Consider the following 123,342-nt stretch of genomic DNA (forward strand, 5'->3'; position numbering starts at 1 on the left):
TGCTATCGCAAGGCTGTTCATCTATTTAATTCATTCAAGGCGCCCCTCCCCTCTCAGGAGGATGTGACCTGGAGACCTGCCAAATCGGGGCTTCCGTCTTACTTAACACGGCCTCTATTGGTGTTCTTATGACATTACATGGAAATCATCCATTTCTACATGTCTGTCTCCCCTACTACTCTGTGAACTCTTCAAGGACTACAAGGATGTCTTATTCATCTTCACTCAGAATGTGAGTGCCTGGTGCAAAAATAACAGTTCAATGTGTGTTTGTTGAGGGAGTTGACCAAAACAATAGCCTGCCATCACACTGAGGCCCAGTGGTTAAGAAGATGCACTTCCGTGGCAGGTGTCTGCATTTTTCAACTCCACTTCCTCCCCCCAGCCACTTTTCAACTCTGTGACGTTGCACAATTAACCCCCTGGCACCTCAATTAATCAGTTAAGTGGGGTAATAATAGAATTTCCCTCGTAAGTTTATTGAGTTAGTATATATGATGGAAATTGTGGGAAAATGCAGGTGCACTAATATTTAATGCATATTTGCTGTGGTTGATATTGTCATTAATAACATTATTATGGCTAGACAATATTAACACCCCTATTAATAATACTGGAAGAATTTCTGACATGGCTTCAGGGATCTTTGAGTCAGAGCCTTTGATAGCAAGGAGGCAAGTAAGATACACACCACATGGTAGAGAGCAGAATGAGGTATAAATGTTCTCTGTCATCTGTGAATGATATGTAGCGAATATTGGGTAAATACTCCCCATGAGACAGGAATGTATTAGATGTTTTATACATATAACCTCTTTTTTTTTATAGATTTTATTTTTTAGAGCAGTTTTGGGTTCACAGCAAAATTGAGGGGATGGTACTGAGATTTTCTACTCGTGGGTAGGGAAGGCCCCATTATCAACATCCCCCACCAGACTGCCCCCTGTGTTACAACAGATGAACCTACATTGACCCATCAACCACCCAGAGTCCATAGTTCACACTTGGGTTCACTCTTGGTGGTGCACATTCTATGGGGTTGGACAAATGTATAATGACATGTGTCTACCATTACACTACCATTCTGAGTTGTTGCGTTGTCTGAAAAGCCCACTGTAAAATATCACTTTACATTTTCAAAACAATTACGAGAGAGATGTTCCTATTCTTATTCTCCTCTTTAAAAGCTATGGAAAATGAGGCTCAGAGGGCATAAACAACTTGTCAAAGATTATACACCAACAAGTGGATCATCTGGCCCCAGAACCCATTATCTTTCTGTCCCACGTTGCCTCTCAGTGGAATATGCAGAGAGCAGATGATTCCCAGGAATGTAATTAAGTGTTCCCTACAGCAGTGCCCAACTTATGAGGATATAAGCCACTGTCACCAGGCCTCTTCAGCCTAAGGTGCTAATGACTTCTCAAGAACAGTAATATCCAGATAATGGTAGTTTTTAGGCCTCCCTCCAGCCCTGAATGTACTTCACTGGCTATATTTCTGGGAGTTGAAGTAGAATTAAGAAAATATATTTTAATGCAAGTCATTATGAAATTATTACATAGTCATAGCATAATACTTCAAATTTCTCCTGGGAGTCCTCAGTCAAAACTAGGCTATGCCCAAGTACAAAACTCTAGGGATGGATTTCATATTTTCTGGCCCACAACAGGCCACAGTTCATTTCTCAAAGAAGCGCCAATCTAACGGGGTGCTTTTAAATCACAACACTATCCATCAAGTTGCAGATACTATTATCTTCGTTCTGTGAGGGACGACGCTGAGTTTTTGGGAGTTAAGTGACTTGTCCAAAGGCCTAGAGTAGAAGATGGAACTCCAATGTTCAGCACCCGCACCACCTCTGCGACAACCATGTACTGTGGACTGGCTTTGCAACAGGCACCGTGCTGAGGGAGGGCTGCAAGTGGAAAAGTGAATAAGACAGTTCCCACCCTTGCTGGGGAGACAGACCCATAAGTAATTATCATGAAATGTAAAAATGGTGATACAAGATATACATAAAATGCCACTGGAACACATGGAATTCTTTAAAAAGGATGTGACATCTGAGCTGGGCGTTGGAGAATGAGGAGGAGTTTGTCCAGGAAGGGAAGTGCACGGGAAGCAGAAGGCAATGCTGGGGCGTGGAGTGCGTGGGAAATGTGAAGGAGTGACTTCTTGATTTTGGCTGCATTTTAAAAGGTGAGACACTTTAAATTACATTGTTCATAATACAATAGTAATAAACCTTGCAAAAGTGTCCTTTAAGGTGGCTGCTTGTTAGGTATACACACACACACACACACACACACACACATTTAAAGTCACTTAATTCTGGTGTGCTTTAGGATGATTATCTTAACTTTCATCCTTACTCTATCTCAGTGGTTCTTGTTTGGGGCCATCTTGGCCCCAGGGGACATTTGGTAATGTCTGAAAACATCTTCGGTTGTTACAACTTGAGCAGAACAGAGACATTCCTGGTACCTAATGAATCTACACCCAGGTGCTGCTAAGTATCTATCCTACAGGGCACAGACCAGCCCCACACAGCAGAGAATTAGCCCATCCAGAATGCCAGCTGTGCCGAAGTTGAGACTCCCTGCTCATCTGCTTGGGATTGACATGATTCTCCCTCCGACTACCAGCAGAGTCCCGAGCAGGAGCCCCGCTGAACCGAACCACAGACCTTTCCATTTCGGCAGGAACAGCCCTGGAGCTAACAAGCCTATTCTTGGCTCCCAACCTGGCAAAAAGCCTGCTCTGTGTTTTCTGGGTACAGAGAGAACACAGAAGACACAGAAAAGCAAGTTGATCATGGGATCACTTAAAAATAATTCACTCATGGTTTGTCTAATAAAAAGAACCATCAAACTAAGTTTTAAAGGCCCTGCCCCCGCCTGTGAAGGGACACAGTATTTTTTTTTCCTATGTCATTTTGTCTTTACTCTGCTTACTTAACAGGAATAACAACAGTCAACGTTACTGAGCGCTTACTGGATACCAAGTACTGGGCTGACTGCTTTATGGGAATTATCCCCCATCATAATATTACTTCCAGAATGCACATTTTCTCCTACCGGACACTTACCCTGCGGAGAGAAAACACGGGAGCAGTTCCACAAGAAGGCAGTTACATCACACGGCTATCAGTTTTCACTGGGCGAGGCAGGAGGGAAAATGCAGTCATCAGACCAGGGGAGTTCAATAAGCAGTTCCTGGGGGACATCTATCTCTCAGGTTGGTGCTATTCTCTCAGAAGGCTTTTACCCTCAAGGAACTAGCAGAGGAAAAAAAAAAATTAAAAAAAAAAATATATATATATATCAGCTTCTACTCCACCACATTTAGATACCCTTATGGTCATGAACCACTTATATTCCTCAGTGATTCCAGGCAAAAAAAGTATCATATAAGCGTTATGTTTTAGGGAACATGGCTTAACCCAGGCCCAGCACTGGGTTTAAGCGGGAGGAGTTTAGTGGTAAGAGTTGCTTTACTGGAGAATTTTAGGGTTTTGTTTTTGTTTTTGTTTTTATGGAGGCTGGGCAGGTGAGAACAACAGAGAAGGGAAGCATAATGACCTTTCCCAAGGCCCCCTCTACAGACTAGTCTGAGCCCTACAGAGAGATGATTTTTCAAACATTTTTGTCTCTGACTCCAGCAAGAAATGTGATTTAACCTGTTCCTGGCAACAGTTTCATAAAACATTATTTATACTTTCAAAAATGACACACTGATCTTTTCTACCCTGATTCCATTTAATTTTCTTTAACGTTGGTCTTGAACTACTAGGTGAGCCTACGTCCTGGTTTTTCCAAAACAGTTCAGTTTATGCCTGTTGTCGCAGGGTAATTATCACTACCTCCCTCTTTCACTCACTGAATTGATTTCATAACCCACCAGCTCGCCTTTGGAAAAATCCCGCTATAGAGAAAGAAGCCTCAAGCAGCAGGTGAAGGAACTGCTTTCAGAAGGAGAAATAGCGGCCTCAGGGCTCAGACCGCAAGGAGGAAACAGCTCAACCGGACTGCCCACTACCGATTTCTAAACCAAGGTTTGGGGATTTGGGGATCCGCCCCTTTGGCAAGGGCGGACGGGCAGGAGCGTGAGATGTCGCCCCCTAGCGCTTTTGTATGAGGTCATCATGGGACCAGGCTCTTCTCCACGCACAGAGAGGTTAGTTGTTAAGAAGGATGAACTAGAAGGTACTATGCTAAATGAAATAAGTTAATCAGAGAAAGATAGTTATATGATTTCATTTATGTGTGGAACCTGGGGCTCAGATGGGGCATCTGGGTGGCTCAGTCAGTCCAGTGTCGGAATCTAGATTTCAGCTCAGGTCATGGGCGGAGGGTTGTAAGATGGAGCCCCAAGCTAGCTCCCTCTGCCCCTCCCCCCCCAACTCTTCCTATCTTTCTAAAAGAAAGAAAGAAAGAAAGAAAGAAAGAAAGAAAGAAAGAAAGAAAGAAAGAAAGAAAGAAAGAAAAGAAAAGAAAAGAAACAGAAAGAACAGGGTGCCTGGGTGGCTCAGTCAGTTAAGCGCCTGCCTTCAGCTCAGGTCATGATCCCAGGATCCTGGGATCCAGTCCATAAGTCTGCTTCTCCCTCTACCCTTCCTGCCTGCTTATGATCTCTTTCGCTCTCGCTCTCTTTCTCTTTCTCAAATAAATTAATAAAAAATCTTAAAAAAAAAAAAAAGAAAGAAAAGAAAAGAAACAGAACAGATAAACATAGGGAAAGGGAAGGAAAAAACAAGACAAAATCAGAGAGGGAGACAAACCATAAGAGACTCTTAACTGTAAGAAACAAATTGAGGGTTGCTGGAGGGGAGGTGGGTGGGAGGATGGGGTAATAGGGTGATGGACAGTATGGATGGCACTCGATGGAATGAGCACTGGGTGTTATATGCAACTGATGAATCGCTAAATCTGAAACTAATAATATACTATATGTTAATTAATTGATTTTAAATTTTAAAAAAAGAAGGATCATGGTCTCCACCCAGAGATTCACTGAGACACCAAAAAATGCTCATGAAAGGAGGTAGGGCCTACAGAATGCAGGCTGGGGCAATAATTCAGTAGCATGGAGTTATTTCTGATAATATTTAATTCCAGGGTTTTTTAAGAAATTAATTTTTGTACATACCAAGCTAACCAAAATATGCTAGAAATAGATTAGTTGCTTAACAAAGTTGCTTATTCATAATAAGCTATTCAAAAAATTTTAAAAACCAATTTTTGTTTCTTTTCACTTTAAGAAGAAATTTACTCAGAGGTACAGAAGTTTCAATAACTTTCCTGTGAAATAAAACTTAAATTTGAAATGAAAAGCACTAAACACTTTTATAGTACTGTCTTCTATGGAAAAGGAAATTTTTACTTACTTTAAAACTGCTTTGGATATTCATTTATTTAAATCCTTCTCCATGTTTCCCCATCATAAGATATATTTGAAATGAGTGAAATCATGCAGAATTTGTTATGATGCTGCAATTCAGGACAAACTATTTGGAAAGAGGACTGACCCATATTCTCCCCAAATATTATATTCTTATCAACAAAAGAGTAGTTTTGCCCTACATTTTTAAAAAGATATTTCACATTTCTGCTCGAAATAACTAACAGCAAAATATGTCAACTCTTTTGTCTTCTGAAAATACTTGTTTTAAAATTCTTATTGCCACTTCTCTCTCAAAAGTCTTATTTAAAAAAATAGAAAAGCATTCCCCAAATCAGTTGGTAACACCTGGAATTTCTTTTATTTGCTGGGGCTTCTGGGCATGGCTTCAGCAGTACCACAGCACAAATCCAGCAACGTATGTTGATACATTCTTCTCATGTACCGTGCTCTGCTGTGGGCTTAAGACAACAGACAGCTTCTGGCTTTTTTTTAGCTTTCCAGGCAAGGGCCCAAAAACAACTTGTTAAAATAGGTGTTTTAAGAAAGATAGAAACGAAAGAACTATAGTCCCGATTGAGCGCTTTGAAATGTCCTCAATGCCTGTGGATCCCTCCTCTAGAATACCAGACCTGCTCTGAAAATGACAAGCTGGACCTTTATTGTCGAGTTTCCAAAGGGACTCAAGAACACATATGTTCTAATGCTGCATTGTATTCTCTAACACAACATTAGATATGGAGATTAAAACTGTCCAGAGAACCAACCCTGATAAAAAATCCCTTTGACCTTATGCCTGGCTACTTCATTCCTTCTGTGTCTCTTCCTCAAGCACTTTGTTCACTTGGCTTTCCAAGATGGCTCCTGGCCTGGATTTCTCCCAGCTCTCTGACCACCTCTGTTCCATCTCTTTGGCTGGATCCTTCTCATTTCCCCAGATTCTGAACATGGAGTACATCTGGTTCCATCTCTGGCTTGGTTTTGTCTCTTTTTTTCTTCACCCACACTCACTCCTCAGCTGATCTCATTTATTCTCACCACACTTAGTAAGCCATCCCCTTCATTCTCTTGCCTTTAAATTCAATCTATGTTAATGATTCCTAAGTATGGAACTCAAAACACCTCCCATGGTTTCCAGGCTCACAGATCTAGTCGCCAACCGAATGTCTAACAGGCATCTCAACCTTAATGTGTCTACAACTGAGTTCCTAATATTGTTCCCATCCCTCAATCTGCTCCTTCCACTGTCTTCTCCATCTCAGTTCATGGCAACCCCAACTTCCTGGTTGCTCAGACCAGAAACCTTGAAGCCACCCTTCATATTTCTTCCTCTCACATGCTGTATCAGCAAATCTGGTTGCCTCTGCTTCAAAAATGTAGCAAGAATTTGACTGACCCAGACACTATACAATTGTAAGAGACCCCCCCTGACACTGAACATATTACGACTGGTGCCTCGGAAGCTCCAATCTGTAAGACCACTCCCAGTGTCACCATCCTGATCCAACCACCACCATCTCTGACCTCTTTCAAGGTTACAGCCTTGTAACTGGTATCTTTGCTTCCACCTTTTCCCTTTTGGTCTATCCTCAATACAATAAAACAGAGATTCTGGTAAACCCTAAGTCATATCATATTGTTTCTTACCTCAGAACTTTCCAGTATTTTCTCAGTCCATTCAGAGTAAAGCAAACACTTTACATCAGCTTCTAAGACCCTACATTATATGGTCACCTATCACCACTCTGACATCATCCACCGACACCCTGTTTCTCTTTCTCCACTCTTGGCACTCCAACCACTTCGTTATTCTTTGAGCATGCCAACAACACTTCTATCACAGGCCTGGTCCTTTCTGTTCCTCAGATAAATAAACTTATATAATAAGTTTAAATAAACTTACCTTAGATTCTTCTCTTCCTTTAGATCTTTACTCAAATGTCACTGCTAGGTGAGGCCTGCCTTGGCTCCCCTATCTATAATTTTGACCATCCCATCCTATATTTCCTTTTGCTGCTCTACTTTTTTTTTTTTTATTAACACATATCACTATCTAATGTTTGGGAGGATAGGACATTATCCTTCAGAATCCTGCAATAAACATTTTCAGATGACTTTTATATGGCGTTATGCCCCCAATAAGTAAAATACATGGGTCCGGGAATCAAGAGATGGAAGCAGAAATGGCCCATTTACTACAACTCTCACTAATCTACTTGGAGAATTTGTGCTTACTGTCCAGTCACCTCCGGGTTCTGTGGGTTTAGAGGCCATGGTTTACAAAAGGCACACACTTTCCCCATGGGGCACAGTGAGAGTCCCATAAACTACAGCTGACACTTGAGGTCCCTCTTGACAAGAGACTAGCAAACAACAAATGCAGCACCAGCCTGGCTGCGACATCCAGCCCTAATCATCAAGAGGAGGTAACGGTCCCTGTTACACAATGGGCACAAGAAGGAATATGTTGACATTTGGTGATTCACATGAGCACCTTTGTATATCGCCTTGCTCAATTTTGATAGTAAATGGACAAATACTCAAGCCACCACCCGAGAAAGGCATGGTTACCAGAGGCAAAATCATGATGCTGGGTGGCAGAGACCAGCAGAGAAGCTGAGAACGAGAGTAACCTGGATTGGATCATACAGGAATAAGAGTGAATTTCATTTGCGGTTCAGAGACCAATGACAGCAACAGGGGCTGTCATTCACATCCCACCAGTTTTCTTCTTACAGGTTTTCCCCAGGAAAGAAGCCCAGCAAAATTCTGGAAGATTTGCTCTCAGAACTTTCATAATGAAATTAATCTGAACAACACAAGGGGAGGACTTCAGTGGAGTCTGTGGTGTGTCACCCAGATCCCCTTCGAGACAAAGGACTCATTCTCCCAGCATTTGGGAGTGCATTCAGCAGAGAGTCCTCAGCTGTCAGCCCTCTGTGGTAATTGCCTCAGCTAAAGAGTTGCTTCGGGGCACCTGCCTTCAGCTCAGGTCATGATCCCAGGGTCCTGGTATCAAGCCTAGCCTGTGTCAGGCTCCCTGCTCCGAGGGAGCCTGCTTCTCCCTTTCCCACTCCCCATGCTTATGTTCCCTCTCTGCTGTCTCTCTGTCAAAAAAAATAAATAAAATCTTTTAAGAAAGAAAGAGAGAAAGAAAGGAAAAAAGAGTTGCCTTGCTCGAGGTCATGCACCCTTAGGAAGTCTACATGCAATGATTGGTTAATGTACAATATAACTACACCCACCCACCCCCCATCCTGACTTGGAACAACTCTGAAGGACCAGCCCAGCTTTAGAACTCCCTGTGAGGCAGTCTTTGTTCAGACTGCCATTATAGCCCAACTTTTCTTTGCACCCTATCCTGCTCCTTTCCCTTTCATTCGTTTCCCTTCCATAGGTATTGACTCCAAGGGCTCTCTGTAGTAAACTTCTTATGCACTAATTTCCATCTCAGATTCTTCTTTCCAAGAAACCCAACCTACAGCTCCTTGAAACCCAGGAATCCTGACTGCTTCAGCATACCTCATAACTATACTGAGAAAACCAGTTGACTGGGAAATGTACTACATGTCTGTACACAAAGCCTAGATATGGGGCTTCTCTAAAAACTTTCAGTGGAAGAGAAGGAATATGGCAAAATTCAACTTCACAAGTCCTTGTTTATTCGAAAGTAAAATTTAAGAAAGAATTTTGCTGAAAATAATCAATGGCTATTGATCACAAGCTAAATTTGCTCTTGTGTTAACTAATATATAATACAGATACACTATATCTAGGACCAACTACCATTGTTCATGGATAGGTAAAACTGCCTGATAAAGATTTCACTGGCATATCATACAGCCATTGTTAGGTTACAACAAATGACCCTAGGATTTCAGTGGCTAACAAAAGAGATTTGTTTCTCCCACATAAGGATATGCTGTCTCTGTTTTCACATGATATTCTCACCCCAGGATCCAGATGGAAGGAGATGCCCCTAACTGGGGCACGTTGTTCTCATCGCAGAGGGAAAGAGCAGTGGGAAACGGTGGGATGGCTCTTAAAACATTGTCATGAATGCGGTGCATGTCACATTGGCCAAAGTCAGTTATGAGGCCAAGGCTGGCAGATTCAAGTCCTTCCCCACAGAGGGATTCTATAGGAATAAATCCACTGAGGGGGAGGAAGACAACGTTTTGAACAAAGGATACAATCCACCAACTGGTAACACGAAGGTCACAGAATCTGCATCCTTAATAAACATTTAACCTCCCTAAATTAAGCTTATACTGAAATCACATGAAGAGAAGTTCCTGTGTCAATTATGTTGACAAAACATTCCACAGCACCCTTCTTGCAGGCATGTACTAATTCTGACATCTCAAAGATGTTAGATAATAAGAATATATATGGGGGGGGGAGTAAAAGAGAATTTGAAATAAAATAGTAAAGTAGCAATGCCCTTCTAAATTCACCCAAATATGTTTCTAGTCATCGGAGTCATTCCTACTTCGAGTTTGGCAAAAATTCAGGATGTCTGAAGATAAAGAATGGGCTTTTAAGCAAGATCCTATGGACTAACATTCTCCCTGGCTTCTTCTGTTTACCATTCATCATCATCATCACCATCACCATCATCATCATCATTTTAATATTATTATAAATAGTAATAGTATAATTTTTATTAGTTGTGCTTTTTTCCTTCTCTCATTTGTGATGATCTTGTTTAGGAACAATTTCTAATTTGTTCTAAAAGACATGGGACTGCTATATATACATTATTTAGTTATTTTTAAAACAAACAAAAAAATCTTATGAAGTGAACAGTATTGAAATGAGAAAGTGAAAGAAAGTTGAATCATCAGAAACGTTTAATTTAGGAAGGAGTCTGGAACTTACAAAAGAGTGAGTAATCCTGGGAATTGAAGAAAGGGCATTGCTGAAGGCCAAAAATTGAGCTCTGTTTTTGTAAGACCATATTTGTTGGAAAAATAGCCAAAATGTTAGTAAAAACAAAAATATGCAGGGCACCTGGGTGGGTCAGTGCGTTAAGCCTCTGCCTTCAGCTCAGGTCATGATCCCAGGGTCCTGGAATCAAGCCCCGCCTCAGGTTTTCTGCTCAGCGGGGAGCCTGATTGCCCCACCCCCACCCCTCCTGCCTCTCTGCCTACTTGTGATCTCTCGCTCTCTGTCAAATAAATAAATAAAATCTTAAAAAAAAATATGCAAGGCCAAGATGCAGAATGAAAGAGACCCTCAGGAGCAAAGAGAAGTGAAACACCAAGAAGATAACCACTGGAAAATCCCAAGGCAGACGAACACTGGAGTGTTCCCTGCTGGTATGTCTACTCCTTTCCTGCCCTTCCAGAAACTGACTGTGGGATAAGCCAGGCTCCCAAAACTGACTGTGGGATAAGCGTACCGCATTTCCCAGCCATGGCCATGTTACTTAGTGTTGTTTTGTAACTAAAAACACTGATATGTGTTAAAATCAACACAACTTGTGAAGTGAAACCTCAGACTTCAAAGGCATTGTTTTTCCCACAGGCCCCTGTAGGTGAGTCCACAGTTCTTGGGAAATGTGTTTACTCTCTCTCCTCTGCCACTGGGAGCAAATGTGAGAAGTATCAGGCTAGGAAATCCTAAACTGTGCACTTATGGAAACCATTAGAACTAAAAACAAACAAACAAACAAACAAAACCTGTGAATCTAAGAATGTTTGTGTTTAAGGGTGGGTGGGTGTAGAAAATGTAGAAAATCATGTAGAAAATCTTCAAAACTGCAATGCTCCTGATATAACTCACCTTCTAGTATTTTCAAATATTTAAAATGTGCTTTTACAAAAGAAGTTTAGCTTTGATTTAGACAGGCATTTCATCTATGAAAATCACATGCAAAACTGTTCCAGGTGGATCTCCTTACAATTGCACTGAATCTGTTTTCTGGAGAGTTCTTTATAATCCCAATACTCCCACCTGGTGGCCAGAAGAGCTCATGGGCGCTCATAAAGAGTTTAGATGAGGTAGGCAATGTGTTCCCCCAAATGGGGCTGCCAAGTCCTCTGGTCACAGCAGAGGACCCCAGGACACAAAGCTAAGGGTTATTTAGGGGCACCATCTGCTGTGGGTGCAAAGTGTGAAGAAGAAAGGCGGTATGGGGAAAACAACACTGCATAATAATAACACCCTCCTCCGGGGTTTTTTCAGGACTGAGTAACCACATGTGAGCACAGTGCCCAGTCCGGGGTAAACACTTAACATTACAGACCCCCTTATTACCATTCCCCCAAGATGAAGACACCAGTGGTGGGTACCAGTGGAAATCATCAAAAGCCAACCAAAAGCCCCCTTTTGAAGGGAACCGTGACTTTTGAGGGCAGCTCTGAGGGGTGAGATGAAATACTGAAGGCAGACTCCATCTCCTAGCACAAAGTTTCCCAGATAAAAATAAAGAGGCTAGGAATTTAATGAATGTGGAGAGAAGCTCACATCTGAGGTCTGAGCTCACATCTTGTTATACATCATAAATTCCTTCAGGAGGAAGGACTCCATTAAGACTATACATATGGAAAAGGTATCTATTATAATTCAGAGACTCACTACATGAAATAAAATCTCTAGGTATAATGAATATGAAAAACACTGCAGTCCCCACTGTCCTTGTTCTTCATCACAGAGCCTGTGCTGGAGAGGGCAGAGGTGTGGAGACCCTGGGAGTGTCTCCAGCTGTCTGGTGGGCGGAAACCTCATAAATATAATGAGTGTATAACCCTTCAGAGCCTCCTGATCATCAGAACGTTCACACCAGAAATGTTTAGAGCCTAACCTTGAATCTTTCTCCTTCCCGACTACTCAGATACTCATTAGCTATGTGCCCGTATATTTTTGGCTCTTGATTATATCCAAGTTAGGTCAGAGTCTGCCGACATTGATCAAATTCTCTTAGTACTACTAACTTCTAATGGTTCATTAGAAGGCGGAACTCTCCAAAATGTCTCTCTGTGCATTTTGAAGTTCTGGGCTGAAAGCTGAAAAACCCCAAGGCACAAAGTGTGTTTTTATCTTGACTTCCAGGAAAAGGCTGTGACTTTGCAAGGTAAAGAAGGATGTGAGAGGTGACCAGCCAGCTTCCTTTATGGTAGGGATGAATTTAGATTTCTGGGCCAGTGGGCTCCCGCAGAGGCTACAGTGTGTTTGCATGGGCTGGGAGGAACACACTTGGCAGGAAGGTACCAATCTGACATATGCAGGGCAGGAGAAATGCCCAGATGAAACTGTACACCTCCAGAGAATACCAAGTATGACAAGAGAAGAACGATAGCATGGGAGTGGACCAGTAAGTCTTGGCCAAAAACCAAAATATTGAAATAGGGACGGTACCACAAACTCACCTATCTATCTATAAATTAACAAAACATAGATTATCAGTCAAGGTAACCTGAAATTTTAGCACAGGAAAATGAATGCTGTATTAGACAAAAGAAGCTATTGCGAGATGAGACAATTTTCTAAAATTCAACAATTCATTGTTGAATAGAAAGACTAGCTAACATTTACTGACCATTTAATATATGTCACATATGGTCATATATGCTTAAGCAATTTTGCAATTATTATTGTCTCTATCCTCAGGACGGTAAACTGAAGCACAGAGAGGTGATGGACCCCGAATGTAAATGCAAGAGTCTGGCTCCATTGTCTAAGTTTTTAAGCAATGCCTCTTTAACTGATCAGAGCTGGCCAATAGAGGCTGAGAGGAATTCCTAACTGATCCTTGCGAGACCATCTCAGTTGAAAATAAAATACGAAAGGAAAATGAATTTCTTACAAGATACGCAAGCCGGCCCAGTATCAGATATAATAATGCATTCAAGTCTGAGGAAAAACTGGCACAGAGACAAAGAGAGTAGCAATTGGTGACTTCAGCTCTCAGGAAAGCTGTCATCCAAATGCCCTCCCTTCCCTTGCTCAGTTCTGAGAAGCCAAGCCTGGCAGAGGTGGTTTCACATCAGGGCTGCAAGGCCTGTAGAGGCATCACAAGCACCAGGATGGAACTCTGACTCTGGAGGCAGGGAAAGGGTCTTGTTTTCAAAAAGCAGGCAGAGTGGGTAAGGGTAAGGAGAGGATTCTGGAAATTATGCAGGGAGGCTTCATGTCAATCCACATCAAACTTCTATATTTAAAAATATAGTTTGTAGGGGCACCTGGGTGGCTCAGTGGGTTGAGCATCTGACTCTTGATTTCATCTCAGGGCATGATCTCAAGGTCTTGGGATCGAGTCCCCTGTCAGGCTCTGGGCTCAGTCGTGGAGTCTGCTTTAGATTCTCTCCCTCTCCCTTTGTCCCCCACTCTCTCTTAAAAAAAAAAAAAAAGTGGGGGGAGAAGAGAGAGAGGAAAAAGTAGTTTGTAAAATGTTTAGAAATTAAGCCATCTGAAAACCACTGAATCATGTTTCATATTTTGCAATGTGTGCAGATAATACTTTGGATGAAGATCAATGGTTTCCAGTTCCTTCAACTCCAGCCTCTCCTGGCAAGAATCTACTGTGCTGGCTGGGTTAGAAAGTGTACCCGCCATCTCAGCATGCCGACTCATGTTGGCAGCGGGGAATCTGGAATCAGATCTTCTGTCACCAACCAGACATCCAGTGAGCCTGAGGTAAAACTCGGATTCACAACCTATTGCTACTCCTCACTGTGTTAGCCTAGACCATATGATGAGGTTTCTGATTCAGTTTCTTTGCCTTGCTAATTCTGGTGAGCCCTGGGGGCTTACCCTTTGCTCTAATCCACGGGGCCCAGTTTCCTTTAGTTCCAGCTGCTGACCTGTTGTAAATGGACGGATTGCCAGATGCAAACATTACCTACTGCATGTCTGTGTTTCTCTATAAGAGATAGGAAAAGGTGAATTCCTGCTCGTGTGCAGTTTAAATGTTAATAGATACGCCAAATTGCCCTCCGATGCATCTCTTCAGATTCCAACTTCCACCAGGGTATATGAGAAGACTAGTTTTACCCACACCCATGAGAAATAGCACCACCTTTTAAATGGATATTATCAAATTGGACGGCTTCCGGAAGAGAGCAAACAGAATGGCAGAGCTTTATTCATAATTACCAAAACTTTGAAGCAACCTTTAATAAGTGAATGGACAAAAAAATATATAGTATACCCATATGAGGAAAACTATTCAGAACAAATGAAAATAAATAAGACTGTATAATGATCAAAGAAAATAAATTTGAAGCAATATTCCCTCTACGTTTATATATGTTTCAAATTTCAAATAACCAGAAATTCTACATCCAGGACTTTATCCTCTAGATTTATGGACATATTGATTAAAGATTTACATCCAAGGGGCGCCTGGGTGGCTCAGTGGGTTAAAGCCTCTGCCTTCGGCTCGGGTCATGATCCTAGGGTCCTGGGATCAAGCCCCACACTGGACTCTCTGCTCTGCAGAGAGCCTGCTTCCTCCTCTCTCTGCCTGCCTCCCTGCCTACTTGTGAGCTCTCTCTCTCTCTCTCTCTGTCAATAAATAAAATCTTTAGAAGAAAAAAAAAAGATTTGCATCCAAAAATTATGTAGTGTTGAAGTAATAGCAAATACATAGAAACAACTAAATATGTATTAACAAAGAGTTATATAAGTAAATTATGCTTCCTTTATCCATGGAATACTATACAGCAGTTAAAAATAGGCAGCCCTATATACACAATGTAAGTAAACTTCATGAGAGAGGGAATTATCTTTTTTGTTCACTGATATAGCCCAAATGAGTATGATTGTGCCTGGCACATAGTGGGTGCTCAGTAAGTATTTACTGAATAAATGAATAGGGAGTATTTGTTACATTTTTTAATGCCAAGTATGAAACAATGTGCAAATACTATGGCTTAATTTGTGTGAATAAAAAGAGATATATGCATGAAGAGAAATTTCATAAGTCTAGAAGTATACATAAGAATCTAGTAACCATAAAGAAAAAATGAAGACTGATAGTTAGGGAGGGAAGTGTGATTTAACTTCTTTGTCTTCCTATTTATAAATAAAATGACATTCTCTGAGGGAATAAAAGTAAATACCAATGAAACGTCAATAAGGAACTAAAGAATGCCTTAATAGGAAGAAAAGCAAGATACGGATAGACAACTCACAAAAGTAGAAAGAAAAATTATCAATGTTCAACTAATAACAAAATGAATGCTAATAAAAGCAACAAATCATCACTTTTTTACCTAAAGATTTTTTTATCTATTTATTTTGAAAGATTATTTATTTATTTATTTGACAGACAGAGATCACAAGTAGGCAGAGAAGCAGGCAGAGAGAGAGGAGGAAGCAGGCTCCCCGCTGAGCAGAGAGCTTGATGTGGAGTTCTATCCCAGGACCCCGAGATTATAACCTGAGCTGAAGGCAGATGCTTAGCCGATGGAGCCACACAGGGCCCCCCACCTTACATTTAACACAAGCTATCCAACCGTCAAGAATCAAACAGATGTGAAGATTGACAAAGAAATTCAAAGCAGTGTAGCTTTTATATATATATATATATATATATATATATATATATATAAAACTGTTAAATATATATACTTGTTTACCAATAGAAGATTAGGTAAGTATATTTTAGTATGTATATTCAATGAAATATTATACGGACATTTAAAATTATTTATCTATATATTTCTGGATTTGGAAAGCTACTCAAAACATTGTTGAGAAAAAGAAAACAGGTCAGAAAAGAAAACAACAAACATTCCCATGAAAAAATGAAGAGTAACAGAAATGAAGAGAAAAACATATCAAAATTTATAGCAAATATAATACTTAAAGGTTAAACGTTAGAAATATAATCATTTAAATTAGGAATAAGATAAAAAGTAAGAATTCCCATTATCACCAGTAGAACTTAATATTGTACTAGCTGTTCTGGTCATTGTTCTAGAAAAGAAATGAAATAAACTGCATAAATGCAAGTTGCAAAGAAACAAAACTCATTATTTGTACAATATGACTGATCACCTAGAAAATCCAAGAAAATCACTGAAAAAATATTATTACAATGAATAAAAGAGTTTAATAAGGATCCAGATATAAGATCAATGTGTAAAAATCAATTCCTTTCTTTTATGAGTAATAGCTACTAAATATCCCCTATATATCATCAGCCAAAATTGTAAAATGCTTAAACATAAACTTAAGCAGGAACATCCAAGATTGCCCATATGAAATAAATAACCTAAGCCATCACTAAAAGATCTGAAAAAGATGTCAAAGGATGCCTGGCTGGCTCAATCGATTAGTCATCTGCCTTCAGCTCAGGTCAAGATCCCAGGGTTCTGGGATCAAGCACCATGTAGGACTCCCTGCTCAGTGAGGAGCCTGCTTCTCCCTCTGCCTACTCTGCCTGCTGCTCCCCCTGATTGTGTCCTCCCTTTCTGACAAATAAATAAAATAAAAAGATGTCAATTTTCCCCAAATTTAATGTAGAAATTCAATGCAACCCCAACCAAAATTCAAAGGAATTTTATTTAATGGAAATTGACAAATTCATTCTTAACTTCTTATGTGACACACATGCACCAGAACAATAGCAAAGGAATTTTTGATTAATGAATTTAAAATGAGGAGACAATTGCTCTACTACAGTGTACAGTTATGGAGAGTTAACAGTATGTATATATAATTTTAAACTTCAGTATGATGAGATAAAAAACAAAGTTAAAGTGGTGTGGTTACTCTGGAAAACAATATGGAGGTTCCTCAAAAAGTTTAAAATTGAACTATCCTATGACCCAGCAACTGCACTACTGGGTATTTACCCAAGGATACAAAAATATTGATTCAAAGAGGTACATGCACCCCACTCTTTGTAGCAGTATTATCAACAGCAGCCCACTTATGGAAAGAGCCCAAATGTCCATTGACTGATGAATGGATAAAGAAGTTGTGGTACACACACACACTCATACACACACACTGGAATATTACTCAGCCATCAAAAATAATGAAATCTTGCCATTTGTAATGACACAGATGCAGCTACAGTATATTATGCTAAGTAGAATAAATCAGTCAGAGAAAGACAAATACTATATGATTTCACTCACAAGTGGAATTTATTAGACAAAACAGATGAATATATGGGAAGGGAAAAGAAAAAGAAAGGAAAGAGAGAGAGAGAGGGAGGGAGGGAGGAAGAAAGGAGGGAAGGAGAAAAGAAAGAAAGAAAGAAAGAAAGAGAAAGAAAGAAGAAAGAGGGAGAGAAAGAAAGAGAAGGAGAGAGAAAAGAAAAAGAAAGAACAAATGAATGAGAAAAAGAGAGAGGGAGAGAGGGAGGGAAGGAGGAAGGAAGAAAGGGAGGAAAGAAGAAAGAAAGTGGGCAGCAAATCATAGGAGACTCTTAACTATAGGAAACAAACAGAGGGTTGATGGAGGGAGGTGGGTAGGGAATGAGCTAAATGGGTGATGGATATTAAGGTGATGAGCAGTGGGTGTTATACGGAAATGATAAATCACTAAATTCTACTCCTGAAACCAATATTACACCATATGTTAACTAACTAGAATTTAAATAAAAATTTGGAAAGTAAACAAACAAACAAAAAAACAAAGTTAAAACATACACAACTCACTAGGAAAAAACAGTTTCAACTTTCAAATGACACATGACTAATAACTGTATGTATATATTTACTGATTTTATGCATATGGCCACCCAATAGAGATATTCATTATATATCTGTACCATAGTTTTATGTATCTGTATTATACATAAATTACTTATGAAAGGGTAAGCAGCCTATTGAAAATGGGTAAAGGATTTGAATAGGCACATAGAGAAGAAGAAATTAAAGTGGCTAATAAGTCATTTAGGTGTCTACCTTCATGAGCTACCTTCAGCTCAGTTCATGATCTCCAGGTCCTACAATCAAGCCCTGAGTTGGCTTTCTGCACAGCAAGAAGTCTGCTTCTCTCTGTCCCTGTGTCTCTACCTCTCACTCATGCTCACTCTCTCTCATGCAAATAAATAAATAAAATCTATAAACAAACAAACAAACAAATAGTGGCCAATAAACATAAAACAAGAGCAACAGGGGCACCTGGGTCATTCAGTCAGTTAAGGCTCCGAGTCTTGATTTCAGCTCAGGTCATCATCTTAGGGTCATGAGATCAAGCCCCACATTGGGCTCATGCTGGGCATGGAGCTTGCTTAAGATTCTCTCTCTCCCTCTCTCTACCCATCCCCACCCTTAAAAAAAAAAAAAAAAAAAGACAAGAGGAACGAACTCCCTCATAATTTTTCAAATCAAACCTGCAAGGTTTTTTTTTTTGTATTTTTTTGTTCTTATAATGGCAAATTTTTAAAGACTCATAATGTTAAATACTGTGGATAAGTGGAGACATATATCCTGGCCCAGTCGTTTGGGATGGAGACTGTCTGTGTCTACAGACTCTTGAGATTTCTAAGCCAGATGAACCAGAAATCATACTTCTGTGAACACAATCTTGGAAAAGTTTGCAGCAAACTTAATGTTCATCAATAGTTCATCTGTTAAATTGTTGCAGATTCTGTACAATAATTTAAAACAATAAGGATGATATTTTTTTCATTAAAACTTTTAAAACATATGTTCCAATTACTATTGCTGTAACAAACTTTCCCAAATGAGTGACTAAAACAATTAGGATCCGGACAGGGTGCAGTGAGACTGGTTGGTCTCTCCTCCATAAAGTCGAGGGCCTCAAGTGGGAGGACTAAGCACTGGAGAATTGCTCATTAGCTGGGGCTCTCACTAGGGCACCTATCCAGGGCCTCTCTGCATGGGCTTCTTCAGAGAATGATTATGACCTCAGGATAATTCCATGTTACTTGGTAAATGAGGCCTCCAAAAGTAGACATTCCTTCAAACAATGGGGAAACTGCGCTGCTTTTTTGACCTAGCTTCGTAAGTCAGTGTAATTTCGGCCCCTTTTTGTTATCACCGGCCTGCCCAAAGTCAAGGAGAGGGGATACAGACACTCCTACTTGATGTCAAATCATATTGTAAGAGCATGTGAAATGGGAGACACTGTTCTGGTCATCTTCTGGAAAATACAACCTGCCACAAGATATTAGAGAAGAGGGCAAACTGTAGAATATCTATAGTCTGACATCATCCGTATTTAAAAACACAAAGCCTTCTGTGTATCTGCATGCAAATGTGAATAAATGTGACTAGATAAACTATGCATGGCAAACACATAGAAAATAATTTGAAAAGATATACCTCAAACTTCCAACCGCCATTAGGTCCCGGGAGGGAGTGAGATGACATAGTTGGAGGTGGAGGGGACCATTCATGTTTCCACTAATGGGTCGAGACTCTGCAGTGAGTTCCAAGTTGAGATATGTAAAGGACAAGAAGCAGTGTTCTGGAAAACTGCGTGCAAGTAAAAATGGGGCATGAGACGTAATTGGGTGCTAATCAAATGATCCTGGCTAAATGTCTCAATAGCACAATCAGATTCCCAAACACTCAAATATCAGAGTACTGCTGAGGCGAGGAGCAAACATCAAAACAGAGGTCCTAATACTTGTGCCAGTAAGTTCAATCTATGGTTAACTCTACATTAGTAACAAAGATGGGACTTGAGCAACACATGAACTTTGGTGCTTTGTTTTATATCACTTTAGCTTTCCAGCAAAAAAGTCCCTTTTATAAAGTACAGTTTGCTCTCAACTGTAATTAGAGAAAAAAAGATATTTCCTAGTTTTCTAGATATGTAGAAACACAAGGACACATGTTTTCACCAAGTGCTACCCTAAATCCAGATTCAGATTGTGGGTGGAACTAGAATTGAGAATAAAAGAAGCATGGTATTGGGGTAGGGTTGCCACTTACTGAATTTGACCATTTTCAACTGAAATTACTGAAGCCTCTTTTTGTGTGTAGATGCAGACTTTAGTAGTTTATTAGAAAAGTTCAGATTCAATAACATTTTGTAGTGAACACAATAACATTTTGTTGTGAATACCAAGACTTACTACAAAACTATAGAAATTAAGATGGTGATGTAATGGATGAGAATGACCATATGGAACTGAATAGGGAGCCCAGAAATAGTCCCACACTTTTTGGTCATTTTATTTTTGAAGAGGATGCCAAAGCAATAGAGAGGGAAAAGTCTTTTCAACAAATGGGTAGAAAGCTGTTTATATATACAAGGGGAAAAGAACTTTAATCCTTACCTCATACCTCACACAAAAATTAATTTAAGATGCATAGCAGACATAGTAAAAGTTAAAACTATAAAGCTTCTAATATAGAAAAAAAAGTACAGGAGAACATTTTTGTGACCTAAAAGATAGGGAAGAGTCTCTTAGAGAGGACACAGAAACCAATAAACATAAAAGAAAAAAGTGGATAAATCTAAATTCAAAATTTAAAATACTTCTTTTAAAGACATCACTAAGCAAATGAATAGATTAGCCACAAACTAGAAGAAAATTGCTGTAAAGCTTATATGTCATAAATCAATAGTGTCTAGAATATATCAAGAATCCCTATAACTCAATAACAAAAGACAAATAACCCAAGACAGGGCACTAAAGAAACAAGACCTAAGTGATGTTCAGGACAGAAAAACAACCAGACACTTGAGGAAAAAATTACCCCAATACAATTACCACCCTCATATTTTATCTAAACTCTGAGTATGATGAAAATACTATTAAATACTTTTAAAACATAACATTATTTGACATACAGACATGCCCATTAAAAAATATGATATAAAAACAAATATTTCTGGGTGCCTAGGTGGCTTGGTCAGTTAAGCATCTGCCTTTGGCTCCGTTCATGATCCCTGGGTCCTGGGTTCGAGTCCTGTATTGGGCTCCATGCTCAGAAGGGAGTGTGCTTCTCCCTTTCCCTTCCTTCTGCCCCTCCCCCTCCCTCCTGCTCTCTCTTTCAACTAACTAAATAAAATCTTTTAAAATAAATAAGTAAGTAATTAAGAAAATAAATAAATATTTCCTGCTATCTATTAATCTCATCCTAATTAACTCTTTAAAAATTATGGGTAAGAATAAGTACACACACCAAAAAACTGAGTTACGTATAATTTTTTTTATTTCACAGTCTTTTAAAAAATATAAACCACTAAGTATTTTGAAAAACACACATGGAATAATCACTTAGCAGCCACAATATTACAAAAATAAACCAGAACGAATTGCACAACAGAACAAAATGATTCTTGCTGACTCACTGTAACTAGGAACGCATAATGTTCACTAGGAGTCATAAGTGGACCAGCACCACCGCCATTTTTCCACCATCAATTATCACAAAAATCAATCACAGGACCTATTCCCAGGAGTTCATTCCATCTTTCCAGAAATCCGTACCATGTATAGATGTCAAGTTAACATCTTGAATTTAGTTCCAAGATACCATTTTTCCTTTTCTCTGGGGCACAAGTTCAATGGCAAGGTGGAATAGTAAAGACGATGGAACACCAAGCACATGACTGGATCAAAACCCCTTCCAGGTAGTTGGAAAACGCAAGAAAAAGAAAGTTGCATACTGTGCTGGACAATACAAGAGCCACTAGCCACATATGGCTATTTACATTTTAATTATTTAAAATTAAATAACATTAAAATTTACTTCCTCAGTCACACTAGCCACATTTCAAGTGTTCACTAGTCACATGTGGCTAGTGGCTATCATATTGGACAGTGCAAATATAGAACATTTTTGTCATCACAGAAAGTTCTTTTGGACAGCCCTGGATGTGGGAAGTGTTTCTTCTTCCTTTGCTTAGGCAGGATGTAGGCTGATTACGGAAGCAGCTTTGAGAAGCAAGTCTTCTCCCAGGATATTCCTAGATGAGTGGTGGAATCACAGAAGGGAGTAAAGTAGCCTTTCTTTACATAGATTACCTTTTCCTATGTATGAAAGGCATGATCCTTTTCTGGGGATAAAACACAAACTAGACTCCACCAAAAATCTGTAAGGAAAATTAGAGATACATGAAGCAGATGGGAAGTGCCAAGGTAGAGCCGCCTTCATCCCATTCCAAACTTCCATAGATTATGTCCTCCAAGGAAGCGTACAGGTTCCCAGGTCCTCCTCTAGAAAATCCTGATGTAGGGCAGGCATATCTGCTGACCACAAAAGCCAGTTCTGGCAGGTGTTTCAAGGAAAAAACCCAGGATGTCTTCACTTTGCTCACTCTCTGGGCAGAGCACTGTTGCTTGGAGTACTGTTAGCTGTGAAGGAGTTACAATTTTGATCTGTTTCAGTCATTATGCTCCTTGACAACTGCATTTTGTAACCAGGGCATGGACTACTAGTTTGCTCCCCAAAGATCCACCATCATCTTTTTTTCCTTAGATCTCTTCAGACTTTTTGGTTGAAGGCAGTCATCTGTCCAGCTACGAAAACTACATTTCTCATGCAGCCTCAGAGATATGACACAGTCTGGCCAATGAGATATAAGTAAAAGTTGCTGGGCATCTGAGAAAGCTCTTTAAAAGGAAGCAGAATCAAAATGGTGTTTTCCCTTTCAGCTTCCTTCATTTTCTTGGGGGAGCTGCAGCAACCATCTTGGAACCTAAGGGAAAAGCCAAGGGAATCTCAGGAGCTACCCTGACCCTGACATCTGTGAGCTGCTGAACCAACACCAGCAATAGCTTACCCCTAACCTCCTTGCCACATGAGAACGAAACAAAACCCCTGCTTTGTTTAAGCTACTGTTCAGTCTAGCAACTTCTACTCTATTACTAACATAGCCATCCATCTTGACTCCCAATAGGAAAGCAAGATTTCTGTCTTAATGTAAAAAAAGCTTGCCTGAAAACTCATATGTAGTCAATAATGTTCAAGTAACTTCATAGAGTCATACTAATAAAACAAAAGTCTAAAAATTTTAACTTCAACCTACCTGTGTCTACACAGTGTAACAGTGGAAGAAATGATTAGGCTTATTCCATAAAATAGTTGCTATTAAAGAAAACAAGAAGATTTTTAGCTTAATTCAACAGGAAGTTTTTTCTGAGTGCCTGTAATGTTCTGACTATTGTTCTAAGCACAGGTCTACCCTGACTGCCCACATTCCTATGCAGTAAGATGCTAACTACTCAGATAATTAATCAGATCACTATTTATTCTACAATCTTATTTTGTGTGGACAAAGTAAGAAATGTAGTGTTGAGAACTGATTTCACTGATTTAAATCCCCCACCAAAAAATTAACTTCAAAGGTCTGCAACTCAATTTTTAGCTTTCCCTTGTACGTGACACAGACACCTGACAGTGATTTCCTAATGATAGCAGAGTTTTAATTGGAGTTTTAGCTTAAATAAGCACATCTACTTCAGAGTAGCTACAAAGATCAAAACCAAAGTACAGTAATCTGTACGTATTTCCTATGTACTGCCTTAGTACCATTAGCATTCTAGAAGTTCCTAGATTAGAGGTATGAGTTAGAAAAAGTAAACATTCCCCACTATCCTAAATGGTTTAACTATTTACAATGTTTAAATGTTGGGCTATTAAAAAAATTAACTCTTTTGCACTTATTTTGAAACTACAAACAGAATTGGAAATACAAAATGTCAAGCTATAAATGGGGATATTGCATGTATTTTGCTCACCTCGTTCCAAGTTTCCACCCCGGCAAATGAACCAAAAACAAATCCTGGCACCTTGTCATTCCCAGAAAAGCCAGTGCATGGCACACTCTGGGTAAATTTTATCTCTTTTTCTGTGGAACTGCACCAGATGGCATCAGTCCTGCATCTACAGCTGTGCCCTAAAATTGAAGTTCAGACTTAGGAATCTACTTTATTAGACATTTCAGATTTTGCAGGTGTGAGTGTGATGTCATTCTCATTCAACTGAAAATGGTTCTCTTTCCAAGTGGAACTGCTGATTCATTGCACTTACAGGTTTGGAAATCAGCAACATGATCAAGATTATCCTAATAAGATTTGAAGTCATTTCAAACAACTGAAATTTAGAGACAACACTGAAATGAGAACACTTGAAATAAAATACTAATATTTCCTAATAATTGAATTATGGTCTAATTCCTCATAATGTAAGAAATTCAACTCGGCTTCTAGCATCGCTGAAGAATCACTAACAACCTTTTATGGAAAACAGAACATAAGAATCTTCTATAATCAAGTTATACTTGTATGATGAGCAGTTGTTTTAAACATTCCTGACTTTTTAAATGTTTTAACGTCTAGCCCACATGCATATCATCTTCAAAAACAGACTTGGTTTAGTGATAGTCAGAATCAGAATATGGTCAATGGATAGAGCAGCCAACACGCACCAACTGGGAATCTAGACGAAGGTGGGTGTCAGAGCATTAGATCAAGAATATGCCAATAGCAAAACAAAACAAAACAAAACAAAAAACCATGAGTTCAGAAGTAGTTCTAATTTGGGGGATTGGTTTTTGTTGGCTTTCAGAAAAATGGTGATGGAATAAACGAATAGAAAAAGGCAGTTCATATACGAGGTGTCCAAGTTTCAAAAGCAGAGGCCTAACCAAGCACAGGCAAGGCAGGAGATCAACAGCAGCAAGGTCTGAGAGCAAATGTGAGGGACCTTAAATTCCAGAGTTTGGGGCCAACTTCCAAGCAGAGACTAAATAACAGGAATAAATACTCATTGTTTTGGCTTAGACAAATGGGAACTTAGTAACTACTAATCAGATTACAAGAAGGTTTTAAAATGGCACTGGGAACAAGATAGGAAAGCAACCACCCTTCACAGGAAGCAAAGTCAGTAAAACCACCCAGATCTTGGCTTCATCTGGGGATGGCAGCAAAACACTCACCCTGAGTTCTCTTGTCTCCTCTCTAGAAGAGTCAGGAGGGTTTAAACCTCTGGACATGAGGCACGCTGCTGGGAAGATTAAAGGATTACAAACTCAAGAAGTCACAGAGGTATTTAAAATAATTTGCCTTCTGGTTATTTATAAAGTATGAAGTGATTGTTTTCCACCCTTGTAAATACCTATAATTGCTAATTAACTACTTCCACACTCGTCTTCAATGTCCATACTAACCGTACAACCCCATAACTAAATGTCACTGTAGGGGTGTCAACCATTTGGAGAAATATTGTTCAAAATACAAGATAGTCACTGCAGACGATTCTAGGATTCAAACCAGAAATTCAAAACAAGTCATATCACAGCTCTGATGAAAAGAAGTATAGATAGATAGAGACATAGAATTACATATATTTATATAGAGAATTATATATATATACTTCTATATATAGAGAGAGAAAGAGATATATGCACATGCCTATACCTTCTTAAAAACAGGGCTGTTCTAGAAAAGTGAAACAGAAATGTGGGAAATATCTGAATGTCTCAGGCAAAAAATTTTTCCCATAATTATTTACCTACATGAGAGTATTTTTTTCCTTCCCTAGAATTATCAAAATAGTTGTCTTCCACTTCACTTTCATATTATCCACTTAGGCAAAACTTAGTATTGTGTTGTTTTTATCCTCTCTACACCGTCCTTGTACCTAAAATTAATAACTATTTTCAACATTCAGTCACGACATGGACAGCTTATCCCACCTTAACATGACAAACCAAAATCTTCCCTTACTGAAGACAAATTCTATCTGTATTCCATATTTCAACTCCAAGACTCCCTGTACTGTTTTCCAAAAGAGCAGAATGATGATTACAATTGTAAACACTCCTCACATCCCATTCTAATTTCTAGGCTCCTCTGCATGCATAGACACTGATTCTTGCACTTAGTTAGGAATCAGTTTGGCTCCTCAGTGCTAGTAGAAAACTCATTTGTTCTAAGAGGGAGAGAGCCCCCCTCCCTTTTCATTTCACCCATTTCCTCAAGCCTAACCTCTCATTTTTTTAGGCTCTGGGTCTTCCGAAGTTCAACTACAACCAGGGACAAAGTGAAATCAAGGGTGGTCTCACTTACCATTTGCAGCAAAGGTCCATCTTGGGTTGTCCCCATCCTCTCTGTGCAGGGCTGCCTCTTACCAACTGTAACTGCATTGGGGGGTCTTCAGCACACCAACCCTGGGCAACACCTGGTTCCAGAACTCGAGACGATGTAAAGGAAAAAGCATCTGGAAGATGAAACCGTTATTCCCCCAAACTGACAGTGCCTGGAGGGTGCTTAGGGCATATTAATAATAAGTTTAATGCTGCCCACCGATCTTCTGACAAATGGCCTAGTCATGTACCCTGAAACGACAGCCTTGCTCCTCTTTTTCCTGTTGCCCTACAACGTGTGAACAGTACCTCTTTTCATCACCCCCAAGTCATCTCCCAAATGACTCTCTAATGCTTACCCTCCAGCCATTTGAGATTCAAAACCCACCTGGTGTGGCAACTCTGCCGGCATCAATGGGGTCTGTGGCTAGAAGAGGAGTAGGGATTAAAGGGAATAAGGGCCACTGAATCCTCCTTGGCACTGTCAGATGAAGCCCACTTAGTGTCTACCAAAGCGCAAAGATATTTAAAGCAGTCTTTGGCATACTTCAAGAGCGCACTGTTTCCTCCTGCTTCCTGTCCCAAACCCCACACTCTTTCAGTGACTTGGACATTAAGGTTGACATTCGATTTTTTTAATCAAATTCTGTTTGAAAGTGGTGGGATTGAATTATCTGAATGATTTGGTTTTCCATCCATTCCGCACAAGCTAAAATGCATTGGGACTGGGAAGAAGAGCTTGCAGGTGCCCAAAGTCATTCCGGCTCCAACGGGTGAACATTTCTCTTTCTCCATCTCTCCCCACCCGGGAAAAGCTGAGTGTTCGTCCCTAAGAGCAAAGCGCCAGCCCAGGACCCCATACACCCGCCGTGCCTGGCAACCAAGCCTGCTTCGAGCCCGGAACCTCCCCGAGGGACGGAGAAACTCGCCCCTCCGCAGACCCCTTCCACACCCGAACGAACCTGCCAGGGCTACAACCGAGCCTGGCACTGGAACCTGGGCGGCCACGCGTACAGAGAATCGAGTGAGATCCAGCCGGGCGCCCGCGCCGCTCGGTGCCCTGCCGCTAGTGCCCTCGCCTTGCGGGTCACACGGCTTGCTCCCGGGAGAAGCCCCAAGGCTCCCGGTGCACGGAGAGACGCCCGGGCTGGAGCGCCCCGGCCGTGCTGGCCACAGAGTTCTTCAGCTGCTTGATGACCACGAAGAGCAGGAGGAAAAGTAAGAAGAGCAGGAAGAAGAAGAGCGCCAGGTAGAGCAGAAAGTTGAGCTCCCACTCCATCCTGGAGGCGCCGGCGCTCGGTGGCAGTGCGCGCTCGGCGCGGATAGCAGCTGCCGGGCAAGGCTTGCAGCCCGCTCGCCCACCTTCGGGTCTCCTCCGCCCGCGTACGGGCGCCCCACGTTGGGCGCCTACTCCGCGGTCCGTGCTCGGCCTCCCCCAGCTCAGAGGAAACGCGCCAAGGAGCTGGTTAATCCAGCTCCGCCTCTCCCAACAAGCACAAGACCCTCCCGCTTCGCCGAGATCCTCTCCTGCGCTCTTGGGGACGTGAGAGGATTTTTCTAGGAGCGAATTTTGCGGGCGGGGACACCAAGAGAAGGGGTCATGGCTCAGTCTCCCAAGGGGTGTTGGGGCTGGTGTTTCGCAAACGTTATTAAGATCTCCACCCCAACATCCGGTGGGTATCTAGCCCCCTCCCTTCCTAATTAATTTATTTTCCCCGGTCCTGGTTTTCCCAAAGGGAAAAGATGCTATGGCCCAGAAACCCAAAAGAATGAGAGGTGGCAGTGAAAGTGGGGTCTAAAGGGCTGAGATGACTTAGCGGTGCCAGAGGGAATTCCAGTTCAAGCTGCCTTGCTCTTCGGAGTTCCAGATGCTCTCAGTACAGATTGCTCTGTCTTCTACGGACAACAGGTCATTTCGGAAAGCATTAAGAACAAAACGCATTTCAAAAGTAATATTGTACAAAGCTTCAGAACGTTGACTTGAAATTCAGTTTCCTTAGTGGAAAGCAAAAACCAAACAACAATAAACAATTACTTGAAATGCTCCTTTAAGTCCCTAACTCCTCTCTGTATTTGATTAAGATCACCCATAGCCTGTATGGTGCAGCTTATAAAGAAACCCAGTTTATCTACTGCTGTGTAACAAATTGCCCAAAACTTAGTGGCTTAAGATGACACAAACATTAGTTCTCTCTCACAGTTTGAGACACTCTCACAGACTCAAGAGTTTGGTAGCACTTGGTGATTCTGGCCTGGGGTTTCTCATGAGGTTACAGTAGGGTATCAGGCAAGGCCATAGTCACCTGAAGGTTTGAATGGAACCAGAGGATTCACTTCCAAGGTCGCTCACTCAGATGGCTGATAAGTAGGGCTGGCTCTTGCTGGGAGCCCTCAGCTCTTTGTGATGTGGGCTGCTTGTGTATACTTACAACACTGTGCTGGCTTCCCCCAGAAAAAGTGACCCAAGAGAACAAGGGTTGGAGCATTCCCAGTAGCGCAGAAGCTCTGAACGCCCAACCAGTGCCAGGAGGGACCTGGGTGTGGCTCTTGTTGCCTGCCGCTCAAGACATCCTTGATTTCTGTCCTTTTCCCAGATGTGGCGTTCCTGCCTCCCTTCCATTCTGTTGAGCTTCCCCTGGTTTTCCAGTACATCTCCTTATTATAGCAAGGAAGAGTGGTTAGTGCCAACTTGCAGATGCAAATACTGATAAAGCATTAATTACAAGCTTTGCATTTATTATGCACTCATAATCAATAAAGTGTTTGGTAGAAAAGACATATGCCATCAGCACATTGCCATCCAGATAGCCAAACTATCAAAGAATGGAAATTGAAACAGAGAAGTTAAGTGACATGCTTAAAGACACAGAGCTAAAAAGTGGCAAAACTGGGATATGAACCCAGGGAGTTTGGCTCCCAAGCCTTCACGCTCAGCCTCCATGATATATTGCCTCACAAGGGAAAGTACCCCTTTCTTGTGTATGACCATCAAGTTAATGACTATATATTTTTTCTTTTGAGTGTTAAACTTACAGAAAATAAAGTTCAAGAAACCCATATCTTCTGCTTACTTATATCTCAGCTCCTTCCTTTGAAATCTTTAAGTCCAAAGTTTCAAATGAGTGAATGTTTGCCTGCAGATGTTGAGGAAAGAGGTCAACAGATGAAAGTTTTGTGTCACCAAGCTCAAATCCATTTCAGCCTTCCTGACCATAGCTCTTTAAATTTTCCTTTTGTCTGAGTAGCTTAAATAGATTTATAAATATTAACTAATAAACCCTCATAGTCACTCTCAACAGAATTTGTATTTAAAATAATGTTGCTACAATAACAACAACAACAAAATAACATTATATTTATTAGATGCTCCCAATGCTTTTTAGCTTCTGGTCATATTTATACACCTCATGAGATGGTCTGAATTTTAGTTTCTGTTATACAAATGACTCCGTAGATATAAGAGGCAATCCTTCTCTACACAAATATGTATATTAATGGAAATCCATGCATTTTGCTTGAATTTCCCAAGCATTTTAAAAGGCAGAAAGGACAGTTTACTTTAGATAAGAGCTTGACTGGTTCAAGTATCTAAAAAGAAAGCCCTTGTGCACAAACTGGTAAAGTAGATGGAGACTATTTTGTTACAATCCCATACCACTGCCATAAGGTTGACCCCATATATGCTTCCACTTAACATGGCAACTACTCATAGTCAGAATTTATGTATCTTTCAACTCCTCAGTCCCCTCCTCACAAGTCTCGAAGCAACTGGATACAGCCCCTCGAGGAGGTCCTGGCCTATGGATGGCTATGGTGTAAATATCAGAATAGGGTTCTCCATCCAATTGTCTGTCCTGTTTCTCCTCACCCCCACCTCTGCTAAGAAGGAATCTTTTATCATAACAAGCATCAAAACTATTTATGAAAAGTGAGTAAGGGTAGCAATAGAAGACTTTGTCTTATAAATGTGCTTCCCTAAAGAGTCTGAATTCCTAAGAAAACACTAAAGGAAGGACTGTAAAATACTCCTGTCACCATCCCCAGGTGAAACCTACCTAGACTGACCTGTTGGGGGTAATCTGGAGGATGGAAGTGATTTCCCCAAGACAAGGGAAGGACAAAACTGGGAGACTAGAGAAAAAGATGTAAAGGTATCTTTCTAAGACGAACTCAGTTTGGTCTGAAATGAACCCAAAAGAAATGGAAGAAATATTTTGCACCATGCTCTGACCTCAAAATGTGCTGTTGACCATGATTACTAACGCAGGGTTTTTAAGTAACTGCACACCTTTCCAGGTGCTCTGGACCTTAAAAACTGGGTTACAGGTCGATGGCTTCTGCTTAGATGGAATCTCCTGTAAAGCATTCGTACATGTGCTGAGGATGAAATCCATGCTCTAAGGAAGTTTCCAGGCCCTAAGAAGCTCTGTCCTAGCTACTCAGGGCCTGAATCACCCCAGTGATCCTGGCAATTCTTAATGGCCCCAAATATCCCAGCCCAGATTATCCATGTCTCTCTGACACCCCAAATACCTTGTTTCTTCCCCATACACAAATGTCCCACCATGTTCATTTCTAGGCAATATAAACAGGACTTCCTTGGAATTGCCCCTTATTACACTCTTTATAACCCCTACAACACTCTAGGTCAGAATCAGAATATCTATGGGAATGTTTCCTGCTGTAGATGAGCAGAAAAGTGAGATGTTCTACCTCAGGGAGTCAAATTAAGTTAAACAACAGTTATTGTTAAGATCCTGACAATGGGATTTGCTTTCCACACCCTCACCTCTTTTCCTACTCCAGCCCAAAAGAATGACTTTAGCAGTTTTGCAATACTTACAAAATGAGATACTCTTCAAGAAATAAGTAAAATGTAAGTGACAAACTGCTTAAATCTCACATAACCATTTAGGAATTCCAGTGGGAAGGAAGGAAGGGAGGGAGGGAGGGAAATCTAAGGAAGAAATTTATTTGAGGGGTATGTGGGAGATCCTCCTATGTGGGTAGCCTTTGAAACCCAGAATTCATCACTAAGAATAATTCTAGACCCTGTCCTTGGTTTAGAATGTCTTAAAACACTACAGAACATGCCCAAGTCTGTCCAATATTGAAAAAAAAAATTAAGTGACAGATTGTGCTAACGTCCAAACACTATTTCTTTAATTTAGACTCTTTCCAGTAAGTTAGCAGTAACACTAAAAAATGTCGATATGACTGTGGCTGACTCTAGACTTGATCGATATAATGTCATGTAACAAAATAAAAAATCTGAGCATTATTAAGCAATGTATCTTTTGTTTAGCACAACCTCAATAATGGCAGTAGTGAAACTGTCATTTCTAATGGAAGGTCTGCAAACTTCTGTATGAACTGATAATAATCAGAGCTGTGGACTTGCAGATGCCTGTGCACACATGTAAGACTAAAATTATATTGCCACAAGGGAAAAAGAAATTAGAAAAAAAATTTGTCTTCCACCCATACTCCTTGTGAAATGCCAGCTTGTAAGATCTGGTGACCCCAGCAACTAGGGCCTGTATTCCCCAATCTAGGGATCCAAGCTGCCTTCTAGACATACACAGGCAAACTGGCAATGAACAGACCTGAGTCCTAGTACCAGCCCTACACACTCTACGTTATACTATACTGTGCAGTGATGGGAGTGTCTTGAGTCCTATGGCTTGGACATGTATCTTGGCTTTATCTCTTGTTATCTGGGTAAACTTGAACACCTTTGGTTGCCTAACCAAGCACCTCATCCATCTTTCTCCCTCATTAATAGGATCCTGACTTTATTCAGGTATCTACCTCTTTCTCATGGACCCCATGTAACTTAGAGGAAACTGTATTGGGGATGTGCATCCAAGTGGTCTAAAAGTCATTCAGTTAATGTGATATATATATATATATATATATATATATATATTGTTCTAGAAGGGACATATGACATAAATTGACTTAATCTAATTAAAGAGAAGTATTATCAGTTTCCAAAGAATAAAACAAAACCACTGTAGGTATCTAAAGTAGGGAAATTGGTTAGATAGCTGTCGAATGAATACAAGATACAAAACAGAGAAGGTAAGGTACTAAAAGATTATAATCCCCTGGACTAGAGGAGCAAAAGAGAAAATGGAATTACACAGAATTGATGGTCACTGTTACCCAAAGTTCACAATTGTTGTTACTCAGAGCCTGTAATCTCTGTTATCATAATTTATGTCCAAGACTTCTGGAAATTGCAAGCCTACAATAGACTCTGGAGTTCCAAAAGAGTTATATTAGACAGATGCTGCTGCCAGTACAACTGTTATTTAGGTGGGGAGACAAATTCCAAGTGCCTGCTAATCCATCATCTTCCCAGAATCATCCTTCTCTTTTTCTAATTGTGGCAAAACACACTTAAGATAAAATTTACCATCTTAAGCATTTTTAAGGGTGCAGTTCAGTGGTATTAAACACATTCATTATGTTGTAGAACCATCATGACATCCAGCCCCAGAACTTTTTCATCCTGAAAAATTGAAACTCTGTACCCATTTCACAACAACTCCCCATTTCTTCCTTTCTCCAGTCCCCGGCAACCACCATTCCACTTTCTTTCTCTTAGAATTTGACTACTCTAGGTACCTTATATAAGTGCAGTCACACAGTACTTGTCCTTTTGTGACTGGCTTATTTCACTTAACCATAACGTCCTCAAGGTTCATCCCCATTGTAGCATGTGTCGGAAGTTTCTTCCTTTGTAAGGCTGAATAGTATACTGTAATGGTTCATTTCATTTGTCAACTTTATTGGACATCTGGACATTTGGTCAAACATTATTCTGGATGTATCTGTGAGGGTGTTTCTGGTTGAGATTAACATTCAATCAACAGACTGAGTAAAGCGGATTGCCCTCACTAATTATTTTTTTTAATAATAAATAATTCTCTATCTATCTATCTATCTATATCTTCTATCAGTTGTTTCTCTGGAGATCTTTATCTAATACATATTTCATTGTATGTATATACTATTCTTGTAGATATCTTTTGAATAAAACAGGAGCTTTACCACATGATCTAGTCATTAAAATAATTCATTTTGGTTATTGGTTGTAAGAAGATATACCCACATAACCCCTGAAGAGCTATTTCCTGTAGCATGTAAATATGTTTAATGCAGAAGGCCACAATGCTATTTAACATATGTGAAAATTCTTTCTCCTTGAGATATCCTGTATTTAGAGAGATTAATTATACAGTGGTTAAGGTATCAGTTTGATATTATTGACTCTGCAATATGCCATATCAGAATGCTTGTTGTCAAAAATACTGGTTAGAACCTAAGCAGAAACTCTCGGTAACAGAGTGAGAGATTCTAAGGCCTCTACTTGAAAATACATCTGGATATTCCTTTTGTGATCCAACAACGACGGCCCACCCAGGCCTCCTTCTAGTTTTTGTGTCAGCTGCTGGAAGCCACTGTGAGTCCATCCAACAAATCTTCTCACCCTCCCCAGTGAAATCGTTACTTCAACTGGAGGCTATTGGTTTGGGACAGACAAAGTGTCTTTTTTAGCTTTCTTTTAGCATAATAGATCTTAGCATCTAAACAAAGACGAATGGCACCATAGAGGTAACAACGTTTAAAGCATTTTCTAAGAATTCAAAATACATAATTATGAATTCATCAATAAAGAGATTGTCCTTTATTTTCTGTGACCTGAAAAGCTTTGCAAAAAGAGAATATTCAGGGTATTTGTGAATTAGCAGTATTAGAATACTAGTACTGTCTTGAGGTTTCTTTTTGTGCCATCACAAATACTGTTGGTGGAACTGAGTGATGTTATTATAGCAATTACTCAGTAATGAAGACGAATCTTTGTGTCATCTGAAGAAAATGCATATTCTTTGTAGGCTGTTGCACACCTGGCTCTCTGTGTGGCCCTTCATAATCATGATCTCTTCATGTGTTGTATGGCTAAGCTGGTGGGCTATGATTGAAACTTACACCACCAAGAATTTTCTTTCTCCACCCACCCCAGCTGGTGGTGGAACCATTTCACACCTATGAGAAAAGAGGAACACACAACTCAATACACAAAACTGAGCACCTGCTACCTACATATTTGTTGGCTCTTCACGTTTTCTTCTATCTTGTGTATTTTGTCAGATAAAAAAAAAAAATCTATCCCAAGAGGAAAACAGCCATATATCAGTTTCATCATTTTGCTGATGCCTTAGCTATATTTGCCGGTATGATGCTTCCTCCTTCTTCTCCGGATTTCTTCAGAGTTTCTGATGTTGTGGAAAGAACGCTAGTTGGAAACTTCAGAAGCCTGGATTCTCACCATCCCCTGCTAGCATGAGCCATAACATTAGGCATGTCTTTAACTTCTCTACGCGTCTGTTCCCTAAGTTAGGGGATTGAACATAATTATCTCCATGTCCCTTCTAGTTCCAAAATTCAAATGACTTATCATTTTTCCTGCCAAAACCAGGGGTGGTGGAAGAGTGAGAGTATCTGTGTGAATTGCTCCCAGCTGCCACAACGACAGGGTAGGCTTGGAACCCAGAGTGCCTTCTTTCTCGAAAGGAAAGCAATTTGTTCCCAGAAGGGCCTCTGACACATTAACAGAAGAGGTTAGTTAACCACTGCTCACCCACAGCCATGACATTTTTCCTTTAAGTAAGTAGAGTTATTCACATGTAACCTACATATCAGCTGCTCCCAAAAGCAACCACTATTTCACTATGTGCAAACCATAAGCAGCACTCAGCACAGCATGGGTTCCTCTAAAAGAGAAAATCATTCCACAAAGCATGACTGAGCAACACAGAATTTGCTGAAGGAGACAAAAGGGAGAATTTAGACCACAGAGCAAACAAATATCCATTAGACAGCTCTGTTGCTCCCTAAGGCCCTGGCTGGCTGTTCAAGCAACTTCAGGTGCTCTTTCCTTTTAACACTGTTTTCCCCAACAAAGTTATTATTTTCTTTCCTTTGACCTCTTTGTTATGCAAGAAACCTGAACACCAATCTGAGCTAGCTCCTACCAGTAGGTTATCAAATTGCATTTTAAATAAAATCGACCCCACCGATAAGGTATTCTACAAGCTTCCAAGAAGATATTCTCTCCCTAAGTACTACGCATAACTCTTCAACTTCTCTGACCAAGTCCAAATCATTTCCAAGTAAGAAAAGTTTGAGAGAAAAGTTGTATTAATAAGACCTCCCAGGTAGGCTGATGAGGACAGGACTTCATCCACAGTGTAACTGTATGCACTATTTATATTCTCTTTCAGACTGGAATAAATAAAACTCCACTGTGGCTAAAATCAACAACACAGGAAACAACAGGTGTTGGTGAGGATGAGGTGAAAAGGGAACCCTCTTGCACTGTTGGTGGGAATGCAAACTGGTGCAGCCACTCTGGAAAACAGTATGGGATGTCCTCAAAAAGTTAAAGATAGAACTATCCTATGACCCAGCAATGGCTGTACTAGGTATTTACCCCCAAAATACAAAAATGCTAATTCAAAGGATACATGCACCCCACGTCTATAGCAGCATTACTTACAATAGCCAAGATACAGAAGCAGTCCAAGTGTCCATCGACTGATGAATGGAGATTTTATATATTTATATATATATGTGTGTGTGTGTGTGTGTGTGTATACACATATATACACATGTATATATTATATATATATAAAATCTCCATTCACACATATATATATACACACACATATAAAAAATAATATATCAGAATATTATTCAGCCATAAAAAGAATGAAATCTTGTCATTTGCAAAATAACCAATGAATCTTGGAACACTGAAAAAATAAAATAAAATTTAAAAAAAAATGAAAAACCCAAAAAGACATGGATGGAGCTAGAGAGCATTATGCTAAGTTAAATAAGTCAGTCAGAGAAAGACAAACATGATTTCAGTCACATGTGGAATTTAAGAAAAAAAAACAAATGAACAAAGGGAAGTTGGGGGAGAGAGAGAGGCAAACCAAGAAACAGATTTTTCACTATAGAGAACACACTGATGGTTCCCAGAGGGGAGGTGGGTGGGGGGATGGAAGAAATAGGTGATGGGGATTAAGGAGCGCACTTGCGATGAGCACTGGGTGTTGTATGGATTTGTTGAATCCCTACATTGTACACCTGAAACTAATACAACACCATATGTTAACCAACTGGAATTAAAATAAAAATCAAAAATCAAACAAAAAGAAGAACAAAAAACCCTCCTCCATTGTACAAGCTTAGAAATGAAGCTTTCTACAACCCACCACCATAAGAAAATGGCTTTACTAGTTTTCATCTAACTTTGAACAAAAATTGGTCTCATCTTAAAGATTATTTAATACCAGAGAGTATTGAGCATTTTTGTTATCAAGCACTTGACAATCTGTTATTTTATATCTTTTGTAACAACACAATAATCATTTCACAACAGTATTATAAAGCTAGAACTGTTTGGTATTCACGCTTTTCTAAGAAGGTTTGCAGATTTACTCTGTCAAAGAAATAATGTGACAACATTTGCTCTCAACTTCAACACAAGCAGAAAATTAAAGGACAATTGTTTGTCCATCACTCCATGATAAACTATTGATAATCATGTTTGTAAAATAATTCATGCATAATAACAGTGTGTTCCTAAAACTATTGTATACACTGCGATTTTTTAAAATACCATGAATTAAATTGTGAAGTAAGCCTGCAAAGATGTGGAAATTATACTCTTCAGTTAGTGAAATACATTAGGGATAAACTAATTCTGTTTTTTTCTGTGAACTATTAAATGAAAAAGTCTAAAGCTTTTCTAAAGGAAAGTAAATGCCAAATTGTTTCAGCTTAGCACTATAGATACAACTTGTAAAATTTAATACTTATTTATCTGTATATCTAACATTTAAAAAAAAAATAAAGAAATAAGCACTGCCTCAGAGCAGAGTATAGTAAATCCCTGGGCTGTAAAGGCATGCTGTTTGAATTAGTAAATCTTGGCTTCCATCCCAAACAGCATGTGACTTCAATCTTCTCTGACTCAACTGCCTTATCTGAAAAATGGAGGCCTCGACACTGGGTTGTTGTGAATATTAAATGGATTAATGAAAGAGCTTAGAACATTGCCTAGAACATTGTAGGTGCTCAACAAAAGTTAACTATTATTCTCATTATTATTTCACAAGTCAGGATATTACAGACCAATGATGGTGCTGATCTGTAGACCCTCTTGTAATTACACAAACTAGCTGTATGTTTCAATGCCTATCTCACTAATCACATCTGTCCTTCTCCAGATCATGTTTCTACTATTAAATTTATAGGGATTTTTTTAATGTTCAAATTTTTTATACATTCAGAATTTAATTTTTGATGAGGTGTAAGGCAGAGGTTCATCCTTATTTTTTCCATATGATTACCCTGTTTCCCCAAAACCATTTTTTTCCCAATGAATAACCCATCTTTCCCACATTTTTCTTTTTCTTGTCTATTCACTTCCCCATAACCTCGGGCCAGAGGTCTTCAAACAAGGTTTCAGATACAACTGAAGGTATATGAAGACTTTCTAAGGAGCTTATAAGCATGGTTAGTTTTATGGCTTTGTCCAAATCTTCAACTTCCACGTACTTTTTCCTAAAATCATCTGCCAGTCATCAGAGGTCTCTTTTTTATTGGACTTTTTTAGATGAATTTTAGATATACAACAAAATTAGGTAAAAAGTACAGAGTTTCCATATGCCCTCTGTCCCTACATACACACAGCCTCCCCAACTATCAACCTCTTTCACCAAAGTGTTACATTTGTTATAGTTGATGAACCTACATTGACCTACATCATTATCACCCAAAGTCCATAGTTGACATCAGAGTTCACTCTTAGTGGTGTACATTCTATGGGTTTTAACAAATGTGTAAGGACATGTATCCACCATTATGATGGTAAGTAGTTTCATTGCCCTAAAAATCCCCTGCTCTGCCTGTTCTTGTCTCCCTCCCCAAGAATCCCTCGCAGTCACTGATCTTTTTACCAGCTTTGCAGTTTTGCCAATAATACAGCATGTAGCCTTTTCAAATTGGGTTCTTTCACTTGGTAATATGTCAAGGGTCTCTTCACACTCCTCTTTCCAAATTTCCTCCCATTTTTAGCCAGACTTATCTCCTACCTATTCCTAATCTTAATATTACACATTGCCAAATTCAGAAATAATCCTTTAAATAATTTCTTTAATTAAGGCACCATAATACATCCTCCCCCAACCACCTCATTAAGAGATCTATTTCCAAAGACCTTTCCTTTATAGGTGACAAGAAACCCTTTGTCTGCTGACTGGGTTCCGTGGCTCTCTCTCCTTACCCCATCAGGCAGCCCAGCAATGAACCAGCTCAAAAAATTACGGTGGTGAGGCTTCTAGCTGATGCCAGCCTTGGCTCCAACTTCTTCGCTTTTTTACAAAAGTCATCCTACCCCTGGGAAGCCCCTATCGTTACATAGTCAAATAAGGGCTCCCTGCCCCTTTCTAATGCCTTGGGTGAAGTCCTAGGCCTAAACACCTCTCATTGCTGGATATTGAGAGATCCTGTATGCTCTTCTGCTGGCTCTTAGATATGAGACTTCCCAATAAATTTCCTCTATGCCTCCTCTGTGTATTGTTTGGGATATTTGTGCCAACTAATAATCATGTAATAACTGTTTATCAAAATTCATAATTTATGCTGTTCTAATCCAATGTTACTTGTGTTTATAATGATAAGTAATCCAAAACAAAATGTTTTACATATATGGTCATGGAATACATATTTGATGGGAAGAAGCATGATAAAATCGCCAATAAAAGATTTTCAACATAAAAGCTTATTAGAGTAGGAGAAAAGCCTACAGAGAAGTAAAATAGGAAGTTGAAAGAGGAAAAAAAAACAACATGAAATTACTGTCAGAGAGGCTTTTGTTTATTAATGTTTTAAATGGATGTTGATGGGTTCAAATCACTGTGGATCTTACATTTCTACTGAAGAGTGATACCATAGCTTTATTTTAAAATATAGATATTTGCAGTATGCTATAAACAACATTTTTGGCTGCTATTTAAATTTATGATTAAAATTTTTTAAATGTCAATTTAAAATAATTTAGCAGAAATACAGTTTTTTCCAAAACACTTTTAGGGGGATTATGATTAAAAAAAATCCTTAAAAAGATCCTAGACTGCTTATTTTTTTACACCCCAACCACCTCCTCCTCCCACCTCAAACTTGTTTGCAGTTGTTCAGGTACTTCTAGGGGTGTGTGTGTGTGTGTGTGTGTGTGTGTGTCTAGTTATCTCACAAGTGTCAGCCATATCCAGTTCTTCACTACCTAAATTTATTTTGGCTGTTCTATGATGACTTTCATCATTACTCATACTAATGACATATATTTATAGACCAATTAACAGGGCACTTTCACATACATAATCTAATTTGACCCCAACTACAGTCTTCAATTTAGAACAAAGTGCTTTCTGCAAAGTGCACAAATTCAATTCCACCAATGTGAAGAGACATAAGCAGAGCTTCCCGAATTGTTTTCAAAGATGATCATACATACTCTACGTCCAAAAGTCATTTGGAGTTCTTTTCAAATTTAGTGACATCAGTGCTGTTCATTAAAATATATTTTGTTGTTTTTCCAGAAGATTTTAGAAAAAAAAAAAAAAACCCGTAAAAGAGTGATCTGGGGGTGGGTTGGTTTTATTGTTATATCACAAAAATCTAGATCTGGAAAGTATGTTAATAAAACTATGTTGACAAACAACTTGTTCAGGATAGATTCACAATCAAAACCACATAGAGATCATCTCATAAATCACAAAAGGTTTTTAAAAGTCTAATTGTGGGGCACCTGGGTGGCTCAGTGGGTTAAGCTGCTGCCTTCGGCTCAGGTCATGATCTCAGGGTCCTGGGATCGAGACCCTCATCAGGCTCTCTGCTCAGCAGGGAGCCTGCTTCCCTCTCACTCTCTCTGCTTGTCTCTCTGCCTACTTGTGATCTCTCTGTGTCAAATAAATAAAATCTTTAAAAAAAAAGATTTAAAAGCTTAATTGTACATGCCCTGTCTCAGGCACTGAGTGAAGAAATAAAAACATTTGGTATTAACTCTGTAACTGTATTGCCCACAGTTTATCCTTTATGCATTAGACAGCATACCAAATGATAAAAGATGCATCCCCATCTTTAAGGAATTTTTATTTTCTGCTTAAGAACAGACTAAACTGAGAGATCAAAGAAATAGATTACAATTACAGGGCGAATATGGAAAAGAATTATATAATTTAATATTGTATTATCACAGTGATGTGGACAAGCCGAATGAGGTGGGATTAGTAAAATAATACTGAGATAAGCATTTATTTCAAGGCTTTGTAGTTGGTTTCCTTTGGACCCACTGCTTGTTATTGGGCTGCCAAACAAAAAGTTAAAAAAAAAAAAAAAGACTGCAAGTGGGTGGGTAGAACAAAAAGGCAAAAGGCTCAAACAGTGCCCATTACCAAGGAGCACTGGGGAAAAAAGCAATGAGGAAGATGCCTGCAGAGATGTGACACTTACCGGCAGCTCTACATGGAGGGTCTTTAAGAAGTGAACTAAAGTTAAGGAGTCAATATACTAAACACTAATATTTCATTTCTCCTACCAGGAGATCGCTCACTCATATTTAGACATATTTTCAAGGGATCATATGTGGAAAATGGGACTACTTCATCTGCTTTGGCAAACCCAGTGGATCCCTGGAATTCTACCAACATGTTTCTCTGAAACTCAAGGAGCCCTTTTCTGGCTCAGAAGTCACACAAGAGTCTTGCAGTTCTAATGGGTTGCTTTTTTTGTGCCAAGGCTGCGTGGTCATAGAGATGCTAGGAGCCCTGCGCTAGTTCCTAAACCTCCTATGTGGAGTCAGATTGCACCTATGAACAAAGCCCACCTTGGCTTCATTAGAAGTTTATCACTGAGTGTGAGGTACACAGTTCCTCGAGCATGGCAACCTTACCTTACCTGTAATTCACTTAATACAGATTGTGACCACTGCCTCCCTCCCCCACACAGAGTAGCCCCTAGCATGTCGCATCTCTAAGGGCAGCTTCTCCAACGCTTATTTGCCACCCCTCCTTGGAAATGGGCTTGCGTAGTTCCCTTTGCCTCTTTGTTCTATCCACCCACCCCCAGCTACTCTCTCTTGGCAGCTGGAAAGGACCTGGCACTCCCGATGTAACTACCGACAACTTTCTGCTTTGCCAAATTGGGTTCTGACACCATACTCTGCTGCCAAGGGCCCTGCCTCGCTCCAGCTGTTCCCTTATTTTTTCCCCAGTAGTGTGACACCCACAGTGAGGGGTAGGGAAGAATGCATCCCCCAGCACCCCGGTTTCTCTCCTGGGCTCCACAGAAAGCTCTTAAGAACCCAACACAACCATGTGCTTCTGAGCACAGGGTTTTTACAGAGCTTGGGCTAATCAAAAAGGATGGTTAGCTTTGTGCTTTGGGACAGAATAAAGCTTATTAGCTAGTGTCACAAGTCTTGAGCCAAAATAGACATCATAGCCTGCAGGGAGCAGCCACAGGGTGACAAGGCTGCTTTCTAAGACTTTAGGTAGACATAAGCCAGAAGCTTGAGGCTGCCCCTGGCACAAATTGCTAGACAGACCTCATATCTCTCCCTGCTTTTTGTCTACGGCACATAGAGCATCTCCACAAAAGTCAGGGGGGAAAAAAACCCACTACTCTAAATACATGCACTGGTTTAAGTTCCATATAACTCCTGCTAGTGCTTATTGCCATGGATTCATTTTTACACAAAGTTAATCAACTGGCTTATAGTTCCTTCAGGATGAAGCTGCAAGTGTTGCCATTTAAAAGCATGCCATCAACATATATCCTGATCACCTTCTCTGTGAAAAGCAGAGCTTCAAACTGCCTGCTCAAAATCTGATTACCAAAATATTGACTAATCTTTTACAGAAAAATAGAAATGCACTGAGCAGCTTGTGAGAGACAATTTGGTTGGCTAAATATGTTGCAAGTTTTTTTGGATTCTGTAAAGATTCCCAATTCTGAACAATTTTCTTCATGCATCTTAAAGTAATGGCCTGGATCTATGAAACTTGGTACTTGGCCTCACCTCAACTGACTTTAGTATCCTTCATATTATTGTAGATGATGAAAACACCATCTGTCCTTCCTGAGAAGGCTTTGAAACTATTTTGAATAAAGGAAGGTAGTTTCATTGAAATTTTACATTATTTATATAATGTTGGCAAAGGCTTTGAAAAATAATTTTATTTAACAGTTTCTCACAAAAAGGACGCATGGTTATTTTTAAGAAATGATATTTTCTAATTTAAAGATTTTAAAAACTTGTTTTAGAGAACCTGAAGCCTCAAACCTGAAGTCTGTCATCATCATGTTAGTGGTATTTTTATGCAAAATATGATTAGTAATGTATTTTATTAGACACAGTGAGCCCTCACAGCTCCCCTACCAAAGAGGAGAAAGCATCAAATTAATAAATGCCTTACCTTCGTCAAGTTGCCTTATCTGTCTAGGCACCAAAATCCTCATCTACTTAGGGTTGTTGGGAAAAGTGTATGTTTGGAAATTGCTTTGAACGGTGCCTGGAATGCAGTAGGAATGCAAATGTGACTGGGAAGATTACTCTTGCTCTGTAGTACAATTATAGGCTTGTGGTGCCAGGTAAATATGCTTCCATTTTCATCCTGGTCTTGCTTTTCTCTCATTTATTCAATATTTACTAAGTATCTGCCATGTTTCAGGCCCAGGTGCGGTGGATAAAAAGTGAAACACATTCTCCTCATGGAGCTTCAGGAGAGACACAGCCAGGAAAACAGACCACTTTAAATTCATGCCATAAGTGTTCTAGAAGCACAGAGTGGGGACTCCAACCAGTCTGGGGTTTCAGGAAAGGCTTCTTTTTAAAAAATATTTTATTTATTTATTTATTTGTCAGAGAAAAGGGGAGAGAGAAAGAGGGAGAAGCAGCCTCCCCACCGAGCAAGGAGCCCAATGCAGGACTCGATCCCAGCACCTTGGGATCATGACCTGAGCCGAAGGCAGATGCTTAACCGACTGAGCCACCTAGGGGTCCCTCAGGAAAGACTTCTTGCTGAAACATGGTTAGGAGTTGGCCAGATAGAAAAGGTGGAAAAAAGTATTTCAGGCAGAGAGAATCCCAATGCAAATGCTTGGAGGTGAGCGAGAACTTGGTGCCTTTGAGTAATTGAAAATAATGCAATAAAGTTGGAAGATTAGATTTAAAAAAAAAAAAAAGCGTTTACAGATAGAACTGGGAAAATAGAGACTAAATTAGAGAAGGTATTGTAAACCATGGAGTAGAGTTTGGAATTTACCTTAAAGTAATGTGAAGTCACAGAAGGGCTGTAAGTCAAATAGCATAGTGGATTTGTGTTTTAGAAGCATCACACATAATGTGGAAAGTGAAGTGGAAGAAGGCAAGATTAAAGACTGGCAGGCTAAGTCGGTAGCCAAAACAGTAATTTAGAGAAAAGACAATAGTGACTTGAATTATGCTCATGACAATGGGTCTTGAAAAAACAAATAGATTAGGTGTTTCACAAGTAGCCTCAGTTGGACTTGGTGAGTTACGAGATGGGGTGGGTGTGCTAAGGAAGGAGTCAAGAATGACACCCTGATGTACTGGCTACAGAGGTGCTGCCATTCACTAGACAAAATATAAGGAAAAACAAGTTTGGGAAGAGAGGTAATGAGTTCAGTTGTGGACACAGTGAATTTGAAATGTCCACAGAACAACTAGAGACATGCAGAAGAAATCCAGAAGAGGTCTGGATTTAGGTCTGAAATCCCACAGTACCTTTGGGAGTTATCAGCACACAGCTGGTAATTGAAACCAGGGAAGTGGAAAACCAGAGAGAGTGTAAAAAGGGAGAAATTTTCTGCAGAATTCAATGATACACTGACACCTGAGAGATGAACTGAAGAAGAGGAATCCCCAAAAGGGACTAAAAAGGACTAGTCATATAAGGTAGAAGAATCAGGAGAATTAGAATTCATGGAAGTCAAGGCGGGGGGGGGGGGGGAAGTATTTCAAGAAGGTCACTAAAGTCATAGGAAAAAAAGCATCTCAAGAAGAAAAAATGATATCAAATGACGCAGAAAAATCAAGCAAGACACTCAATTTTCATTGGTTTTAACAATAAGGAGTATAAGTCACTCTAAATGCACACACACACACACAGAATGCATGCATATACACCCACTCACATGGACTTTCAATTCTCAACTAACAGATTAGTGTTCCTCTGAGATCCACCAAAGTCTGCTCTGTCCTGTTTTCCCTCTCTTACCACCCCCATCCTTTGTAGTTGTACTACAACTCATCCTCAGCTCTCAGCAGACCAAACTAGAGGAGGAAAGAGAACAGCGGTTGGGGTGCAACCTTGGGTTCCATGACCAAGGCGAAACCCATGTCAGTGGTGCCCTGATTCCCAACTGTTGTACCAAAACTTCCCCATGGAAGCAACTTATTACTACCATTTTAAGTGTAGATTGTAGAAATAAAATACAATTTGACCAACTTAAATTTTGAAGTTTAATTCGCATCTCCTAACAATGCCATTGACTTTTAGAAAATTTAAGAAGGGAGACCCATGCACTAGCCATTTCAGTATTTCAGAAATTTTACTACTAGCTTTTGCTTTTAGACAATATCAACTACAGAGAAAATAAAGGTATGTGTAACTTAATTTCTTTGCTATATTTAAGTAACCAGAAACCTTTTATTAAGAAAGAAATGCAGTTGGAAAGTTTTGCTGCAAAGAAAATGACTGACCTATTTTCAAGGTCCAACGGTAACTCAGAAATTCAAATGTATAAAATACCTAATTGGTCAAGAGGTTCTATGTACAAAAATTTTACATTTTTATTTTTTCTTTACTCCTTTAAAACATATGGTTTAGTTAAAAGAAATAGGATTTATTTAGATAGCAGAAGAATGTCAGATTATATGACTCATATCCTACCTAAATTTTCCTGTTGGAAAATTTCCTCTAACAGATGAGTAATCTAATTTTATGCTGGATCAGCCCCACAATCTGATACAGTTACGGGTTTGAAATAGAAGTGATTTGCTAGTTGTATGATTCAAATGCTTTTCTAGTATAATGCAGTCATCCCATTACTTTAACAAAAAATTGAAACTATGCAGAAAATTTCTAATGGTCTTCATCACTAATGAAGTATGCCAGTAATGTAAACCAGATTTTCATCTTGAAGAGAACTAGAAGTTCCCCAAGTTCCAAAAATGCAAAGAAGGCAAATATGTAAATGATGGGCTTGACACTGATTGCAAGCAAAATTCTAAAATAGATTCTCAAACAGATGGTCTGTGGGCATTTAGAAACATAAGAGGTGACCATCAGGAGCCAGCATGGGCTCAGTACAAACAAATTTTGCCAGGTAATCCAATAGGGTTATTAGACTATAATGGATTTGCAAAGTTGATGTAATAAATACAAGATTACCTAAAAATGTGAAAAATAATTGAATTACTCAGCCATAATAAAGTATGCAGATAGTCTATTTACTGTGACTTTGCACAATTAATCATTCAACAAATATTTATTGAGTACTTACTGTCTTGCACCGTGATGAGTGCTTACACATAACCTCTTATGGAGGCAGGAGAGTTTAAGGGTTTTAAGCATACAGACTTGGAGCCACACAGAATCCATTCAAATCCTGACTCTGTCACTGAAATGGCTGTGTCACGTTGAGAAACTCAATTGATCTCTGCCTCAATTTGCTCATTTGTAAAATGGGGATAATAGTAACTACTTATAGAGGGATTGTGAAGATTAAATGAGTGAATGTATGTAAACATCTTAGAAAAGTACCTGGCACATAATAAATGCTCTAAGAGCGGCAGCTATAACAACTCCAGTTTAGAGAGGTAGGACGATGTGTCCAACATACCACTGTTTCCCAAGCTAGGATCTAAACCCAAGGCTGCCTGGTGCCCTGAAACACCATAAAAATTATATTTTAGAAAATGTGTGACTTTCTTAGATGATTTCTAAGAATCCTTGACACATTCTTCTTTATACCTTTCTTTTAACAATGTATACCAAATGTGTCTGGGAAGCTGGTTCTGGGTTCCTGTGCTAAAACTCTCCTAGAGGCCAGAAAAGCTATTAGGAAACTGGGCTTGCATATTTGAAGGCTAGATCCCTCACTTTATAAAAGGCAGAGCGTTATACCTCCAGAGAGCGATATGTGTTGACCTTATTTAATGACAAATAAATATTGTAATAGAGGAGACTTAAAGAACAGTAGCTTATGTGGGGCTCCTGGGTGGCTCAGTTGTTAAGCATTTGCCCTCAGCTCAGGTCATGATCCCAAGGTCCTGGGATCAAGCCCCACATCGAGCCTCGCATAGGGCTTCCTGCTCGGCGGCGGGAAGCCTGCTTCTCCCTCTTCTACTCCCCCTGCTAGTGTTCCCCTCTCTCGCTGAGTCTCTTTCTGTCAAATAAATAAAATCTTTTTTAAAAAGTAGCTAATGTTTATTATTGCTAAATACGGGCTGAGGCCTGTTCTAGGTACTTTTCACAGGTTATTTAACCCTCATCCTCATGACCACTTTATGAGGGTGTGATTATTAGCCTCATTTTTTTTTTTTAACAGAGGTTTATAACTTGCCCAAGGTCACCCAGCTAATAAGTTACAGAGTTGGAATTTAAGCTCAGAGGTTGGCTCTGGAGCCTAGCTTTTAAAATCCCCTTTCATAAAACTATGTCCAGCTGTGTATGGTACATGCCTCAGAACCTCAAAGAAATCATTTACTTGTTTCCAGCAGCCCCTCTTACAGCCTATTTCGTCATTTGGAATACCAAAGTCCACTTAATAATTCATTCCTCACATTTCCAGATTTCCTTGAATGGCTACTCATCAGAGAGGCTCCTTCCTGATTACGTTATCTGCCACTCTCTCTCACCCCAAACTGGTTTTACTGTTCTTTGTATTGCTTGTCTATTATCAGGCATTATTCATTTGCTTGTTTGTTGATGATTTTACTGTCCACTTGTCTCTATAACACAAGCTCCAAGGGACTTTGTCTATTTTTTTCACTACATGATTCCAGCACTTGGAGTAGAGCCTGGCACATAGCATGCTCACAAAAAATATGTATATAAATGACTGAATTCTTTCAGGTTCTTATTTGCTATACAATCTGATTTTTATTAGCAGTATCAGAAATGAAAATTAAAGGAAAATGCCACCATCAGACATAATACACATTTCAGCTTTCCTTTCCAGTCCCTGTTTATAAACAGATACTGGTATTTCTTTTTATAGATATGTACTCATCACAGAGATTCCAACATGCATTTACCTTTTCAGATAACATTGTTGGATCAGATAAAAAAAAATCCATTACTGAATGGATTATTTCTTGTCATTGGCAAACATTGACAAACAAACAAAACAAACTACATGTTCAGGCTCAGTTTTTTGTTTTAAGTAAGAGAAAAATCAGACAAGACTTTTCTATCTGAACATTAGAAATCATTCTCCCATACATTTTATATTGCCAGAGATAAAAATTACAGTTCTAATCTAGTAATACTTAACTATAACAAGATTTTTGAGATATAAACCATACTTTCCTTTCAATTAACCTCTTAAAGATCATCAAAAATTTCCTGGTCACTAAAGAAAGCACACTTCAGTGATAAAGAATTAGCATTTATGTGCCACAAATTCCTTCACAAAATATTTTAGCAACATTTTGATAAACTCAGAAGATGTAAAAAATGTTAAATATAGATTTTCTTCGCACTATCAACAAGTTGAGAATAGGTCAGTGGAAATATGAAATCCAGAAGTAATGCTCACCTAAGAGTTTGTGCTAGAAAATTGCATTAGCTGTCTATTGCTACTTAGCAGCTTAAACAATAAATGTTTATTTATCCTAGTTTCTGAGTCAGGAATCCAGGCACATCTCAGTTGGGTCTGCTTAAGGCCGCTATGGAGATGGAAGCTAGAGCTGGGGTCTTAATCTGAAAGCTCAACGTGGGAAGGATCTTTTTCCAAGCTCACTTACGTGATCATTGCAAGTATTTAACTCCATTTGGGCTGTGGATTGTGGGCCTCAATACCTATATGGCTGTTGGTTGGAGGATATCCTTACTTCTTTGCCATGTGGGACCCCCACCCTCCAAGATAGAAACACGCATCATCACAGCCAACAAAGGAGTAAAACCGCTAGGGAGATGAAAGTTACATTCTCTTGTGATCTAATCACAAAAGTATCACCCTCTCAATGTTGAGGGAGTCTACTGATTTGAGGCAAGTCTCTTAAAGAGAGAGAACTACGCAGGCCCTGAATACCAGGAGGTGGGGATCACTGGGGACCATCTTTGAGGCTGCCTATCATTGAAGTACTATTTCAAAATAATACTTCATTGCTTATTTTTTAAAGATTTTATTTATTTATTTGAGAGAGAGGGAGAGAGAAAGAGAGTACCAGAGGGGTGAGGGGCAGAGGAAGAGGGAAAAACAGACTACCTGATGAACAGGAGACAATGACCTGAGATGAAGTAGGACAAGTAGGACATTTAACGGAGTGAGCCACCCAGGCAGTCCTACTTTATTGCTTGTTAAAGAGACATGCCAACATGAAACCACCTTCTCGCTTTGGCTTTCGGCTATTACCTCTTGATGTCACCATCATCTGGTATTCTCCCACTTCTGCTGACACTGCTGCTTCTGAAACAATCTAAGCCTTCCTTCCTGGGCAACTTTAGGAAGAGGTAAACAAAGTGAGAACAAGAGTAAAGTAGAAATTTTTCCTTTTAAGTCATTAATTTGAATAAGGAGTTGATCGATGATATAGGGATAGCATCCATTGGGTTTAGAGCTAAAGGTTGTACAAGTGACATATTCTGTAAGAGTCTCTCCATCAAGAAACAACACCACTTTTGCACATAGAAGTTCTCTTATTGCTTATTAATAAAAGCTAAATTACAATCTTACTTTTGTCTGTATGCAAGCTTTGGGATTATAGTTGGCTCTCATCATGTCTCTTTGCATTAATGAGCCCTACTTCATGGTTGTACATCTAATTGCATGTCGAGTCTAAGCACAAGAAATTGAGTTTGGGTAATTTAATAGTAGCTTTCTTCTCTAAGTACGGTTAACCTTTGAACAATGTAGGGGTTAGGGGCACTGCCCCCCCCCCCAGTGTTAAAAATCTGAGTGTAACTTTTGACTCCCTCCCAAAACTTAACTACTAATAGCTTCCTTTTTTTTTTCTTAAACTTTACCCATTTATTTGAGAGAGAGAGTGCAAGAGAGAGAACATGAGCAGGGTTGGGGTGGGCGAGAGAGAGAAGCAGGCTCCCTGCCCAGCAGGAAGCCCGATGCAGGGCTCCATCTCAGGACCGCTAGATCATGACCAGAGCTGAAGGTAGATGCCCAACTGACTGAGCTACCCAGGCGCCCCCTTAACTACTAACAGCTTACTGATAACCAGAAACCTTACTGATAACATAATCAATTAAACATATTTTATATGTTATGTGCATGATATACTGTATTCTTACAACAAAATAAGCTAGAGATAAGAAAACATTAGGAAAACACATTTATAGTACTGTATTACATTTATCAGAAAAAATCACATAAAAGTGGAACCATACAGTTCAAACCCATGTTATTCAAGGGTCAACTGTAGCTGTCAATATAATTGAAAGAGGAAAGTTCAGATCCTCACAGGGAAAGAAAATAATTTGACTTAGTGTTAGGATGAAGATCATACACTTGGCACAGAAATGGATTCCCATTTATAAGCAGCAGCACGGGTAGTGTTTATAAATAGTCTCTTGAGACAGACTGCCTGCAAATGAGTCCTGGTTTTATGATTTACTAGCTGTGTCACCCTAGGCAAATCACTTAATCTCTGTGTCTTGGGTTTCTCCATCTGTGAAACAGAGATAATAATTTAACCTACCTCATAGGATAGTTATTAGGATTAATATTTATAAGTGCTTAAATCAAGACCTGGCACATAGTGTTATATGCATCTTTGTTAAATAAAAGAATTTTTTAAAGTTTTGACTTCATGTGACTTCCAGTTTCTGGTTTAGCACACAGTCATCTTGGAAATGGTCATTCCTGTCCACATGAAAAGAAAAAAGCTGAACAAACTAAAAATAACAAATTTTCTTAGATCTGTCATAGAAGTGAGGTCACAGAACAAACCACTGCCACAAAACCTGGAGAGACAGACAGGCAGATACGGAGAACCACAACTTACCAGAACAGAAACTCACATACAGAAACCTCTTCAGGAACCTCTGTGGTTGAACACCTAAGCTGTAATGAACTAATTGCTGGAGTTCAATGCAGATAAATTTGAGAGCTAAAAACTCCAGTTGGGGGTCACTCTAGGATGACTCCCACTCTTTTGTGTGTTTTACCTCCAGAAGCCCTACCAGGCTCTCATAGTGAAAATTGGGGGTGGGGGGGAAGTCTTCTCATGCTTCTGGCAAGGGGAGGGGAACAGTAGCCATTTTGACATAGGGCCAGAACATTCTGTTATTCTTAATAAGGACTGTCCTTAAGAGAAGCTATGTCATCAGAGCCCAAGAGACCGGGGTTTTACCAGAGCCCAACAGACCTGGGAGAAAAGAAGGACCCAACTCCATTCCCCACTCATTTTCCTTTCTTACCTAAAGATGTGGGGTGGGAAACTGAGAACCAGTTGTTAAATGTCACAGCCTGGGGGCCCAGGCTCACTGAAAGACTGAGACCAAATCATAGGACTATAGAATGCTTCCCCTTCCCCTTACCACCAAACATTAAGGGGCTATGTATTCCAGTTCCTTTAATCCAGTACATGATATATGGTTTTCAACAATAAGTTACATGGCAACTAACAGACAAAAATATAGTTTGAAGAGACAAAGCAAACATCAGAACCAGTCTCAGATATGGCAAGAACGTTGGAATGATTAGACCAGGAATTTAAAATAACTATAATTACTATGCTAAGGGCTCTAATGGAAAAAGTAGACAACACTTAAGAACACACGAGATAATCTAGATGACCTTGGGTTTGGAGATGATGACTCTTTAGATAAGATGCCAAAGACATAATCCAAAAAAGAAACATTGACAAGTTAGACTTCATTAGAATTAAAACTTCTGTTATGTGGGGGCATCTGGGTGACTCGATGGGTTAAGCCTCTGCCTTCGGCTCAGGTTATGATCTCAGGGTCCTGGGACTAAGCCCTGCATTAGGCTCTCTGCTTGGCGGGGAGCCTGCTTCCCCCCCTCCCCCTGCCTGCCTCTCTGCCTACTTGTGATTTCTCTCTGTCAAATAAATAAAATAAAATCTTTAAAAAACCCCAAAAACTTCTGTTACGTGAAAGACATTGTCAATAGAATGAGAAGACAAGCCACAGACTGAGAGAAAACAGTGCAAAACACATATTTATCATCCAATGTGGAAATTCGTAAGGTCTGGCTAGATAAGATTTAATAAATATATGCCTCCCTGGGTGACACTAATTGAAAAGCAAAGAAGGAGTGTCTGGAAAACTGGGCCTCTTTTGAGGTTTCTGGGCTGAAAACAGCTGGATCCTTGTCATGGCTCAATGCACTCATGCAGGGAGTAAACACTTACAAAAACCATTTATCTTTGGTGGTCATGTACTCCTTGCCTGCACAGGTGACACGAGTATAGCTTGTTCTAATCACACGATACTACTTATGTTACTGTCTTGATTATTAAAGCTTCACACTTCTTGTTTTATTTCCTTGATGTAATGATCATGTTCATAATAAAAGTGGAGGCAGAGCTGGCTTGGGACCTTTTACCACTAGAACGTCTGGTCTCCATGCCCTCTCCTTTCTCCTAATAAGGTGTGTGGAGTAAGCTTTTTGTTTGCCTTCTCGGGATTTGCTGGCCAAACCCAACAACCCAAAATACACAAAGAATTCTTTAAAAAATTTTTTTAGAAAGAACTCTCAAAACTCAAGAATAAGAAAATATACAACTCGATTTAAAAAGGGAAATGATCTGGACACCTCTTCAAAGATTTGTAAATGACAAGCATATATATTTACTCAACATACATTAATATCATATGCCATTAAGGAATCACAAATTAAAGTAACAAGATACCACCATACACTGATTAGAATGGTCAAAATACCAAACACTGACAACAGCAAATGGTACAGATGTAGAGCAACAAGATCTTTCATTCATTGTTGGTTGGAATGCAAAATGGTACAGCCACTCTGGAATACAGTCTGACAGGTTTCTTATAATCCTGAACATATTCTTACCATATGATCCAGCAATTGTGTGCTTTGGTATTTATCCAAATGAGTTGAAAAATGGATGTCCACACAAAAATCTTCATGTGAATGTTTACAGCAGCTTTCTTCATAATTATCAAAACTCGGAAGCAACCAAGATGTGCACTAAGTGAATGCATAGAGAAATTATGGTACATCCATACAATGGAATATTACTCAGTGATAAAATGAGTTATCAAGCCACAAAAAGACATGGAAGAACCTTAAATGCATATTGCTAAGTCAAAGAAGCCAATCTGAAAAGGCAACATACTTTTTAATTCCAACTATACAACATTCTGGAAAAGGCAAAACTGCAGAGGCAGTGAAAGGATTAGTGGTTGCCACTGGCTGGGGAGAGGGAGGGATGAACAGGTGGAGCACAGGTGATTTTTAGGGCAGTGAAACTATTTTGTATAACTAATAGCAAATATATGTCATTATACATCTGGCCAAACCCACAGTGCACCACTGAGAGTAAACCCTACACTATGGACCTTGGGTGATAATGATATGTCCATGTTGGTTCCTCAATCGTAATAAATGTACAACATACTGATTGGGGATGTTGATGGTGGGGAAAGCTGCATGTATGTAGTGGGGTTGGGGAAGAAGGGTATATAGGAACTCTGTATTTTCCACTCAATTTTGCTGTGCTCTTAAACATGTGTCTATTAACTTTTAAAAATCTATGCTGCTAAAAAAATAAAATAAAATAATAAAAATCCATGCGTTGAGATACAGCTCAGGTTTAGATTGTAATTGAAAAGTTCTCCTTCTGTAAAATCAGTGAAGAGCAAGTTGGAAATCATTGTATGGAAGCGCAACTTTGCTGGCACCAATCACACTGTCTAGCACATATTAGGAGATATGTAATTCCTTTTCTACCTCCACTTTCCTCCAGAAATCAGTAAGCCCTCAGCAGTGTACCCTGTGAAGGGGAGTGGATGACATCTGCAAGCACATTTTGCATAAAACAGACTGGAAATCCCAGAGCTACAGACAAGACCAGGTATATCTCTTTCTCCAATAAATTTAGATCATAGCTTCTCTAACTTTAGTGTGTACAAAAATCATCTGGAGGAGTTTTTTAGACACAGATGGTAGGGCCCCTTTTGCAGAGTTTCTGATTCAGGAAGTCTAGGGTGGAACCCGAGAATGTACCTAATTTTCTTTGTGTCCAGGACTACCCACATGTTACAACTATCTGAAAGCAGTGTAAATCAAAATGGCCCCTGCTTTTCTTCACCCCTCATTTTGTTGTAAGCTGAAAATAATAATTTTTATTCCTTTAAACATACAGAAAAAGCTTAATAATATGAAATCATATATAGATATTTGATCATAACAAATGATAAAAAAGAAAAGGAAGCTCTTTTAACTATTCCATAGAAACCAGAGATGAACTTGATAATCTAGGGTTTTTAAACTTATAATATGGAAGAAAAATATGGAAGGGAAATACACACTACATGTGACTTATTAGTGTTTAATCTTTTTTTCTTAGTCTGTTTAGGCTGCTCTAACCAAAATACCACAGACTGGGTGGCTTAAAACAAAAGAAATTTGGTTCTCATCGCTCTGGAGGCTGGAAGACTGAAATCAGGGTCCTGGCATGATTGGGTGAGGGCTCTGAGTCACCAACTTCTTATGGTATCTTCATGCGGTGGAAGGGGTCAGGGAGCTCTGTGAAATCTCTTTTATAAGAGTGCTAATTCCACTCGTGAGGGTTCCATCCTCCACCTACAAAGACCCCTTCCTCCTAACATGATCACTTTTGGGGGTTAGAACTTCAACATATGAATTTGCAGGGGAACACAAACATTCAGACCACAGCAGTTGTCAATGCACAAAATCTTTCCACATATTAACTATGTAGTTTCCAGTTTGAGTCTTGAAAAACAACAAAACAAATGTCTTTGTTAAAATGTAGTTGAAAGCCAAAATCTCTTTAAATAAATAAATGTGTCAGAACAAGAAAAGGAAAACACATTCTTATTTTTACTTTTACTGATGATAAAAGCTATTCATATGCCTTATGGAAGATTTGGGAAATTCATAAATAAGAAAGTTCAAAAAGGAAAAAAAAATCCCAGAATCCCACCACCCAGAGATAACCACCCTAACATTTTGCATTATTTTCTTCCAGAATAATTTCTAGAAAACCAATTTCTACAGAGACAAATTGTACGGCAGACATACTATATGGTAAATAAAATTGTAAGATTCCATTTGTTCATTTATTCATCCACTTGTTAATTTATTTCACCAGAAGTGCTGTAACAGACCATTCATCCATTTACTCACAAAGTACACTACCAGATTCAGCAGGTGCTCTAAGGTTAGTAAGACATGGATCTTTATAATCTAGTAGAAGTGTATTTAGTTAGGATTCTTCTGGATACACTTACCCAGAGAGCAGTTCAAATGTAGTGGTTCAACAACTAGGAAGTCCAAGAACTGGTCCAAACTATTACTATATAAGGACTCCCCTTCTCCCCCTTATTTCTCAGTTTACTGGCCTCTGTCTGACTTCATTTTCAAACACATTCTTTATGTGGTGGCAAGATGGCCCCTAACAGTTCCAGACTTGCCTTGTCCTTAGAGTTCACACTCTTAGAGAAGGAAAGACCTACTCTCTCCCAGAGTTCACATGCCAAGACTGATGAAGTGATTCTGTTTAGCCCTGCCTGGGTGAACAGGCAATGAGGAGAGAGAGAGGGATTTCCATGATCAGTAGGGCTTGGTCATACCCTGCCTGCTATTACCATTAGCACCAAAATAATATGGGATCAGGAAAGGGCATTTCTCCAAAAAATAGAAGAATGCTGGTCAGACAAAGCAACAGATGCCCAATAAAGATGGGGGGAAAAGGTGTGTATTCAAATATTTTGTTGCAAACCAGGTTATATGTAAACAGATAATCCAGGTTAATATGCTGATTCAAATTGATTCTTTTTAAAAGAGTAGAATGTACAATCTGAACCTCTTTTCAAACTTCAAAAACTTTTTCCTCCTGAAAACATGAAGCCAAGGTCCCTTGGGTGTTTCAAAAGGTTCTTACTAAAATATGAGATTGTGAAGTAAATATATTTTGTGATGGTATGTAGATGTGGGTGGAGATAGGTTATACATCTTTGAATTAACTCCAATAAAAGGCAGATACTGCAATGTTAAAATTATAATAAAATAATAGTGAAAGTAGAAAAGAATGGTGGAAATTCCAGCAAAGTGGAGAAAAGCAAGGGCAAAGTAATCAAGCAGCAATCTCAGAACAGCAATCTGACACGGCAAATCCGGGTGATTTCAAGGGAAGCCTTTGGCAAGCCAAAAAAAGGAAAGGGAACTAATTGAATAGTTATCCTGTCCAAAACAGTGTTAGATTCTCTCAACTTAACACAAAGTAATTATTTCCAAACTAAGATAGAGAAGCTGAAGTTCACATAGATTACTTAATTTACCCAAAGTCCATTAGAAATGAAGTTTATCTGAAGCCAAACAACACTCTTTTTCCACTACCAAGCAGCCACCCAGGAAAGGACAGACTACATCAATAAAGGCCAACATTTCATTTCTGACAAAAAGAGAAATTAGTAAAAGAACACAAGGATTTAAATGATGAAGTCAGCCAAGAGTTCTGTTGTGAAGTCGTTATTATAGAAGAATTTACATTGTTAAAAGAACTTGAATGGCCTATACTCTGTAATCCCCTTGCCTATTCTGAAAATCAATCAACTGTCTGAGCATGTGGACATAGTTTCTGTTCACTTTCCTCCTTCTTCACAATTTCTGTCTCCAGACCACGCTAAGCTCATCCTATCTCATTCTTGACTCCTCTTGCTCCTTCTGCATGAAACACTTCCTTTTCTCCAGATGATATCAAGGCTGCTCCTTCTCATCACTGAGAATTTATTTAACTCAGATGTCACCTCTACAAAACAACCTCTTTCTGCAACTATCCCTATTAAAATAGCAACCCCATTCTCAGATAGCATTCAGTAAATGAACTTGGGTTTTTTTGTGTATGTTTGTTTAAGCTTCTACTGTCTCTTCCAAAGAGAACATAGGTTCCTTAAGGAACAGGATTTTGTCCATCCCTTTTCTCCAGCACTTAAATTATTCTTGCAACACAGAAAGCTGTCTCTCTCTCTCTCTCTCTCTCTCTCTCTCACACACACACACACAGAGTAATTAACTGCGTACAGGTACTGCAAGTGGTACAAACAGACTACATTGTATCACTGGTAGGAAAAAGAAAAAAAAAAGTGTAAGAAAAGATAAAAGTAGTGGAATGGAGCCTGAAAAGGAATTACAGTGCCTATCCCCTCAGAAACAAATGTTAACAAAACAATATGCAAACACATAGTACTTACTCATTCCAGACACTGTGCTAAGCGTTTAACATGTATTAACTCGTTTTCACCCCTCAGAATAGGTTTATCACTCCTACTTTGCAGATGAGTAAAGTGAAGCACATAAGCTAACTTGGCCAGGGTCACAGAACTAGTCAAGGGCAGAGTCAGAATTAGAACCCAGATAGTTTGGAGTTCCTGCTTTTAACTACTTCTTTAGTGCTCCTCTGAAAAAAGCTGAGTGGTTGGCCGCGCGAGCATCCAGTTCTTCTATGCCCATAAAAATAAGTTTATCGGCTTAAAATAACTGGGGAGACTGAAAAAATAAACACGAAATTTTGTTTCAGCTAGTGGTGATTATAACACCGTTAGTTAAGAAGTGCTAATATTCTCTTCTACGTTAAAAAAAAAAAGTGCTAATATTCTCAATTCTTGTCAGCTTCTCAAGTCTACGAGATTTCACCTTCAGCCCGCAATAATACCCCACCTCACTGTCTTAAGTTTCTTCTCCTCCCTCCTCTCCACTTTGCCCGTTCATTCCAGTATTTCTCCACTGAAAATGCTCCAAACTCTGCCTCTGCAGCTTTCTGGCTAAATCTCAACTTCCTCATCTGTATAAAGTAACAGTAATACCTATCTAGCCTACCCCGCTAGAACTGAATAAAGGGTGAAATGCGGAAGCCTTATACTGATATTAATTTCTATAACTGATAGCTGTTTTGGAGTCCTTTTCTTTCCCACACTTTATGATAAAAGAAACAGACCCATAGGCTCAGAAACCCGCCTCCTTGAGCTTACTGGCTTCTCCCAGTCAGTCCCTCTCGTGCCAACATTGCTTTGAGCTTGCGCACTAGCGACCGGCCCCAGCCTTGGCCGCGGAGCTTTGATGACGTAAATTTCCTGCGCGTCAGAGCGAGCGGGGAGCGCGTGAAGGGGATCAAGTTCACTTTTCCTAGCGGATTCCGGTGCTAGGGTGTGTTGTGGTCCTACAGCATGAAGGAGACACCACTTTCAAACTGCGAGCGCCGTTTCCTACTCCGCGCCATCGAAGAGAAAAAGGTAAATGGTCCCGGGAACTTCGCGAGGCGTGGGCGCTCTGGTCGCACCGCCGCTCGCAGCCTTCCGGTTTGAACGCGCAGAACTCTCGCAGGCCCAGGAAGCCCCTGGAAGGAACCACCGGCGTGTTCCCCCCATCCCTTAAGCATTTTTTTTTTTTTCCCCTCCAGTTGGGTTCAAAAAGCTGGAGTCACACCAGCGACTAGGAGTGCTCGGGAACCTAGTTTCCACTTTCCTATGGGGAGTGGTTAGGAATCCACCTATCTCCAAGTGTTTAGCCCTGGCATAGAGTAGCTGCTCAGTAAATAATTTTTGAAGGAATAAAAGAATGAATGTTGTGCTTACAGCGGCTGGATGGCAGACAAACCTATGATTATAGGAACATCAGGATCTCATTTGGAACAGATTATGGGTGCTGTATTGTGGAACTTGGGAAAACAAGGTAACAAAGGATTCAAATTTGATAATAACTCAATAGGGAGAAGTTTAAAAGAAACTTATTGACTCAGTTGCTCACAAAGCATCTAAGAAGTCTGGACAGACTTATTTGTTTCGCTGCCAAAATAAGTATATTTTCTTTAATGAGAGTTTTTTTATTTTTAACCACAAATATATCTTTCATCCCGAGTATTGCATAGTTTTCTGATGTCTTTAGGTCATATATACAGCCAGTAGTAATTGCCCTGAATTTATTTTCTGCACCTCCCATTAAGTAGGCCTACTTTTCTCATTTGCCTGACATAAGAATTAGGTTTTTTATTTATTTGGAAGCTGTGAGGATACTGTTCAGATAATGGTGGCCAGCCAGTCCATATGAAAACTCTTAAAAAATCGCAAGTTTTCATGCTGTCTTGTGTCAATAAATATTTCTTTTATAAAAAAGTAAAGATCATTGATTTAAAAAAAATCTGTGAAATAGTATTGTTATAAAAGAGATTTTTTTCTTGTCACTTTTTGTGTATACCAGTATGTGTTTTATTTCTGTATATATTCTATACTTTATATGTAATTTCAGCCTCTAATGATACATCATACTGAATATGTTGTTAGAGTAAGATCAAAACTTAATTGGTTATGTTTTAAATTTATTTTTAATTGAAAAGGAGATACATTTAGTTAACAGATTTGTGCTTTATTTTGCAGAGTTCTTGGACAGGTTTCCTGTGAACTTGTTTCTCCAAAGCTCAATAGGGCAACAGAAGGTATTCTTTTTTTTAACCTTGAACTCTCTCAGATGGCTGCCCCAGCTTTTGAACCTGGCAGGTACTTAAATCTTTTTTTTTTTTTTTTTTAAGCTGCTTTTTAGCCAGAGGAGAACATAACAGCAGTGAGCTATTGTTTTAATGCCTGGTGTTATATTTCATGACATTAGCCCATTCCTATTTTCATAGGCAGTCAGATCTCTTGGTGAAGTTGAATCGACTCTTGGAAAGATGTCTAAGAAATTCGAAGTGTATAGACACTGAATCTCTCTGTGTTGTTGCTGGTGAAAAGGTGGGGATATGCCCAAAATTCTTAATCATAATCTTAGGTTGAGTATTGTTGATTCATGGATTCTTATATCTGTACTTGTATTCTCAGAGCTCCCGTTAATTCAGTTTTATACTGATTCACTTCACTGCAAATGTTCCTGAGTGCTACCCTAGAACTTTGTCATCTCTCTCTCTGAAGGGACAATAAACATTGGTGAAAGTATCAACTTGGATGTGTGTAAAAATGTCGTATTCAAAGAACTTATTTTTTCATATATTCTGTTTTATTCTGTTCTTTGAGTTGATAGAAGCAGGTAATGTGTTCTTTTTATGAATAAGGAACTGAAGAACAGATTAAATCCGTCTTTTGTGTAGGTTTATTGACTTATAAGGGCTGCACAGGGAGTTAGTGATAGACTGACATTGGAAATGTTACTCTCAATAAATTGTGCTGCATGATAATGCTTTAGAACTTTACTTTTGTTTAAGGTATTTTGACTATCTGTTTGACTCCAGAGAAGTCACTTTCTATGTTATATCATTGAATATGATACTTCCTATTTGGATTACTTATAGGATTATTTTAAGTATTGTCAAGTAAAACCTAAGAGTTTGTGGTTTTTAAGCTGGGAGACAAAATAAAAATATATTTAGGTTTGGGAAAATCTTATAATTATGCAATGGTTCTACATATTTAGAGTGTATATTTAATTGTCAGGTGACTCACAGAAAGGTAAACTATTGGTACTTCAGATGTTGACCTAGCTTAACATTTCTCTTAATACACATTTATTGATAAAGTAGAAGGAGTAACTGTATATTTCAACTGCAAGAGAAAAATTTGCATGCAGTGTTACTTTCCTTATGAATAGCCACTGGTTGTGATCAGTTAGGATTTATTTTTGTTTTAAACTTACATTCAGGTTTGGCAGATACGTGTGGACCTACATTTATTAAATCATGATGGGAATATTATTGATGCTGCCAGCATTGCTGCAATTGTAGCCTTGTGTCACTTCCGAAGACCCGATGTCTCTGTCCAAGGAGATGAAGTAACGCTGGTGAGCTCCCATGATTCGAGCCAGGCTTCTCCCTATGAATGAATGAATATCCTTGATGATCAGGCAACTTGTTATTAGTAAATTCTTTTTGTACATGGTAATTAAGTATGTTCTGGGATTTGTTGATAAGGCAAAAATGATAAATGGTCAAAATTGTTCCTGAAAACTCTCAAATCTTTTTATTAAAGTGTCTGTCAATAAAAGCACACCCTATCTTGGTTTCCTAGGATAAAACCAGATAACTTTTTCTTGGGATTGAGCATTAGATGAAGTGGTTGGCTTATGTTTAGGAACCACGTGTTAGAAATACATGGTTCTCAGCACATTGAGATACTTGTGCTTACTCTGGCAAAAGTCCTTCAGAAACAGCCGGAAGGCTTATAAAAACATATTGCTAGGCTCCACACTCAGAGTAGGGTAGCGATAGAACCTACAAATTTGTACTTCTAACAGAGTTCTCAGGTGATACTGATGCTGCCAGTGGAAGGGCCACATTTTGAAAACTATTGACATGTACTGTTTACATTGCCTTTCTCTTGTGCTAAATATGTCAACTTCAATTTATATGAATTCATGCTAGAATAATGAAAGTACACTGTATAGTTTGAGTTTTAAAGTTGTGAAGGAAACATCAGATGCCCACATTTCTGGGCAGTCTTTCTTGTGCTGCTTTTAGGCATTAGACTAGAGTAGACTCTGTAAAGACCTAGAGGTAGAGACAAAGGTTTATTAATAATAGTCATGTTCCTTTAGAAAAGGGAATTGGTGTAAGGAAGTAAAAGAGAGAGAGATCAATTTAAAAATATTGTAGAGTTACTGCTGGTGACAATGTAGAGTAGTAGTATGGCCACATTGGAAAAGTTTGGCAGTTTCTTAAAAAGTTAAGTAGTATCAACTTACACAGCACAGCAGTTTCATGCCTAGGAATCTACTCAGGAGACATGATAGTACATTTTCAGTCAAAGACTTCCATGTGAATGTTCATGGCAGCGTTACTCATAATAGCCCCAAACTAGCAACAGTCCAAACGTTCATCAGCTGGTAAGTCGAAAACATATGTCCATACAGTGGTTATATCCATACAGTGGAATGGATATACATCCATACAGTGGAGTGGAGTGGAGTGGAATACTGTTCAGCAGTAAAAAGGACCAAACTGGTGATACATATTGCAAGATGGATGAAATGTGCTAACTTAAAAGGAAGCAGATGCAAAATACAAATTGTTTGATTCCACTTCAATGGAATGCTTAGGGCTGGGAGTGGGAATGAGAAGTGACTGCAAATAGGCTTAAGGAGATTTGGGCGGGGGTGTATTGGAAAGGTCAAAAAACTGTATTGTGATAGTTACATAACTATAAATTACTACAAAATGAGTAGATGTATACTTAGATGAACAGATTTTATGGTATTTATATCCCAGTAAAGGTTTTTGACATATGCATAAAGTTTTAAGGAACCCTGAGTGGCAAAGTCAAACAGGTAATTGTGAAAGAATTAATGTAGGTACTCAACTAATGATTAAAGGAAACATGTTTTTTATTTTAATATTTGATGTGCATGATATTTTTTATGTTTATAATTTAGTGACTAATTATTGAAGTTTTTATTTTCAAACAGTACACACCTGAAGAGCGAGATCCTGTACCATTAAGCATCCACCACATGCCGATTTGTGTCAGTTTTGCCTTCTTCCAGCAAGGGTAAGTCTCATTCTTATCATGGGCTGAAATTGTACATGCAGCTGGAAACTTTTTTGTTCTGTTCAAATGTGCTGTGGGCAGATGAATAAACACTTCCTCTAATATTAAAGCACCTTGTTTTTTTTTTCTTTCTTTGTAAGAGCATTAGTTGGCAAAGAGCTTTCTCAATAGAAGTGACAAATTCTTCTGTAATGAAGAGATTTCACAACACTTTTCATAGGATACTTATAAATTTCCTGTAGTGTGGGTGCTAGAGGTGTCAGATATTAATAGAATTGTGTTAGGTTCTAATTCAGGAAAGTAGAGTGAGAAATACTGTGGATTAATGAATAGGACTTTGGAGCATATTAGAGGAGCAAGTCATAAGGTGGAATGGTTCACAAATGGGATAAATCTAGTTTTCTTCAGCTCTCTAGTAGTTTCTTCACAATTTACTAATTTTCCTACAACAGAAAAACTAGAGTCATAGGTCCATGTAGTGGTACCTTTAAATGAAAACTTGAGCCTTAAATCTCTTCTGAAACAAAGGGAGATATAAATAAGATATTTTAACAATTTTATGAATAAAAACTAGGGAAGCTTTCAACTTCTAGTCATTATAGTGTAGAATTTCATTAGTGGGAAATAGACCAGCACTGTCCAGTAGAAATACAACATGAGCAATATATGTAATTTAAAAATTTTCTAGTAGCCACATTAAAAGTAAAAAGAAACAGGGAAAATTGATTTTGATATATATTTTCTCTTATATGTAAAATATTGTCTTAGTATATAGTGTAAAAATTATTCATCAGATATTGTATATTCTTTTATTTCTACTAAATCTTTGACGTCTGTATTTCTCACATGTGACTAGAGGCCAACATTGGACAATGCTGAAATAGTATTCTTTTAATGAGCCATTAGCAGAACCTAGGAGAACTTCAGAATCTAGGACACACTAGGCGTCTTTCCAAATTAACAAATTAATGTAGTTTTTATTGATGAGCAATAAATCATTTAATGAAAGCGATAGTATTAGGTTTAGATTGTGTACTGTTTAAAGAAAACTAATATGAACTTAAGTGATTTTACTGTAATAGCTAGTGAAAGCCCCTCAGCATTTATTTTGTCCATAAAAACTATAATTCTCATCTCTTTTCCCATTAAAGTGATTCATATCCATAGGCTTAGACCTTTACTCTGTTGACTTTTATTAATGCTATCTTTTAAAAATATTCACTATCTTAAAATTGACAAGCGTTTAGCCTCGGATTTAATCAGGTCCAATTAACATTCATTTCAGTACATATTTATTGGTGGATCCCAATGAACGGGAAGAACGTGTAATGGATGGCCTGCTGGTGATTGCCATGAACAAGCATCGAGAGATTTGTACTATCCAGTCCAGTGGTGGGATAATGCTGCTGAAAGATCAAGTTAGTGCTTTGATTAATGTTCTTTTAAGAATAGGTCTCTTCTTTTTAGAAGCTTTTTCTTGCTTTTGTTTTGTTTTGATTTTTCTTTTCTTTTTTTTTTTTTAAACTAAAAAACCATCAAGGATAGCCATCAAAGATATTTTCAGTGATTCTAGGATATGTTAGAATCTGGTTTCAATATTATTACATTGTGTTGACTGATGACTACAATGTATCCTTTCTTTCCAGTGAGAAAAGAGATTCATCTCCTTATTCAAAAAAAAAAAAAAAAAGGTGTCAAAAAGGTAGAAATTAGGTACTCTCAGAAGTTGGGTTTTCAATAAGGAGTAGTTCACAAATCCAGCTACATATCGGATTCACCTGAAGGTTTCTAGAAAATAGATTGGCATATAGCATATAGCACAGATGGGGAACAGAGACTGCTTTAGTTGAAATTTCACTTCTGCCTTATACTAACTGACCTTTTGCAAATGATTTCATATCTTTGTGCCTTGGCTTCTTTATCCGTAAAACAGGGAATAAAAACAGGAATAAAGTTGTTAGGACTGTAAGGATAAATACATGGGTATATTGCACTGTATAGCATATATTAAATGTGCCATGTTAGTTTCTGTGACCACTATTATGGCCATTACCCGATCCCTATTTCCAGAGATTCTGATCCATTAGGTCCCCGAGGCCTGGAATCTCTGCTTTATAGTTTCCCAAGGGATTCTGCAGGCTTGTCTTGAACTAATGTTTTGGGTCACTCACACAGAAGGGTAGTTAGTGCATCCCTGAGTATATAATGTATAGCTGTGGCTCTTTCAGTGGTATCTTTTACACTGTCAGAGAAGGTTTTGAGTCTCTTTTCTTAATGTGATATTCCTTCAGATATTTTAAAACAAGTCTCACATTTTGCATTAATTTGTGTTTACATTGTATTTTCATATTTGAAAAGGTCAAGCTTATACTTTAAAGGTAGAAAAACTATTCTCACGTTTATAGTTTTGTTGGAGAAAGCTGTGTGGTTGTCTTTAAATAACAAAATGCACTTTTATAAATAGGTTTTGAGATGTAGTAAAATAGCTGGTGTGAAAGTACTGGAAATTACAGAGCTAATACAGAAGGCTTTGGAGAATGACCGGAAAGTAAGGTAAGTTTAATTCTTTTTAGCCCTAAATGGTCTTTTTATTTTTGACAGATTTTTCTGTTGAGGACTTTCTTGCATAAGAGTGACCATATAATTTTCACACTCCCATTTTTCTTTATCTGTTAATCTAAGTTGAATATACAGAAGTGTTATAGTGTATTCCAATTTAAATATGATCTGTATTGAGAAGTCACATAATATTTTTCTTTAAAAAAAAAAAACATTTTTGGGGCACCTGGGTGGCTTAGTTGATTAAGCACCTCCCATCAGCTCAGGTCATGGTCCCAGGATCCTGGGATCGAGCCCCGCATTGGGCTCCCTGTTTAGTGGGGAGTCTGCTTCTGCCTCTGCCCCTCCCCTCTGCTCATGCTTTTCTCTCTGGCTCTCTCCCTATTTCAAGTAAATGAATAAAATCTTTTTTTTTTTTTTAAAGATTTTATTTAATTATTTATTTGTCAGAGAGACAGAGAGAGTACAGGCAGGCAGAGTGGCAGGCAGAAGCAGAGGGAGAAGAAGGCTCCTTGCGGAGCAAGGAACCCGATGTGGGACTCGATCCCAGGACGCTGGGATCATGACCCAAGCCGAAGGCTGCCGCTTAACTGACTGAGCCACCCAGGCATCCCTAAATGAATAAAATCTTTTTTTTTTTTTTTTAAATAAAATCTTAAAAAAAAACAAAACAAAACATTTTCTTTAGAAAAAAGAAAATCTAGTAGCTCATTTAACAGAAGCAACACAAATGGGTGTTGGTTCTCTGCTTCTTCTATAACCCACCACTCCAATGTCTTCTGTGATGTGGGAGGTAATACCTACTTGGTAGGTCAGGTTTGAGGATTAGAGAATAGTATACTTAAAGCACTTAGTGCTTGCCTGGCACATGTTTCAATCAATTACAGTAACTTTTGTTTCTCTTGATAAGCATAATAAATTGGTGAGGTTAAGTTGGTCAGCTTTTTTCTCAATGTTTCTCCTCCATCAAAAGGATAAAATGGTTAACTTTTCCCTTCCTGTTTTCTCTTCCACCTTTTATTGTCCCTTTTATTGTCCCTTCTCCACTCCTCCCCACCTCCAAATAAAAAACCCACACAGGAAAGAAGGTGGAAAATACGGCTTTGCAGAGTCTATAGCAAGTCAAAGAATCACAGCATTTAAAATGGAAAAGGCCCCTATTGATACCTCTGATGTAGAAGAGAAAGCAGAAGAAATTATTGCTGAAGCTGAACCTCCTTTAGAAGTGTATCTTTATTGGATGGTTTTTTCAGTAACAACATGATTTGTAACACTTTCGGCATTATTAAGAATATGTGAGGGGTGTACATACTGGTTTGTTTTCTGAAACACTGCTTTGTTAGAGAAAACATTGAAGATACAAGACAGTGATTAGTCTTATTGAGTCTGATAAAATTCTTCGGCTATCCTACAAAAACTGAAAATTTTCTATCTTACTGGCCAATTTACAGCATTTTTCTTTGGAAAATTGTTCCTTAATCTCAGTCAAGCACTTTATATCTATTACACATTGTTCTTGGAAATTAATTATTCATCCATTCACCACATTTATTACTGCAACTGTTGAGAGCCAGTATGTCTCAATACTTCTCACTATGGTTTCCATAAAATCTTACTTGAGTTAACGTTTTTTTTTTCTTTCTTTTTGTTCAGCCACCCATAGTGTAGCTATTAGTGAAATTTTTTTGCACAAACTTGATGCACTCTTCAGTCTTAAAACTTTTTCTCTCATCTTTTTCAACACTGCACCAAATGGCAGTAATTTTGTTACTCATAGTTTCCTTAACTTGTTAAGTGTTTCTAATCCTGTGCTTTGGACTCCTGGAACTGCCCAAATTGGAGAGGGAGTAGAGAACTCCTGGGGTGATCTTGAAGACTCTGAGAAGGAAGAGGAAGATGAAGATGGCACTGATGAAGCAATCATTCTTGATAGTATAAAAATGGACACTGGAGTAGAAGTCTCCAATATTGGAAGCCAAGGTAGGTAACACTATTTATGGCTTTTATGTAATTACGTATATTATATATACATAATCCATATACCTTCCTTTTTTTGGGATCTTATTTTATAGTCCTCTAAAAGAGGGGCTAAATATTTTGTGGTTTCAATTTCAGTTAAACTGTTGATGCTAACTACAGAATTAATTCCAATTCTTTTCTAAAAAACATGCTTTGTGGAGTAGTAGTACTCTGGTATATAGTGGAATTTTAGTTAAAAAATTTTTTTTTCTTTTATATGTAGATGTGGGCCAGTTTTAAAGGGATGAGTTCCTTAAGTTCATTCCTGCATGCCATTTTTTCTTTGTAGTGTCTAGATTCAAACATAAAAAGCCTGTATCATAACATATATTAGAGCTGTCCAAATGGAACTGTTTGTAATGTTAGAAATGTTCTGTGCATACACTGTTCAATAAATATAATAGCCACTAGCCACATGCAGATATGGAGTATTTGAAATGTGGTTTGTGACAGAAGAATTGGATTCTAAATTTTAATTTTAGTTAATATAAAATTAAATAGCTATATATGGCTGTTATTAGAGCAGTATTAGAACGTACAGAACTCTAGAATCACCTAGAATAATGGTAGTCCTAGGTGTTCTTTGCATCCTGAAAGCTGTAGAACTAGAAAAAATTATTTTTAACCTGTGGATATTTTTACTGTTCAGAAAACCAAATTCTTGCTTGGCCCATTATAATCATGAATTGGGTTTTTCAAACCCACACCATACAAGGATCGATGTAGCAAGTAGGCTGGCAGAGAACTAAAGGGTATATTTACTAAATCTGGCTGAAAAAAATAGTGAAGGTGATACTGTTTAGGTACATAATGTACATACCTGCCTACCTTCAAGGAATGAGATTAATTACCTATAAATATTACTGAGAGCCTGCTGGGGTTTTTTGTAAGGGGGAAAAAAATTACCTATTGATTGGGAGTCTTATTCAGCTTTCCTAGTGGTTACTTCTGTTTTGGTATTATTTTTTTAGACTGTGTTCCATGTATTTATTTACTATATATTTATACCAATATAAGCTTAAACACAGGGACTGTGAATCAATCTTTAGAATTTTTTCATGTCATCATGTCATCAGCCACATTTTTAAATGCTACATAGAATTCTAGCTTTGACAATAACTAGGTTGGCTTAATAATGTTCCCTTATTGATAAATGTTACCATTTTGTTATAGTGCTACAGTAAAGCATCTTAGCATATGCCTCTATATATTTGTGAAATATTTTTGTAAGATTAGTAAGATTAATAGCTAAACATTCAATTACTGCTTTGAAGAGTAATATTTTCAACTGAATAATGAAAATGGACCTAAGATAATTGGGAGGATAAAGCAGGTAAAGCCTTTCTAAAGCACATGAACACGAGAAACAAATTGAAAACTCATTGATATGCCACCTGGGAAAAGGGTTAATTCACACTTTATATACATCATTAACTAAGGCTCAGAAGAAAAACTGGCAAGAGATACAAAGTAATTCTCAAGTACAAATGGCCAGTAACATACTTCATGAGCAACCTTACTAGTAATAAAGGAAATAAATTCAAAGCAAAAAGGGATGTTTTCTCATTACTGTATCAGATAGTATTAAAAATTAGGGCACCTGGGTGGTTCAGGTTAAGTGCGTGACTCTTGATTTTTGCTCAGGTCATGATCTCAGGGTCGTGGCATCAAGCCCTAGTTAGGGCTCCATGCTGAAATGTGGAGGCTGCTTGTCCCTCTCCCTGCTTGGGCTCTTTTTCTTTCCCTCTCAAATAAACAAAATCTTAAAAACAAAACAAACCAAACCACCATTGGCAAGGGTGCATAGGAAAATGAGTTTTTAATAAAAATTGAAACAGTATTTTGGGTGGATTTGGCAAAATATTTCTTAAAATGTATATACCTCTTGACACAGTAATTCTCCTAGGTATTTTCCTTCCAGTGTTGTTTATAATAGGGAGAAGCTGTATAGACTTTCCCCCCTATTATGACATGTACAAAATGGTCATATAATTACAGAATTTTTAGGAAATAAAGTATGTGTTATTTTTCAGAGCTCCAGGGAGTTACTTCAGGGAAGGAGAAAACAAGTAGTTCTGTAAGCCTTTACTCAAGAGTAGTTGGAACTGTTTGTATGGAAATAAAATTTTAGGACTGCTGACATAAACCCATGTAGAAATTTTCCAAGAGATTATACTTATATTGTTTCCTTAACATTTTCTTAAAGATGCCCCTATAGTACTCTCAGACAGTGAAGAAGAAGAAATGATCATTTTAGAACCAGACAAGAACCCAAAGAAAATAAGGTAACAAAGTTACGGTTTATTTCAAATGTACACACATAACTCAAGACTTCTCTGGTTTTATTCTCATCTTATCCTACTATAAACAAAGACACACACACCCCCTTTTTTTTGAAATCCAGCTCTTCTTTCTTGGTTTCTTCAAACTGAGATTTAACAACAGGATCTAATTCTATAAAACTGTATAGATGCCTTTTAAGGTCACTGAATTTTATTCTTAGTTGGCAAATGTTATATATTCTCCTGGAAAAAAAAAAAAAAAAAAAAGTCTCCTATTTTGGTAGTCCAGACTTTGAACGAGCAAAATGGTGTAAGTCTGGTAAACCATCCATTGTATCGGCTTTATAGTGCTAATACTGTTAGTAAACTTTAATTTATTTTATTCACAGAACACAGACCATCAGTGCAAAACCAGAAGCACCAAGTAAAAAGCCAGTGAGAAAAAGAAAAAAGAAGAGAGCTACTAATTGAAGCTCACATAGTTGTATATTTGTGTATATAACTATTAAAAGGATATTTATTCAGTGCTCATAACTTGAGTATTTTTCTATTCACAAATCCATTATAAAATCTAGTCGATTCTTTATATGATTTTTTACATTGTGCTTTAAAATAAACCTCTGAACAACTTAGCAGGTTTTAAATAATTGTCACTTCAGTAAAGTGGAAAAGTTGATGAGGAATGAAACAGCATTTTCATAGTGTGTACAAAGGGCTGAAAGATTCTCAGGATCATCACAACTGATAAATAAGTACAGATTTATTCCACATATGCTTAGATTATGCTCAAGTCACCAAATTGATCCAGTTCCTTAGGAAAAATGAATGCTCAAACTTTTATCCGTTTTCCTAAAACTATTTTTCAATTTCAGGAGAAGCCTTCCCAGTTCCCTTCTACAGTAAATCAAATTAATTCTTCAGAGTGATACCATAAAGTCAAATCAGATTTGACTTACAAAAACCAAATTTTCCAAATCCATTTATTAGTTCTTATTCTTACTGTGCTGACAGCTGGCATTATTAATACTTTAACAAAACCACTTAAAATTAGCCAAATATCTAAGATAGTTACATGTACAAAAGATATACAAATTAAAACCATTTAAAAAGTAATAGATACCATAATTTGTACTTGACCATAACGCTATTCAGAAATGATTGTAAAATTAAAACCTTACAAAAACTGTACACCGTATACTTTGAATGATTTACATTTTAGAAAACAAAAGCAGTCTTTCACTGTTACACATTTAGTGTCTCTGGTGGGTTGAGGAGAGAAACACCATGATACCTGTAAGGAGGAAAAAAACTCAGTAAATATTCATTGGGTAAAGATCATGGAATACAGAAATGCTGTTTCTATTCTGATTGAAATTAATGGTTATAGAATCATTGGTCCACAAAACATGCAAGCATGCCCCGTTCTTCTCCCCTTTTCTCCCTCAAATGCAAGACATAAAGCATAACTACAACCTACTCAAAACACCTGGCTACGAGGAGCCTGTGCCTATATTGTGAATCCTTTGATAAAGTGTCAAGGATCTCAATCACATGGTGGCCTGAAAAAGCAAGCTTTTTTAATATCTATTAATGTTAATTCTTACTTTGAACTTTTATATTTTTCTCTTATTGACTGTTGTGCATGCTGTGGTGCTCTGAGGTAGGTCTGGTGAAGGTCCATGAGACAAGGCTTAAGACTTTCCAAGGTATATCCAGTTTTTTGAACTAAAGATTCAGGCTGCAGAGAAGGGAGTAGAAAACCACTGAGTTTTGTTTTTAGCAACAGACACTAAATACAGTGAGTTAGTATTGGCATTAAACTTGAGTTTTGTTAAATTTAAAGACTTAACACCTCCAACTAGCAAATCTTCCAGATTTCTCAAGCCCTTATTCCATCTTTTATGCTGACTTTGATCAGTTTTAACTACTTTCCCTGCCAACAGCAGGTCTTATGGTCCTAATTCTTTAAGCACACCTTTCAAACCCAAGAATATCAAAGCTTTCTACCTAACAAGCAAACGTATGTTACTAAACAGGACACTTTAAACAGCATAGATTTTTTGAACGTTTTTTCCAGGTAGGTACCTCTATACCACCAACACTTGTATATAAGTTATCTAACTTATCTGGCAGAAATAAAATTTAAGTTGCAAGACAGATGTGTGAGGACATGGTGATACATACCCAGCTCTGTCCTGTGACTGTGTAGAGTGCTAAATGAAAAGCTGCTGCAGCTATAACTGATGGCAGGTACTTTAGATAGGGGTCGGCATCTATGAGACTTAATTCTCCCAAAAACTGGAATGAAAAAGCAAATACACTTTTTGATCACAAGAGCTCTAGAATTCAAGCCTCAAATTTTCCCTTTCTGCCCTAATACATTCCTGTCTTTAAGACTGGCTCTATGGCAGGGCACCTGGGTGTAAACATCTGCCTTTGGCTCTGGTCATGATCCCAGGGTTCTGGGGTCAAGCCCCACATCGGGATCCCTGCTTAGTGGGTAGTCTGCTTCTCCCTCCCTCTCTGTGCTCTCTCTTTCTCAAAGAAAGAAAATCTTTAAAAGGCTGGCTCTATGGCAGCCAAAGGAAAAAAACTCCCATAACCTTATTTGTCCTCATCCTATACTTTTTCCTCTTCCAATAATTTTTAAAACAACTCTTCTGGCTACCATTTCTTAGACTTCATCCTCATACCACTTTCCTTAGTATTTCCCAATTCATGTTATCTTCTGCCAGTGGTAGGCTCTCTTTATACTGCAACACCAATTTGTCCCCAAAACACTAAATCCCTTGACCAAAGCTATATAATTAAGCTGTGTGACCTAAGACTCTTCATTCAACAAATGAAAAGAACTTACCATTGCTAAACTTTCAACTTTGCAGTTGGCAGAATGCTGGTGCAGAAAGTATTGAGTAAGAAACTGATTTACTGTTGGTGCAGCTAGATCAAAAGCAAGCACTTTCAAAACTAGGTGCTCCATTCTCAGGACCTGTTTCTTGGTATAGGTATCATCTGTAATGTACACAAACTCTGCTACTTCTGGGGGGTATATTTCTTCAAACTTTCTACAATGAAAAAAGTTGTACGTAATCAGTCCTTCCAAAAAGAGAAGCAAGCTGTTTATCTAATTCTGAAATCCCTTTAGCAGAACACATGGACTTACTTGTCCAAAACCTACACTCCACCAATTGCCTGTTTGCCCTGATACTTGACCATTTCCAGCAGAGCTAGATAAATGCTAACTAAAAGACCCAAATCCATCCAGGACTTGGGGTATTCTCCCAATGCAGTCAAAAGATATGAGGCAAGAGAGTTCCAAGATGGGAATAATGCCAGAGTTCACCACGTAACTGAAAATTTAGGAAATTCTTAGTAAAATATACATTTTTAGTTTTTTAATGTATTTAATTTCCATGGGAGAAGATAAATTCTTTAAATTTATTTTAATAAATGAATTAAAAAATAATTTAATACATATTTTTTAATAAAGATGTTATGCCAGAAAGGTACTTTTTGATGGAAGGAACCACACTTTCAAACTTGGTAATCTACTCCTAGTTTATTAAAATGTAGCCAGTCTCTCATCTTCATTCAAGAAGGTCCCCTGGAATCTAGATCTGGGAAGATTAATATCCTAAATTAATTTCACACACTGTTTCATATTGCTACCCCTAAAGTAGTCTCTGACTTTCTGCTTTGTGTTTTTTATTAAAATGCTACAATCTTAAAAATCACAACTTCTTCCCTACACAGAAAGGTATCAATCACTTAATCCAACAAACCAAGCTGAACTTACGAGGCCAAAAGCATAGCAGCAGTGCCCACAAGCTGAAGCTTTCCTCTCAACACAGACATCGATGAAAGGAACCTATCAATGTAGTTCACAGCCAAGTGCAGGGTCTCATTCTGTAGTTTATATTCTTCTCCTACTTCAACTAACCAGTCCACAAGAATAGCCCTCATACTGTTAGTGATGTCTGGCTGTTTCTTCATGTAACCCACTTTAGGCTTACATTTTACCTGTTGAGAAAGTTACTTAGTATAATGTTAAAATTGCAATTAGATTATTCTACCATTAACAAAGATGCTACATACCAGAAACATAAGTGTAACATTACAATAATTCACTAGCAGTTAAAGAACTTAAAAACATCCTCTCAGTTTCATTTTGCCACAATGAATAACAACAGTATAAAAACTGGATTCTAAGAGCTCTTACCTCCATTTCCCTAAGGTATGTGTGAATATCCTCATGGTAGTCTGGGACTTCATTGACACTCAATGGCTTTTCATCTTCTAACACAATTGAAATATCCATAGTATGCGGTGACTCTGGGAGAATACAAAAGTATGATTAAGTTCATTGTTTAATTTTCTAATTAATGTAATGGCCAAAACTGATTGCCCTTGTAAAGTGTCCCATACAAAAGCATTTCTTTCATCCAGCTAAAAAGGGCTTCTCATGACAAAGTACATAGAATATTTCACTCTGGCTTTAGTACCTCTGTCCACTTGGTTTTAATCAACAAGAGAAAATACTAATAGGCCATTAAAAAGAAAGTGCATTTGAAAGTGTATTATGTTAAAGTATGATTCATATTCCATGAGGGAGAAGAAGAGATAGCACAGTGATCCTAGTTTTGTGATGTTATGTACTATTTACCCCAAGAGTTTGCAGACCACAAAGTCTGATAAAATTCGGAGTACAATGTAGCAATAACTAGGAGGGCTAAAGTGTCAATGAAAATAAGGTTTGTTATGAGCTGTTCCAACAAATTAGCACTACAATCAACAAGTGTTTCATGTTTTATCATTTTAAATGACCCTTTGAGGCAAGGAATATCATTCATTACTCTTCTCACTTCAAGGTTCATTTGAGGTTAAAACTTGTTACAAATTTTCAATAAAAATACAAAAATTACTTTATTTCTAAAGGATTTTCCTGCTACTCCCAGACCACTTCCACAAAAGAACTAAAACCTAAATGAGACTGAACTTAATGAGTTATCAGTGACTCGACAGATCGACGGTAAAGAAGTTGCACAAACTGCTGGCAGACCTTTCTGTATAGCAGCTGCTTTATTTTATATGTGATTAACTGCAAACAGCCATTATTGAACTCTTGACTCACAGGATAGTGTCCCTCTCGGGTAGCAGACTAGATTTACAGAAAATTTTAAAGCCGTAAGAGATGTTAGATATCACAATATTGAAAGGTATATCCTATTCAAATATTCTCTGAAGTGATAATGTACAAAGTGAGTTTTATCAGTACAACTGAAATCTATTCTCCCAAGTAAGGAAGGTGTTTGAGATCTACTTAAAACTGATGTGATTGGTAGTATACCGGTAAGGGAGGAGCACCCAATTAGGATTTATAGGTCACTAGGTTGCATTAGCTGTGAGATCTGAGGTAAGTCACACACTTTCTAAACTTTGTTACATTAAAGCAATTTCATTAAGTAGTAAGGATCAGGGAAGATAATGTCTTAAAAAGCAAAATATCATTAATTCAGCCTATTTAATAATTATGATTATATTGATTTGATATAGATGTTCTTTAAAACTTACCAAAACTACCATCCATTGGATAATCAAGAGGTACCAGTGGTTTTCTTGGTCCAGGTAAAGTAATAGCTGAATTAAAAGCCAGTACATTTTCATGTTCTGTTTTTTTAGATTCAGCTGGCCTCTTTTGAGTCTCTTGTTCTGCTTCATCCACATGAATGGTAAATGCAGGCTGTTTACTGTTTGCTTTCCAGGGAGGAACAGTGACATGTTCATCATTTACAGGAAGATCCTTAAGAGGTGCAACCTAAAAAGAAAGAAATATCTGGCTTTGAGTCCATTAATTGGAGTTTTGCTTTCTTCCCCGTAGGGGTCTCAGTTTCTGTTTCCATTCCCAAATACTCTCAGAAAGTTAAACTACCTGGGACAAAATCCAGGCAGTAAAGTTTGAGTGGCTGAAGAAAGGGATGTTCAAATTCCTTACAGGCATTCCTACATAAGTTATAGAAAGAATCACACTAAGTGACATTATGTAAAACTAATCAAGGCTACAAGATGAGGGGAATGGCAGGCTGAAAGATGACAAGTTTAGGAGAGCCGGCTAAGAGGTTCACCACTTTCGCCCCAGGGTGGAGCAACAGAGCAAATCCGGTAAAATGGCGGAATTTACTAAAAGCAAAATATTTTTTTATACCCTTTCCTAAAATAGAAGTAATCTTAACCATATGGAAAGCAGGAAGGGGGTCCAGATCCCAGGGCAGTGCCTAGGGTTTAAAGCGGCGAGAAAAGCGCGGACAAACGTAGGGTTTGGTTTGACCTTATCTATAGAAAAATATCCCCAATAAAGAGCAGATAAGCAGCAAAACACAGCGCGACGAAGAGAGCAATGGGAGAGACGCTATAAGTGGCATCGCACACGCCAGAAAACTGGGGACCAAGGGGATTCTAGAACCAGGCCTCCCTTAAAAAGGCTCGGAAGATACTTTCTCTCCACGCTCCTCGGCCTGCTAAACCTCGTGCAAAACTCCCGCTCCGCCCTCCCTCCCGCAGACATCGCTCATTTCTTTACCCGTCGTGTTTTGGGCCTCTGCTGCGGCGCTGGAACGCGCGGGTTCCCGGCCTTCAGTACCGCCAGCCCCGCCCGGGTCCGTGGCTGCTGGGCGGGCGCCGCCTTCTCAGGGTTGATGTTCTCCTGGTCCTCTTGGAGCGCCGTATGCTGCAATGTTAGCAGCGATGAGCCCGCCTCGCGGGCCGCAGGACCGGGCTCGGAGCTGCCCAACATCACTGCTCCCGGGGTTGCGGCGGGATCAGCCTGCGGCGCCAAGCAGCGTGTACTCCGTCCCGCCGACCCCGCCGAGAAACGCTCCAATCGTAGCCAGCCGCCACAGCCCGGGCCAGCCTGCTCGCTCGGGATCGCGCAGTTCCGAAGAGGTTGCGAAAGGCGTAGGCAGGACCTCTCGGGCGTGGAGGGCAAAAGACGCCCCCAAGATGTAGCGAGCAGCCCGCCGGAGCGGCGGCTGTTCGTGCAGTTCAAGTATCCCGCGACTATTGAAATGGGCCAATGGGGAGGGCCGATGCCCGTGACGTCAGTCACGGCGACACGGTCGCAGGCGAATGAAGGCCGCCGCGAAGGCCACAGAGCAGGGGGCGGAGAGCCGCGGAACGGCGGCGGGAGGAAAAACGCCTGCGCCGGCCGAAGAGGCGGAGCCTGGGTTTCTGGTGACTTTAAACTGGGCCGCTAGGTGATCCGTGGACTCTGGGAAAGGGCTGTCTCTAGAATAAACTGAGTTAAACTTCAGCAATTGCTAGTGGGCCGCCCCAGCCTAACGTTAGCCCTGGGACCTTCAGTGAGCTTAACTGGTTTCCAAAGCTCTAAAATCTGGCCCAGCCACTAACTGGCCTGGTAGTCTTACTCCGGTTGTTCAAGGTCTCTGATTCTTAGTTTTCTTATCTATTAATTGAGAGTAAAAATATCTACATGTCATATGACTGTCACGATTATATAATGTGCACAAATCATTAACACGCTGCTCACGTAGTAACTGATACTCAAATGGCGATTTATAATGTCATCTTTTCATTTAGGTGTTTCTTCAGTCATGCTTCGGAATTTCCCTAAAGAAGATGCAATGAGGGAAGATGCCACCTTGAACCTCCATTGATTGATATATATTGATATATATATATACACACACACACACACACACACACACACACACATATATATGGTAATGTACTATATATATGTACTGTATATATATGTAATATACTATAAGAAATGCAACTCTGCAGTCACTGTTTTTGATGCTTCTTCCCCAAGCTGTGGCAACCAACAATAAGCACCCAGTGAAATTCTGGTGACCTAGATAGAATTATTTATTCCATTTAGCAATGACATTTGTTTAAATATAATAAAAACAATATGACCTTATTAAAATAAAACTCAGTGATATGTCCCTTTAACAAATTTTCAAATTTAATATGAGGCTTGCATATAATAAATATAATGGTATGTAATTAAAAAACATTGTTTTCTGACATTCATGTGTGTCCTTCTTGAAAACATAACTATATAATCTTTATGCCATTTTAAAACAACCTTTAAATACACTATTCCCCTGAATATGAAAAAACATGAATTAAGATTAATGAACAAAACTTCTGTAGCTTTAAAGTCTTATTTCCCTCCATACATGATAAAACGGAAATCAGTGGATACAAGTGCAGGAAAATCTATCTCTGCACTCTTCACATGTAGTACATTTGTACAGTTCTACTGGTTGCAGGACAGCAAGTGAAGATCCTTTCAATCTGTGCAAGTTCTGCTCATTTCCCTGGCCACAATTCATAGCATTGAACCAACTCAAGCATTCTGCAAACTGAGCGCGGGTCAAGAAACATTACCTAGCAAGACTGAAATCAGTTGTAAATCAATCTCAACCCCCTAGAAAAAATAATTGATAAGTTATTTCCACTGGTTAACAACGTATATAGTAACAAGGACACAAACTAGGCACCAGAAATTGGGATGTGGTCCAGGCTTTACAAAATAATAACAATGTCCACTTAATCACTTAACTTCATAGAGAATCAGTTTTCTTATATGATTTGACAAAATAACAATATATATTGTGAAGATAGATGAAGTAATGAATGTAAATAATTCTAAACACTATGAAACAGTTAATATGTGTGTATAGCTTGTTAAATATTTGAATATATTTTTATTTTCCAAATATTTCTCAATTTAAAAGTTAAAACATCCATTTGCAAAAAATTCATTAAAATTCCTTATAATCATTCCACTTGTTTTAAAATAAAAATTCTCTTTATTTTTAAAAAGCTCCATTTCTCAAAATAGAAGCATTACTAAAAGAAGTCATACCCTAAATAGTCTTAAATGATATTAAAAAGCATTTGAAATAAAAGTATGTACAGTTAGCTTGTGCCATAATTCTGTTTTAACATATTTCATTTAAAAAGATTCCTCTGGAACTTTACCTTGTTTCTATTTCATGCAGCATCAAAGAAAGCAATCAATGCATTTTGGTCATAATTGTCCAGAATCTCCAGTAAAAGAGGTACTTTGGTTTTCACATTGGTGCCTTTGAACTTGAACTTATCTATGAAAAGATCAGTAATCATGCCTATAAAGAAAAATGTTAATTTCCTGTCATTGATTAGCTCTAATTAATAACAAAGTACTTAATGAAAGTGAGTGATTACTTGAGAATCTATTTCTAAGCACTCATCACTGCATTATTTAATATACAAACCTAAAGGTATAGATACTTTTTAAAAAAGATTTTATTTATTTATTTGAGAGAAACAGAGCACAGAGGGAGAATGTGAGGGAGAGAAGACGACTCCCCCCAGTGAGCAGGGAGCCCAATGCAGGGCTGGATCCCAAGATCCTGACATCATGACCTGAGCCAAAGACAGACTTTCAACCAACAGCCACCAAGGCACTCCAGGTATTTATACTTGTAAAAAATATTCGTTTGGGGGGATTTTAGGGCAGGTTTCAAAACATTAATCATTTGGCTAATAATCCGCTTAGTAATTGCTTAAAAGTTACTAAACTCAGGCAATTAACTGCTGACCAGTTTTGAATTGCTATTGGTATATATAACATCACAATGAGGGGTTTATTTTTCTCACCAAGCTGATCATTTTGACAGTGTATAAAGATTTTTTTTTTAAGATTTTATTGATTTGGGAGTGAACATGGGGGTGGTGGTGGGAGAGGGAGAAGCAGACTCCCCACCAAACAGGGAGCCCTACTCAGGGCTTGATCCCAGGACCCCAAGATCATGACCTCAGCTGAAAGCAGATGCTTAACCAACTGAGCCACCCAGGTTCCCCAACAGATTCTGTTTTTAAATTCTATTTGAGTTAAAAATATTCCATCAATATGTTAACCATTCTTGGGATTTATCCAAGACATGTTTCAGAATTTTTCATATTTTAGATAGATAATGAAAGGGATATACCATATATGGCATAATATCCAAGGGGAATGACTGGGAACATCTGATAACAAAACATGATAGTGTTTCTGCAACAAAATACATGGGTGAATATTCACACTAAGTGGAATAAAAATGACTATAAATAACCTGATGTCAGTTTAAGTGGAGTTTTGTCATTAAATTATTAGTTCAGATTAAGTCAAATTTCCTGCCAAATGATTTATGAAGTTTTAGTTTTCAAAGCTTCCTGGGTTTTAGAACTGGTGATAATAAAAAACCACCCATATTCTAAGTTATTATAAGGATAAAAGATCAAAGGGGCACCTGCATGGCTCATTCCATTAAGCTTAAGCATCTGCCTTTGACTTGGGTCACGATCCCAGGAGGCTGGGATTGAGTCCAGCATTGGGCTCCTTGCTCAGTGGGGAGCCTGCTTCTCCCTCTCCCTCTGCCTGCTGCTTCCCCTGCTTGTGCCCTCTTTCTTGCTATCTCTCTGTCAAATGAATAAAAATCTTAAAAAAAAATTCATATAAATAAATAAATATATTATTTTATAAATAAATTCATTAGGCAGGCTCAAAGATCAACATAGATTGATGATACCAAGTGACTCTACTGAAGATTCTGCATAGTGCAAAAGCAAGCATTTTGGGGTGAGGAAGTTCTAAAGCAGGCTTTGCCACTACCTATGTGACAACAAGCCTTTAATGTCAGATTTCAGTTAAAAAATGTGAAAAATGAAGATAACACCATCTACCTTGCAGAGCTATTGTAAGGATTAAGTATCTGATTAATGAAGATGTTATAAAAAATAGGAAATAAATAAGCTTAGCTTACATAAAGATCACAAAAAAATGTTTTCCTTACGCTGTTCCATCCTTCCTCTTTCTCTCCCTTCCTGCATATTTCCCTCTTGCTCTCAAAGTTTTTCAGATAATTTGTGAAACACCCAACTTGTCAGCACCAAAGCAAAACAAGCTTTGCTGTAAATTCACAGCACATATATATCCTTTATTATATTTTGCCTAAAAAATATTAAATGCTGCTTTTTGTTATTTCATAATATCAACAGAACCTGAAAATTATTTGTGTGAAATATGGCCTATATTTTATTGCTTCATAGGTTATATTCATCTCACACTAGGTGACTTCGTATACAGAGATTAATTTACTGTATTCTACTTATTTCACTTAATTTTTCCTTTCATTTTTTCTAGATTTTTAAAAAATTTATTTGTTAGAGAAAGAGAGAGCACAAGTAGGGGGCGTGGCAGACAAGGAGAGAAGCAGGCTGCCTGCTGAGCAAGAGCCTGATACAGGAACTTGATTCCAGAACTCTGGGATCATGACCTGATCCCAAGGCAGATACTTAATTGACTGAGCCACCCCGGTGTCCCTTTCATTTTTTCAAGTAAAAATATTAAATTTTTTTTTTTAAGGATTTTATTTATTTGGCAGAGAGAGGTCACAAGTAGGCAGAGAGGCAGGCAGAGAGAGAGGGGGAAGCAGGCTCCCCGCCGAGCAGAGAGCCCAATGCGGGGCTTGATCCCAGGACCCTGAGATCATGACCCGAGCTGAAGGCAGAGGCTTAACCCACTGAGTCACCCAGGTGCCCCCAAAATATTAAATATTAAAACAAATTTGACAAAATAGGTGACACATAAATTGGTTTTCACTGGTTCATGATTGCTGTAACTTTGCTTATCTTTCTCCCTAGCTTCTCTCACAGGATCCTTCATAAATAACCAGTAGAAAATTAATATGGCAAAGTTTTCTAGAATAGTCCACTAACCGTACAGTCTTTCAAGATGTGCAGGTTGCTTTTTGTACTCTTCCTGTAGGTGATCTGCTTCTTCGAGAATACAGCGATATTCTGGTATCAGAAAGTTTGTATTTCCCTCATGAACCTGCAATTCCTATTTAAAATTAAAACAGAAGGACTTTAATATTTAAAATCCAATCTAGTCTAACTTTAAAGTCTTTACAATTTAGAAATCCCATCACAATAAAGTAATGATCATGAGTCCAAGAAATGTATACTTACTTTTAAAGCATCAATTAATTGCACTTTCTTAGCCAAAAGCAACTGGTACTCCAACTTTGGGTGGATTAGCTTTAAAGTATGTTTGACTGATACTTCATTTATCTCTAGAAGGAGGTGAGTCAGGCACCATTAGCTAAGTCATTTTGATCAGAAACATTCTTATTGTAACAACAACCAAAAAACAATACCTTAGAAAGAATGATTTATTTTTCTACTTTTTCTTTCTTTTTTTTTTTTTTTACCGTATGATATGTTGAGGTTAATTTTCCTTTTGGTAGCTTCTTTAGAGAGCACATCTTTTAGGATGGATATAGTAGAAATGTTGTCAGATTTAAAAACTCCTTCTCCTTTTCTATAAAATTAATGTATTTTTAAAAGAACAGCATTAGAAGAAAATACATTCAGTGAGTAGGTCCAGTAAATACATATTTTGTGACTAGTACCTGGTGTTTAGAATTCATTTGATTTTAGATCTCTTTATATACATGTCTCCTTATTAATATAAAACATATTTAAATGTATAACCTTTTACTATTATATAAGTTCAAGTTCTGAACATAACTGTGAAAGTAAACAGAAGAACATGCCTCCTAAACATATGACAATTTATATAAATCCTTCATTAAAGTATCTTTTTTCCCTCACTTTCACTAATAAAATTTCTAACAGCTAACTCCATATGTATATAAAATGCATTTAGAATTGCTTACTTACATATGTTTTTCTTTGTTGTAATAACATAAATTACATGACTACATTCTTCATTCTCAAAAGAAAGTTTATATTAAGCCTAAGAATGACAGCTTCTGTTCTTCCATGCCCATCATCCATTGCCACTTCTTATGGATACAGGACATGTCATTTTCTTTAAAGAACCACTTCTTCCTCTTACCCTTCTCAATCCATATACAGTTGACCCTTGAACAATGTGGGGGTTGGAGTGCTGAACCCCTGCAGTCAAAAATGCACATGTAACACTTTTGACTTCCCCCAAACTAGTAATAGCCTACTATTGACCAGAAGCCTTACCAATAATATAGTCTATCAACACATATTTTGTATATATATGATTTACTATATTCTTATAGTAAAGTTAGAGAAAAGAAAATGTTATTAAGAAAATCATAAGAGAAAATAAATTTACAGTACTGTATTTATTTTAAAAATCTCATATAAGTGGTCCCATGCAGTTCAAACCCGTGTTAAGGGTCAACTGTAGTTTCACTGGCACTGGCCACAACCCCATTTGTGGGACTTTAAGAGGAAGCATTTAGCAGTATATATTCCATCTTCCTGACCACAGTGGTTCACAGCTCTACAGTGACACTCAATCCTGGGACTTTTATTGGAACCAGTGGGAAAGAGAGGGTCTATGAGAGCTGCAAAAATAGGAAACTAGACAGAACTGCTGATGGCCACCACAGTACTTAATAGGAAAGCCAAAAAAGGACAAGAATAGAGCTGAGCAATGGAAAGGGACAGTCTTACCTTCTTTTTAATTTAAATTCAATTAATTAACATATAATGTATTATTTGATTCAGGGGTACAGGTCTGTGATTCATCAGTCTTATTTAATACCCAGTGCTCATTACAACACATACCCTCCCCAATGTCCATCACCGAATTACCCCATCCCTCCCACCCCACTCTCCTCCAGAAACCCTCAGTTTGTTCCCTATGATTAAGAGTCTCTTATGGTTTGCCTCCCTCTCTGATTTTGTCATGTTTTATTTTGGAAAGGGATAGTCTTTGTTTGCTTGAAGCAGATTACTAATGGACTTTTATTTTCAAAGATTTTATTTATTTGTTTGTTTATTTGACAGAGATATAGAGAGAGTGCACAAGTAGGCAGAATGGCAGGCAGAGGGAGAAGCAGGCTCTCCACAGAGCAGGAAGCCTGATGCAGGTCTCCATCCCAGGACTCTGGACCCTGGACTCTGGGATCATGACCTGTGCCAAAGGCAGACACTTAACCAACCGAGCCACCGAGATGCCCCACTACCGGACTTTTAAATTATATGAGCTGATAAACTCCTTTTCTCCAGTATGTTGGTCTGCTTCTATTTGGTTCCTTGTTATGATAACCAAAAGTTTCCTAATTAATAAATATACCATCTTTCATATATTAAATGCCATCTTTTTATTTGGTTTTCACACACAATAATAGTTTATATTAACTAGCTGTAGACAAGTACTAATTCTTTTTTTCTAGGAAGATGAATCATACATATATTTTGATTCCAATTATGTTTTTCATGATATTTTCACTAGTCCTTAATTTTAACTGATGATATTTAATATTAAACATACAGTACCTAGCACTGTGGAATAAGTCACATGGTTTATCTTCTTTTAATCATCACAACTCAATGAAGTGCTATTATTTCCATCCCTCAGGAAAGAAAACTAAAGCTCAGAGAGTTAAATAGTCCAGGAAGGGCAAATAGCTGGTAAGTCACAGAGCCATGATTCAAACCTAAGTATGTCTGCTTCCTAAGCACACGTTCTCCATATAGATGTATTTTATTCAGGCAACCTAAAAACATTTATTAAGCACCACTATTTTCAAAGCCATGCAGTAGGTACTTGGAGGAAACATATAAAGATACTTAAGAAATTGACTCTGCCCATGAGGAGCTTCAAGTCTAATTTGAAGAGACAAGCTTACATAAAAATTAATATGTACTTCAAATAACAATAAATAACCCAAGACAGGTAGGAAGAGAAAAGAGAATCAAGGAAGCCTTCAAAATGTAGCTATTGAGTTGAGCCTCGGAGGATAAGCAGAGTTTTGATTTTTTTAAGGCATTTTTTATAGCTTTATTTTTTTAAGAGTTTTTAAAATTTATTTGTGTGTGAGAGAGAGAGCACAAGAGAGAGCACAAACAGGGGGAGCAGCAGACAGAGAGAGAAGCATGCTCTCTGCTGAGCAAGGAGCCCAATGCTGGACTCGATCCTAAGACCCTGCGGTCATGACCTGAGCCAAAGGCAGATGCTTAACGGACTGAGCCACCCAGGCATCCCTAGAGTTTTGACTGTTAAGGAAAGAATATTTAAAGACAGAGGATGGGAAAGCGCAAAGGTATGCTATTATAATAATACAGAATATGCCAGGAGCATGTTGAATTGTCTGCTATGTTTAAGGTGTGAGGTTTACTGTTGATGAAAGATAGTTGGAAGGCAGGCAGGCAGGGACAAGCTCCGCCTCCCCACCCCCAAGGAGAAACCACCCTTAAAAAGATTTTATACTACCCTGGAAGGAGCCCTCCACCCTTTCCCATTTGATAGGTGACAAAAACTTGATTGGATGACAGGCACAGGGATGGTTAATCAGATTAAAACAGCTGTCTCAACAAGCCCAAGGGGTTTTTACACCCCTAGACTCAGAAAATCTGGTGGTAACCTTCTTGGATCCTCTCCCTCCTTGGGAATTTTGTACTATCACTTTGCTATCATTCAATAAACTTTGCTTTGTTTACCACCACTCTTGATCTGGTCTACCTCTTCATTCTTTGAAGCAGCGTGACCAAGAACTGCGGGCACCAACAGAGAAAAAAATCCTGTAACATTTATGGGAGCTCATCTAGGGTCTCCACCATCACTAAGGACAACTAACCATGAGTAATGGGCATCAAGTCTCTCTCTCCCCCACACCCCCATTTTGTTTGTTGAAACAATGGGCACCCATCAGCCATCTAAGAGCGATTAGTGCAGCTGCCATTCTCAGTCTTGGGAGACAGGCTTTCTGGGCTCTTTTCTTCCAACTGATCCCCAACAGAAGCTGGGAATGTTGGTTTGGTAAGGGCTCGGAACTCATTTGGGGGACATATCACCGGATGTAAGGAACCTGGGGAAAACCTCGCAGTAATTGAAGGGCCTGACCAAGGCTACCTTTGGATACACAAAGATTCTCAGAGGGACCTGGTTCCTTACTTGCCCATCCAGGCATCCAGAGAGAAACCCCTCTACTATTTGTCAGCTGATTCCTCCCCTAGGAAAACGAGTGGAAAAGCTTAGGACGGTCCCCTGGACATTCCCCTGTGAGTGGTTTGGGTGGCCTCCAAGGGATCTTACTCTGTTCCCTGTTACAGTGAGAAACAGTCTCCTGTTACTGACTCTTCCTATCCTTGGCATTACTAGGACACCCCCAGACTGGCTATATCACCTATGTGAAGGATGGCCAAGCATGGCAAAAGAACTAAGATCTAAGACATCTCCCAACTTTATAGTTCCACTGGGGCTTATCCCAGGTGGACTTCCCCTCTCCGGATGCCAGAACAATTCTACTAAAAGATGATTAAGTGGCTATGCCAGACAGAAGAACTCTACTAAAAGAAATCGAGTGTATCCATTGACATTTAAGGGACTCTTAAGGGTTGGGAAACCAGGGTCACTCTCTGGAGGTAGGACCAAGCCTGAGTAAGTGCAACCACTGGCAGTACCTCGAAGAGAGGACAGTGACTCTGGCTGTCAGTCGCCTGAGCAGCTACAGCCACACATCAAGAAAAGATGAGGAGGAACTAAGGTGGGGGACGCCTTTTTCTCTCTTCCCAAGTCTCCCTGATCAACTCTAAGAAACTGAGGTAAGGGATGCCTTTTCCTCTCTTCTTATAGATGTGTAATTCCCCGACCAAGACCCTTACTCCTTTGGAGTCCCTTCCTGGCATTATAGGCTACAGGAAGAGTATCAGACCCATAAATAGTTCAATATCGTTTACTTGGATGCCTTCCTGGTTGTAACTGAGCTAAGGCAACTCATTTTCTTTTGTTCTGGGGCATGGCCATGATACAAATTGGAGAATGAGACATGGCCACCTGAGGGACCACGCCTTCCAGATTTTAAAAGGGATAGGGCTGGGGGTGGGGAAAGCGGCTCTTTTTCTTCTGACCTTAGCAGTGTAGGACTGTTCCCAGCCTCCCTGCTGTTCTCTCATCCACACTGTACCACTGGGGGAGGAACAAAAGAACATCACACCCACATCAAAAGCAGATAGGCAAATGGAGTCCACAGGGCAATCCTCACCCCTGGCTCCATCCTTCCTAAGGTAAGACTGGGTCCCCTTACTTGTCCCACCCTATCCTGGAACCCCTGCGGGTGCTGGAGGGCTTTATACTCTGCAAGAAGATGTAGTGCTCAAAGGGGGACCAAGAGGAGGTGCCACTGTAAGACCTGAGACAAAGCAGGGGGACCTCAAAGTTTTCCAGACTTGGATGTAATGCTTCTGTTAAGTCAGACCCTCTCCAAAGCAGAAAAACATCAGGTTCTGGCCACTCCTGAAAGATACCAGGATCAAAGACAGGTTAAGTTTCCAACTGGAGCCCAGGCTATAACTCCTCAAGACCCCAATTGGGATCCTCTCAAGACCCCAATTAGGATCTTAACAATTGGTATCACAATCACTTCCAAGCCCACACTATAGAGGGATTGAGCAGTCCATGGAGGCTTCTCCCTCATTCATTTCCCAGGGTTAATGGCTATAACTGGAGCCAACTGTGGTTAGTCGACCTCAGGACTGAGACTTTGAGGAATATCCCCAAGTAGTTGCTGAAACTCCGTTTATTTTGGGGAAATTCCCTGTCTTCTCCAGCCTGTCATGGACTGCATATTTCCACTTTGGTGGAAAGAACATGGCATCTGCTCCTCTGTTGAGCTGACAAGGTTTAGAGCTGGGAACAATTCTTTCTACATGTGCTGAGGGTCAAATAAACTTGTGTTAAAATGGCAGTTAATCTTGTCTATCGCAAAGTTTTCATGGGTTATTGTTAAGAAAGTTTTGCTTGGGTGATAAATAGGATTACACCTACATCTTTTCCAAGAATAAATTGCTAAAGCATTGGTTACCAGACATAGGTTTGTGCTTCTAAGGATATTTGGGTCTGCTGGTAAAAAATGGTTAATCTTAAAGTTTTCATGGGTAATTGTTAAGATAGCTCTTGAAGTCTCTGGTAAAGGTTATTTGAATCTGTTGGTAAACATGATGCTGTCAACCCAAACTCAGGAAGAAAAGACCAACAGCTTTCTTAGAAAGGTTGAGGCTCTCATTAAATAGATAGCTATCTCCCCCCATTCTCCCAAAGCCGAGACCATTCTTAAAGACTCAATCGGCCCCAAATATTCAGAAAAAACTGCATAAGTTGGCTGTTGGCCCCAAGGGGACACTAGAAGAGCTCTAATGAGCTCTAATCAGCAGGACTTTTACAATTGGGACCATTCCAGAGTCAAACCCTGGTCCCCAACAGGGAGAGTAAGGAAGAGAAGCTAAAAAGGAAGTATTGAGTCTTTGGTTGCAGCCTTGCATGCCATTTCCAGCTTGGCCTCCCAAGGCTCTGGCACCAAATGCGATCTCTGTAGCCGCCCCACCCCCTATTGGCAAAAACCAAGGCCCTTGTGGAGGGGGACACTGGAAATCTGAATGCCCTTAAGGGACCTCAATCTGCAAGAGGTCAGGTGGCCAGCACCTCTGATTGGACATGATGGGGACTAGGGCTCCACATGGTGGCTCCCCCGAAGCAGCTCAGCATAGGGAACCCAGAGCGTCAGGTAATTCTGGAAATAGAAGGAAAACCAGTCAATTTCCTTCTTGATGCTGGAGCCACCTTTTCTATTCTACTCTCCACCCTGGGCCAACTGTCCAACCACTGTGTTGTCATTAAGGATGTCTCTGGGCAACCCAGTCAAATTTTGTCACCTTCTGGGATACACCTGGGGAGATGTACTTTTCTCTCACTCTTAATGCCTTAGAGTTCCACACTTCTCTCAGGTAGAGATTTTAACGCATATTGATAGCCCCTGGGCAAACTAGCAATTGCCTACCTTTATTGGAACCTGATATTAATTGCCAGGTCTGGGGAACTCAGGCTGAAGTGGGTCAGGCCTTAACAGCAGTGTCCATTCCCATAAACCTTAAGGACCCCCTCAACTTTCCCCTGATGGAAAGGTTTTTTGGGTATAAGAGGACACTGTTGCTTGTGGATACCAGGATATGAAGAAATAGGAAATTCTTCTATCCGTCTATCGGTTGACCCAAGGACACCCAGACGGCTGGTACACATCTATTAATGTGGGATCCAGAGTTAGAAAAAGCTTTTAAAAATCTCAAGAAGGCCTTGCTCAGTACCCCAGCTTTAAAGGGAATGGCCTTGGGTGCCAGGGAGCTAGCTCAACAGCAAATGGGATACTTAAGCAAAGAGTTGAATCTGATCGCTTGTGGCTACCTGGCATGTCTTAGGGGCAGCGGTGGCTGCCCGCTCTCTTGAATCCCAAAGCTACAAAGTGCTTGTTAGAGTCTGTCTGGGAAGGCCAACAGCACAGTGCCTGAATTTGAAGCCCGAGTCCACCATTCCAGAATCAAACCCTGGTCCCCAACAGGGCCTTAAACAATCCATTTGTGAACCTAGAGAGGACCTCAAACTAGTCTTGAAGCGACAAGACACAGAAAATGTTACTCCTCCTATATCCTCTATGTCTCACAGAAACCGTGCTGTACTCAGTCTTGTACTGTGCTTTGAGCCTTGCCTTTTAAATGCCCTACCCTGTTTTACAGGGAGCCTCACATGGAGGCTGAACCGGTATCTATAGGGGACCCCTCGATAGATCAGGACGAGAGGAACCCTGACTGCCACTCTCCAACCAGCCCCTAACCAGCAGGAAGTAGCTACGATGTCATCACCCTTTTCCCCTAACGTAAGTTAGGGTTACCTCTTCAGATGGGGGAATGACGGGTAAAGAAGTATGAGGGTAACCCTCTCGGTCCCCTCCCTCTTTGGGAGCTTTGTACTATTGCTCAATAAACTTTGCTTTGCTGACCACCAGACAAAAACAAAAACAAAAATGGGGCACCTAGCTGGTTCAGTTGTTTAAGTGTCTGCCTTTGGCTCAGGTCATGATCCCGGGGTCCTGGGATCGAGCCCTACATGGGACTCCTTGCTCAGTGGGGAGTCTGCCTCCCACTCTCCCCACCCACGGTCCCTTGCGCACAGGCTCTCTCTCTCTCAAAATCTTAAAAAAAGAAAACATGAGGGTACCAGTTCAAAGAGCAGACAGAAAAATTAGCCTTACCCAAGAAGTAGGTCATTTCACATTCAGAGATAGGAACAAAGAGAAGGAAAATTTAGCCTCTGCTCTATTCAGAAACAAATTATGGAAGCCTATGGGAGATGAGTGAGTTGTGACAGTGAAGGGGCAGGACTGCAAATAGGAGCTTAAGAGTGTAGTAAAATATGACCTTCACCTTTTAACATGGTAGCTTCAAAGTCCTGTATGTTCTTAACTCTCAAGTACTGAGCCATTTCCTATTTTTGCATTAAGAAATTCAACTGGAATATTTATTAGAATTAGGATAAATGTTTGAAACAATTTGGGAAGGAATGCCATGTTTACAATGGTCTTCATATTGATGACTATAGAATATATTACTTCACTTAAGTCTTCTATGTCAATAAAATTTTAAAGTTTTCTTCATGTAAGTAAGTTCTGCATATTTCTAATGAATATTCCTACAGATTTTTATATGGATATTTTGTTATTATTGCTACTCTGAAAGGGTCTTTTCAAATTTATTTCCTAACTGGTTATTGTGGGGAATAGGAAAGACTGATCTTTCATACTCATCTTTATTCAATCATTTTTTAAGCTCATTAACTCAATTTGCTTTTCTAAGATTCTCTTGGGCAGTATAGGTTTTCAATCACATTATTCTGAAGTTATTTCTGCCTTAAATGAAAAATTAGAAGCTCCATTTATATAAAAACATTTGTGAACCAATAATAAGTTTTATTTACCTGTAGGTACTTTCAAGTTGTGTATCCAGGAAGGTGTTCTGAAAGTAAAATGTCACACATTCTCCTGCTGGAGGTTTTTCAGGAACTTCAGGCAGGCAAAACACCACCCAGGAGTGAACTTCAGCAAAACTGAACTGGCCGGTTAAAGTCAGTGTATTCATGGGTCTGTAATTTAATAGTGGAGGTACACATTCATGTGTGGGACTAAATGGAGGTAATTTATGTACACAACACATGAACAAACAGAATTCTGCAATAGTGGTTAAACAAATATAAAGGTATCCATGAAGAATTTCATGGAAAATTCCATGGAAAAAGGAATGCTCACATCTGTGCTTTTAATATTCAATTAACATAATAGCTTTACAAATAAAATTCAGTTTATTCAGGTAGACTTCATTGTTTAAAAGTTCATCTATATAAACTACAAAACACACACAATTTCCTGAAGGAAAGAATCAGCATAATGTGAAGGCAAGGAATTGGGCTTTCAAGTAAAATAGGCATGGATTTGAAACCTTGCTCCATTATTTAGTAGCTGTTACTAGCTCTGAGCCACTGGACAAGTTAGAGAAAAATATCTGCTATCTTGCAGGGATATGGAATAATACTTTCTGTTTTGCAAATTCACACACAGACATATGCACATATACACAAAAGGCTGTAAAATAAATTTAAAATAAATCAACTGGATAATTATAAACAGTTAAGAAAATGCAAAGTTTAAGGGATTAAAGATTCAGGAATTTTAAGAAGATACAGGATTAAGGAATCTAAGAACTAGAAGGGGCATGTGATATCAGCCAGACCAGCACTTTCATTTGCAGATAAGTAAACTAAAACCTAAAGAGATTAAATGCTATTCCCAACGCCAAAGAGGAACATTAGATAAAATAAAAGATTATAATCTTAGTCTCTTTACTCCTAGTTTGCTATTCTTTCCAGCACACCATGCATGCTACCTTCACTAACAACAACTTAGGCTTTAAAACAGGAAGATACTGCAAAGAGCATCTATTTAATGTTTTCCAAAAATCTTCCTTAGGAATATTTTCCCTTACATCTTATTTAAATTACGTATCTTTAAAATTACAAACTGCAATAGAAAAAAATATGGACTTTGGCCTCTAATCATAATAACTGTTTCCTGTCAGCAAGTTACTTTTCCAAGCCTCCATTTCTCATTTGTAAATTGGAGACATTATTACCTGTCTTGCTTACTGTCAAACTAAAATAATATTGCCTATGCACCTAGCACAATGTACAGCTGAGAGAAAAGTATTTAGTAATGGTTATTTCTTTCCCTTTTTCATTTAAGCCCATGCTCTCTCATCTTTAGGAAAGAAAATGAAAAACTACCAACAGGAGGATGCTTACATTGAAAAGGCAGTCAGAAATAAGGGACTATCACAACCAACTGCTTTACCAATAATCCCTGAGGTGAGACAGAAAGCAAATATAATGTTTGAGGCTAATATTATAAGATCCCATTCACAAAGCAACTCAAATTCTAAATCATATTTATTCATCATAGGTGTTTGGAGGAGAGAGCTATTACTCTACTGATAGCAGAATGGTAATAGATGAGAAAAATAGGAAAGTTCAACTCAAACCAACCTTTAAAAGAAGACAAATCTTATATTAAAAAATATGAATCCATACTGTTTAAATATTTAATTTTTAAAATGTATAAACAGCTACTGGAATTTTTACTGTAAAAATCAGAGGGAAGTTTATTTGCATTACAGAATATCCTAAAAAATAAATTCCTTCCTCCTTCAACCTACCTGTCATGATCAATAAAGTGAGTTCTTTGATGAAGTGAAAGGGGTTTGATAAGGTATTGCCGGACCTGACAGGTTTTAGGTTGAATCCTTGGAGTCACGTATGCTTGAAGTGTGCCATACTGGCCTTCAATTGAACGAATCTGATTTAACACAAAAGAGAAAAGAAAATAAAAATAATCTAGCAGCATAACTTAAATGTTATCTTAAAAATGCTCAACATAAGTAATCAAGTAATTAGACCTTAATATCCTCTGTAATATTCTGAAGTAAATAATGACATTCTATTAAACAACTACTTTTTACCTAGAGTAAAGGAAAAATTTTAAAGATTTTGGCTGTCAAAAGCAAACTTTATAAAAGTTATCCCCACCACATACATTTAGGTGATTTGTCTACACTTAGCAGTGCTATACCGTTCCAAAAAACAGATTCTCACATACTACCCACCACATCTAAAAACAAAGGTATATATTTCATAAGATTCACATAAAAAATGGTTAAAATTTACATTTTTGTTGAGGGGATAAGTGAGTTTTTCAAATAACTAAAACTTAAATGGAATACTTCATTTCGCATGAGGGTATTACAGCATACTTATTGTTATAAAAATCTATTGACAGAGGGGCACCTGGGTGGCTCAGTTGGTTAAGTGTCTGCTTTCAGCTCAGGTCAGGATCTCAGGGTCCTGTGATTGAGCCCCCTGTTGGGCTTCCTGCTCCATGGGGAGTCTGCTTCTTCCGCTGTCCTTCCCATCACTCTGCTCTCTCTCTTTCTCTCAAAATGTTTAAGAAAAAAAAAAAATCTATTGACAGAAAAAATGTTACCAAGAACTTAATTCTTAATTTTCTATGAAAATAGAGATGTATATACCATCTAATTATTACGTATTTGGATTAGGAAATTCTTTTGAGCTATTTTAAATATATCTGGTTGGATATCCTGAGAATTCAAAACACTTAACAGAAAATAATAATTCATTAAACTGTGAAGAGCTAATCTTAGAGGAGTTGGAAAGCTGTTCAGCTTCTCCCTCCTGGCCTACTTTCCGCTCCTCTCAATTCACATTCATGAGATAGACTGTAGTACTTGTATTACAATGGTAGCTTCTCTAACCTAGCTGATATTTTAATTCATATTTTTCTTAGCATGTTGCAGTGGGGGCGGGGGGTTGGCATGGCAGCGAATCAATGTTTTACCTCAATAAGGAACATAAATAAAAGTTTAAAGCAAAGTTTTTTTTGCAAATGTTACACTACAAATATTGCTCTAAATGAAAAGAGGAAAGATAAAAAGATAAAAAATGAAAATACAGATAAGAAATAAAAAATACATCTGATACAGCTATATTTCAGGGTTTCTTTTTAAAAGGTAAGTTTACACTGGCATGTAATTTTTTCCACAATAAAAAATCATATTGCTTTCTTTGAATATAGCAATTCATATTCATTATTAAAAATATAAATAAAGAAAAATTAGGATGAACATATAAGTCACCCAAAATCCTGCCACCCAGAGATGATCATTATTGCTATTTTGTAGTCATACTTTCATACATTCCTCTATGCAGATGTACAAAAACTAAAGTATAATTTCATATGAATAAATTCATTTGTATTATAGACATCTTTGTTTTTCTTTCTAATAATCACTTTTTCCCCTTTGCTTCTCCTAATGTCATCACATCCCACCCACTCACATCCCACCCATGCTCTTCCCCTACTGCATAATCTATCAGACCAGACAGGTCTGTTTCTTTTCATACCTTTCTTACATATATAAGGATTTTATCCACATTTTGTTTTTCATGGAATTCACTCCATGTTAACAGGAATAGATCAGTGAATTTTTTTATTGCAGCTGTGCTATATTCCATGGAAAATATAAACAACTATTTATTCAACCATTCAATTATTAAATATTCACTCTGGTTCAACTTTTCTGCCTCTACAAACAATGCCGCAGTTAATTAAGTACCTATCTGTGTGTATAATACTGTAATTTTATTGCTATAAAATAGATTCCTCCAAATGGGACTATTGCCTATTTTTCCAAAGTGGCTATAACAATTTTTATTTTCTTCAGCTATGATTGAGAGTGTCCTTTTTCTCAACCCTGCCATCTGGTGATGTTGCTTTTTAAAGTTTTTTGCCAATCTGCTAGATCCAGAAAGTGTTTTTTGTTTATTTTCACTTGAATTTCCCTAACAATAAGGTAGAACATTTTCTTTTAATATTTCTTAGCTATTTTGACTCCTTGTATGAACTGTCTATCCATATTCTTTGCCTACTTTCCTTACTGGGTAGTCTTTTTTGTTGATTAATAAAGTTATAGGCAATCTTTGTATTTTTTTGATATTCACCCATTACCTAGAAGACAACTAAATTTCATTTTTTAAAATAATTAGGCACTTAACTCATCTGAATTTATTTTTTATAAATGGTAGTAAGTTAAGAATCTACTTAATTTTCTTTCAGATAGATGCCAATTGTGTTAACACCAATTTTTAAATAGAAAAGGTAATTTAATAGCATTTTTCCCTACATAAAAATGTTATGCAGGGCACCTAGGCGGGTTGAGCATCTGCCTTCGGCTCAGGTTATGGTCCTGAGGTCCTGGGATTGAGTCCTGCATTGGGCTCCCTGCTCAGCAGGGAGCCTGCTTCTCCCTCTCCCACTCCCTCTGCTTGTGTTCCCTCTCTGGCTGTTTCTCTCTGTCAAATAAATAAAATCTTTAAAAAAAAATGTCATGCATTAAATTTCCATAAATGTGTAATGGGCTCTTTCTGGACTATTCTCTTGTACTCCCTATTTAATTAGGCCTTGTAAATACCCTACATTATTTTTATTATAGTAGTTTTTTGGTACATTTTACCATATGGCAAGATAAGTTCCACCTTTTTCTTTTTATTCTCACATCTATTATCGCATCCAATTTTAAAAAAAGAACACAGCTTTTTAATATTTTTAGGCTTACTTCCCAATTTAATGGCACAGTCTTGTTCAGTGGAAATGTAATTTAAAATGCTTAATTAAGTTACATAAAAAATTTATTCCAGTTTTTAATTTTTCTTTCAAAATACACAAAAGGGAACTTATGCAGACTAAAATAAATTGTTTAGAAAAAACCCCTACATTTCACTGGAATTTCCTTAACTAGATGTGAAAAAGTTATTATGTAACAGCATCTCTCTTGAAAAAAAAACAGGCTTTGAGTCTGAACATTAACACTATGATAAAAGTTGTAGTCCTTAATATTTAGATCATAAATGAATCAAAAATAATTTTAAAATAACCTCACACAAACCAAATAACTAAAATAGATTTTTGTGCTATAATCTTTAATTATAATTATAATTAAATTATAAAATTATAAATTATAAAATTAAAAATCTCTTTTGATTATAAAAGAGATCATGTTACTAAATTCCTAAAGAAAACATTAAAAGATTTTCTCTAGAATAGATGGTAATAAATGACATTGGAAATCTGGGTGGTAGGAAAATACAGGGCAAATGCTCAGATACTTCAATAACCAAATTATGGACCATGACTGAATCAAACAAACCGTAGAAACAAGAATCAGTGAAATCTAAATATTGAATATTTGATGATACTAAGGAATTATTGTTAATTTTCAATAATTGTTAATTAACAATAATTTTCAATTATTGTTAATCAACAATAATTAATTTTCATTAGGTGTGATAACAGTATTGTGGTTACGTTTTAACAAATAGTTCTCATCTTTTAGACATATGTACTGAAATATTTACAAGTGAAATTATGAAATCTCTTGTATTTGCTTCAAAATAATTTAGAATGGACAGTGACAGTATAAACAAGAATGCCATGAGTTGATGACTATTGAAGCTTAAGTTATTACCTTTATGTACGTTTGAAACTTTTCCGTAATAGAGAATTAGAAAAAAAAAAATTCCACTCAGAGGAAATTCAGGATGGGTAATTTTAGAGAAGCCAATAGCAGAGATAATGGTTGGGGCTGAGTTAAAACGTAAATGGTCATCCAAAAGTCATTACTCCAAAATGACTCATTTCAGGGAGAAAATAATACAAAGAAACGATATCATAGCAAGGTATAGCAAAGGGAAGAAAAGTTCAAGCTTTCAATTAAAGGTAATTTCAAACGTTCTTACCTTGAGTTCCAGCCTTGTGGTATTTGCCTGGCACCGATAAGTAGCGAGAAGAAAGTTGTCATTTGACTGGGAAGAATTCAAAGTTGAGGAAGAAGGATGAATTCACGTTTTTAATAATAAAAACATCAATAATAATAATGGTTACCATTTACTAAGCACAATATCATTTGGGTGACACTGATATAAGTGCTATTTTTATTCTTGCAAACAACCCTATGTGAAGTTTTACTAAGTAAGTTTTAACAGACACAGAAACTGCAGCATTACAGGTTAATAAAATTTCTCAAAAGCTAGTAAGTAATGAAATTAGAATACAAATTCATATCTTTTAAGACTCTAAAACTCATGCTCTTTCCATCCTGATCTTCTACAATAACATTTAAATATTAATTTTCCTAAAAATTTAACTGACAGCACACACTTTTAATGTTTATATCAAAATACAAAAACATCAGTGTTTCGTGTTGACTGTCTTTGACTTTAACAAATACTTATAGAGGACTAAGAAATATCTCCTCTCTGAATTTCCAGCAAATAGCACAGTGCCTGGGATGATACTGTAAACATTCAATACATGCTTGTTGAAATAAACTTGGAGAGGTTACTTCAAATATTACGTCCTGAACCCAAATATTAAACTACTAAAAATAGAGAAATATATCTGTGTGCAGGAATTTAAAAAACAAAGCAACATGAAATATTTAGTATTCAATTTTCATGCACTGCTATTTCCCTATTTTTAATAAATAACTGAATAAAAAAGATGCTAATATTAAAAAGAAAATTTGAGCATTTTAATTTCAAATCACTTAAATTTAGTAAACACAGAATATCAGTCCACTTAAAAATAAATATGCTTTCATATGAGTAAAAAAAATGTTACATACTTAAGTATTTATGGCTAAGATGATAAAGATTAAAATACATGAAAGTTCTGGGATTAGGTCTGGGATGGGAGAGGGAGAACAGCATAAAACAAGATTGGTCATTTGTTGAAGTTAATGATGAGTACATGGAGGTTATTACACTACTGTCTCTACTTCTGTATATACTTGAACCTCCATAACAAGGTTTTTTTAAAAGCCATCATTATAGAAAATGGGTTTTAAATTAGTATAAAATACTCGTTTTGAAGAATCCTGCAGTGTGGTAATAAAATAGGTTAATCTTTTACAGCAACTAGGAAATTAAAATTTTAAGATCAACTTGATTTTTTTTTTAAGATTTTATTTATTTGAGAGGGAGAGAGAGGTAGAGAGAGAGAGCACACAGAGGAGGAGTGAGAGGGAGAAGCAGGCTCACTGCTCAGCAGGGAGCCCGATGTGGGGCTTGATCCCAGGACCTGAGATCATAACCTGAGCTGAAGGCAGACGCCCAACCGATTGAGCCACCCAGGCGCCCTAAGATCAACTTGATTTTTTAAATGAAAATAAAAATGTAGGCCCCAATCTCTTATGTTTTATTCTTAAACAGGGATGACAAATATGATACATATTATATAATACAACTTATAAAATCTCTTATCAAAAATTTTTACTGTAAAATTATACTGAAAACTATTCCCTAATATAGCTATCAGCTTTGTTCTGCATCTACTCTTTTTATTCTTCCCTTTTTTGTGTGTATAACTACATGCCAACTCGAGTCACCATCTCCTGCTCAGGCTTGCCTTCTTCAATACAACTACTCCAGACCTTGTCTTTACCCTAACTTCTCTTTAGGAGCCACACTTAGATCTGAGAATGCTAGTCAGCTAGTACTAAGCAGAAAGAAGTGACAGAGTAAGCATATCCAAAAACTCTGACACAATCTCATCCAAGGTACTTTGCACACGGTAAGTACTCAACAAACGTCTACTCCATAAAGGTTAAGCAAGATTCAACAAGCCCAGAAAAGGTGAAAAAGAATAGGGAGAAGGAACAGACCATGTTCAAATGTAGGATGTGTGAAACTATACAGCATTTTCAAGAAATTTTAAGAACTTCAGTTTGGCAGAAATATGCATGGGAGGGAAGGTAGCAGCTGGTAAGAGATAAGCTAGAGATAAAATCAAGAGCTGAATCACAGAAAGTTGTTATGCCACAGTGAGAAATCTAGACTTACATGTAGCAGGAAGTAAGGAATTTTTAAAAGGTTTTGAGAGAAGAAATGACACAGATGCTTGTACTTTATGAAGACCTCTCTGGTGGCAATGTATAGCAGAGCCTAGAGGTGAGAGGCAATACTGGAGGCAGAAAAACTGGTAGATGAGTAGTTCAAGCAAACATGATAAGGGCCTAGAAAGTTAACAGAAGTGGACATGAAGGAGCACCTGGGGGCTCAGTCCGTTAAGAGTCTGCCTTTGGCTCAGGTCATTATCTCGGGGTCTTGGGATGGAGCCCTGCATTGTTGGGCTCTCTGCTCAGCAGGGAGTCTGCTTTCCCTCTATCCCTCCCCTTGCTTGTTCTCTCTCTCTCTCTCATAAAATCTTAAATGAAAGTAAAAATAAAATTTAAATATTAAAAAAGAAGTAGAAATGAAGCAGAGATATAAGAGCCAAGGAGATAGAACTGGCAGAAACTAGTGACTGACTGGATTTAACAGATGAGAGAAAGGAAGGAATCTAGGACAACACCCCAGTTTTCTGGATTATCCAAAAACAGGGAAAAAGAGCAGAAGCAGATTTTGAGGGAAAGGTTATGAAAAAGACTGAAGAAGAAACATCAAACCCTATCAGCATTTACAGACTTTATTCACAATGGCATAATGGAAATGAAAGTATCTGAAAAATTCTTTATACTTTCCACTCACCTCAGAATCACAGCTGCTAAAGCTGACAACAGCAGAATTTTTATCCACATCAAGTAAGTCTATTGGAACATCACTCTACAGTCAATATTAAAAAAAAAAAAAAAAAAAAAAAACAACGGTTCAGATGGAAAACTAAAAATTTTCACAAAACATTTTCTCTTAAAGATTTTATTTATTTGAGAGAGAGAGAGAGAGAGCGCACGCACGTGCACGAGAGAGGGGTGAGGGGCAAAGGGAGAAGCAAGTTCCCTGCTGAGCAAGGAGGCAGATGTGGAACTCAATCCGAGGACCCTGGGATCATAACCTGAGCTGAAGGCAGATGCCTAACTACCAAACCATCCAGGTTCCCCAAAAAACATTTTCTCTAAGGGTTCTCTTTAGTTCTAGTTCATGGTCATCTTTAAATTTGAGCAAATGAATTTTCTTAATTTATATTTGATAATATGTACTTCTAGAAAATAAATATAATAAAGAATAAACATTATATCACAATGACTTATTTTTTTTTCTAATTTTATCAGAGATCACAGACTATCATCTCTCACCACCCCGCTTAAAGCACAATCTTCCTAATACGGCCATTCTGATTATATCAGATCATTTTTATCAATTTTATTTTCACCTGTTTTTGATCTCCTCTGGAGAGGCAGTTTCTAGGACAGAGCTATTGCACTCAGGTCTATGTAAATGATGCTCTTCTAGAGTTGTTTAATGCAGCTCCTAAGCTAGCATTACTTAAGACAGATATCAGCCTTTACTTTTTAATTAATAATCTGATCCCTCCCCCACATCTTTTTAAACCTTGTCTTCTTCCTCATCTTTATTCTTTTCTCATTATCTGACAGGTTTTCCATCTTTCACTTGTTTTCCATTCATCCTATTATCATCTTTTTCCACTCCCTGAATATCATATAATTTAAAGAAAAACTAATTAAATATATTGTTGAATGGAGTTGTATATTATTATCCCTAAATTTCACCCTTTGTCATTATCAACTTTGTCTACTGATCTACCTAGAAACTGGTAGCTAATGAGCAAGCTGTACTGTAAACTACCATTTTAGAATCTGAAGCTTAAAAAAAGATTCTAATAATGGCATTAAATACTGCAGTTTTCTGTCAAATCTCTTAAAATTCTCTTAAAGGTCAACCAAAGAACAAAACCTTCAACATTCCTTCTCACGTTTCCTGAAACTTAAGTCCATCAGTCTTTTGTTTAATACTTACAGGATAAATAAAAAATAAAGATGTAATTTAGGTAAGCTAGAGCAATTGATTAGCTAATGGAAGATTAAGATAAGCCTTTAAAATTACCTAAACTAAATGCAATATTTAAAAGATAAACACTTAAAGGGGCACCTGGGTGGCTCAGTTGGTTAAGCGTCTGCCTTCTGCTCAGGGCATGATCCCCTCAGTCCTGGCATGGAGCCCAGGGTTGGGATCCCTGCTCAGTAGGGAATCTGCTTCTCCCTCTCCCTCTGCCTGCCCCTCCCCTCCCATCCATGCTCTTTCTCTCTCAAATCTTAAAAAAAATTTTTTTTAAAGATAAATACTTAAAATTACTGTCTAAAATTAAGTGTCCAGTAATAATTAGTGCATATGACTGGTCTGCAAAATAGATCCAATCACAAAACAAGTAAATTAGACATTTTGCTTACCTGTATTAAGACATTATCTATCGCTGTCTGTACCTCTAAGATGAGACTGTAGCTGGCATCATCTTTATTTAATGTAAACTTATCATTTACACTAAATGAAGGTACTGCTGATTTTGCTGTGCTTGATTGAGAAGACTGTTGATACTTCTCTCTTTCCTGTAGTACCTTATACTGCAGATGTTCCAGCTCATTCCTAGAGGAAAATATATACAACTCTGTCACCTAGAATTATACACATTTGCAGTCCTTAGAATGAGTACAAGAATTTGAGACTAACTTCTGCAAAATGGATTTTTATTGATGAACTATAATTATGAAACTAATAGGAACAAAATTTTGTTTCTATGACTGACCAAAAAGAATTCCACATTATTTATCTCTAATCTAAAAATCAAAACTCACAGTTGTAAGTATCAAAGCAGGTTGCAAATAATCAATTCTAACACACAAATTTAGTCACAGTTACATATAATACTAATCAGAAGAGAAACTGATTGTACTGGGGTTGAGAAACATTTAATTTGAAGAAACAAAATGTGTAAAACCAGTAAATATGTACCTTTCAATCAGAATTAGGAGAAAGAGACAAAAGGAGGCTGCGAGTATTCACATTTTGGGGACCACAGGATGATCATAAGCCAGGGGTACAGCTGAAGTTCTATCAACTGTTGAAGAGGATTTTGCTTAGACTGAACTGTTCATGCATTGCTTCATTGCTTAGAGTCACTTCAGTTAAGGGGAAAAGCCATACGCAAATGAAGCAAATAGTAACTGAGGAACAACATGAGGTTTAACCAGCCCCAACTTAGGGGGAAAAGTCTGGGAAGAGCTTGGAGGAGATTTGTACAATAAACAAAGGAAAAGACTCATTCGTCCAAGAAGTATTTACTGAATGCTTCATATGTACCTGTGCTGCAGCTGCTGAATGAACAAAACAGACATAAGTTTCTCAACCCATATTCACTGGCATCAGGAGGGACAGACTGGGTTATAAATGTATGGAATTATACTGAGGATTTGAGATAGTAGACATTAACTCTACTTGGTTTCTATCTTGGTTGAATGTTAGAGCTTGCTCTCCAGGTGGCTTTGCTATAAAGTGGTTTATGGTATAAACTTGTGTGGCTTTAGTAAATTAGTACTTGTGGCATTTTGCTGCCTTAAAAACCTGTGTAGCCCTCAACTGCCACCAAAAAAAGATTGGCAGTCACTGACCCAAGAGGTTGGCAAGGGTTGAAGTAGGGAGAACAGTCATTAAAAGTTTTAGCAACTCCCACTTCTTTGTTATAGGAAGGAATTTTACTTGAGTCCGGTGTCCCTTTTCATAAGACTTATCAAACTGAATAGACCATAGAAGCAATCCTTGCGTCTAAAAGAATCAATATTACTCATTTCCAGTAAGAAAACTGATAAGGCAATGTTACAGATTCAGAAAGGTCCATACGAGCAGTAAATATTACTATTAATGAGGAATACAGCCATCTGTGTTGGTTTCTTTCTAATGCCTGTGAAGAAAACCAAATACTACAACTATCTATAACTAAACAAGTGAAAAAATACACTTTTTGATCCAAGAAAAAGTCAATATAGAATAAAGCATATAAAAGTATATTCCTAACTTTGAAATACTAATTAGCACTTACTGCTAATTTTCTCAAACCGATAAGCTTTCCTTTAAGAAGGTGACAAATGAATTAAAGGGTATACTTCCTTCCAATAAAATATTCTGCTTCTATCACTTCACGAAATGAAAAAAAAAAAAAAAGCAAACAAAAAAATCCAAAATTACCTCAAAGAAGAAATTTTATTCTGCATCTCCTGATTAATTTTCAGTTCTTCTCCTGGTCCACTTTCTTTATGTATAGGCTCTGTGGTCAGACCGGTAACCCAGCCTGTAGAGGTGAAATTACAATCACGGACCATTAAGTGCTGCTAGTATTAAAAGAAACCCCAAGTATACATGCCCCTTTGTCCACCAACATTAACCTCATCTAGTCCTAGGACTTATTCTCCTTCAAAAAACAAAACAAAACAAAAACCGAAAGAAATCAAGCTGGAAAATATTCAAACTATACTGAAATTACGGTAAGCATTTTGTGATACTGTTATTTTGCCTGAAACACTATAATACTATGACTAAGGAAATCTTTCACTTCTTATAGTTTTAGTTTTCAAGTATGGAATAAGGCAACACATTCTAGCAAATACTTGATGAATTAAAACAGTCTTTCAAAAATCATTTTCATGGAAAGTAAAAAAAACTCTCACATTGGCTATTTTGAGAATGCAAAAATGACCAACTCAAAAGCAAGGAAATTTTTATAAGAAAAGTAAGCAATAACAAAACAAACTAAATTTCAATCAATACTTCGTTTTAAATCAAAGAATATCATTTAATTTTTTATTACTATTATTATTTATTTTCAGTGTTCCAGAATTCACTGTTTATGCACCACACTCAGTGCTCCATGCAATATGTGCCCTCCATAATACCCACCACAAGGTTCACCTACCCCCCACCCCTCCCCAAACCCTCAGTTTGTTTCTCAGAGTCCACAGTCTCTCATGGTTTGTCTCCCCCTCTAATTTCCCCCAACTCACTACTAGAGCATGCTAAGTATTCCTAACAAGTATTATTCAAATATTAACTGTTTTATAAATCAACACGCCCACTCCTTCCCTCATTTTTTAATCAATAAAGATTTAATGATGTAGGTAAGATTCACTAATATCACTTTTTTTAAAAAGTAGTCATCAAAACTAATTTATTCAGCTTAAGTTTTTTCTCATTTGATTCTTTCTTTACTTATTACTATTTACCATACCTGAATATGTGGATACCACAATTTCATCATAGCCATCTTTCCCTATACAACCACCCTGGATAGATGTGACACTTTCAGACAACATCTAAAATAAATTTAAGATCAAGCACTTAATTAGTACCTAAAAAGTTCACATATTAAAATAAGCCATAAAACTTACTTTCCATTTCCAGACATTCAACATATGTTTATTGAATACTTAGCATGTGGAAACAATGTAAATGGAAGGCAAAAATCCTGCACAAATGGCAGAAAATTCCAGTGCTTTTAAATTTGGGGAAATAAGATTGAAAATGACTCATATATTTGTGTGCTGCACTTAGCCTCATCAGTCACCCAATGAGCAAAATCATTTATTTATATAAAGAAGTTTTTTGCTTTTTGTCTTTAAAGATTTATTTATTTTAGAGAAAGAGAGATGGAGAGCATGTGCACCAGCACATGAGCATGGGGTAGGAAGGGCAGAGTGAGAGCAGAGAGAAACTTAAATAGACTCTCCCCTGAGCCCAGAGCCCGGGGAGGGGCTCAATTCCATAACCCTGAGATCATGACCTGAGAGGAAACCAAGAGTCGGACACTCAACCAACTGTGCCACTCAGGCACCCCAAGAAAGAAGTTTTTTTTTTTTTTAAAAAACTACATAAGCAAAACTTCCAATATGTTTAGTCTATTATCTGAATTCCATATACCATCTCCCAAATAGTTTTTTTTAATGAATAAAGAAGATGATAGCCTATATGATAACTTTAGAGAATTTTTATCCCCATATTATCTATGTAATATACTTTCTCTATACATCAAAACATCTGTATTTGCTGATCTGCAATTAAAGCTGAGAGGTAGCACCAGTAGAGAAATTAGACAAAGAAAAGTTAATTGATACTGAACTGTGGGTTTTTTGTTGTTTTCAAAACAGCCTCAATGAATCCTGCCAGAGGCAGGATGGGAAACCATGGACTAGAGAACACCACTTCACAAAAATGAAAGATTCCATTTACAACAGAATGACTCTCCATGTAACTCTGTACCTTGGGCTAAACAAGCTGAACTACATTTAAAATTTGTGAACCAGAATTACTCTTATCTAGTAATTCTTCTCATATAGTAAACTTTTGGGAGGCTAGAACTGAAATTGCAACTTTTCTCTCTGCTTAAAATATTTTGATATTGTCCTAACAACATGAGTTTATCCTAAAATATTATTTTGAGACAACACAGTCTTGTTTATGTTACCCAAACATATAAATGTTACTCCTGTAATCTACTATGCATTATAGAAACTAAGGCAAAATATTTAATACTTCAAATATACAATGCTTAGAAACCAAAGAAGCAATAATTCATTATTCAGCTGGAAGTAATTCATTATTCATTATTCAATAGTCTATTATTCAAACACAAGAGTGGTGTAGAGAAGATTTTGATAACATCAAAGGTGCAATATTCTAAGCCAAACACAAGATTTTAATATATTTGATTTAAAAAAACCCAAACCATCGTCATCTCTATAATTTTTGATAAGTAAGCATATATAGTCTTTTTTTAAATGAACTGACCTGATCAAATCGTAGAACAGGCTCATTTGCATTGTCAAAACTGTATACTTCCACCATTCCATCATCTCTCCCCACAAGTAAGTCTTTAACCCCATCACCCACAATGTCAAAGCTGTCAACACACAAAATCCCTTTAAAAAAGATGACAGAGGTGACAAGTTATTAATAAAACTAACATTATAGTCAAGTATATACAAAGTAAAGACGAAAAAAATGTATACACCAAATCAGAATGGGGAAAAAACCCAACAAAAACCTTGGAGCATACTCAGGTGTCCTCTTTTCCATCTGTATTCATCCATTTCCAAGACTTTAATCTAAATAGAAATGGTTCATAAGTTTATATCCCCAGCTCTGGCTTCTCCCCAGAGCTCCAGACTCATATATCCAAATCTCTATTCAGCATTTTCTTTGAGACATACATTTGCATCTCTAACTTTCCAAGCCCCAGTAAAAACTCTTCATTCCCCTTTATCAGACCCCCTCAATGCTCCTTCCCCAATCTCTCATCTCAATAAGGTATCACCCAGTTCCTTAGGCCAAAATTCTAGGCTACGTCTCTTCCTCTTTTTTTCTCATTGCCCAGATCAAATCTCTTAGCAAATCTTACCAGCCCAATCTTCAAAACACATACTGAAATTGTCTCCTTTCCAACTACCATTAGCTTAGCCCAGGCCACTTATATCTCTAGCCTAGAGTACAATAAATTAGAACAACCAAAACAATGACTTCCTAATGGATCTCCACGCTTCCAATTTTGACCTGCTTCCCCCAAATCCATTCTCCTTGCGGGGGTGGGGGGGTTGTTTTGTTTTGGTAGATCATGTTATACTCCTACTTAGAATTCTCCAAAGACGTCTCACTGCACTTAGATTAAAATCCAGACCCTTTTCCAAGGCCCACAGGGACCTACATGATTTGGATCTATGTTAATTCCCTGACTTCTTTTCTTGCCATGCTAATGCATGGTCTTCCCTCTGCTCCTCAAATGAATCAAGTTTACCTCTTCCTCAAGTCCTGACTTTTTCCTTCTTCTAGAGCACAATTTTCCCCCAAGTTTTTATACTACTAACTCCTTTTCTTATCAATCAGATCTCAGCTCAAATTTTGTCTTCTATAAGATGTCTTCCATTACCACCCAGTCTAAATATAGTCTTTCTCCTTTCTCCCATCACTAATACACCACTCTCTGACTTTTCTTTCAGACGACTAAATTAAGCTATCTCACTTATTTGCTTGTTTATTCTGTCTCTCCTAACAAGTATTTGTTGAAGGAATAAATGAATATATGAATAGAATTACTACATCTATAAGTAGCCATCTCACTACCTTCTAAGTCAGATATAAATTCCCTCAGAAAGGTAAAAATTCTTTAGAAAACAGAAATATTCCCTGACCCATTGGATTTTTTCCTTGCCTCCTATCAAATACTCTCAAATTCAAATTAATTTTCTACACCAAACAGTGAATAATGGATTTGAGCATAGAATTATGGATGGACATTAGCCCATAAAACCCTGTCTATCCTAAATTACTATTAGCATTTCTTAATTAATAATTATGCCAAAGTATGACAGACCCGCTAAATAAAGAAATAGTAGGGTGGCTCTGTGATATGCTAAGTCTACTATGTACTATGAATAAATAAAATAGAATGAACTAAATAATTTAGGATATTTAATAATCACTGAAATTTCAGAACTAAACTACATCAAACACATACCTCCCCGCTTTTTCTCATTTCGAATTCCCCACTTGTGTACTGGTTTGGAGGTAGTGATCTGAATAAGCCCAAGTTTTCCATCTGATGTTCCAAACAAAAGGTCTTCTCCAGAGTCACCTAGGTATAATTAAAGTCAACATGTTATATTTATCCCATGACTCATAATATCTCTTTAAAACTGCAATTTTTTTTCAGATACACTGACTTTCACATGAAAATCTCATTTAAAAAATATAAAAAGAACACTTACTTTGGGAGGTTGGTTATATAGTCATAGAATTTTACACATCAAAGAGATAAAACCCTTCCTTATCATCTAATTTTTAGATGAGGAAACTAAATATTAAAGTTCACTAGTTCATTACTGTTAGTTACTGGCAAGTCCATCTGAAGACTACTGTCTCAATTCCAGTTCATGTTCTTTCTACAGTTTCCCATTTTCACTTAATATATAGTTAAATGATTAAATCTGAAGTATCTAGACTTAATTAACATAATGCACTCCCTTATTTGACTGTGATTACCGCCATTTCCATTGTGTAGTGCTAAAACAGTAGGTGGGCCAGGCACTTCAGTTTCATACATCACATCCGATCCCTGAAGGAGAACAAGTATTTCAAAACCAAAACAGAATACAAATTTAAAATAATACAGGCGCTCATAGATAACATCAGTAGTCCTATTAAGAACTCTAGAATAAAACTGCTGGAGAAAGTTATGCTGTGATTATTAACTTGCCTTTGTTAGCAATTTTGTCTATGTTAACTCATTTTAAAATACATTAAAAATGTAAAGATCAAGAAGAAATATACAAGATAGTCTACACTTCAAACACTTTTCATTTTAAATACTTCGCCCAAAAACTTGACTGATGCTGGTAAATTTTCCTATCTAAGGTTTCCAGGAACAAGATGTTTCTTTTTTCCAGTTTAACTTAGAGCACATTCAAACATTTAAACAAACCCAACATGACTTCTTAAGGAGAATGTTGGCTTTTCTTTTGGATATTTCCAAAACCTACTCTAGTAAGAGGACAAATGACCTGTTACTTAGATAAGAAAACAAAACAAGTCCACTTATTTGTCCTTTTAAAAATTTTGCCATTTGGAACATTTTCATTTAGTACACAGTATTTGTGAAGCTGTTAAAGAATGAGGTACAAGTACTCATACTCACACGGAAAAAATATGATTAAATCATTCAACAAAAACCCCCACAAAATTATAGTAAATATGGAATAACATTTTTCTTAAAAAATTATATATAGAACATATAAAAGTCATATGCCTTATCTTTTATTTAAAATTACATTTGAAACTTCATAGGTATCAAGTATATAAACACAAAAAAAATACATAAAAAAAACTTTAAAAAGGGCTACCTCTGGGGCAATGGATTGCTTACAAATGGGGAGTCAAAGGGGAGTAGGAATATGTGAAGGGTAGAGCAAAGGCTTCAAGTTTTAACTTCCCACAAATCCTTAGTCATTTTCGTATTTTTACAATAAGCTCATGGATCTCTTCTTGTTAAACAAAGCAGAATCCTCGAATCAGCCAGACCAATTTCTAATTGAATACTAGCCAGATTCTTTTAAAGCCTTATTCAAACAACTCATATTTGGAAGCACAGGCTGTGGAAGAAATTAATCATTCATGCCCCTAGAATGAACCTTGAACATAAACTTTTTCCCCATAGGAAAAAAAAATAAAACCTCATAGAACTAATGGATTTTTCCTTCTATAAAAAGACTGATGTCGAGAAATGGACACCTGGCTATGAAATTCCAAAGACTGAGAAACCCGGTGATGGCGCAGAATAAACGTCCAAATGTTTTGTTCAACTGCACTATCAGTCCAACTTTCTAACCCAAGCAATCCACCTGTTCTAGGTTAGTTGCATTTAAACTTTGTTTTATGGATTCTGGTGTGTTTATGTATGTGTATCTTACTGAAAACCACTTTTGAGAGGACACAGCTGTAACTCTTATTACTAATAACAATGCCTTATGTAATTGTTTTAACCACTTAGTTTTTAATATAAATATAAGGACAATAAAATGATTTTTCTATCATTCATTTACTTATCCAACAAATAAGTTACTGAGTCCTTATTCTGTTCCACATACTGTCATAAATGTGGAGTAAACAAATGACACAACCTTGATCACGGCTATCCCTTCTTTGTTAAAACCTAACACCCTCTCCACAACCCAATTTCCTCTGTTAATTTGATTTTGGGGGGAGGGAAGAGTAATGGAAGAAGAAAGAAGGAAAAAAAAAAGCTAGAAGGGGTTCTTTGTAGCAAAGCCATCCCATTCTGACTGAACTAGCTCAGAAATTATGCATAGGGGCAGAAAAGCATCCTTTTCCTATATATGCCTCTCTAAAAACTTGCCAAAGATCTCAATACATTTGCCTCAAGTTAAAAAACATCAGCTTACCAATTAAAAAGCATTTTTTTCCAGATATAATTTTACCTAGGACATTTAAAGTGGTAGTAATAAGTAATTTATCTCAATGACACATTTTTCAGCAATATTCGTTTACATAAATTACAAAAAACCATAAAAATGTAAATAACAGAAACCTGTAAAACTCTGAGCACTCTGTCCTGGCAGGCCAATACCGGTGTAATACGAGGTAATCTTTCCACTGGAAGGCAGATGACATCATTAATTTTGTCCCCAGAAAGGTAATAATGTTGGTCTTTGCAATCACAATAATGGTTATAGATGTAACTTGCACTTAGAAAGAGGTCTGAGCCAGATATATGCCTGAGAACATTAAAATTAAAAATTTCCATATTTTAAAAAATAAGCATAGGAAACTCCTGAATTCTTTTGTTAATGAAAATAAAAGTTTATCTATACTGTTTCTACCATTTTACCACAGACTTAAAGAATAGTTTCCCCCCATTTCCCTCACTTAATTTGTAGCCTTTTGATAGACACTGATTTTATTTTATTTTTTTAAATTTTCTTTATTTATTTGACAGAGAGAGAGAGAGAGAGATCACAAGTAGGCAGATCACAGGCAGAGAGAGGAGGAAGCAGGCTCCCCATGGAGCAAAGAGCCTGATGTGGGACTCGATCCCAGGACTCTGAGATCATGACCTGAGCTGAAGGCAGGGGCTTAACCCACTAAGCCACGCAGGTGCCTCAAACACAGATTTTAAAAAGCTGAAAATCACGATCTTAAGGCCTCAGCCATTTCAAAATTAAGCTTAGAAAAACTGAAAATAAGACAATGATAACTGTCTATATCTGAAGACAATTAATGTCAAAAATAACTTCTTCTGAATGTGCACAGTGTGCCAACCACTGTCCTAACAGATTTATATGTATTAGCTTAATCCTCATAAATCTGTAAACTAGGGACCATTATTATCCCTTTTTACAGAGAACAACAAAATGTTAAGTAACTTGCCTAATGGCACACAACTAGTAGCAGAGTGGATTACAGCTCAAGTAGCTTTTAGCTCTAGAATTAGCTTTCTTACTACTATAGTAAATTGTCTAGAAAAGGCTATTGAAGCAAACCTACTTTAAATGATAAACAGTGGGGGGGAAATGATTTCATTAGAATTTTATCTTGAAAAAAGAAATGAAAAAGAGTTCACATTATATTTAACAAAATTTAGGCAATAATCCCAACAATGTTCCAATTCTTATATTAAATCCAGTTTTCAATGGGGGAGATGAAATTTGACAAAAATCATATACTAGTGTATTACCTTTCACTTCTAGATTGGTATAACCATGTAATCATAAAGAAGGTAATTTTATTTGAAGGTTTCAACTATTTCTCCACCACTCTAATGTCTAGTTAAAAAGTTTTGGTACTAAAATTATTCTCTATGCTATACTGATCTTCACTGATTTTCTCTTCTTTGATTATCACTTATGTGGCCTCACTTTGTGGCTCTGCACATGATTTTAGTAGTCCTCTTAATATCATTTTTATCAACCTAATGAAATTCTTTTTCAAGATTTTAAGTTTCATCTTGAAATCCATCTGCACTACACTTGCAATTATATTGCAATTAAACATTTTCCAAAGTATTACTTGTAATCACTACTGTTGACAAGAGTGGGGACAGATGGAAGCATTAGGCAGGGAAGGATGCATGAGTGGTAACCAACTTTGTAAGTGCTCAGTTTCTTACTGAATATTTTCAAGTTATAACCTTCTTTCCTGTGCACTCTTATAAATCTGGGGATTCAGACAATACATTTTTAAAATATTGAACAAAGATTCTCTCCATCCCACCTCTTCTATTCAAAAAAAAAAAAATGTTTAAGAAACTAGCAAAAGAGACTATTGGCTGCGAAACTCCTGATCTTCCTCAAATCTCTCTACATACCTTTCTGAATGTGGAGTTATGCAAATTATTAAATTTATTACTTTGATTTTAGTATTTCACAATTATCATTGTCCATTTCAAAACTATTACATTCTTGTTAAACCACTGAACTCACTCCTACTTACCATGGGTTTAATTTTTATCTAATCTCACCAGAGCAAAGTTTTCCAGCCTAGACATCAGGACATATGATGTGCAGTATATAGAATTCTGCAGGACAGCTGTGTACCACATAGAACTCTGGACTGAATTAGTAGTTTTCAGACCAAGGTCTACAACTTGGCTGTTGCTGTCAAATGAAGAACTTTTTCTCTTTTTACCCACTCCTAATAATTCTGATTCTGCAGGTATGAGTAGGACAAGAAATCTACTCTTTTAAGCTTCTAAGGGATTCTTCTAAGTAGTGGTCTGAGGACAGTGGATTAGATAAACTTTAAAACCCTCTCTAGTTCCTCATGATTCAAAAAACTAATATTTTACTTGCAAAATCTCACAAATCAGGAAGTCATTAAGGGAGTTTTTTTTTGTTTTTTTTTTTTTTTCTCAGGGTCTTACTTGATTTACCTGAAATTATAGCCTATTGGTAGTTAGCAACTTTGACAGCCAGGTCTTCAGCAAATGATGCTACCTCACAACCAAAATGACCACAGACAGCAAAGGAACAGAAACCTAACTATCTCTAGGTTTCTTTTACTTTTTTCTTTTACACCTTGATCATGAATCAACTGGAACCATTTAGTCAAAAAATGAATGTGTAAATACTATGAGTCTTAAAAAGAAAACATTTTGACATCCAACTGATTTTGTACTGATTCTATGTTAATGAGTTTCTGACTAATACTAAAGTACCTTTAGTCAATTTTATTTCCCAGGAAACCTAGTAAGATATGATACTTAATCAGATGTTTGTCACCTATTCAAAATATTATAAATGGATTTGTAAAAATTTTTAAAAAAGGATAAACATACATAGCTTTAATGCTTTCAGTGAGGTTAGTTTCAAAAGAGAGGAACTGTTTTCCTCTCTTTGTGAAGCCTCTGATCTCAGATCCTGCAGCAATAAAAATTTTCTCCTGGGGGGTGTTAAGAACCCCTCCTAGCTCCAATCTTGCAATCTTCTGCCCTGGTAAAGTCTTGAACACTGCCTGCAAAAATCATTGGGGAAAAAATTAAGCACACAAATTTACTGTAAGCATTTTCCTTTACTGAAAAAAAATGCTGTGATTTCAAACACACAAAATATTATAGTTTCACTATAGAAACATCTTTAGATATGAGTGTATTTACTTCAGTGAGTCTTCAAGGTTTTTGGCTAAATATCTTCTAAATTTGGAATATTTATTGCCACACCTATTTGAGCCACATCATTAAAATCTAAACTTCTGCATCTCAAAGTACAGTTCATTAAGCAGTGGCATCAGTATGATTAACCTTATTAAAAATGCAGAATCTCAGGCCCAACCTCAACTCTACTGAATGAGAACCTGCATTTTAATAAGATTCACTTACTGGCTTCAATGGACATGTTTTTGCATTTTAAATATCTTTTAAAAACTAAAGTCTCCTGTTTCCTTTATAATTTTTATCAATTTTAGTACTATAAATAAAAGGCTGTAGAATTTACTGAAAACCCAAATGTATAACTTAATATCTAATTGAATACATTTTTTTAAAGACTTTATTTATTTATTTGACAGACAGGGATCACAAGTAGGCAGAGAGGCAGGCAGAGAGGGTGGGGGGAGCAGGCTCCCTGCTGAGCAGAGAGCCCAATGTGGGGCTTGATCCCAGGACCCTGGGACCATGACCTGAGCCAAAGGCAGAGGCTTTAACCCACTGAGCCACCCAGGTACCCCTGAATACAACATTTATATCATTATTTTTTCCTTGGTTATTTTCCATTTTATTATTGGCACCAGCTTCTTTTCCTTCCCTCCAGTAACTTTATACAGAGACTAAAGTATCTGGGAGAATATATGAATAATGGAAACACTGGACTTCTGACAGTTTTTACCTATTCATCTTTTTACAAATTCTTTATAATGTATAGTGAATATAAGTCTTCACAGCTCAGACCCTCTGCTTAGAAACTATGATCTGTGAATATGATGATGTACTAATCACATCCTTGACGAGCTTTCATTAAGTGGCAAAGGTGATTAGATAATCACTTCCATGTTACATAAGACTCCACCTTAGCTGGCTGGACAGATTTTCCCGCTGGCCTGAAGAAATAGGTCACCATGTTAGGAGTGGACCTGTGAGAGGACCACAGGGCTAGGAACTGTGGGGACCTCAAGATGAGAACAGGCCCTGGTGTACAGTCAACAATAAAGTGGGACCTCAATCCTACAAGAGCAAGAATCTGAATCCTGTCAAGTGACCTTGGAGTAGGACACCAGCCCCAGAAAGGAATAAAGCCTGGCACTGCAGCCATGTGAGACATTGAGCTTAGACTCCTGACCCTCAGAAACTGTGAGATAATAAATGTGTGTTTTAAACCCTGAAGTGTGAAGTAATCTGTTCTATAGCTAGCTAGCAAATGATTCTTGTGCTGCCTATAGCCTCATACTCCATGTAACTGCTTCCCTCACAATGCATTTTTCACTGTTTTTAGGACAATTTTAACCCAAGAATATTTAATAAGTAGTGTGTTTCTCTTTTAGAAAATCTGTTTTTCTCAAAAAAAAAAAAAAAAAGCTATACATACCACTGCTTCTCCTTTTTTCATGCCAAAGCACATAACTACACCATCATGATCTCCAATAACCACCTACAATAGATTGAAGAGAATCTTAAATCACTATTATTATGCCCTATTAACTTATATGGGGGAAACAAGATTCTCAATATATAAATTATGACTTTAAATGTAGAGATCAGAAAATCTAGGAAAGTACCCCCACACAAAATAATACTCTAAGAAATTACAAGAAAAGAGCAGAAAAGGAGGTATGGAGAGTCATTATGCAAGTAGTTGGCCGTCTATTTTGTTCCTACAATGTAAAAAGAACAAGAGAATAGAGACAGAAATGGCAGGGAGGTCATTTTTTTCTCAACTGGAGCATAAGAACATGTTAAGATTAACTTTCAAAACAGATTATCAATTAAAGTTGCAATTAAAGATTATCAATTAAAGTTGTGACTGACTTCTTTGATATTTTTAAAACCTTTGAAATAGAAAAATTTTAACATATACAAAAGTAGACATCACTCAGCCTCAACAATTATCAACATGTAACCAATGGATTATGTTGACATAAATGCAGAGGGAGATTTCAACACTTCCTTCTCAGGAATTGATAATCAAGCAGACAAAAGGTAAGGCTATAGATTAGAAAATAATTACCTTGATCTAATACATATGCATGTATGTATACATGCATGTACATATATGTAGGACATATGCGCACACATGCATAAATAAGTAATCATTCATCCTAAGAATTAAATTATAAATGTTCTTTTCAAGCACACAGAAACATTAGAAAATTGACCATATACTAAGACATAAATAAATCTCAAATATCAAAAATTTGACATTGCAGAGCACATTCTTAGGTCCTTGTTTCTTTTCTTTTTTTTTTTTTTTTTTTTTTTTTAGATTTTATTTATTCATTCATGAGAGACAAAGAAAGAGAGAGGCAGAGAGAGAAGTAGGCTCCCCGCAGAGCAGGGAGCCCAATGTGGGACTTGATCCTAGGACCCCGGGATCACAACCTGAGCTGAAGGCAGCCACTTAATCAACTGAGCCACCAGGCACACAACGCCCCTGATTCTTAACTTTGTAGTAAGGGAATCCAAACCCTTTTGTACATTCGCTGAAAGCTATGGACTGCCTCCCCAGAACAATGAACATTCACAAATAATTATGCACACATTTTTAGGAGATTTATAGATCTTTGGTATTGGCAGATTTCTATTCAGATGAAAAAATACATAAGAACAGTTAAGGTCAATTTGAGGCTTTGGTTTTTTTAAATTTTATTTATTTATTTGACAGAAAAAGAGACAGTGAGAGAGGGAACACAAGCAGGGGGTAGTAGGAGAGGGAGAAGCAGGCTTCCTGCTGAGCAGGGAGCCCAATGAGGGCCTCAATCTCAGGACCCTGGGATCATGACCTGAGCAGAAGGCAGATGCTTAACGAGTGAGCCACCCAAGCGCCCAAGGTTTTGAGTTTTTTAATACTACACTACTCTAATAACTTGTAAAAATAATAATCTATTACAGGGATTCCCAAAGTATGATTCTTAGACTCCTAGGGTCAACAAGAACTTTTTAGGGAATCTGCCAAGTGAAAACTATTTTTGTCAGTAGGTCTTTATTTTCCTTTTTCACTAGATTGATATTTACAATGATGGTACAAAAGGAATGGTGGATAAAATTGCTAGCATCTGGCAAGAATCAAAACAATGACAACAAACCACACCAGTGGTTACTGTGATCTTCATCATCACTTCAAAGTAAAGGAAAAAAAATCCAACTTAATATAAGAATGTTCTTGATGAAGCAATAAAAATTATTAATCTTGTTAAATTTGGCCCTTGAGTCATGTCTTTTAAGCGTGAGAAAGTAGAAAATATGCATAAAACTGGGGGGCCTGGGTAGTACAGTCGATTGAGCATCTGACTCTTGGTTTAGGCTCAGGTTGTGATCTCAGGGTCCTGAGATCTAGCCCCGAGTTGGGCTGGTGCTCAGTGTGAAGTCTGCTTCAGATTCTTTCTGCAGCCCACTCCCTAAAATGGATGGTTGGGGTGCCTACGTGGCTCAGCTGGTTAAGCATCTGCCTTTAGCTCAGGTCATGACCTTGGAATCCCAGTAGGAAGCCCTGCATTAGGCTCCCTGCTCAGGGGAGAGTCTGCTTCTCCCTCTCTCTCTGCCCCTAACCCTGCTCGAATCTGCTTCTCCTTCTGTTCCTTACCCCACTTGTGATTTCTCTCAAATAAAGAAAATTTTTAGGAAAAAAAAAATGGATGGATCTTTAAAAAAATAAAATAAAATAAAATATGCATAGAATACTTTTGTGGCAAACCAAAAAGCACTTATAGAATTGTTTCGGTCATAAGCTGAACTACCCAGTTTTTTCAGAAAACAATTTTTTTAAAGATTTATTTTATTTTAGAGACACAGAGAGAGAACTGGTGGGGCAGCAGGGAGAGAGAAACTAAGCAGACTCCGTCCTGAGCACTGAGTCGGACATGGGCTCTATCTCATAATTCTGACATCAGATCTGAGCTGAAACCAAGAGTCAGAGCTTAACTGACTGTAACATGTAGGCAGGCCCCACAAAACACAATACACAATTTTAAGAATGAAAGAACAACTGGCAACTATTAACAATGATTATATTAACACTTGGGTATTTGTAGAGTTTTTTTTTTATAAAACTGCAGGAAGTGAGCTTATCATTTTAAAGGAAAATAATTGAGAGTGTTTGTTCCCAATGATAAAATTTGAGCTTTCAAGTGAAAATAAGTACTCAGAAAGATATATATCTGCCACTGGGAACTGGACTGCCATTCCATATTTGACAACTTTTCTGATGAAATCTGTAGTGATATCAACAAATGTGATTTGTTTGATATTCTATGATAACATTTGGTACAATCAACATTTGAACATTCAACCTTTGGGAAATCTGTATAACTCAATGAACTAATTATCTCAAATGATCATTAAAAGATGCTATAAAACCATGCATGAGGGGCACCTGGGTGGCTCAGTGGGTTAAAGCCCCTGCCTTCGGCTCAGGTCATGATCTCAGGGTCCTGGGATCGAGCCCTGCATCGGGCTCTCTGCTCAGCAGGGAGCCTGCTTCCCCCTCTCTCTCTGCCTACTTGTGATCTCTGTCTGTCAAATAAATAAATAAAATCTTAAAAAAAAAAAACCAAACCCATGCATGAGCAAAAGATCCATTCAAAGTATAAATAGTTTTTAATGTACCGAAGTATGAAAAACTAATCAATATGGTTTCATAATCCACATTGCAACTAATATTTAAGAAACTACTATTTGTTAAGCATATGTGTCACATCATGTATAAAGAGCCATAATTATCTGGAAAAGCTATTTAAATAACTCTTGTTTTCAACTGTGTATCTATGTGAGCTGGATTTTCTTTGTATACTTCAACCAAAACAATATATTACAACAGACTGTAAAGAACAGACACGAGAAGCCAGGTGCCTTTCTCTGTGCCAGACTAAAGAATCTGCAAAAGTGTAATAATACAATGCCACTATTCTCACCAAATTCTTTTCGTTTTGGAAAATACAGGTATTTTTCATTAAAATTTCACTTATGTAAATATAATGGGTTTATTATTTTAAAAAAATAATATTTTAGATATTTCTCAGTTTTAATCTTAATATCATAATATTTATAGGCATAATCCAAATAAACAAAAGTTCTTTGGGATGCTACATAATTTCAAAGTGTAAAAGGGTGCTGGGAGCAAAAAGAATTTGAGAAGTTCTGATCTAGTAGACCAAATACAATAAATGGCTATCAGAAATCTGTTGATTTATCTTAAAAAAATGTTATTACATCAGGATAGTGTATTTATTTTGCAGCTATTAAAATATCCTACTACTAACATTATAATTGCCTTACAGAAATCATAGGATCAATATTTCTATAAAAATAATAAATATTAGATAAATAGAAAGTTCAACATCAAAATAGCTACTCTTTTTTTTTTTTTTAAAGATTTTATTTATTTGCCAGAGAGAGAGAGAGAGAGAGTACACACAAGCAGGCAGAGAGGCACGCAGAGGCAGTGAGAGAAGCAGGCTCCCTGCTGAGCAAGGAGCCCGATGCGGGACTCGATCCCAGGACCCTGGGATCATGACCTGAGCCGAAGGCAGCAGCTTAACCAACTGAGCCACCCAGGCATCCCAACCTACTCTTTTTTTTTTTTTTAAAGATTTTATTTTTATTTATGAGAAAGATAAAGCGAGGGTGGAGGGGGAAGCAGAGAGGGAGGGACAAGAAGATTCCACAACAAACATGGAACCTGATGCCAGGCTGAGATCATGACCTGAACCATAACTGAGTTGGCCACTTAACTGATTGAGCCACCAAGTTACCTCAACACTTAATTTATTCTTAAAAAGATGATAAAGTTTAAAAATAACCTTCTCTATATCCTCTTGTGCTTTATGTTTGTTTTTCATACACATAATCTGGTACACACTAGCACACAAGTAAATTATTAACAGGAAATGAAATATGTTTTCAACAAGTTTACTTATCTATTACAGACTGTACATAAAAATTAAAACATGCAAGAAAATTACTGTCTGTAAATGTCCCTTGGTATTCCAACCTCTGTTCAAGTTAAAAGAAATTTATTTACATTTTAACATTAAAGGGTAATTTACCAATAAAGAAATATAAACCTCTCCTCTGTCAGAGCTAAAGAGATAGATAGGGAGAAACCAGTATCTCTACAGTACCTTTTGTGCAGTTCTATGTCTTGAGGCAGGAAGTAGCTTCATAGTCTTCTGAGAGGTCACTCCCACCTAAGGAAACACACCAGTCACCTAGTGAATGTTTTCTATTATATTAACTTGAAATGATTACATCAGAGAATGAAAGGACCAGACGATTCAGATCATAGTGAGACTTATTTTTTTATTGCAATTAGTGATATGAAATAATTATGATCAGTGATGAACTCATTTTTTAATGAAATATGCCACAAAAGTCAACAAAGAGCACACCCAAAGATACTAAAATGTATACTATAAAGTTGTCAAGCCAAAAATACATTAGTGGCAAAATACTTTTATTTGGGGTGCCTGGGTGGCTCGGTGGGTTAAAGCCTCTGTCTTCAGCTCAGGTCATGATCCCAGCGTCCTGGGATCGAGCCCAGCATCCGGCTCTCTGCTCAGCAGGGAGCCTGCTTCCTCCTCTCTCTCTCTGCCCCTCTCTGCCTGCTTGTGATCTCTGCCTATCAAATAAAAATTAAAATCTTAAAAAAAAAAGATTTTATTTATTTGTCAGAAAGAGAGAGAGAGAGAGATTATGCACACAAACAGAGGGAGCGTCAGGCAGAGGGAGAAGCAGGCTCCCCAAGGAGCAAGGAGCCAAATGCAGGACTGGATCCCAGGATCCTGGGATCATGACCTGAGCCAAAGAGAGATACCTAACTGACTGAGCCACCCAGGCATCTCTAGTTCCAAAATACTTTACAGACAAATATTTCTAGAAGACTTCATTAAAAAACTTCATACATACAGTTGTTAAAAAGTTTATGTAAAGTCATTTAAAATCTTTGGAAACAGATTACAATTATTTAAAATGCAACATAGAGGACTTTTGTTAAAATGCAAAACATGCTGATGGCAATGACATCCAATCTGATGATGAAGATTATTTTACAAAAGGTATGGAAGACAAAAACAGCATGGCCTGTTCAGCAGGGAGCTATCACTAGTGGTGCATAGTTAGGATAGGAAGCAGGGCGGTTGCGACCAATGGGGGAGAAGTTGGAAAAAAAACAACAGATCATGAAAAGATCTACAGATAATGTGGAACTACAATTTTATTTATATTCCAAGGAGTAGTATTAAAGTGTAAAGTAATCTGTTTAGATTTGCTTTTGTGAAACACCACTCTAACAAGTTATGTGAATGATGGCTTGTAGGGAGGTGAAGCTGGAGGCCAGGAGCCCAATTAAGAAGATGAAAACATGTGGTGCATAAACAATGAATTTTGGAACACACACAAATTAAATTAAGTTTAAAAAAAAAGATGAGAACATGAACTGGGGGTGATGGAGATGTCAAAAACGGGAGAGAGTCATGAGATGCTCAGGAGATAAAACCAGTAGCAAAATGTGGTGATCAGCTCAAAATGGAAGATATTAAAGTGGAAAGTACCTAGTGTAACTTCCAGGTAAACGGACTGGCAAACTTTTGTACCATTAGCCAAATAAAATTACTGAAAAAGGCGATGTTAAAGAGAGACAGAATAGCTAGAGCTTAAATAATGAGGCAAGATGGTGTAACAGAACACCAGCTCTGGGGTCAGAGACTTTGTAGGAACTTCATTTTTTTGTTTGTTTGTTTGTTTGTTTGTTAAGCAGATGGCTTTATCTGAGTCCCTGGATCCCCATCAGTAACATTACCTACTTTGAGAATTTTTAGGGAGATTAAATACGTTAGCGCCTAGAATAAATTGCACGCACAGTAATTAGTTGTCGTCGCTTTTATGATGCTCTGGCTGGTGAGGTCCAGGTCACAGTAAGAAGTGTCTGGCGCGCGGGAGAAGCGGCTGGGTAGAGATGGAGATTCGGGAGTTACAGGCCAACAGGTAGCTGCAGCCTGGGAGGAGAAGGGCCCCGGGGAGTTAGCCGGGATCACGTCAGTTCTTTCTAGGTATCTTTAGGACCAGGCAGGAGCCAGCAAGGCGAGAGCGTGTGCGCTTCTTTCCAAGTCCCAACAGACCCTCAAGTACGAGCGGGGGTTGCCCGTGACCCGGACTACGCGAGTGCAACACCCAGCCCCGCAGCACCTTCGCCGCCGCCCCCGCTCCGGGCGACCCAGACAGACGTCAGTGGAAGGACAAAATCCTCTCGGGGAGCGGGGCTCACCCCGCGCGGCTCCCGCTTTATCCCCTCAGGTTTACCTGTAAATAATCCGCTCGGTTTAAATTTAGATCCATGACGGTGACACCAACGCGCTATCTGGCCGGCACAGGAGTGACAGAGGCTGCCAGATCCCAGGCCTCTGAGGGGGTACCGCTCGCGTCCCCTTGAAAGACCAACCCCAGGAGCCTCAGGAGAGGATGCAAAAGCGAGGCGCCAGGGCAGCGGCGTCCGTATGACGTCAAGGCGTCCGCGCGAGGAGGACACGCCCCCGGCTAAAATTAAGTCACGCCCCTTTCCCGAAGGACCGCCCACGGACTTAACCTGCCTCCAATCAGAGGCAGAGAGGAAAGGAGGAAGAGATCCAGGAGACCGGAGAAAGGTGGTTTCCCCGGAGACTGGAAACGCCGCATTGGCTCCACCCCCACCTTCGTCAAGCGCTAAGTCATTCTCGGTGTCGACCCGCGATGTGAAACCTGTGTAGATTCTGAACTATTTTACGGATGCTGGATAGGGTCCTTCAAAGAGGCGTTGTTATAGGCGTTTGTTTACCGCAGTAGTTATAAAACTTTTGGCCTTACGACCCCTTTACAAAACTCTTACAAACCATTTCGGAGGACGCCAAAGACCTGTTTATATGGGTTATCTATTGATATTTACTATGTTAGAAATTAGAACTGAAATTTTAAAATGTAGTTTAAAAACGTATTAAATATTTTAATGAAAATAACTTATTTTCGAATAAAAAAAGAGGTAAAAAGACTGGTATTATTTGCAAATCTATTTACTATCCCCCTGAATAGCAGGCGAGTCCCGGATCTACTACTGCGTTCAATCTGCTGGTATAGGTGGGGTTTTTTAAGTATATGAAGAATCCGGTCCAAAATCAACAAGTGGTGGTTTCTGAAAAGCTAATTGCAATGTGGAATGTGTGTTCATTACACAACATCCAAGAAATCCTATAGGTTAATATCACCATGGATTTCATCAGAGAAGGTATCAACCTCTGACATGAATACAAATTCTGCAATATTCTAATGTGTGTTTAAAAGGCCAAATTTTAAGCATTGGCAACAAATATCAATTGCTTTCCTTGAAATGATAGGTTCCAATTTTGAATTCACAAGAAAGTGTATACCAAATATCCAAGTCTGAATAATAACTTTTCCAGTTGTGCTCTTAAAAAATAAGTATTCCAGCTAGCAACTCAATAATATGAATGCTTTTCCTTGAGACAGTAATCTTCTGTATTTAGTAGAAATGCTTTATGTATACTTCCCATTTCATCACACAGAATATTTAAAAAGAAACATATTCAAGAGTTGAGACTTAACAACTTTTACTGCTTCTCAAAAGGCATTTTTATACAGAATTTTGTTCCCTGCCAATATGTGGCATGAGGAATACAGTGACTATTACCACAATTTGAAGCTACTGCTTTGATTCATGTTTAACCATCATTGTTTTTGTACCATCAGTGCAAATGTCAACACAGTGGAAAAGGCAGATAACATCTTAGTGTAATGAAAATAGTTTCAAAATCACAGATCCCCTGAAAAGGCCTCAGGGACCTGCAGACTACCACTGGCCTATAGTGACCCAAGGTCTGACTGAGAAATCACCTTCCCTGATTCTTTCATCAGTCCTTCCTTAATGCACAGAGTGCTCTGCCTACAGAAATACTATATATGGATGAGTAAGATACTCCTCTCCTGATTTCTTTGTTCTACTAAAGCAGAGTTCAAAAGCGATGGTGAAACAAGAACTGAAACGCCGAGAAGAGGTGCTTCCTAGGTAGAAAAATAATTTCCTGCAAGGGATCTGAGAAGGTTTTTGACTAGGTACAAGAATGTTCCAGACATTTCTTTTTCTGAAGCTAAAATAACACCATATTAAAACAGACAACAGTGCCTGAAGATGGGTTAACTGTGTTGCAATTTTGGGTAAATACACATCAATTTAGAATCAACAAAAATACAGATAAATTTCAGACATAGTTTGAAAAATAAAGGAGAGAAAGAATATAGAGTTGTAGAATTTAGTAGAGTTTAGGGATTTAGAAGGTATATTAGTTAGCTAGGGCCCCCATAACAAAGTACCACAAACTGGATGACTTTAAACAACAGAAATTTATTTTCTCACAGGTCTCACAGGCTAGGAGTACAAGATCAAAGTGTCAGTAGGAAACCAATCTTCTGAGGCATCTCACCTTGGCTTGTAGACGGCCATCTTTTCTGTGACTCTTCATGAGGTCTTCCCACTTTCAGAGTTGTGTCTTAATCTCTTCGTAAGGAAACCAGTCAAATTGGATTAAGGCCCACCCTAATGACCTCATTCTAACTTAATTATCTCTTTAGAGACCCTATCCCCAAATTTAGTTGCATTCCAAGGTACTGGGGATTAGGACTTCAACATATGAATTTAAGTGGTACATAATTCAGCCCATAACAGAAGGCAACTTATCTGATCTTAAGAGGAATACAGGAAACCACAAAGAAGCATATTAAAAATAAAGATGAAATACTTCAATATGTAACAAACATTTTTACATATAAGAAATTGGGGGGATATGAGTATTATACGTATTAATATAAATTAATAAAAATGGAAATATTATGATTCCAATAAGTAAACAGGCAAAAATATGAACAGATATTTCACAAAGAAAGTTGTTACTGAACAAACGTATAGAAATCTATTACCTTCATTTCTAAACAATAATACTGAAGCAAGATGTCTTTTTTATTTTGCCTTTCAGATTAGAAAAAGATTTAAGTGATAACACTGTAGGTTGCAGAGAC

At 37.9% G+C, this 123,342-nt stretch overlaps 4 protein-coding genes across 5 annotated transcripts; 1 reads left to right on the forward strand and 3 right to left on the reverse strand.

Moving 5' to 3' along the window:
- Positions 1-25,233: 25,233 nt before the first annotated feature.
- On the reverse strand, positions 25,234-27,832 carry SMIM43 (small integral membrane protein 43). The gene is made up of 3 exons (XM_080797016.1): positions 27,345-27,832; positions 26,366-26,516; positions 25,234-25,301 (listed from the first exon to the last, which is right to left on the reverse strand). Exon 1 carries the CDS (start codon positions 27,659-27,661, stop codon positions 27,470-27,472), a length of 192 nt encoding a protein of 63 aa, XP_080653142.1. The 5' UTR covers positions 27,662-27,832; the 3' UTR covers positions 25,234-25,301; positions 26,366-26,516; positions 27,345-27,469.
- A 30,170-nt stretch (positions 27,833-58,002) lies between these two features.
- EXOSC9 (exosome component 9) lies at positions 58,003-70,476 on the forward strand. 2 transcript variants are annotated; one of them, XM_080796069.1, is made up of 12 exons: positions 58,003-58,196; positions 58,541-58,635; positions 59,337-59,456; positions 59,585-59,687; positions 60,589-60,726; positions 62,347-62,429; positions 63,715-63,847; positions 64,894-64,982; positions 66,069-66,215; positions 66,784-66,968; positions 69,214-69,292; positions 69,679-70,476. In XM_080796069.1, the coding sequence occupies exons 1-12, from the start codon at positions 58,131-58,133 to the stop codon at positions 69,758-69,760; spliced, it is 1,320 nt and encodes a 439-aa protein (XP_080652195.1). In that variant the 5' UTR covers positions 58,003-58,130; the 3' UTR covers positions 69,761-70,476. The 2 variants fall into 2 exon arrangements, with proteins under 2 accessions (XP_080652195.1, XP_080652196.1); XM_080796070.1 differs by lacking the exon at positions 58,541-58,635 and having other exon boundaries at positions 58,047-58,196.
- On the reverse strand, positions 69,290-77,050 carry CCNA2 (cyclin A2). Its single transcript, XM_080796071.1, has 8 exons — positions 75,867-77,050; positions 74,861-75,104; positions 73,509-73,621; positions 73,086-73,309; positions 72,147-72,354; positions 71,474-71,587; positions 70,894-71,027; positions 69,290-70,580 (listed from the first exon to the last, which is right to left on the reverse strand). The coding sequence occupies exons 1-8, from the start codon at positions 76,077-76,079 to the stop codon at positions 70,532-70,534; spliced, it is 1,299 nt and encodes a 432-aa protein (XP_080652197.1). The 5' UTR covers positions 76,080-77,050; the 3' UTR covers positions 69,290-70,531.
- Positions 77,051-77,149: 99 nt separating this feature from the next.
- BBS7 (Bardet-Biedl syndrome 7) lies at positions 77,150-120,618 on the reverse strand (the record flags this gene model as incomplete). Its single annotated transcript, XM_080796072.1, has 19 exons — positions 77,150-78,444; positions 81,062-81,185; positions 81,314-81,417; positions 81,556-81,665; positions 90,096-90,260; positions 91,883-92,022; positions 96,036-96,101; positions 98,826-98,900; positions 100,484-100,676; positions 102,273-102,375; positions 103,309-103,393; positions 104,865-104,995; positions 106,588-106,704; positions 107,112-107,184; positions 109,174-109,360; positions 111,919-112,094; positions 113,660-113,722; positions 118,407-118,472; positions 120,583-120,618. 19 exons carry the CDS (start codon positions 120,616-120,618, stop codon positions 78,311-78,313), a joined length of 2,148 nt encoding a protein of 715 aa, XP_080652198.1. The 3' UTR covers positions 77,150-78,310.
- Positions 120,619-123,342: the final 2,724 nt, after the last annotated feature.

The sequence above is a fragment of the Martes martes genome (genome assembly GCF_963455335.1).
Source record: "Martes martes genome assembly, chromosome: 2".
Classification (NCBI taxonomy): Eukaryota; Metazoa; Chordata; class Mammalia; order Carnivora; family Mustelidae; genus Martes; species Martes martes.

Bases quoted from the DNA above. Each gene is read 5' to 3' on its own strand.
- SMIM43 (XM_080797016.1), bottom strand. From the start codon at position 27,661: ATGGAGTGGGAGCTCAACTTTCTGCTCTACCTGGCGCTCTTCTTCTTC.
- EXOSC9 (XM_080796069.1), top strand. From the start codon at position 58,131: ATGAAGGAGACACCACTTTCAAACTGCGAGCGCCGTTTCCTACTCCGC. The intron at 59,457-59,584 runs GTACTTAAATCT...CTATTTTCATAG, and splicing joins CCAGCTTTTGAACCTGGCAG to GCAGTCAGATCTCTTGGTGA. The intron at 64,983-66,068 runs GTAAGTTTAATT...AAACCCACACAG, and splicing joins GAGAATGACCGGAAAGTAAG to GAAAGAAGGTGGAAAATACG.
- CCNA2 (XM_080796071.1), bottom strand. From the start codon at position 76,079: ATGTTGGGCAGCTCCGAGCCCGGTCCTGCGGCCCGCGAGGCGGGCTCA. The intron at 72,355-73,085 runs GTAAGTTCAGCT...TTTTCATTGTAG, and splicing joins GCTGCTATGCTTTTGGCCTC to AAAGTTTGAAGAAATATACC. The intron at 71,588-72,146 runs GTAAGTTCTTTT...TTTTCATTCCAG, and splicing joins AAGTTGAAAGTTTAGCAATG to TTTTTGGGAGAATTAAGTCT.